The 131,172-nt window shown below is 44.0% G+C and overlaps 2 protein-coding genes and 1 long non-coding RNA gene across 3 annotated transcripts; all 3 read right to left on the reverse strand.

Moving 5' to 3' along the window:
* Window positions 1-2,958: 2,958 nt before the first annotated feature.
* LOC132819910 (aftiphilin-like) lies at window positions 2,959-65,782 on the reverse strand. The gene is made up of 9 exons (XM_060831876.1): window positions 65,642-65,782; window positions 48,662-50,642; window positions 29,691-29,839; window positions 29,245-29,371; window positions 26,690-26,746; window positions 24,709-24,840; window positions 24,105-24,165; window positions 6,801-6,924; window positions 2,959-4,067 (listed from the first exon to the last, which is right to left on the reverse strand). Exons 2-9 carry the CDS (start codon window positions 50,615-50,617, stop codon window positions 3,929-3,931), a joined length of 2,745 nt encoding a protein of 914 aa, XP_060687859.1. The 5' UTR covers window positions 50,618-50,642; window positions 65,642-65,782; the 3' UTR covers window positions 2,959-3,928.
* A 13,978-nt stretch (window positions 65,783-79,760) lies between these two features.
* On the reverse strand, window positions 79,761-92,514 carry LOC132819913 (uncharacterized). Its single transcript, XR_009645137.1, has 2 exons — window positions 92,070-92,514; window positions 79,761-81,728 (listed from the first exon to the last, which is right to left on the reverse strand). It is a non-coding gene; the product is annotated as an uncharacterized LOC132819913 (long non-coding RNA).
* A 283-nt stretch (window positions 92,515-92,797) lies between these two features.
* On the reverse strand, window positions 92,798-106,780 carry LOC132819911 (galectin-related protein-like). The gene is made up of 5 exons (XM_060831877.1): window positions 106,590-106,780; window positions 104,168-104,233; window positions 103,954-104,042; window positions 100,619-100,796; window positions 92,798-94,548 (listed from the first exon to the last, which is right to left on the reverse strand). Exons 1-5 carry the CDS (start codon window positions 106,611-106,613, stop codon window positions 94,405-94,407), a joined length of 501 nt encoding a protein of 166 aa, XP_060687860.1. The 5' UTR covers window positions 106,614-106,780; the 3' UTR covers window positions 92,798-94,404.
* Window positions 106,781-131,172: the final 24,392 nt, after the last annotated feature.

Below are 131,172 nucleotides of genomic sequence, written 5' to 3' on the forward strand. Positions count from 1 at the left end.
AATATGAAATATATCATGCAGCTGCTGTCACTGGAAATCTCAGTCTCTTATTTGGCACCTCATCCCAAATGGACTTGAGAACTTTTCTCAATCTTTCTGACAATACAGACCGTGTCTTGGTTGATCTGAAAGAGCACATTGCTGACACTGGCTCGGTCTCAGTGAGTCACTGAAATGTCAGGCTGCATTTTGGAAGGGATTTATTTTTATATGGAGTCCAGAACATTAGCTACTGAGATACACTGACAGTATAACTCGTCCCAGTAGGTATCACTGCTATCTGATCAGCTCCAAGAGATATGGAGGAAAAAGTTATTCAGTAGAATAGAAACACAGGCTGCTCTTAAAATGATAGTGGTCTTTAAGTCATGAAGGGATTGGATAGAATTCAGAAACTATCTGCTAGCAAAGTGGTCAGTTACTAGAAAATAGAGTTACGATAATTGATTAAAAACAGAGGTGTTAAAGACAATTACTTAGTGAGCTCCTGGGATCAGAAAGCAGAGACTGAAAGGATGGGCAGGGTGTGGCCTGGGATGAAGCATCCTTTAGTGATGAGGAGGGGCTGGATAAGAGAGAGCCAAAGGGGGACCTGATCGATGTAAGATTACAAGGGCATGGAAACAAAGCAGCTGATTGCCCAAGTTGAAGGGTCACTAACAAGGGTGTATCATTTTAAGGTGAAAGGCAGGAGGGTTAGAGGGGATTGAAGGAAAATGTTTTTCACCCAGAAGATGGTGGGAGTCTGGAATGTGCTGCATGGGAGGGGAGTTGAGGGAAACTTCAACTTTTGACTGTATTCAGATGAATGTCATAACACTCAATGGGAATGTGGATTTAGAGTAATCTTTGTCAGTACAGAGTCGATGGGCTGAAGGGCCTTTACTGTATGATTCTATGAGTAGAGCAATTAGAGAGCACTTCCAAAAATCCAACACAGACTCAATGGGCCAAATGGTCTGGTGTTGCATCTTGGATTTTGAAGAGCAGACTGCCTGTTGCAGCAGTTGGTAACTGTCAATCATGTGCATAACAAACCCTGGCTCCTGAGCAAGTTCCCAGGATTACTAACATTTTGGATTTTAGTTTGCGGAATTGTCTATGACAGAACTGGAGTCACTGGTCACATCGAAGGAAATAAAAAAAGGTTACTTTCTCTTCAACTCTTCTCCAAGTAGGCCAGGCTTTCTAGCTCTTTCACTTTGGACCCTATAGAGATTTTCTGGGAGTTCACCGAAATTCCTTATCGGCTGTTGTAAGGACAATGCAGTAGAGAGTCAATGTGAATTTTTTTTAAAAAGTTGTATTGAAGTAGACACCAGGAGTGATGGTGTGATTGCTGTCTTATGTGGAGGAATTCACTCTCTGGCAAATGGCGCATGTGGCACTGACTGACACTTGTTACAATGACTCATGAAGATGGCAATGGCAGGTCCTGTTTCAATGTAATCAAAGTCTGAGTGGCAATGTAAACATTCTGGGCGGGAAATGGGAGTATTAAGTGAGAACAACAAGATGAAACAGCAAGTGGAAGAAGCATTGAGGATGCACCGCGCGGGGAGTGACCGGCAACTGCCGCGCGGGGAGTGACCGGCAACTGCCGCGCGGGGAGTGACCGGCAACTGCCGCGCGGGGAGTGACCGGCAACTGCCGCGCGGGGAGTGACCGGCAACTGCCGCGCGGGGAGTGACCGGCAACTGCCGCGCGGGGAGTGACCGGCAACTGCCGCGCGGGGAGTGACCGGCAACTGCCGCGCGGGGAGTGACCGGCAACTGCCGCGCGGGGAGTGACCGGTAACTGCCGCGTGGGGAGTGACTGGTAACTGGCCACCAACCACTTCAGTCTGCTCAGTTTGGCTGAAAACTCAAAAACAGCATTCAACCATTTCTCAAGGCAACAAATATTTTCTTTACTCAAAAATATTCGGCTCTAAATGTGCTTGTCAGATGTAAAATATAATGTAATCTGAATTTGGCAGATTTTAATCAGTGATGGGCCATTGCAGCTCACAATTCGACTCTCAACTGGTTTTGTTGAAAGGTTTTATGGATGATGCTGCATGACAGAATCTGCACACCAGAGGGCAGTGTTACTCCACAGGATGAACAATGCTGTCCAGCCTCAGAATGGCCATCATCAGGTTAAAGGAAAATGGTCCCCATTAGCAGCTATCGATTCTCAGTCCTTTGTTTGTCCAGCTGCTGTTCTTGCTCTCTCTGGTCTCTATTCCCAACTATTATTTACTCTCTCCACACCACCTTCAGTGTTTATCCCAACTTTATCCCTACCTCTGAGCCAGGTTCAAGTCCCATCTGCTTCCGAGAGGGGTCAGGACATCCCTGAACAGACAGATTAGAAAACATCTCCAATGCAATTATTCACTTTGCTGTTTAAAAGCCAGTGTCCAGTCATTCTCTAATTGCATCAGAACTATAAACTGTTTTCAAAAAGTGGCCATGGACTGATTTCACCGTCCTTATGTGGAAGGGGACAGGTTTTCAAACTAAGGCTTCCATTTCTGAGCAGCACCATTAAAGATACTGTCTCCACACCCAGGTTAGAGTTAACAGTGACCCTGCAACATCCACAGAAGATGCGAATGGCAGTGGGGTAATGGATTTGTTGCTGGATTAATAGTGCAAAGGCACATGATCTAGGGTTCAAATCCTTCCATAGCAGCTGGGGAATCTCGTATGATTAATGATGAGCAGGAAATGGTCATTGATTGTTGTAAAACCCCACCCACAGTTTATGAGTGTCCTTTAGGGAGAGAGATCTGCCATCCTTATCCTGATCTGGCCTATGTGACTCCAGTCATACGGCAACATGGTAGACTCTTACACGGCCCTCCAAAATGGCCTTGCAAACCACTCAGTTCAAGGGCAATTAGGGATTAGCTTTGTCAATGACAAAAATCACAGCACTTACTGTCACTGTGAAAAACCACAGAACAACTCATTTTCAAATCCTCTCTCTTTATTTCTGTATATTCTAAAAGGAAATGTACATTCTACAGTTATAAAAGAACCTGGGCATGCACATCAACCTATACAGCTTCCTCTCGGTACCAGAATTTTTCCATAGGAATTTCACCAACATTTACAATTCATAGTTATTACTGTACATACAGCTCAAATCATTGCAAACTATTATGTCCACCTTGTCTTTACACTGTGCAAAATCCTCAATAGATGCATTGGCAAAATAAAGCAGAAATAATAATAAAGATCAGGTTTCACCTCGAGAATCTGAGTAAGACATTGAGATATTGGTCCCTCACCCCCCAAATTAGCTCAGGTTTGTGGGAGACAGCATCACTTTGGGGACCAGCTGAACTGGTGCTTGTATTGTTCGGAGATAGTGGTTTCCTAAATGACCAAGGCCATTTCAGCTCCATCGTGTCCCAAAAGATGGTTGGATCCCTGCTATTTGGCTCTGGATGAGGCAGGCCGCTGGCTGGATGGGATGTGGAAAATGGCAGTGCCCGAAATGCCGAGAACCAATGATGCTTTACTGAACGGGCTTGGAAACCATCCAAACCTCCACAAAAACAAACTAAACAGGAAACAAAACCCAACATTCACCAGGATTCCACCACTGGTCAGAATCGGAATAGTTACATCAGTTTGCAACTGTTTTCTGCGAGTCCCTGACAGATTAGCTGACATGAGAGAAATTTATAAACCCAGCACAGCAAAAGATAATTAACCTGCAAAGAAAAACTTGATATTTACAGATTCTTCTCTAATATAAACACTTAAATCACCTCGGTATAAATAAATAAACATCAATGTATTCTCTGTGGAACTCTCCAGAATCTGGTGAGCAACAAATCATCTGAATGACTGATTAGTTTCATTTTATTTTGAGAAAGCCAAAATTAGACTGATTTTAAAATGTTCAGAAAAATAAAAGTGGGATCCTTGGCTCAGTCTGTGTGGGAGCTTACCAAAGGTGTTAATGTGGTTGGGAACATCAGCACTTTGGCCTGCATGAATGACAGGTCAGGAAGGCTGGCTATCACTTTGGCTGCTTCTGTACTGAGAACTTCCTCCTTTCTCTGTTTCCTAAAGAACATCAATAATAGTTATTATAAAATGTTCATACTTCAGCCAAGGAATACTAAAAAAACATTCAACATTATTTTTAAAAGTCAGGAGTAATACATAAAGTTCAGAAGTCAAATATCCAAAGATCAGTGTAAAACAACATCAGAAACTTTACTCCCTCGAAAAGGCTGGAGATGATAAACCGTGTTTACACAGCACCTTCACCGTGCCAAAGCAATTCACACGCCTGGACAGAAGGCAGTCTCTCAGATCCAATCACTCAGTCACTGGGAGTTATTGTGGGGTTTTTTTGGAGGGGGGGGGGGGGGGGGTGGGGGTAGAAAAAGAGGGTGTTGGAGAAAAGATTAAGAATCCAAACAGGAGTCAATGGTGGAGTGATCCAAATGGGAACTGCAGCATCAAGGCAAAACAAAGAAGAATGTAGAGGTCAGAGGCGGAGGGCAAGGGAGAATTGGAGAGTTTTAAAATCAAGCCACTGATGATCTGGAATCCACAGGTCAGCAGGGTGGGGGGGCGGGGGGGGGGGGGCGCGGGCATGGAGAATCAGGAAGGGAAGGCAGTGGCCTAGTGGCACTATCATGAGACTATTCATCCAGAGACTCAGATCCCCTCCCGGCCCCAATCCCCACCAGGTGCTGGAACTTGAATTCAATAAAAAAAATTCTGGAACCCAGAATCTACTGAAGACCATGAAATCACTGCCGATTGTCTAAAAACCCAGGTGGCTCAATGATGTCCTTCAGGGAAGGAAATCCGCCTTCCTTACCTGATCTGACCTCCATATGACTTCAGACCCACAGCAATGTGGGTTGACTCTTAACTGCCCTCTAGGCAAATGGGGATGGACAGTAAATACTGACCTAGCAGTGACACCTCATCCTGCAGATGAATGAAGAAAGGAGCTAAGCAACAAAACATTGGACCAACTCAAGTTCACACTGGGTGGGAAACAGGAAGCTGACAGAGAAAGTTTTTAATAGCCAAACCTAAAGGAACAAAGGAAGGGTGGACAGATGGGGCAGGGGCAGGGGCAGGGGATGCTGCTCCTATTGGAACACTTCCTTGCTGATGGGGAGGATACCGAGATCAAGAACCTAGCTCAGGGCCTAAACAGCTTGGCATGGCCTGGGACAATGACAGAATTATTGACCAGGGAATGGAGGTCAAGGAGAGTCAGAGACTGGGCACACTGCACTCAATAACTCCCCAAAGCCTGTCCACCATCTGCAAGGCACAAGTCAGGAGTGTGATGGAATACACCCTATTTACATCAACACTCAAGCAGCTTTATACCAACCAGGACAAAGCAGCCCACTTGATTGGCACCCCATCCACAAATATCCACTCCCTCCACCACTGACACTTAGGAGGAGTGTGCACCACTTTCAGGATGCCATGCAGAGAGTCACCAAGCTGTCCTAATAGCAGGTTCCAAAACCCACCAACTCTATACAGAAGGACAAGGCAGCAGATACATAGGGACCCCACCACCTGCACATTCCCTCCTAGCCATTTACTTGGCACTGTGTCACACTTGGTCAGCGTCAGTGGGTCAAAACCCTGGAGCTCCCTAACAGCATGCCGGGGTTACGACAGCATATGGACTCTGGCAGTTCAAGGCAACAGCTCAGCACCACTTTCTCAAGGAATTCAGGATGGGTTGCAGATGTTGGCCCAGCCAGCAATGCTCATATGTCAGGAATTAATCAGAAAAGGCAATAGTCTTGGCCTTTTAATGTGACATAAGAGGAATACTATATTCACTCAGGGCTGCAGGCATCAGCATGTGATATGTGAGAGATAGCAGAGGAACCGAAAGCTGCAATGAGGGATGTGACAATGGTAACTGTTGGCAGCTCTCTCTGAAACCTGCTGAGTGTGCAGTGCCATGGAAAAGAGGGGGGAAGGTATAAGGGAAGAATATCATAGTCAAGTCTGTTTAAACCTAAGTGACAGGGGATGTGTGTCAGGAACAAAGAGCAAGGATAGTGCACTGCGATCACAAACACATCACAGATTACTGCTGAGTTGTAATTGCAGTGATGAGTGAGGTGAAATAAGCAGAAAAGGGATTGGAAGGAATCAAACTGAAACAACAGCAGAAGCATTCGACCTCGAGGTAAAGGTCGGAAGTCATGTGACACCAGGTTATTGCCCTCCAGGGGGTTTATTCGCTGCTGCTGCTTCACATTTTCACCTGAAGGGACAGTGCTTCAAAAGCATGAGAATTCAAATATAACCTGTGTCATGTGACTTCCAAAACCATCCACCCCAGTCCACCACTGGCATCTCCACAAGGCAAGGCAATAGATAGGAACGAATGTGAAATAAACAGGTCCCATCTTCAGAGCAGCTACAAATATTGGAAATGCAACTGGGTCTGAATTGGATGAAAGCTGATCCCACTGAAATATTTGCCAAGACAGCTGCGCACTGTCAACATGGAATTCACTTCAAAACAGAATTACATTGGAGAGACTTTGTTCAGCTATTCACAAAGAATATCTCCAGTTCAAAGAAAATACACTGGACTACACTTCAGTGACACTTTCAAGAAGCAGTTCACTGTCAAGGTTCTGTTTCTGGGGAACATCACGTGGATTAGGCACCTTAAATATTAATACAAAAGTATATTTTAATTTTTAATCAGCTACCCAACTGTTGTGTACAATGCACCATCCCTGGTAAACCTACCTGCTGGATGGGATTTCAAACAATGCGATTCCTTACCTGGTGGATGTGCTAGTCTTCTCTGCTGTCAACATGAGCCGAGCAAATGCATCAGTCATTCGGTTTACTGTCCCAGAGTCTTCCAGTTTACATGTAGTCAGCTCATACAGTTCTGGGTCAACACCTGCAAGATAATGTGGAACACAATCAGGGGAACCTTCCTACAGCCACATGGAACTCAGCTACACAGCTACCAGTATAGCTCCAAGCCCAGGGTGCTGATTTCTGTAAACATCTGAAATATTTATATCAAAATTACCAAACTGTTAACAAGTTTCAATCCTTATTGTGCCAGCTGCAATCTCACTGAAGTTTCCAACTGCGCACAGAATAAGCCAAGTCACCGCTGAGGAGTTTAAATGGCGACAATGTTTTGCATGACATAGAACAGATTCTCTGTAAACGTGGCCCATGTTTGCACACACAGTGCAGATCGCTTGAAATTTAAAGGAAACTCTCAATATTGAACAGTTTCCACATCGCTCTCTTCCCGATAGATAAATACTATTTTAGTTAGTGACAGTCATTGTAACTTAGCTGCAGCTGAAACCTGGCCTTTTAAATACCTTATACAATATTGACTAAATAATTTGAAATACACAGTCAGTTGTACAGCACAGAAATACCCTTTGTAACTGATAGCAAATGAGTTCTTCCTATTTTGCAAACTCTTGACCACTAAAAATGCAGACACTGAATAAATTTTACCTGGCCAAGTATTACATGATTAATCCAAACTACAGAAATGAAAATTACTGCTGTCAGCAGAAGCAAATTTATACTCTTTGAAAATGGGTCATCTAAGATTAGAATAGTACATCAGAAAGAATGTGAAGTGACAAACTGTAAGAACCTTCAGTCAGAGAGAAGCCAGAGTTACAGGCTGACTTAAAGAAAAGTCAGGCTACTCATGCGTAAAGTCCAGTATTTGTAGAAACACAAGAGCCAGGAGGGGGGAGTAGTTTAGCCTTAAGCCTGCTCTGCCAGTTCAGGAGGTCACAGCTGGCTTCATCTCAGCCTCAACTTCTTAACCCTTTAACCCTTCTCCAATTTCCCAACATCCCAGCACGTGCCACACACCATGGGGGACTGAATCTCACACATTCACATTCCTTCGAGAATCAATTGCTCTTCATCTTTGTCTTAAATCCGCTATCCCTTATCCTGAAACTATGACCATTTGTTCTAGATTGTCCTGAAAACAAAGCGTGCTGGGTGATCACAGCGGGTCAGGCAGCATCCATGGTATTGCTACTATTGATGATATTTTATCAGAGCCCTGAACCATAGACTCAAACATAAGCTTGTTCTCTCTCCGTGGATGCTGTCTGACCCACTGTGATTTCCAGCACTTGCTGTTTTCAGTACAGGTTCCAGCATCTGCAGTAATTTGCTGCGACGTTCCAGATTATCCCATGTGAGGGAACATCCTTTCTGGGTCTTCTTTAGAAATCTCCTTTCCGATTTTAAATATGTCGAATATACTTCCTCTCATTTTCCTAATCTCTAGACAGTACAGGCTTAAACTGCCCAATCACTCTTCGTAAGAGAAAGTCCTCTTCTCTGGAAACAATTTAGAGAATCCTCTCTGAGCTGCCTCTAATACGAATACATCCCTCCTAAAGGGGGCCAAAATTATATACAGTCCTCTGGGTGTGGTCTGCCTAATGCCTTACACTCTATTCCTTTAATAATAAATGCCAAAATTTTGTTTGCCTTCCTTATTAGCTGCTGTAGCAACGTCCTTGTTTTCGGTGAAGAATACATGAGTACACCCATTGCACAGAAACACTCAAGTTTCTCCCCATTTAGACAATAAATGGCAACAGATCATAACTGCCAAAATGAAACCGGTCAAATCTCAGCTCACTGTGACTTGCAGAAGACACAATGTGAAAACAATTATTAAAACTAAAGGCTACAACGCGTACCCAGGAAAGAGAAACACAAAAATATCCAGGTCCAAAGAATTTAATAGAGTCATAAGCAGGTTCGGGTAAGCCCATTCACTGAAACAGTGTGTTTTTCAAAGAAAGCAAAGAAACAGCTCTGACCTTTCCAACCTACAAGTTCAACGTGTTGTAAATCATTTGTCAAACCTAGGAATTTATGTGCACACACTGGCAAATGTACAAAACCAGTAATTTTCATTCATCACAGTCTTGAATATCGAAGTCTGCAACTTCCAACGGAGCAAATAATTTCAGAATTCATCTCAAGGTTACCAGTCTGCTTTCAACTTCATTAAACTAAACTTGCTGACGAAACAGAAACGTGAACCTGCCCCAAGGTGAAGATCACTTTGACTAAACTAAGCTAGAAACATAAGCAAGATGATGGTCCCTGGAAAAGTGGCAGAAATGCTCTTTGAAAAATAGTCAAAATGTTATTTGAGTACATAGACATATCCACCATTTAAAATGGGACAGCTTTGTACAATATCTCCCCCGGTTAAAAACAACAAGTTGATCAATCTGTAGTTCAGCAGAAGTATCACTTGATATTGCACACAGTCAGACTGAGACCCGAACGGTCCCAGCTTGTACTCCCAATATCCCACAGTAAACAAGCTGATCCAAGACATGGTTCTGGGAGAAATACCTCTGTGCCTCAAAGTGAAGGGTAAGTTTCTACTTCCTAAATTGGAGACAAAATGTTTCGAATTGTTTGTTTTGCCGTCATGGCCCATGCTCATGAGTGTGTCATAATATTTTTGTTCCCAATGGTTTCTCTGTACCGCCCCCCCCCCCCCCCCCCGCCCCCAACCTACCACAGATATATCCTTCAGTATAGAATAAGAGGAATTGATATAAAGGATAATTACATTCCATTTTTAAATGTGTTTGTTCCTCTGAGCTACTTAACACGAGACTTAATATTAAACATTCACGCCACACAAATACCAGCAATGACCACCTCCAATAAGAGATCATTAACCATCAGCTCTTGGTAACCAACTGTGCTCCCATCACCGATTTCCCAACATCAACATCCTGGAGATTACCACTGAACAAAAACTGAACTGGATTAGCCATTAAATACTGTGGCTGCATAAGCAGGTCAGAGGATAGGAATCCTGCAGCAAACAACTCACCTCTCGACTCCCCAAAGCCTGTCCATCATCTCCAAGGTACAAATCATATTTGCCCGAATGGGTGTAGCTCCAACAACACTTGAGAAGCTTGACAATCCAGGACAAAGCAGTCCACTTGATTGGCGCCACATCCACACATTCACTCTCTCCTCACAGATGCTCAGTAGCAATAGTGTGGACTATTTACAAGGTGCTCTGAAGATTTTTAAGACAGCATCCTTCCAAATCCATGACCACTTCCACATGGAAGGACAAAGACAAAGGTCACTCAGTGTTTAGCACTGCTGCCTCAACGCCAAGGACCCAGGTTCAATTCCAGCTTCGGGTGACTGTGTGAGTTGTTTGCACATTCTCCCCAGTTTCCTCCAGGTGCTCTGGTTTCCCCTCTCAGTCCAAAGGTGTGCAGGTTAGATGGATTGGCCATGCTAAAATTGCCCGTAGTGTTCAGGGATGTGTAGGTTAGGTGCATTAGTCAAGAGTAAATGTAAAGTAATAGGGTGGGTTACTCTTCAGAGGGTCGGAGTGACTCGTTGGGCTGAAGGGCCTGTTTCCACACTGTAGGGATTCTATCAAATACTTGGGAACACGACCACCTGCAAATTCCCTCTAAGGCACTCTCCATCCTGATTTGGAAATATACAGTCATTCCTTCAAAATCCTTGGACTTTCTGCCTCATAGCATTGTGGGTGTCCCTAAATCAAATGGAACTGGAGCAGTTCATGGAGGCAGTTCACCCCCACCTTGTCAAGGACAACTAGGAGTGGGAAATAAATGTTTGTCCAGCCAGCAATGCCCACACCCATGAACAAAAACAAAATTGTGTCCAAGACAGGTGAAAACGAGTGGACAGTGGCATATCATCATTGATCCCTTCCTTCCTCAATTGTAAGATCACCTGGTCAAAGTTCCCCCTGACAAAATGCCAAACATGAGCTTCTTGACATGGCAGTGTGATGCTCCTCTGCAAACACTTGCAGCATACTGTGGCACCTTGAAAAGAACAGACTGCTGTTTGACTGTACAACAAAGCCAAATGGCCAAGTCAGAAACTGCAACTGTATATTGTTACTCATCTCTCCATCAGGAGATGGAGCATTCAGAATAAAGAAGTGTTCACTGTAAAGCTGCATGGCTGCTCACACAGGTAAATACAGAGCATTCATTCTCAATATAGGTCTAAAAATAGCTATGCTCCAAAAATATTCAAAGAATTAGGCCACATACAAGGGCAAGTTAACCCAAAACCAGTACAGCAGAGGCAGAACATAAAGATCAACTGCTAACTGTAGAATTTCTAGATTACTGAGAAAACTGGAAGATAATTTTGCCTCAGTATCCAAAACCAAAAGGTCAGGTAGTGCAAGTTACACTGAATTGGAATGAGCTAATAAAGTAAGTTCAGTTCAGAGAGAATGAGCTTAAATCAGCTCCTCCAATAGCATGCACGTGGTTCTGGTTAGCTGCATGGGTACATCATATGTATCTGCCCAACAACATGTAATACTTAAAGGTAGTTCGGTTTTAATTTCAACCCTTATGAACGTCTAGAATAGTTCTCAAATAGTTCAGCAGCTATTCGTATTCAGACTTTTCTCTAAGTGCAAGGCAATTATCATTTCTACATAAGCAGTGAATAATTGTAGTCTTGCATCAAATCAATGACACTTTTCAATTACATGACAACAACTAGCTCAGGGGAATTCAACATCCTTTTGAGATTGCATTCACAGAATTCACCTGATGAAGGAGCAGCGCTCCAAAAGCTAGTGCTTCCAATTAAACCTGTTGGACTACAACCTGGTGTTGTGAGATTTTTAACTTTGTACACCCCAGTCCAACACCAGCATCACCAAATCTTCACAGAATGTGGTGGTGTTGGATTTAATTGCTCACCCTAATTACCTTTAAGTTGTAATGCAGCTCAGTTACTTGGAAATAATTTCAGCGCAGCGAATAACATATCGGTGTGGGACTGGAACCTCTATCCTAAATAATTGATGGGACACACACAAAATCAGAACATCTACCCTTTCAGAACTTGAATGTTTCAATGTTCATTCAGCCTATCACAGAACAGCCCTCATATGTAGGGCCAACCCAGCGAACCTTCACTGTACTATCTTTAACGCAAGCATATCCTTCCTTAAATGTAGTGACAAACACTGAACACTATTCTCATTGTCACCCTGCAACTTTGCAGGGTGGCTTCTTTATTCTTTCATTCCAAGCTCCCTGCAAACAAACAGCAATATGCCTCTAGCCTTCCTAACAGTACCTGTTTATTAGCTTTGTTTTCCTTGTACATTGTTCAGAGACACTTATGATATCTCAATAGGAAAGTAACTTTTATTTTGCTGGATACAATAACATTTCAGAAAGTTAATAAATTAAATAAACTACAGAGACTATTCCAAAACTAATCCTGGATGACGATCAGGAGTTATATGGCTTCTTCCTATTCCCAATCCAAAAGGTTTTCATTGGTGCCATGGTAAAGCCATTGCATTATTTTCAAAATAGTCCAAGCATCTCATTTGTAAACCCAATACAAAGCATGGTTTCCAAAATCATCTGTTGCATTTGAAGCAGCAGTTCCTAATTCTGGTAGTGGAGAGAAAGATAGGCTGCCCCTTTGCAATAGCAGTAGAGTTTGTGTGGCTAGCCCTCAGACACTAACCACTTGAATCAGCAGCCAGGATACAGAATGAATCAGTTTTTAAAATGGAAACATGTAGGTCCATGACGTGTTTTAAACTTGAATAAAGGCCGTCATGACACTATGTGAATACAGTGACCAGGAAAGCTAGGTCAAAAGATAGGAAAATAGATTTGCCATGGAAGACTTTGAAGGAGATATTTAATTACGTTCAGTAAAGATTTATCCTAATTAGAATGAAAGAGGAGGATCCATGGCTGAGAATGAGGTCAAAAGAAACACTGTACACATTTCCAAAGATGAATAGTGGGTGAGAGAATTGGACAGAGTTTAAACAAAGAGGTAAAAACAATGACTGCAGATGCTGGAAACCAGATTCTGGATTAGTGGTGCTGGAAGAGCACAGCAGTTCAGGCAGCATCCGTGGAGCAGCGAAATCGATGTTTCGGGCAAAAGCCCTTCATCAGGAAGCCTGACTAAAAAGAGAATAGAGAGACTTAATGCAGACTGGGAGAGAAAGCAAACAAGTAATTAACATATGAAGAGCTCCCACAGGACCAAATGGCTAGCATCCTAGTGCCTTAAAAGAAGTGACCGCACAGAGAGGAAATGAATTGCTTTTAATCTTCAAAAATTCCTTTGATCGTGGAGTGGCTCCAGCAGATTGGAAAATAGCAAATGCAACCCCTTTATTTAAGGAAGGAGGGAGGCAACAGTCATAAGTATTAGAATCCAATGCTGAGGTTCCAGCAGAATACTCAAATTCACAACATTATCAGAGTCAACATGACTGCATGTAATAGAAAACCGATTGAACTACTCATTAGTTTTTTTGACAAAGTAACATCTGATGAAGAGAGGGAAACTAGTGGATGTGGTGCATGTGGATTTTCAATAAGTGTTTTAAAATATATCAGATCAAAGGATTTTGCACAAGATAAACGCACATAATACAGAGTAACATGTTTGTTACTATGAGTTCATCGGATGTGGATATCACTGGTTAGACTAGGTACTGGCCTTTACATTTATTCAGGGGTAAGTTAACTTCAGAGTTATGAAGAACTGACAGGAAAGGTGGAGATTATGTCACAACTAGATCAGCTCGGATCTTATCGAATGGCCAACTCCTGCTCCCAAGTCTCTACATGTTGGTAAGGAATGAAATTCAAACCTGCTAACTTACTCTCAGTATTGCATTGCACGCTGTAGGGCAGATATAGGCGAGGTACCCATGCAACTAACTAGAAACAAATGCAAGCTTTTGGAAAAGCTGATTTAAGCTCATGCCTATTTTCTTGAGCTAAGGTTAAGGCTAAACTAATGCAGCTGTTAAGCAATGGTATAATGCTATTTTACAATGGGAAAATGTAAATAATTGCAATTTTGAAATATGTCACTTATTTTTATTGCACAGTAAGTGAACAGGATGGTAATGCTAGTTTCAATCACAATGCATTTAACTTCTTTGTATGGGCTACAATAATTCACAATTTATTTTCTTATCATGAATAATGTTTAAAGAAAAACAGACAGCATCAGCCAATTGTTTGACATTAAAAGTGAGTTGCATCTTCAATTACCACCCTTCTTTTGAAACAGGAAAACCTTTGAGCAACATTTTAACAATAGATTTACTTCAGTGCCACCTCTTAATTTTTCAGGGAAAAATTGGCAAAATAAAATCAGAAAGTTTTCAAGAAACCATGAGCAAGAATGATATAATAAAGATTTTCTCCTTCCCTACAATTTTGTTACCTAACTAAACAAACTAGACAATTCGCTGGAGTTGTGTTGTAAGATTTAACTGCTGTTATGGCTCAAGAAAAGGGGAATCATTAGCAGAAAGTCTGGGAATTAGCACGAGAACGTTACCAACTCTCTGGCCTGCAATGTTGTACAGCAGACATGGGACAGGTGACGGATATAGATTTACAATTGGTATCTACAGTATCACTAGAAAAGATTAACTACAGAATGACTCTTTTCAAACTAGACATGTTTTTGGATGGTCAATAGTGAATGTTTGTTTCATGTTTCAGGAGCTGAGTGAAACAGAATACAAAATGCCTTTCAGAATCGGTTTGAGGCCCACTCCCAGCACAACACATAGCGAGATGGTAACAATGATAGTTTGGGGAATGTTGGCTTTGCCATCCATTAATGTCCAGAGGGGGGAAAATAAAACTACGCCACAAACAACTATTAAAATACAAACTCGTCCCAACCACTTTCTATGTTGTAACTGTAACAGAGAAAGTAAGGCTGAATGTTCAATGAAGGTTTATATTCACTTGTTGCATCCGTTACATCTTTTGGAAAAATAAAATAAAAAATAACTTCATTATATTGAAATGGACCATATACTGAAAATTCAAAAAAGTAAAAAACAGTGGGAGCTAGAAATAAACTTCTATGGATCTTCACTTTATATTTGTTATTCAATAGGATGCAACAGAACAGGAAATGTTTTCAATTCTCAAATCAGTTTCTTCTATTCAGGTTAAGAGCAACTACTGTTATAAATATACAGAGAGTCGGGATTCCCTCCTCAACATTTAGTGATAACATAACTATTGCCTTAAAAGGAGATAGTAACTCAAGATACTGAAGATTCATTTTACAAATGCATCAGGATATATGGCAATGACAGGGCAGAGAGGCCACCGATGAATTGGTTGATTTCAACAAATCATGATAGTGAGTCATTCCAGCTAATCTTCAGATAGCGCAGAGGAAAAGCAGGCCTAACTACATTTACAGCTGCTACAGCTGAATGCTACTTGTTCGAGATATACATAAGACTAAAATGCTGCCTGTGTGTATAGTCTACAGTACTCACCACACTGCTTACTCAGTGGTAACTTGATAGATGGTTGGTTCACTGGAATTACACTACTTCATTCCAATTAATGTTCCCGTAAACAAAGCACAGAAACCAGAAATAAAGACAAAAATGTCTTAAAACAAAATTTCATATGGAAAATAATTAATGATTCTGCCATTTTGAGCTAATTAACTATGTTGACGTTTGTTTCTCAAACACTGAAATAAACTTCAGAAACTATGATGGGTCTATCTGAGATCATACAATGATAACAGCATAAGAAGTGGTCAGTTTGTCATGACTATGCTAGCTCTCAGTAAGAGCAATTCAGCTCAACTTCTAAAGAAATGTAGGTTGAATGTTAGGAACATATGAACACTGCTGAGCTAGTGGCAATGCCCATCACTGGAGCTTCTGAATGCAATTTCAACACTTGTTGAAATCTCCCTCTTGCGGATGCTTACAGAATATTATGATCACCAACTAGAGATGTAACAAAGCTTTCAAAGGGTTCCCCCCCCCACCCCCCGTTCTACACTACTTCAAAGCTGAAGTCTTCAGTTTCCAAGCTCCAATCCCTGAATAGGACTGATCCAGTATCTACCGTGCCCCAAGATAATTTCTTCAACACTAAAAAGCATGGTCTCCACGTTCAATTCTTGAAAGTTAATCATCTCAGGTTAAGAATGATTCCTGAAGTTTAGAAACTTACTGTTTTAAAACAATGAAACTAAGATCCTGCTTTGTTACAGCCCTAAAGAGACGACAAACCATCACAGGCAGTGAATTAGATGCTGCAAGCTAAGCACTACAGCACAGCACAAACAGCAGCCCTTCCCTTAGAAATACAGCCCACATCACTTGAAAGGTTTTAAGGGATGGTTATTTCTATCAGCTGAAAAGTGAGAAACATTTACCCTTTGTATTAATAACAAGGTTGCACTGTTTACTCATTAGTTCATACCTCAGACGCACTGTACATATTAAAACAGCTTTCTAGTTCTGAAATTTTCCAAATGTGAGCTCATTATTAAACAAATGTGAAGTCATGATATTCCACTAAAATAACAAGAAAAGAAAGATTATCCAGGGAGGGATTAGACAGCCATGGCTGACAAAGGAAGTCAGGAAATGTATTAAAGAAAAAGAGAGCCTATAAAGTGGTCCAGAGCACTGGGAAATCAGAAGATTGGGAAGACTACAAAAACAAAGATAACAGAGAAATAAGGAAGGAGAGGATCAAATATGAAGTTAGGCTAGCCAGTATTATTAGAAATGATAGCAAAAGTTTCTTTCAATACATAAGAAACAAACGACAGGCAAAAGTAGACATTGGGCCACTTCAAACTGATGCTGGAAGCCTAGTGATGGGAGATAAGGAAATAGCAGGAGAACTTAACAAGTACTTTGCGTCAGTTTTCACAGTGGAAGACATGAGTAATATCCCAACAATTAAAGGGAGTCACGGGGCTGAGTTGAGTATGGTTGCCATTACAAAAGAGAAAGTGCTAGAAAAGCTAAAAAGTCTTAAAATTGATAAATCTCCTGGCCCCGATGGGATACATCCTAGAGTTCTGAGAGGGGTGGCTGAGGAAATAATGGAGGCATTGGTTGAGATCTTTCAAGAGTCACTGGAGTCAGGGAAAGTCCCGGATGATTGAAAGATCGCTGTTGTAACCCCCTTGTTCAAGAAAGGATCAAGACAAAAGATGGAAAATTATAGGCCGATTAGCCTAACCTCGGTTGTTGCTAAAATTCTAAAATCCATCATTAAGGATGAGGTTTCTAAATTCTTGGAAGAGCAGAGTCTGATTAGAACAAGTCAACGTGGATTTAGTAAGGGGAGGTCGTGCCTGACAAACCTGTTGGAATTCTTTGAAGAGGTGACAAGTAGGTTAGACCAGGGAAACCCAGTGGATGTGGTCTATCTAGACTTCCAAAAGGCCTTTGATAAGGTGCCACACGGGAGGCTGCTGAGCAAGGTGAGGGCCATGGTGTTCGAGGTGAGCTACTGGCATGGATTGAGGATTGGCTGTCTGATAGAAGGCAGAGAGTTGGGATAAAAGTTTCTTTTTCAGAATGGCAGCTGGTGACAAGCGGTGTCCCATGGTGTTCAGTGTTGGGGCCGCAGCTGTTCACGTTATATATTAACGATCTGGATGAAAGGACTGGAGGCATTCTGGAGAAGTTTGCTGATGATACGAAGTTAGGTGGACAGGCAGGTAGTACTGAGGAAGTGGGGAGGCTGCAGAAGGATCTAGACAGTTTGGGAGAGTGGTCCAGGAAATGGCTGATGGAATTCAACGTGAGCAAATGCGAGGTCTTGCACTTTGGAAAAAAGAATAAAAGCATAGACTACTATCTAAATGGTGAGAAAATTCATAAAGCCAAAGTTCAAAGGGATCTGGGAGTGCTAGTCAAGGATTCTCTAAAGGTAAACATGCAGGTTGAGTCCATGATTAAGAAAGCGAATGCAATGTTGTCACTTATCTCAAGAGGGTTGGAATATAAAAGCACCGTTGTGCTACTGAGACTTTATAAAGCTCTGGTTAGGCCCCATTTGGAGTACTGTGTCCAGTTTTGGTCCCCACACCTCAGGAAGGACATACTGGCACTGGAGCGTGTCCAGTGGAGATTCACACGGATAATCCCTGGAATGGTTGGTCTAACATACGAGGAATGGCTGAAGATCCTGGGATTGTATAATTGGAGTTTAGAAGATTAAGGGGAGATCTAATACCAACTTACAAAATAATACACGGCTTGGAAAGGGTGGACGTTAGGAAATTGTTTCCGTTAGGCGAGGAGACTAGGACCCGTGGACACAGCCTTAGAATTACAGGGGGTAAATTCAGAACAGAAGTGCGGAGACATTTCTTCAGCCAGAGCGTGGTGGGCCTGTGGAATTCATTGCCGCAGAGTGCAGTGGAGGTCGGGACGCTAAATGTCTTCAAGGCGGAGATAGATAAATTCTTGATGTCACAAGGAATTAAGGGCTATGGGGAGAATGCGGGTAAGTGGAGTTGAAATGCCCATCAGCCATGATTGAATGGTGGAGTGGACTCTATGTAAATGCTTATGGTCTTGCTTTTGACACACTTAAGTGAGACAGTGCTGAAGCTCAATAAAATACAAATTGATTTGCTTATAATTCCAAAAACATCTAATGCGAGTAAGAATGGATGTTAATTAATGCCTGACAAAACAGAACGAGAATATTACTCTCATTAATACTCTTAATTCCAAGAAAAAAAACTGAACTGGATAAAAGATTTTTAATGTTAATATCGGCCTCTGTGGATCCTCCAGGTGCTCCGGTTTCCTCCCACAATCCAAAGATGTGCAGGTCAGGTGAATTGGCCATGCTAAATTGCCCATAGTCAGGGGTAAATACAGAGTACGGGAATGGGTTTGGGTGGGTTTCTCTTTGGAGGGTCGGTGTGGACTTGTTGGGCTGAAGGGCCTGTTTCCACACTGTAGAGAATCTAGTCTAATCTAAAAAAATCTCTGCTGTGTTGAAAAGGCCATTACTTATAGTAAAAAAATTGAATTTGTATGAATGTACCTGTTATAAGCAATGGGGACTGCGTGTCTAAAGATAAGCCACAAGCACAAAGGTTTTAATAATAAACATGCAGAACAATAAAAATTTCTAAGTTTTCAGGAAAGAAGTGACATGACTTCCCACAAAACTACTGCGGACTGAAATTCCCAAGATGCCACAGGACAAAAAAAAATCTCACATTCTGTTTTCTTTTAAAGAATATGTATATAACATTGCTGCATACAGCATCTGAAATGGGGACAGGGGAAAACAAGATGTTTATCAGACAAAAGTCACAAAACACATCAAGAATGAAAGGAACTGAATGCATCCTAAAGAAAAAGGGCACACTTGAAAAGGAAGTTTGTGTAGCTTTCTCAAAAGTGGAGTGGGAAGAAATCCAAGACCTTTTGCAGCATCCAAGGGACACGCTGAACACTCCCAACAACAGACTCTAACCATCGCTCCTTAATGTTCAGCATGACAATCGTAGAATACCCCAATATCAACATCCTGAGGAGTTACATTGACCAGAAACTGAACTGAAACAGCCACATATATACTATGGGTACAACAGCTAGGTCAGAAATCACATGATACCAGGTTATAATCCAATAGGTTTGTGTGAAATTACAAGCTTTCCTAGCACTGCTCCTTTGCCAGGCTGAAAGTTTGTGATTTCAAATAAACCATTGGACTGTAAGCTGGTGTCGTGTGACTTCTAATCTGGTCCAGCCCAGTCCAACACCTGCATCTCCACATCACAGACAACAGCTAGTTAGAGGGTAGGCATCCTGCAACAAACTGACCTCTTGACTCCCCACAGCCTGTCCACCATCTACAAAGGCACAAGGCAGGAGTGTGGTGGAATACTCCCCATCTGCCTGAATGGGTGCAGCTTGACACCATCCAGGACAGAGCAGCCTGTTTGATAGGCACCACATCCACATTTAATCCATTTACCAGCTATGGTCAGAGAAAGATACACTGCAGAAATTCAAGAAAGGATCCTTAGACAGTACCTACCAAACTCAGGACCATTACCATTCGAAGGATAAGGGTAGCAGAGATATAGGACCAGCACCACCACACTGACTTGGAACGACATTGCTGCTCCTTCATTGGTGCTGGGTCAAACTCGCACTCCATCCCTAATAGAATTTGGGTCTACCTACAACAAATTGACTGCAGTGTTTTAAGGCAGCTGCTCACTGCTACCATCTCAAGGACAACTAGGGATTGGCCCAGTCAGCAATGCCCACACCTCTGAAGAAATTAAAAAGGGAATTAGTTACAGGCAGCATGTCCTACGGCTTAAAATAATGGAAGGAGAAAACATGTATCCAATGCAAACTGCAGAAATTTCAGCCAGAAATAATACTTTGAAATAGCTATAAATGTAGTCAAACTATTACAAAGGACTACCTGCACACCAAGTAGAAAAAGAACAGGCTATAGAAAGAATGTTATGGCCCTATAAGTAATAGGTGTGCACTGCAGCCCCACAATATCCAGTCATGAATAACGTGGTTAACCAAAAACAGCAGAACACTTCATCAGCATATCCAGCTTCAACTTACCATGTGGGGTACAAAGACTAAAATGTTTCCAGGTATTTAAGATAGATCAGATTGCCTATTCTAATGGTTTCCTACTGTGATCAGGATATTTTTTTCCCCTTTCACTCCATGCAACAGGAAGGTGATCAGTATAGTGGAAACCACAAGTAATCAGCCCAGCTAGTGTATTGTAGACCTAGGCACAGCAGCTAGTTAGCTAACTTACTTCAGTACACAGTTCGGAAACTGGTATCTACCTGGCAATGTAAAAGATTGCCTATGTCCTACGCAAATAGTAACTGTTTCATTTGACCATTGTATCTTTCGCCCATTCCCAAACATCAGTGAACGATTAAAAGGAGTCATTAACATGGTCTTAAAGTGACACCTACTCAATGCTCAGTACAAATGACACCAGAGACATTTGGTTGCAGATCCTGTCACTGATTTAATCTGAAAAAGACATTGTCTCTATATTAAGATAGTACTTAATGTGATTTATCATAAAGGGGATCCTAGCAAAGCTACTGAATGAGGAGTGTCAAAGGTAAACCCTCCAGTTACGGAGTCATATTAGACACAAAGGAAGATGGTTGCGGTTATTAAAGACCAGTCATCACAATCCCAGGACAGCTCTGCAGAATTTCCCCTGGTAAACATCCCAAATTCATCCATCTTCAGACATCCCCAGCATCACAACATTAGTAAAGCTATTTATTAAAAATTGCAATGTTCTGCTCCAATCATAACTCCCCTGATATTGAAGCAACTCATCGACCAAGAACAGGACTTGGAACAGTATCAAGGTTTAGGTTAATATAGGATTGCTAGCACTAGATTTTGAATATTTTGATAACAAAGTCCAGAGACCTCACTTTTAACTTGCAATTGTATTACCGCCATGACAGGTCACAAGCAACCACAGCCTGAAATAAATCAGCAAGCTTACAAGAACAGATAATATTTATGGGAAAATGTACCATGAAGGCTCACTTCCTGATCCCTTAAAACTACTCTTCCATCCACAAAGGTCAAGTGAGGAGTGTGACAAAATACTCAGTACTCATTTGAAACAACAAGCACATCATTCGGGACAGAATGTCTGCTTTAACTGTTGACCTTGCCACCAAATGATATAATTCACTCTCTCTACCATTGCTGCACTGTGTCTGAAGTAGGCATGGGACTCAGCAGGAACTCGCCAGAGATACTTTAATAGCAACTTCCTCTTCAGGATTCTCTGAACCTAAAACACAAAGAAAGGCAAGAGCAATAAACCACAGAAACAACACTGCCTCCTGAGCTTCCCTCCAGGTACTGCACGAACCTAACCTGGACAGGTATCCTCAATCCTTCACAGTCATTTGATGGTGCCCTGGAAATTCCTATCTAACATTACTGTGAAAGCATCACTCTTATAGGTATGCCACTTGTTCACAAAAAAAGCCCACCATTAAGTCCTCAGCCAACTCAGGATGTACAGGAGGAATAATCGTCCCATTCCAACAAAAAAAGCAAGCCAGGAATCAGAAGAAATACATTGTCTCCGAAGAAATACATTGCTAAAGTAAATGGAGAAAGTGAGGTCTGCAGATGCTGGAGATCAGAGCTGAAAATGTGTTGCTGGAAAAGCGCAGCAGGTCAGGCAGCATCCAAGGAACAGGAAATTTGACGTTTCGGGCATAAGCCATTCATTCCTGATGAAGGGCTTATGCCCGAAACGTCGAATTTAAAGTAAATGGACTTCAGCATAAGAATACTGAAACACATACAAATAAAGACAAAAGGAGTTAAAAGACTAAAGAAAGTATTATGTTGGTTGATTTCTGATTTACAGCACTTCAAAAAATTAAACTGTGGTAATTGGATGAAGGATACCATTGCTTTCAATAAAATAGATCTGATTCCAATCAGACAAGCCTGGTTCGAGGCCTAACCATGTAGTTAAGACAGTCTGCTGACCTGGGATTATATAATTGTTGCTAGAGCTACTGCCATCCATGAAATCGAGATTTAGAACAGTGGAACCTCCATTAGTAACCATGCTGGTAAGTAGTCATACAGAGGGTTAACCAGGGAAAGGAACTGATGAATGACAAAGGGACAAGACACAAACTTTAACATGCAGGTTCTCATTACTACATAGTATAAACCTAAGCATTCAAACATAAGGATTAATTACCCAAGCTAGCTAGTCAGTCAATCAATCAGTTCTATAATGAATATTAGTTACAATACGTAGGCAATAAAATTCACAAAATGTTGCAGCTCAAAAAACAATGAGGGAAAGCACTTTCCTCAACAACGTGACTGACACAAAGACATTTAATTTGAAATTGAGCCTGACAAACAAGTCACAAGCACAAGGAATCAATCATCAAGTAAGCAGGAAGATTTGACTGGGGTTGTTAATGGACATCAAAACAGAGAGGATGACCCAAGCTACTTTCCACTTTTAGACAAGGTGTTTGTGGGATGGGACTTTGATTTGACCCACATGATTAAGCCTTGGAGCACTGCAGGAAGACCAATAAAATAATTCTCATTTTAACTTTAGCAATTTACTAAGTTATGATTTTATAGATCTACACGTTCAGACACTAGATATTTCAAAATTTATAAAACGTTAATTGTCATATTTGGAACCTAAATATTCAACCACCTATGAAATTCAGTATTCAACAGGTTAAAAAAGATTACACATGTAGTACTGCCAAATCCACACCAACTTCTTTCTTAAAATCAAGCCAAATGTTAGCAAGTCTTATATAACTACACAAAGTAAATGCTTAAGTTGGTTTTGATGTGTTAGATAGTATAACTGACATTTGGTACCATGCAACACTCAAAAACTAACTTGAGCAAGCTGGTAGTCTTATTCCATTTGTTACAGCAAACTTAATTTTTCTTGCTTAAGCAATTGTGCATTAAAAAGAAATGTAGATAAAATGAGATAGAGAAAGTAGCCTGCAAGAGAAGATCTCTTGCATGTGAACGTAAGTTTTCAGAGATTAGCAGGTCTGACAATCAGAATAATTTATTATAACTTGCAATAAATTACCATGATAAAAAATGATTAATTGAACTTGCTTTTGTTCAGTTAAGTAACATGAATTTTTTTCCCTACATACATACATACAATTCTTTAAAAATGCCCTCTCTGGTTTAGGGCAGAACTTATTTTAAAAAATTACAAGTAAACACATTGCAGCTCCCCACAAAAACTGCAAACATTTTCATGAGGCTGTTAATGGAAAGTAAGCTTCAAATGTTGATTCAGCAAACTACTATTGTTAATGCAGTTATAAAATCAGCTCTCTTAGGTAGTACAATTCAAAACATTAATACTGCATAGTTTTATATGATTATTGTAGGAGAGAAAGAATTGAAACGGTGAAAGCCAGGATGTAATGTTAGCATTCTAATGCTCACCTACAGTATTTATTTTCGTGTCGAGGCACTTTCATAACACGCTAAACTAGGTTACCAAAAAGTCAGGATTTCCATAGTCAGAAATAAATGGAAAGCAAAACAAAAGAAAAATCAGGAGAGAGAAGTCTGTCTGAACTTGGTAGGTTTCTTAACTCTAGCTCTGGTGCTAGAGGCTCTATGCAGGGACGTACCATCAAGAGGATTAGTAAGGCCACTGCTACTCCAGTCAAACTGAACAGGTGGGACGTGCTCCTATGGAGAAAAGAAAACATGACATTACACAGGAACGCTGACGCGTACGGAGAGGAAAAGGGTATCCGGCTGCAAATTCATGTCAAAGCAGTTTTGGTATTTCTTAGCTCCATTGCAATTGTGCATAATATTCAACTCTCTAAGTTTACATTGAGACACTGCTATTGAAATTAGTGATGAATATGACAAAGTAAACATCTCCAGATGAAGCCACCAATCTGTTTCCCAACCTCTGTCTCATAAGTGTAGAGAGTTCTCAAACAAGCAAGGTATTTCCCATGGACAGTGAGATGACCAGATACCAATGTCAATCGAGCAGACAGATGCAAAATAAAATAAATCATTGTTTTCAGATTTCAATCCACCATTCAGCAAGGATGGGATAAAACATTAAGCACAGGAGTGGGAAGTTTATTCAAAGGCCTCGTCAATCTTCCTTCTGCTCCCTACAACTTACTACCCAGCAAATAAAGGTATTTACAAGCAAAAAAATATAAATCATTAGATATCCTTTAGTAATGAAACAAAATAATTTATAATTACTTGGATTTCATCAGATGCAGAGCCACACATTTCTGAGGGTATTACACTGGCAGTTGAAATTTGACCTATTGACGCTATCTTCTCTGCAGCCGATATTGGTTTTACTGGTTCTTTAGTGGGTTCTAACATGCCCTGAAACAAAAGAAATCAAGATACATAAAGCAGGTATACTCTAACTGGCAAATTTTGAGATCACATGCTCTTGGAATTAAGCCTCACCAGGTGCAAGTGCATAATCGGAAATAGTGGGTGCAGAGCCCAGGTTTTTCTGCTTAGCAACAAAAATTCAAAGTTGTTGAACACACAATTTCCTGATCGTACTTTCAAAGTGTGAGCACTCATGTTAGTAGATGCACTTGCAAAATTAACCTTTTAGATTCTCAGCCAATGACTGAAGTAAAACTTTAAGAGCAAATGAAAAATATTCTGGGTTATATTACTGAAGATACATAACCCAACTACTGACCATTAAAGATTTCCAGACATCACTTAAAATACCACATAGCATGGATTGCAATACCGTACCTACATAAGAGGCTTGAAATGGGGAAAACAAACAAAAACTGGATGCTGTGAACTCCAAGGCAACAATGGTTACTGTGATTACGTTAATAGCTACAAGGTCCGGTTTAAATCCTTGCCTTTATTTGCAAAGGGCACATGGTCTAACTGGAGACCTGACAAGGTAGATACTATAACATGTTACCTCTGTGGGAGCCTGGAACAAAGGCGACACCATTTAAGAATAAGAAGTCACCTTATTATTTGGGGGGGGGGGGGGGAAAAATCGCTTTTGCTCAGAGGGTTCTTAATTGTGAACTTTTCTTCTCCAGACAGTTGAGAAGCCCAGGACATTGAATTCCCTCAAGGCAGAATTAGACAGGTTATTGATAAACACGGGAGTCCAGATTGATGGAGGCCAACAGGAACGTGGGGTTGCGACACTAAGCAGATTAGTCATTCTGTCACTGAATGTGGAGCAGGCTCGTGTAGCCAGATGGCCGAACCCTGCTCCCAAGTCCTGTGTTCCCATGGTTGGAATGGGTGGTCTGATTCATGTCCTGAAAAACTCAGTGAAAAACTAAATATCTTTTTCTTAAATACTGAGCAGTCTAAAGAGACTACCCCACTGTACTCACATAGCCCTGGGGTGACCTGCTGTCATAGGGCCACATGGTAAAGTTTGGGAAGCCCAGTACTGTGATAATGGTTCAGGCAATGGTTCGAGGAATGGAGCGCCATCACTGTAAAGTGCAATACTGTATTGCAATTAGATCAGCAACGATTGAAACCAGATAGACCAACTTGATCCTTATTTCTCATGTCAAATGAAAGCTTTCAGAATGATTAGTGATCATTTGTAGTTCAATAATAAAAAAAAGAGTACTGCAAATAATGATTTGGTCAAAATCTGAAGGCTTCATGATCATAAAGAGGATCTGAACTGAGAATTAGAGAAAACAAGATTTGTTTGTAATTTGCTTTTCAAATACAAAGAATGTAGGGATCAAGCTAATCCAATGCAAGAATTAAAAAAAAATCACTTTCCATCTTCTATATGTACAGCTAAACAAGCATAATAATTGCCTGGATAATTCTGGAAATCAGCCTGTTAAAATGAAATTTATCATAAAGAACAGAAAATGTACTTTACATTGTGGGCAATTTACACAAGATGATTCTGTCCACTACTGTAGTTTGATAGACATTTTCAGTTTACAACCAATCTACCATATCAAATTGCTAGAGGACTTCTTCATGTAGTTTGCTTGAAAATTTGAAATACCAAAAGGATAAAATTTGTTGGATCCATCAGACTTGCCAAATACTTTTCATTATATGAATGTTTAGGATATTTGAACAATAAAGTGATAGAATTACAAAGTCCATGTGCAGGCCATTCTTGCTTTTGTGCTTCCATGCATAGAGATGAAATGAAGGTTATTAAAGCATCATAATATACAATTACTGTTGAACTTACCAGACCAGATGCGTATGCAGGAACAATGACAGGCTGCTTCCTCTGCCCTGTAAACAACTTTCAAAACAGAGACAATTACAATCATTTGGTTATTTTATTAAACCTGAAGTGAAGTGAAAATATCAGAGTTTTAGTGATAACAGTGTGCAGTTCTGTTTCTAAAGTACAATTTAAAATCTGACGTTTATTTTTAAGAATTAGAAATTGGCTTTGCACTTAAAGTTCTGACAGTTTAGTTCAGTCGGTGATAATTCTTCCACTTGGTTATGAGTTTCAGTTACATACAAATGTTTGAACTCAATCTAAACTGAAATCTCCCTGCACTCAAAACTCACCACCCTATCAAACTTTAGATGACAAAAGGCAGCTCTCCTTTCCCCCCACAACTAATACCAAATGTATTAAATGTCTATCTCACAAACAGCAACCAGAACATTGCTCCCAGAGTGACGCATTTGCCCTTACAAGAGTCAGCACGTTTCAGAAAAAATGAATGAATGAAGTATAGTTGTTTATTGGAAGTAGGCCAGCTGCATCAAAAGACAGTGACTTTTCTTTCATTTAAAAAAAATCTCTTCATGGAAGGTGAGCATCACTGGCTGAGGCCAGTATTTCCTGCCCATCCTAATTGCCCTGGAGAATGTGGTGCTCTGCTGCCTTCCTAAACCTCAACAATCCAGGTAATTATAGGTAGAGCCACAATGCTGTGAAAGAGAGTGAATGTACAGCAATATATATCAAGTCATTTCCAGGTGTGAGACTTGGAGGGGAATTTGCACGTGGTGGTGTATCTACTGTTACAGATTTATACAGCAGGGAAACAGACCCCTCAGTTCAATTCGTCCATGCCAACCAGATATCCTATATTAATCTAGTCTCATTTGCCAGTATTTGGTCCACATCCCTCTAAACCCTTCTGATTCACATACCCATGCAGATGCCTTTTGAATATTCTAATTGTACCAGTCTCCACCACATTCTCTGGTCGCTCATTCCGTACACGCCCCACACTCCGCTAGAAAATGTTGCCCCTAAAGGTCTCTTTTAAGTATTTCCCCCCTCACGCTAAACCTATGCCCTCTAGTTTTGGACTCCCCTACCCCAGGGAAAATACCATGGTACTTACCCTATCCATGCCCCTCATAAACCTCTAAAAGGTCATCCCTCAGCCTCAGACACTCCAGTGAAAGCAGCCCTAGCTTTTTCAGCCTCTCTGTATAGATCCTCCAACCCTGGCAACGTCCTTGCAAATCTTTTCTGAACCCTTTCAAGTTTCACAACATTCTTCCTATAGCAGGGAGACCAGAATTGCATGCAGTATTCCAAAAGTGGCCTAACCAATGTCCTATACAGCCCAACACCTGTACTCAATACTCTGACTAATAAAGGAAAGCATACCAAATGCCTTCTTCACTATCCTATCTACCTGCAACTCCACTTTCAAAGAACTACGAACCTGCACTCCAAGGTCTCTGCTCAGCAACACTCCCCGTAACATCATCATTAAGTGTATTAGTCCTGCTCTGAATTGCCTTTCCAAACGCAGCATCTCACATTTATCTAACTAACTCAATCTGTCATGCTTCGGTCCACTGGCCAACCTGATCAAGGTCCCATTGTACTCTGAGGTAACCTCCTTCGCTGTCCACGACACCACCAATTTTGGTGTCCTCTGCAAACTTACTAAACATACCTTCTATATTCACATCCAAATCATTTATAATAAATGATGAAAAGCAGTGAATCTAGAACAGATTCTTGTTGCACACCACTGGTCACAGGCTTCTAATCTGAAAAGCTAACCCTCCACCAACCTTGCCCTTCTAGGTGGCAGTAGAGTCATAGAGTCAGAGATGTACAGCACGGAAACAGACCCTTCGGTCCAACCCGTCCATGCTGACCAGATATCCCAACCCAATCTAGTCCCACCTGCCAGCACCCGGCCCATATCCCTCCAAGCCCTTCCTATTCATATACCCATCCAAATGCCTCTTAAATGTGGCAATTGTACCAGCCTCCACCACTTCCTCTGGCAGCTCATTCCATACACTTACCACTCTCTGTGTGAAAAAGTTGCCCCTTAGGTCTCTTTCATATCTTTCCCCTCTCACCCTAAACCTATGCCCTCTACTCTGGACTCCTCGATCCCAGGGAAAAGACTTTGTCTATTTATCCTATACTTCTCAATTTTGTCAACCTCTATAAGGTCACCCCTAAGCCTCCAACGCTCCAGAGAAAACAGCCGCAGCCTGTTCAGCCTCTCCCTATAGCTCAAATCCTCCAACCCTGACAACATCCTTGTAAATCTTTTCTGAACTCTTTCAAGTTTCACAACATTTTTCCAATAGGACGGAGACCAGAATTGCATGCAATATTCCAACAGTGGCCTAACCAATGTCCTGCACAGCCACAACATGACCTCCCAACTCCTGTACTCAATACTCTGACCAAAAAAAGAAAGTATACCAAACGCCTTATTCACTGTAGCAATGGGTTTGGAAGGTGCAGTCAAGCTCTAACACAATTCTCCTTTATCATCCAATCCATTAACTTACGATGTTTCTGGTATCAATTCCCAGAGAAATTAGAAGCTTTTTGTTGCTGTGAGAACCACCCCACTGGTATCTCAGGCCGTGAGCATCTTCCATATCTTGTAGCTCGGTCCACAAAGATAACAACTCCCTGCATGATCCACACGAAATAAAAAAGCAATTCAGCACAATAAAACACATGACTCAGCAGATTAAGCACTTTGATTAAAATATTCTGTTTAGAGTAGATTTTGTAACAGATTTTCATTTATATTGGCTTCAGGAAGTACACATTTGGATTTAACAAATTTTTGTTGCTGCAGTATGCAAAGAACATTTCAGTTGAATCTTCATCAGCTCAACGTTTAGAGCTTTTATTCTTAATAAGATTAATCAATCATTTTCAGTGCATTTAACCATGTTTTTACAAGTGAACCCTCAGCAATTTATGTACTTGTTCACAATCTTACCCATTGTTTCCCTTGACCTGGTCTCCCTTCTCCAGTCCAGACTGCAGCAGTTGCCCTAGGGAGCAGATTTCTTCTTTGGTGACTTTAACAGCTGGCACTGGAGAAAAACAAGTTTGGAAAACTCGCTCCAGACGCTTTAGCAAAGACACCTGCATTAAGCAAGCAACAGTTGGCATTAGTCTGAATTATCTTCTTCTCTGGTGTAACCAGATGCACAAAGTACATTTTAATCCAATTAAGGGACTAGCTATTCACCACAGGATACTTCAAGCCCACTGTGGAAGATAATACTGAAAATACTCAGCTTGGTGTTCAGGTGGCACATTTTTCTTGCATTTTTGGTGTTTAATCATTCTGCCTGTCACACCTCCCCAGGACACACCCCTCACTTCCTTGCTGGCTCCATTTCCAGTCCTTTTGCATAAATATGTCATTTTACAACTAATCACAGATACTTTGTTTGGTTCTTTTTATTGTTGAAAAGCTAATACATTTCTAACTTTTACTAATTCTGATAATATTTCAGGTCAATGAAATTTCAACTGTTTCTCTCCAGCAGCTACCAGCCTCAGGAGTATTTTCAGCATCTTTTTAAAATCTTCTTGTTTCATATTGGCAGCATCTCCAGTCTCTTGCTTTGGTATTGCCAATCCATGGCGGATTGAGTGTGTTTAGTTCACACTTTCCCAGCCATTCCAAGTACAGCTTCCATTCAGCAAAGCAAGAATACATTATCAACCCTTTAGCAGTGGAGTCAATACAATCAAGCTCAGAGTTACAGGCAATTTGTTTACAAAAGGACAAAAAAAACTCAGCTACAAAACAGATTCCTGATTTCTATGCAAATTAGTTTCTTATCTGCTTCCAGAAAAGCAATGTGTCACAAGTGAGTGAGACAATTTTCAACAGAGTAAGGGTCATTGTGGCAGAGGTGGTGGTCATCAAGGCAATGCTGGCTTTTCAAGCCCTGTGCTCACAATGAGCATTGCTTACTTTGGCAAGAGATCAAGGAACTATTGGTCATTTGCATCACTTTACCTCCAGATCTATCACCAACTCCAGGGCAAGAGTCAGGAACCACACCCTGGCATAAATGTCCCACTCTAAAACAGCTAAAAATAACATACCAGCCTCTATTTCCATATCTCTGATGGGCTGGAACCAAAGGAGTAAAAGAATAAGGAAGTATTTCTACAATTCTATGGACCATGGGTGACATCACTTCTTGAACGTAAGTGACTTTGATATCCTTACTTAAGGATGTACTGTTATAATCCTAGCTGGGCAAGTCAGCTCCCAATTAGATCATTGGTCATCCTTACTCTTTGATAAAAGCATGGGTTGCTCACTGAAACAAACACATAAGATTGTTGAATTGGTTTTAATAATAAAACATATGCACATTACACACAACTAAAAATAAAATTAAAACATGTCAATCTACATTTGGAAAAAAAAATTTTGCTTTTCAAAGAAAGCCACATCTAAAACAGAACTGATCCATACTAGGAGGGAAATTGGATGGCAGATTCAAAACATATTTTCCTCTATTCATTAGATTAATAGAAGTGAATTCCTGTAACCAACTGAGAATAGAGTTCAAAAGAAAAAGAACTTCTATCTAACTTTTTCCAGCTACCACACTGGTTATGTTCGGATGACTCCCTGTACTTTCAGATTAACTAGCATGGTGCATGTGCATTTTTGCCTTTAAAATCAACTTACTAAAGCTCAATCTTAACTTTGCTCTTTGCATATTAAATATTTCCATTCACTTTTGTTGCTCCAACAAAAATAATTTGCTTTCCTTTGGGATGTGAAGGACTGGAGTTAAAGGACATGAAGAAATTAGAGTAGGTCATTTGGCCCATCAAGTCTGCTTCACCATTCAAGACAATCCTGGCTGATTGGGTAGAAAAATGGAATTAAGAGTGACAATCTCCATCTCCTCAATGTCCTGAAGGGCAAAACATCTGCCTATTTCAGCTTTAAATATATTCAGTGATGCAATGTACACAATGCCGTGGGGTACAAAACTCTAAAGTTAAGTGAATTTCATTGAGTGAAAGACATCCGCGGTTTAGACTCCCCATCCAGGGGAAACACGTCTCAGTACTTCTAACCGCCGTATAAGGACCTTGCGGGTTGCAATAAGATCACCTCACTCTTTTAAACTCTACTAGAGGACCAGTGCCCTGACATGGTCATTAATTGACTTGTCCTCTCTTTTTAAAATTTGGAAGATAAAGACATGCTGTTGGAATCTTTGTTCTGTTGCCATCCTGGGTTGTGCAGCTGAGACTGATGGAATGAACCACCACCACAAACTCAACACTCGGGCTTATAAAATGTTAGAAAACTAACCTACACCAAGGAATGTTCATCTTGGAGGAAAAACTATGATGGCAAGCAGAAGGATTTTCAAAAGTTAATTATGGCAATTTGCCTCAACTTTACTTGCTTGTAATTATGGATATGGAAACTTCATTTTTCTACAAAACATTTTCTTATGGCTTTAGTATCTGATTAATACATTCCCTACTTTTTCCTCTGTTACTACTTTGTGAACATGAAATTTAAACACCAAAACTGTAACAGACTTGTGCATATACAGATCCCAAAATGTGACACAGGAAGTATGACAGGACTCTCAGATGCATGAATGCCTCATACAACATTGCACGTATTAGCAGAACTCTTCGGCATTACAATCAACTAAAGGATGCGTCACAGACACGCAACTGTTAGCTGGCATTGAAGGAGGAACCTTACCATCTGTCATCTTTGTTTAGCCCCTTTAACTGAGAGCTGGTGGGTGTTTGGGGGGGAAAGGGTGCTGCAAAGAAAATCAAGCCTCGTGGCCCAATGGAAGATGGAGGGCATTTTGAGCAACAAAATTGGGTCAGCAGTACAAGATGAGTTAAGGTTCTCTCAGGCTGCTGGTATAGGGTGAAAAGTGAATTATGAAAGTCAGGTCTTTGGTGTCTCAAGCTGTTTAGTACCACAGGGCCCTTTTAAAGCAGACATGTCTGCAATGTTCATTCACGAGGTGCAAATGTGTTGCTGGTCAAAGTACAGCAGGCCAGGCAGCATCTCAGGAATAGAGAATTCGACGTTTCGAGCATAAGCCCTTCATCAGGAATAAGAGAGAGAGCCAAGCAGGCTAAGATAAAAGGTAGGGAGGAGGGACTAGGGGGAAGGGCGATGGAGGTGGGATAGGTGGAAGGAGGTCAAGGTGAGGGTGATAGGCCGGAGTGGGGTGGGGGTGGAGAGGTCAGGAAGAGGATTGCAGGTTAGGAGGGCGGTGCTGAGTTGAGGGAACCGACTGAGACAAGGTGGGGGGAGGGGAAATGAGGAAACTGGAGAAATCTGAATTCATACCTTGTGGTTGGAGGGTTCCCAGGCGGAAGATGAGGCGCTCCTCCTCCAGCCGTCGTGTTGTTGTGTTCTGCCGGTGGAGGAGTCCAAGGACCTGCATGTCCTCGGTGGAGTGGGAGGGAGAGTTAAAGTGTTGAGCCACGGGGTGATTGGGTTGGTTGGTTCGGGCGGCCCGGAGGTGTTCTCTGAAGCGTTCCGCAAGTAAGCGGCCTGTCTCACCAATATAGAGGAGGCCACATCGGGTGCAGCGGATGCAATAGATGATGTGTGTGGAGGTACAGGTGAACTTGTGGCGGCTATGGAAGGATCCCTTGGGGCCTTGGAGGGAAGTGAGTGTGGAGGTGTGGGCGCAAGTTTTACATTTCCTGCGGTTGCAGGGGAAGGTGCCCTCGTCAGATCCACACCCCCCACCAACCTCCCTCGTCAGATCCACACCCCCCCACCAACCCAACCTCCACCCCCGGCACCTTCCCCTGCAACCGCAGGAAATGTAAACATCTCCTTCATTCACGAGGGCCAAGATTCAACTCGCATTGCCAGCCCACCCCTCCCACATTATGTAAGACCTCAAACTCCGATCTACTGCAACACTCTGCATTACTGATTGCTAAGCTCTTCAGGCCTGTATTTTGAACATAGAACAGCACAGAAACAGGGCCTTTGGCCCACCATGTCTGTGCTAAGCATAATGCCATCCTAAATTAATTCAATCTGTCTGCACATGGTCTGGATACCTCTATCTCCTGACCTGTCTAAGTGCCTCAAACTTTGCTAATGTATCTGCTTTAACCTTGTCTCCTGGCAGTGATTACCAGGTTTCAGATTTCTCCAGCTTCCTCATTTCCCCTCCCCCCACCTTGTCTCAGTCGGTTCCCTCAACTCAGCACCGCCCTCCTAACCTGCAATCTTCTTCCTGACCTCTCCGCCCCCACCCCCACTTTGGCCTATCACCCTCACCTTGACCTCCTTCCACCTATCACATCTCCATCGCCCTTCCCCCAAGTCCCTCCTCCCTACCTTTTATCTTAGCCTGCTTGGCACACTCTCCTCATTCCTGATGAAGGGCTTATGCTCGAAACGTCGAATTTCCTATTCCTTGGATGCTGCCTAACCTGCTGTGCTTTAACCAGCAACACATTTTCAGCTGTGATCTCCAACATCTGCAGACCTCATTTTTTACCCAGTGATTACCAGGTACCTATAACCCCCCCATGTGTAAAAGGTTTCCTTGCACGTCACCTTTAAACGTTACTCCTCTCACCTTAAATCTATGCCTCTAGTATTTGACATGTCCACGCTGGGAAAAAGACTCCTACTCTCCAGCCTATCCATGCTGGTCATAATTTTATATACTTCAATCAGGTAGCCCCTCTGTCTCAATACCGTAGCGAAAACTATCCACGTTTGTCCGACCTCTACTTAAAGCTAATACATTCCAATCCAGACAAATCCTGGTAAAGCTTTTTGCACCTGCTCACTTGTCATGATCCAACATGACACTGTCCTCAAAGGGTGCCATAAATGACTTACTCAGTACTTCAGCACATCCAGCAATGTAAAATTTGATAAATCTTCATTTTTCCCTCCAAGATTTTCTCAATTCTGTTTTCTCTTTACAGTTCCCTATCTCATCAGATCCAACTCAATATCTTATCCGCTTTCCAGCATACAGCTAGATCAAGGCACATAAGATAAAGATTAACTAGGGCAGGTTTCACCAGTAGGCAGTGGCAAGATATGGCAGATTTAGGGTAATAGAATGTTAAGAAAAGAAAAGGAGGTTACTAACTTTAGGATACAGTAGACAGAAAACATGTTTGCAGTTTATTATTGATGGGGGTGGTAGAGAAGTCCGAGGGGAAGAGGCTTGTAATGGGGCAGAAAACAGAAAAGAGGTCACAGTGAGGGAAAGGAATGGATATATACCGCAGGGCAAAAGTTATAGCTGGGAGAAAGGCAATTAAGATGCAATTAGGCGATACTTAGGATGCATAGGATGGGGAAGGAAACTGCAGGGGATGGGCACAGTCGAAATGTGGAGCATATTCAAGGACCAGCTACTGCTGATTGCCAAGCCTTTGGTTTTGATCTTTATGTCATCATTGTCTACAGGAACAGTGCCAGAAGACTTAAGGATAGCAAATTTTGTTCCCTTGTTCAAGAAGGGGGATAAAGACAACCTTGTATAATTATAGACCTGTGAGCCTTACTTCGGTTGTGGGTAAAGTGTTGGAAAGGGTAATAAGAGATAGGATTTAAAGATTATCTAGAAAGGAATAAATTGATTAGGGATAGTCAACACAGTTTTGTGAAGGATAGGTCATGCTTTACTCACAATCCTTACTCAGTTCCTTGAAAAGGTGATCAAACAGATGGATGAGGGTAAAGTGGTTGATGTGGTGTATATGGATTTCAGTGGTGTTTGATAAGGTTACCCACAGTAGGCTATTGCACAAAACACAGAGGCATGGGATCGAGGGTGCATCTCCACTATACAAACACTTTTCAAGTACAAAACAGCATCACCTAGCTTTTGAAACCAAATACTGCCAGACACAGTAAATGGATTGAGCCATATTGGGGCATAACAGTATAGGAAGGGTCCTGGGTCCAGCAACACAGATGATAACAGACGAATACTGAGATTTGGCATAATAGGACTCCTGACATCTGATAATACAAGCAATGGATCTTACAGTTAGCAGTTGGACCTGTAGCAGTGAAACAAGCATCTGACCCCCAATGGGTTAGGCTGACTCAAGGTGATGTCATACCTAACTAATGAATTGCAAAGCATTTCTCCAGAATCAGTGAATTAAGTGTTCTCATTAAAATTAAATTAAACAAATATTAGAATTGCAAACAAACTATTAATATTTAAATAATTAGCAGAATAGTTAGCAATTTTTGCAATGTTTGGGCAAGTATGTAATGATAAAAGATTACATTGGACTATCCCTCTGGATATTCATGTAATATTAAACGGTTAAACTGCACTGACTGAATATTCTGGAATTGGGTGGGGACAGGAATGTAGACGACTTCCACTCCATTTAGACACAGTCATTTACAACTACTCCCCTACTATTATCAAATTAAACGATCATTCAATCTCTTCCATTCAGAAATGCTTTCATTACCATCCCCCGAAGCTAGGACATTTCACACCGGCATTGTTTTGGGGAATCAGAGTCAGGAAATCATCTGCAAAACGATTCCCCAGGATTAGGACATTTACATCTCAGAGGACGATCTCATCCTACCATTGTCCCTGGGGTAACGTGGTGGTAGTGGATGAAGCAGAGTTCCTGTGAGTATTTCCAACTGACCTGTATAAATCCTCCAACATCCTTGTAAATCTTTTCTGAACCCTTTCAAGTTTCACAACATCCTTCCCATAGGAAGGAGACCAGAATTGCATGCAATATTCCAAAAGTAGCCTAACGAATGTCCTGTACAGCCACAACATGACTTCCTGATTCCTGTACTCAATACTCTGACCAATAAAGGAAAGCATACCAAACGCCTTCTTCACTATCCTACCTACCTGCGACTCCACTTTCAAGGAGCTATGAACCTGCATTCCAAGATCTCTTTGTTTAGCAACACTCCCTGGGACCTTACCATCAAGTGTAAAAGTCTTGCTGAGATTTGCTTTCGCAAAATGCAGCATCTCACATTTTTCTAAATTAATCTTGATTTGCCACTCCTCAGCCTATTGGCTCATCTGACCAAGATCCTGTTGTAATCCTGAGGTAACCTTCTTCGCTGTCCACTACACTTCCAATTTTGGTGTCATCAGCAAGTTTACTAAAAATACTTCTTATGCTCACATCCAAATCATTTATATAAAATGATCAAAAGTAGTGGGCCCACCACCGACATCAGGCTCACTGGCCAATAGTTCCCTGGCTTGTCCTTACCACCCTTCTTAAACAGTGGCACCACGTTAGCCAACTGCCAGTCTTCCGACACCTCACCTGTGACTATCAATAATACAAATATCTCAGCAAGAGACCCAGCAATCACTTCACAAGCTTCCCAGAGTTCTAGGATACACCCAATCAGATCCTGGGGATTTATTCACTTTTATGCGTTACAAGACATCCTCGCACTTTCTCCACTGTAATAAGGACATTTTTCAAGCTGTCACCATATATTTCCTGACATTCTACATCTTCCATATCCTTTGTCACAGTAAGCACTGATGCAAAAAATACTTGTTTAGTATCTCCCCCATCTCCTATTGCTCCACACAAAGGCTGCCTTGCTGATCTTGGAGGGACCCTACTCTCTCACTAGTTACCCTTTTGTCCTTAAATGTATTAGTAAAAACTCTTTGGATTCTCCTTAATTATACTTGCCAAAGCAATCTCATGTCCCCTTTTTGCCCTCCTGATTTCCCTCTTAAGTATACTCCTACTTCCTTTATGCTCCAAGGATTCACTCGATCTATCCTGTCTATATCTTACATATGCTTCCTTCTTTTTCTAATCAAACCCTCAATTTCTTTAGTCATCCAGTATTCCCTATACCCACCAGCCTTTCCTTTCACCCTGACAGGAATATAGTTTCTCTGGATTCTTGTTATCTCATTTCTGAAGGCTTCCCATTTCCCAGCCGTCCCTTTACCTGCGAACATCTGCCCCCGATCAGCTTTCAAAAGTTCTTGCCTAATACCGTCAAAATTAGCCTTTCTCCGATTTAGAACTTCAACTTTTAGATCTGGTCTATCCTTTTCCATCATTATTTTAAATCTAATAGAATTATGGTCACTGGCCCCAAAGTGCTCCCCCATTGACATCTCAGTCACCTGCCCTGCCTTATTTCCCAAGAGTAGGTCAAGTTTTGCACCTTCTCTCATCGGTACATCCACATACTGAATTTTCAGAAAAATTCAAAAACTTTTCTTCTACACACTTAACCCTTAACACTAAGGCAGTCTTGGTCTATGTTTGGAAAGTTAAAATCCCCTACCATAACCACCCTATTATTCTTACAGATAACTGAGATCTCCTTACAAATTTGTTTCTCAATTTCCCTCTGACTATTAGGGGGTTTATAGTATAATCCCAATAAGGTGATCATCCCTTTCTTATTTCTCAGTTCCACTCAAATAACTTCTCTGGATGTATTTCCGGGAATATCCTCCCTCAGCACAGCTGTAATTCTATCCCTCAAAAAGGCCACTCCCCCCTCCTCTCTGGCCTCCCTTTCTGTCCTTCCTGTAGCATTTGTACCCTGGAACATTAAGCTGTCAGTCCTGTCCATCCCTGAGCTACGTTTCTGTAATTACTATGATATCCCAGTCCCATGTTCCTAACCATGCCCGGAGTTCATCTGCCTTCTGTTAGGCCCCTTGCATTGAAATAAATGCAGTTTAACTTATTAGTCCTACCTTGTCCTTGCCTGCCCTGACTGTTTGGTTCGCCTTTGTTCTCAACTGTACCAGTCCTCCTCCCATACACCAGCTCCTCAGCCATACATTGATCTGCTCTATTCTCCTATTCCTGCCCTCACTAGCTCATAGCACCAGGTGTGATCCAGATATTACTACTCTCAAGGACCGCCTTTTTAAATTCCTGCCTAACTCTGTGTAATCTCCCTTCAGAATCTCAACCTTTTCCCTTCCTATGTCATTGGTTCCACTGTGTACAATGGCCTCCTGCTGGTCCCACTTCCCCGCGAGAACATTCTGCACTCTCAGAGACATCCTTTATCCTGACACCAGGGAAGCAACACACCATTCTGATTCTTCACTGCTGGCCACAGAAACATCTGTCTGTACCTCGGATCACTTAGAACCCAACTTACCTCTCATTACATTAGAGCTAGTTACAATACCAGAAACTTGACTGTTTGTGCTATGATCCCCTGAGAATCCATCACCCCCTACAGTTTCCAAAACAGCACTCTTGTTCGAAATCGGGATAGTCACAGAAGACTCCTGTACTACCTGCCTACCTCTCTTACCTTTCCTGGAGTTAACCCATCTATGTGTATGTGAGGCTTCTCCCTCTTCCTATAATTGCCATCCATCATACCCCTTGCTCTTGTAAATTCCTCATTGCCTTTAACGGCCTCTCCAACAGATCCATTCAATCTGATAGGATTCACAACCAAAGGCATTTATTGCAGATATAATCCTCAGTAACCTGTAAACTCTCCTGTGACTCCCATATCCGACATGATGAGCATATCATTCTACTAAGGGCCATTTTTGCTTCTTTCAATCTACAGACCCAGGAAATAGCAGTCTCATTCCTCTACAAAACACTGCTCCAGGCTAACTTAATACTTATAGCTTATATTTTAAGTTTAATCAAGAGACATATTTCAACAAAATAATCAAGGAAGAACCCAGTCTACTCACTACTGCAGACTTATTTTAAGACAACGCTTAAAATCCACTTATCTACTTCTGAGCTGTGACTTCTCCCAGACAGGTTCCTCCAAGATCAGTTGAAAATATCACTTTTTTGATTTTCCTAGATGCACTCCGATATCTCTCTTTCTCCTGCACTGACCTCACCATGTGCTTCCTTAGTCTGTTCTTCTGCCTTTTAAAAGTGCTGTGGTTTTGACTTTTTTTTCTCCAAAGTTCCAAAACAGTGCAACAGCACATAAAACAGTAATTGCTGCTCCTGGAATTCGAGGAAATCACCTCCAACACATAAAATACCTCAAAAAAAGGAGCAGCTGTTACAGCCAGATATTTTTTCTGTCCTCCATCTTGGGTTACCCAGACTCCTCTCAGATGTACAGCACAGAAATAGAGCCTTCAGTCCAACTCGTCCATGCTGACCAGATATCCCAACCCAATCTAGTCCCATTTGCCAGCACCTGGGATATATTCATATACCCATCCAGATGCCTTTTAAATGCTACAAATGTACCAGCCTCCACCACTTCCTCTAGCAGCACATTCCATACACATACTAACCTCAGCGTGAAAACGTTGCCACTTAGGTCTCTTTTATATCTTTCACCTCTCACCCTAAACCTATGCCCTCTAGTTTTCAACTCCCACACTCCAGGAAAGTGACTGTCTATTTATCTTATTCATGCCCCTCATGATCTTATGAACCTCTATAAGATCACCCCTCAGCCTCCGACGCTCCAAGGAAAACAGCCCCAGCCTATTCAACTCTCCCTAAAGCTCAAATCCTCCAATGCTGGCACCATGCTTATGGATCTTTTCTGAACCCTTTCAAGTTTCACAACATCCTTCCTATAGGAAGGAGACCAGAATTGCATGCAATATTCCAACAGTGGTCTAACCAATGTCCTGTACAGCCACAACATGACTTCCCGACTCCTGTACTCAATACTCTGACCAATAAAGGAAAGCATACCAAACGCCACCTTCACTATCCGATCTACCTGCGACTCCACTTTCAAGGAGCTATGAACCTGCACTCTAAGGTCTCTTTGCTCAGCAACACTCCCTAGGACCTTACCATTAAGTCCTGCTAAGATTTGCTTTCCCAAAATGCAGCCCCTCTCATTTATCTGAATTAAACTCCATCTGCCACTTCTCAGCCCATTGGCCCATCTGGTCCAGATCCTGTTGAAATCTGAGGTAACCTTCTTCGCTATCCACTACACCTCCAATTTTGGTGTCATCTGCAAACTTACTAACTATACTTCTTATGCTCACATCCAAACTCATCTATCTAAATGATGAAAAGTAGAGGACCCAGCACCGATCCTTGTGGCACTCCACTAGTCACAGGCCTCCAGTCTGAAAAACAACCCTACACCACCACCCTCTGTCTTCTACCTTTGAGCCAATTCTGTATCCAAATGGCTAGTTCTCCTGTATTCCAATGAGATCTAACCTTGCTAACCAGTGTCCCATGGGGCACCTTGTTAAACGCCTTACTGTAATCCACATATATCACATCCACCACTCTGCCCTCAAACATCTTAGTTATTTCTTCAAAAATGAAATCAAATTTGAGAGACATGATTTCCCACATGCAAAGCCACGTTGACTATCCCTAATCAGTCCTTATCTTTTCAAATACATGTATACCCTGTTGCTCAGGATTCCCTCCAACAACTTGCCCACCACTGATGCCTGGCTCACTGGTCTACAGTTCCCTGGCTTGCCCTTACCACCTTTCTTAAACAGTGGCACCACGTTAGCCAACCTCCAGTCTTCGGGCACCTCACGTGTTACTATCAATGATACAATTATCTCAGCATGAGGCCCAGCAATTACTTCCCTAGCTTCCCACAGAGGTCTAGGTAACACCTGATACTTTGCCACTTTTTAAAATGCATTAATATAATCATCTCACAGTCACAAAGGAAATCTGAAATACTGCGCAGGAATTTCCTCCAATTTCTATGCCCAAAATTAGTTAAACATTTATGGATCAGTCTGGAGTCAGGCTATTTACTGGCATTCCTCAGCGATTTTTTTTCCCCCACTATTTTCTACTGTTTTTATTGATGATCAAGCCAGTAAATAAACTGTGAGATTTGTGAAAGGTGAAGACTGTAGAGTGTTTTAGGTGCAATACAAGAACAGCCCATACATGGGCAAATGGCTTTTACCCTGCACAATGCAGTCAGGCATTCATACAAAAACAGGCTTTACTCAGCATCTACAGGAAGCTATTCTGTAGATCATAAGAAATAGGAGGCTGCTTTTCAATCGAGTGAGCCCATTCCACCATTCAATAAGATCACAGCTGATTTGATTTGGCCTTAAGTATAGATTCCAAGCTATCCTGATAACCTTAGACTCTTGTTAGTCAGGGATCTATCATGTCACTGATAAGCAGTCTCAGTATACTGCAAAATTGAAAATATGAAACATTTGGCTGTGAAACAAATACCTGACTTTTGATTGCGATGTTTTCACAACAGCTCAAATTTAACCAGTTTAAATTATGTCCCAAGATATTGAAACCCAATCGAATTTGAATTTTACTGTTTTGCCAACATTGAACCAATAAACGATCTGCTGTTTGGGGGATAAAGAAGCCAACATTTTGAAAGTTAGCCAAAGAGAGTAACCAACTACCATCATTTGAGTAACCAACAGCAAAACACTATCAAAAGATACCTTTTTCATATGAAACATCTCTGCAGCAAAAGACCAAAGACAATCCAGGGAGATCTACAGCCAGGGGAAGGAGGACACTGGAGACGATAGCCGCTGTCTAGCTTTGGAAATTAAATTGATGTAATTTTAATTCTATTGGTTATTGGAACAGTAGGTGGTTACAGAGTTGGAGGCAGATAACAAGCAGTCAAGAGACAGGAGGCTTAGAGCTATAAATAGCTGTTGTTTAATGTTCACTTTTAAAGTTAAAGAATAAATTGATATTCCATCACTCATATGAACAAACAGATTATGAGGCGAGCTGAACTTTTCTGGATGTTTGGTTTAATTAGCAGAGGGGTTAATCGCCATGTTGTAACAAAATAAATGAAACCCCAGCATTAATCAGTTTGGCACTCAATTTGTGACACCTTGCCAACTCAAGAGTGACTCATTCATGCCTATTCTTTATAATCTTCAGGCTAAGTGACCATCTAATTATTCATCCTAATGTACGCACCTGCATGATGAGTTTTTATTTTTGTAGTAAACTTTGCCGTGGCACTTTATCAAATGCCTTCGGAAATCTCAGTATAGCTCATACAGTTTCTCCTTTATCTACATTGTTTGTTACTTCCTTAAAAGAATTCTAATAAGTTAGTTAAATATGAATTCTTTCAGAAAACCATGTTGACTGCTTTTTAAATAATAGATTCCAGGACTCCCCCTATGATTAGATGTGGAGTTAACTGTCTGTAGTTTCCTTCTCTCTGGCTTCCTCCTTTTGTGAATTGGGTAATTTGAAGCTTTTCAATCCCTATATAGGGAATTTTGGAAGATTAAAACCAGTACAACTATTACATCTGCATCGACTACTTCTCCAGGATGCAGGCCATCACTTTCAAGGGATTTATCTGCCTTTCAACCAAATACACTGTATAGTTTGCCCAGTACTTTAGATCGAGTGATTGCGATTGCTCCAAGTTCCTCCCTCACTCTCTCCCCACTCCTGCTTTACTACCTTTCTTAGAATACACTGTGTCATCTACTATGAAGACAGATAGAAAATATTTGTTTAAAGTTTGTCATTTCCTCATTTTCTCTTATTAATTCCCTAGTTTTACCCTTTAAATGTATCTACTCAAGTCTTTTATACTTGCATTTTCAAAATTATCTGCTAATTCTTTTCTACTTGGTGAAACTGCAGTTATTGTCCATCCTTAAATGCCCCTAAGAAGAACAGAAGTGAATTTCTTTCTTGAACCACTACAGTCCTTAGCATTCAGATTGTTGGTAGGAAAAGACTTCCAATAAACTGAGCTAGCTACAGTGAAGAAACAATATATTTCTCTCTCAAATGGATGTATGGCTTAGAAGAGAACTTACAAATGGGGGTGTTCCTCTGTATCTGCTAACCTATTCCTGCTAGGTGGGCGTGGAAGGGGGTTTGGAAGGCGCCAAAGGACCTTTTATCCTGTTTCCAATTCCATTTTCATGCATTCATATCCTTGTAACTGTCTTCTAGAGTAAGGCATTATTTTCCATATCTAAATTTCTCAACTACAACCTAAATGGCTTTTACCTGTTCTACATTCGAGCAAGTTCTGATCACACTTACCACAAGGATTTTTCACCAAGGTAATTAACTAACCCAGTTATCAGTTAGCAGGTCTAAAACAGCTTGTTCAAGTAACTCCATAGCATGCTGTTCGGAGAAGCTGCCCCAAATACACTCTAGGAACTCTTTGTTTTGTCAGTTTGATTTGACCAATCTGCATGAAGATTTGAATCTGTAAACACAGCGTCTTTCCTACAAGTACTCATTGCGAGATTTCTACTCTGTCCTACAATGTAGTCACTTGAAGAATTGTATTCACTGAGATAGGCTAAAGAGTTCCACGCTTATCTGGAAGAGTCCAGTTCCAGCCAATTCAAGCTGCTTGACATCATTCAGGACAAAGTAGCATACTTGATCAGCACCTGAAATATTTTCACTCCCTTCGCCACCAGCACACACGCGCTAAGGTTCCACCAATATCATCTGGCAGACTCGACCATCTATAAGAACAATGGCTGCAGACTACCCATAAGCTCCCCATGTCACTTGTCATCCTTGGCTGTCACTTGAAAGTAAATCACTTTTTAGTAACTGTTACTGGGTTAAAAATCCCTAATAAGAGTCTGGGCATAAAACTAGTACCTCAAGGTGTCTTATCACCATCTTCTCAAGGACAATGAGGAATAGGTGATGAATGATGGCCCAGCCAGCCACAATCAGAACCCATAAAGGGATTAAACCTTGGCCTGTTTACTTCAAAACAGCACAGATTTAGAGACAATATTAGTTAGCATAATTTGAAGATAGAAAGTGTAATATTATTTGAAATAGTTACCCAATGATGGCCAACTACATTACAGCACAGATTTTCAAATTTCTGACAGTGAAGAGCATAACCTGCAAGAGGAGCAGCATGGGAATTGGAGATTAATGGAAATCAGGACATTAAAGACAGTGGTCATTTAATTGGATCAGAAAACATTAAACCTTTAACTTAAAACAAAAATTTAGAAAACTATTTATGGAAAGTCTGCTCATAAATATCTAAGGTATTTGATTCCGGGTGGAAAATACTTGAAGCTGAACTCAAGGAAGAGACTCAATGGAAATAGACAGAAGTCAAAATGCAGTACATTTCTAAAAACCCAAAGCTGAGCATTAAAAGAAAACAGCAGCAATAGAAAGTGTCAACAACCATAAACAGCGCTAAACACAAGCAGACAATACTAACTTGAGTGGCAGAGATTTCTCATCCAATGGCAAGTTTTAGAACCAGTCTTTTAGCAACTATTCAAGTGCCATTCCACCATCCTCCCTCAATTAGCTGCAAATAATCAAGCTTCAACCTCTTTTCTTTGAGAAAGTATTGTGCCCCATTCTCTGTTGAATAAGACTTAGGCCCTTTACCTTCAGCCCCTGACAAGCACGATCCCACATGCTTCTCTTTCCCCCCCCATCACCTGGGTTGAAACATATCCAGGTACAAAATGAGGGAATAGAAATGGAGTAAACAGTTGTAGACGAAAAGTCAAAAAAACAAAAAAGCTCACAAATATCAGCAAGGGTCCCAAGAGAAAAATTGATGCACGAGAAGAACAGGAGACATAAAACAAAAGCATCCATGTGCCCCAATGAGAAGGAAGCAGCTTCACTCCCTACCTTCAGCCCTCTGAAGGAGATGGTTCTGCCCTCCTGGTCCAGATGCAGGGACATTACCATGCACCAGAAGAGCCCCTGTCTCAGTGAGCATTCGCTGCTGCCCTTAAGCCACATAATTGACCGAGTGTGGAATCACCACTGGATCCCATCTACCCAGTGGTTGCATTTGCCATTCCAATGCCTCCAAAAAAAGATTAAGCACTTCGCTGCCAGCTAGACATCGAACCCAATTAAACAACCACCAAAGGTTTTTGTAGAAATCAAGTTCCATCTTCATAATGGAGAAACTGAATGTACCCATTTTCACAATGACAACATCTGCCAACCTTGTGATTTGGAACTCAAACTTGGGGCAGTGAGTAATCAGCAATATTAACAACCACAACCTACAACCATTCCAGGAATTACTCAGTGGTCATTCTTTTTAGCTCCTCCAAAGCTCTCCACAATCTCAGACGCCAACCTTCAATGAATTTAATTCCCACTGTGCCATCAAGAAATGGCAGAGTGCCTTCAACACAACAAAGAGAATGGGTCCCAATCACATCCTAGCTGTAGAACTGATGATTCTTGCAGTGCAATGACAACACCAGTTGTCACAGATAGTGTGGAAAATTGCCCTTTTGTTACACTCAGGTAACCACCAAAATGCTGATAGTGAGAATGTCAAGGGGCAATGGTCAGAAGGTCTCTTTTGGAGATAAGCACTGGAGCTATTTGCCCATTCCTTCAAACATTTGCCATTCCCTTTTTATTGACTTTTCACTTTTTTCATGTGATTAGAATAGCAAATCTAACAGCAAACATTAGAATATGTTTCTGACACATATAAACCAACAAAGTCATTTTATGTGCTGCAGATTGCCACAAAATGCAGGACTTGGGAGGTCATGTTGCAGCTGCATAGGACATTGGTGAGACCACTTTGGAATAGTGTACACAATTCTGGTCTCCCTCCTATATGAAGGGCATGGTGAAACTTGAAAGGGTTCTGAAAAGATTTATAAGGATGTTGCCAGGGTTGGAGGGTTTGAGCTAGAAGGATAGGTTGGGGCTATTTTATCTGGAGCATCAGAAGCTGACGGGTGACCTTATCGAGGTTTATAAAATCATGAGGGGCAGAGATTTGGTAAATGGACTCCCTGGGGTGGGGGAGTCCAAAACTAGAGTGCATAGGTTTATGGTGAGAGGGGAAAGATTTAAAGGGGACTTAAGGGGCAACTTTTCCACATAGAGGATGGTGCGTGTATGGAATGAGCTGTCAGAGGAAGTGGAGGCGGCTGGTACAATTACAACATTTAAAAGGCATCTGGATGGGTATATGAATAGGACTATGAATAGAAAGGGTTTAGAGGGATATGGGCCACGTGCTGGTAAATGGGACTAGATTTATATAGGACATCTGGTTGGCATGGACGAGTTGCACCAAAGGGTCTATTTCCAAGCTGTATCTCCCCATGACTCTACAGTTAAATTTTAGTACCACTTGTGCTGAAGAATTCTATAACTTTCCTATTTATGTTTCCAGCATTAATGCAAAATTTATGGTCCCGTTACCAATTTGACAATCTACACACCATTTTGTTAGATGTGAACTCTTCAAGATCCTGTGAACCTTTTCTGCCCCTTTGCTTTGCAATAACTAACCTTCCATAAGAAAATGATCCAGCTGCAATTTAATTGCAATGAGAGATTCATTGTAATACCCTACCTTTCTATTCATTACCTCTCAGCTGCAAAATCCTATCTCCACTCGTGTTTCATACCTCTGATCTCACTTCTTATACTGCAAATGCAAGGTCGATGCAAAGTTGTTTTGCTTCACATTGTCTCAGCAGTCAGCATTAACTGAATGTAAACTTCAGGGTTTGTAGCTGTCCTGACATTTCAGCAAAGGCACATAACATTCCCTGAAGCAAGCACTCCAACTCATTCTTGACTCAGTGGAGGCCGTAACTTCAAATCCACAATATACAATTAGAAAAGTGCAAAGCAGAAATCAATCAGCAATGTTATAAACTGTAGTCTAAATGAAACCTCAGAGACACATTTTTGCCCCGCCTCTGCACATCGAAAACATTGAAGCCCATGAGGCAGGTACATTCTCTGTTAGACTGATTATTCAACAAGCAGCTTTATCCTAACTGACATCTGTACACATCTCATATTTCAGAAGATCTGACCCATAAAACATTACAAAATACCATGGGTGATGTGCTCAAACATCTGGAGACTTTTGCTGTCTCAATTCTCAATTTCTATCACAATACTACAAATTACTAATTAATAAATCTTCATAACGCATTTGGAGATACAACATGTCAGTGCAGTTATGTAGTAATCCACACTGGCAAGATGAACTTTGCATCCACAATTCTCAGATCTTAATTTCCCTATTATACAAATAGAAGTCAACAACCTCAAGATAAAAATCACACAACACCAGGTTATAGTCCAACAGGTTTAATTGGAAGCACTAGCTTTCAGAGCGACACTCCTTCATCAAGTGATAGCGTCGCTCCGAAAGCTAGTGTGCTTCCAATTAAACCTGTTGGACTATAACCTGGTGTTGTGTGATTTTTAACTTTGTACACCCCAGTCCAACACCGGCATCTCCAAATCATAACCTCTGAAGAGTCATCTAGACAAGAAACATTAGCTTGCTCTCTCTCCATGGATGCTGTCTGACCCGGTGTGATCTCCAGCATTTGTTTTCAGTACTCTCGCTCAGGAAGTGGTTAAAACTATTAGGTGAACTGTTCTCAACTACTGTTGGATAGTCCCTCATATTCAAATATAAAGCTTTGCTTTGGGGCCTTAGTAAAGGTTGCTTGTCAAACTGCATTTAAAAGCAAAAGAAACTGATGCAGAGTTTTAAAACATTAAATATTTGTATGTTGTGGTTCTGTTCGCCGAGCTGGGAACTTGTGTTGCAGATGTTTCGTCCCGTCTAGGGGACATCCTCAGTGCTTGGGAGCCTCCTGTAAAGCAATTCTGTGTTGTTTCTTCCGGCGTTTATAATGCTTTGTGGCTGCCCTGACACTTTAGCAAAGGCAGATAACCAGTATAAATGCCGGAGGAAACAACACAGAAGCGCTTCACAGGAGGCTCCCAAGCACTGAGGATGTCACCTAGACAGGGGACGAAACGTCTGCAACACAAAAGCTCGGCGAACAAAACCATGACAACGAGCACCCAAGCTACAAATCTTCTCAAACTTGAATATTTGTACGTATCAATACTTTAAAACAAACAAAATCAACAAAGTTGACTGATTTGCTGTTCAAGTGCCAACATTTCAAAATCAGCAACACTTACTTGTGACAGAGGTTCTTCAAATGAACTTGTATTTTTAATTGTGATTTCTTCTCCAATGTGTTGAACAGGAGTAGAGTCTACCCAGCCAGTTAAATGTTTGACAGTTGAAAGGGCAACTTCTGTCCTGCTGCATTGGCTAATTTCTTCTTTAAAGGCACCAACAGACTGTTCTTCACCAAAGGATGCCCACGATGTACTTTCAGCCACCGAATCCCCAAAAGCATTCCACTCAGTGTCTTGCTCAGTTGTAAAGTCTTCAACACTTTTGAATCCTGCAAACTCAGACTCATTGTTACCTTCCTGAATAGACCCAAATTCTCCAAAATCCTCATCATCTGTCTTTGTAATTGTGGTGGTAGTTTCATGCTCACTAAACTCCAGGCCACCTTCATGATAAACAGCAAGTTCTGTTTGAACATCCTTTTCTGGAGATTCAGAAAAATTAGCAAATGTTTGTAGGGAGTCAGCACCCATACTGCCAAAGTCACCAAATTCATCTTTAACACCAGCTTCCTGAAATGTAGCAAACTCTTCTGTTGCCAACTTTGAGGATGTTTTGTTGTCAGAGTTTCTACAATGCATATTAACTGTTCCAACATCATCCACAGCAGCGGAATTCAACACTGGACTAAAAGCAGCAAAATCAACATTTTGTAAGCACTTGCTTCTTGAAATTTCAAAGTGATCTGACTCAATTCCCTCTGTCCTTTGCCCATCAGTCACCAGTGGCTCACCATTGACTGCATGGTCTTGCTCAATCATGGAGGTTCTATGTGCAACACTGTCTGAACAAACACCAACATCTTCCTCATTCGGAGTACAGATTTCCAAATCTATTTCTGCCCCAGCTTGCTTTTCACTATCTGATTGATCTGCCCTTAATTGAACCTCTGAACTTTCTATGTTAATGGCTTCTTTCACTATTCCCAAAAATTCATGAACTGGTTGTTCAGCATTTTGGTTCTGAATTTCAATATGCTCCATTGGTTCTGATGAATTCCAGTCATGATTAGGAAGGCTTGTGTCAGCTGAAGTACTAGGGTCAGAGGAGTGGCACTGGGTGTGTTCTATGGCTGCATTTGTCCCATTCCCACCCATGCCATTTGAAGCAACTTTTAGCTTATCACCAGCCACTGTAAAGTTCAAACTGACTTGAACATCTGGTGGTTCCTCCAAAGCAGAATGATTGCCAGCATTATGTTCTCCTTTGAGCAGCACTTTGCTGACAGTAGATAGAGATATACTTGCTGTTTCTCCTGTTAAATCCGATTCTTTAACATTTGAAAATGCAGAGAACTCTGTAAAGTCCTCAATTGATCCAGGCATGGACTCTGACCAGAGATTGGAAATGTGAGCATTTGTAGCTGTTTGTGCATTTTGATCATTTGTATTGACTATACTTTCTATTCCCTGAGAGAGTGTTATATCATTTGTTGGGTACCCATTTGTCAGAATTTCGGGATTGGCCTTTTTATCATTGCTGAACTCTTCCGATTCTAAATCTATTGCATGAGCATCCTTGGCCAGACTATCAAATCTAGCAGCTACTTCTGTCAGTTTCATGGATTCCATTGTTTGTTCTGTTGCTGTACAATCAAAAACATTTATCGTAGGTTTCGATCGAATTACATCCTTATCAGTACTTATAGTCATGTCATTTAACATTTCTTCTGCAGGTCTGGCGAAATCAGAAAGAAAGACTTTGCCTTCACTGGTATTTGCTGAATGAAAGTCAGCAAACCCATCTGGATGACTGGAATATGCATGGCCAGGCACAAAATGGTTCGGGGGCATAAAATTCCCATGGTGATCTTCTAAGTCAAAGTCAGAATAATCAAGCGTTGAACTACCAACTCCTGAAAAACCACCAAATTCACCAAACTCATCATCAATTTCAGTTCCATCGTCTAGTGGCGGAGGTGAAGAAGAATACATTCTAATCACATCTGGCTCCATGATGTTTCCCCTCAGTTTGTAACACCTAAAGAGAAGGAGAGAAGTTAAGAATATCAGAAACCTAAAACTTCACATCTGGGATAAAAATATTACATAACCACTGTTACCAAAAACAAAAATTGCTGGAGATCACATTGGGTTAGGCAGTACATGCATGGGGAGAGACAGCAAGCTAACATTTCTAGCCAAGATCAGAGTTCTGATGAAGAATTATCCTGACTCAAAACGTTAGCTTGCACTCTCTCTCTATGGATACTGCCTGACCCACCATGATCTCCAGCAATTTTTGTTTTTAGTACAGATTCCAGCATCTAGAGTACTTTTCTCTTCTATAATCATTGCTAATCAGATCAGTATAAAACATATAAGCATGCTGGGAGTTGACAGTACACAATATTATATCCCACAATACACTTTCCATGTGAGACTAGGGACAAATACGACAACTAAAAACACTTAATTTTCCATTTAAATAAGCAAATGCACAACTCTGTTTGAAAGAAATAACTATGAATTCTACAAGTAAATCCTTCCAGATAAATGCTGATCTTCTGCAGAATTATACACAAAAATCAAGACTAATACTAGTTTTCAGGTAGAGTTAAAGGATGGATATAACTGGACAAGAACAAAACAATTTTGTCTAAGATATTCACTTTGAATATTCATCATTTAGTTATAAACATAACATTGATAACAAAAAAGCAATGTTAGTTTAGGCTTTATAAATAAAACAGATGAACAGAAATCAGACTAATTCTGTTTTAACATATTCAAAACAGCGCTTGGAATTAAAGAAAATCTTCAGAGAAATTGCAACAAATTGAAATATAAAGGATGTTCTGACAGAACTTCTTATAACACTGCATTTCTGTTCCAGAGCTACCTGCACAGTTAGTTTGCCAATTCCCATTCCAACAGTCAAGTGAAAAGCCCTGGAAGGTGCATCTTGCCTGCACAAACATGTCCAAACTGCAAAACGCAGAGCAACAGTGGCGACAAAGCTCAAAAATCAGAAATACTGTCACTCATTTGATAGGAGACTAACCAATTATAAACATTACAATCAAGAAAACTTGACAATGCTGAAGTGATAATAAATAATATATAAACAAACAGTCTGATGTAAGTAAACTCTATAAAAGCAGTAAGGTTGGACTGGACTCTTAGTTGCAAGGAGATACTGTTAAAAGGTAAATGAGATGATAATGCTTGCAAATTAATTCAAAGTGACGTGAAGCATTTAGAGCCTAACTAATCAAAGAAAAGCAAATTAGGATGAGCAACATGTTTTAAATTGAACAAGAAAATTGTCTAATTTTAGCTTACAAGGAGCAATTAAAATACAACCAGTTAGTGTAATGGTTAATTGCTCAATTCATATAAAATGCTGAATATCTTAGTTGCTCTGCCTACACTTTTATATGAAATTTGTGGGTTTCTGCTGTGCTGCAATGCAAGTGGGAGACAATTTGACAAAAATGTGCCAAAAGTGCAAACTACTCTGCAAATCAGTAAAAAAAAATCCAAACATCAAAACAGCTCAAACGCTTCCTGTGGTGAAAACAGCATTTCAGCTTATTCAGTATGGTTATTTCGGCAACAATGTTAGAAAGAGATGCATAAACAAAGTACACAGATTCTATGAAGGCATACCCCTTTTAATTGAATATCCTGAAATTTTACAATGTACTTTATTGATGTGATTTTATCAGTTTAGCAATGCTAAACTACATATTCCTATATTTTTTATGTCTTTTCTGCAATTAGAGTCAGAGTCATAGACGTACAGCATGAAAGCATACAACCCACTGTGTGAAAAAGTTGCTTCTTAGGTCTCTTTTATATCTTTCCCCTCTCACACTAAACCTATGCCCTCTAGTTCTGGACTCTCCGACCCTCCAGGGAAAAGGCTTTGCCTATTTAGCCTATCCGTGGCCCTCAATTTTATAAACCTCTATAAGGTCATTTCTCAGCCTCCAATGCTCCAGGGAAAACAGCCCCAGCCTGTTCAGCCTCTCCCTGTAGCTCAAATCCTCCAATCCTGGCAACATCCTTGTAAATCTTTTCTGAACCCTTTCGAGTCTCACAACATCTTTCCGATAGGAAGGAGACCAGAATTGCACGCAAAATTCCAACAGTGGCCTAACCAATGTCCTGTACATCCACAACACGACCTCCCAACTATTAGGAACCCAACGCACTCCTGATTACATTAGAGCCAGTCTCAACACCAGAAACTTGGCTGTTCATGCTACGTTCCCCTGAGAATCCATCACCCCCTCCATATTCCAAAACAGCATTCTTACTTGAAACGGGGATAGCCACAGAAGACCCCTGCACGAACTGCCTACCTCTCTTACCTTTCCCAAAGCTAACCCATCTATGTGACTGTGTCTGGGACTTTTTCCCCTTCCTATAACTGCCATTCATCACATCCTCTTGTAAATTCCTCATTGCCTCTAACTGTCTCTCCAACCGATCCATTCTATCTCATAAGCTTTGCAACCAACGGCATTACTTGCAGATATAATCCTAGTAACCCGTAAACTCTCCCTGAACTCCGAAGAGCATATCACTCTACTAAAGGCTATTTTACCTTCTTTCAATCTACAGACCCAGAAAATAGCACTGTCTTATTCCTCTACAAAACACTACTCCATGATAAAAATATAAGCCATAAGTATCAATTTAAGTTTAATCGAGACATCTTAATATAACATTGAATCAAGAACCCACTCTACTCACTACTGCAGACATACTGTAAAGCCATGCTTAAAATATCCACTTCTGTTTCTCTGCTGTGACCTCTCCCAAGCACGTTCCTCCAAGATTAGTTGCAAATTTCACTGTTTATTAATTTTCACAGATAGACTCAGATATCCAACAATACATGAATTCAAATAGCAAAGGCAATGAATGTGCATGGTTCACTGCTGTGTCATTTAGCAATGTGACTTCTCTCCCTCTCTCTCTCACCTGCACTGACCTCATCAAATCCTTCCTTTGTCTGTTCCTCTTCCTTTTAAACATGCTGTTTTGATTTTTTTTTGTCTCCAAAGTTCCAAAACAGTGCAACAGCACATAAAACAGTAATTGCTGCTCCTGGAATTCAAGGAAATCACCTCCAACGCCTAAAATAGCTTTTAAAAAAAGCTGCTCTTACAGCCAGAAACTTTCCCCATCCTCCATCTTGGATTACCTAGAATCCTCTGGTGAATTAGAGTCTGATTTAACATGCACAGATTTGGATTGCTCCGTTAACCTAGATGGCTCAGAGGCTGAGTTACAGTCACTCAAACAAGAAAAATCTCTAATTCAGCGTTATGCCTGTACACAATCTGGATGACTGCAGAAGTGGTGCAACTTGCCTCAATGCCCCTGCAGCAGGTTACAGAAGGGGTTAATGTTTACCAAAATGGCTATTCTGATTGCTACTCAACAATCCATTGGGCATATGCACAGCATTGAGAACAAGGTCAGCCTGGCTGTAATAGCCCATTCCTTAGGAAAGCACATGTCGATGCATTTGAAGTAAACGATAAAACCAGGATACCAGGCTGCTAAATTTCTAAATATTAAAGATAGAGAGAGATGCAGTAGGGAAATGGTATTCAGGTTGATCAGCCAAGATCTATTTGAATGGTAGAATAGGCTCAAGAGGTTGCTTTGCTCTTGTTTCCTATGTTCCTCCTATAAAATCAATTATTTATATACTTGCTTGTATGTTTTACATTGTTATGCAGTAGAACCTGAAAAAAAGATTCGAATTTACAGTGAACTTTATAATACATAAAATGTAAATTACATATTAATCCTGATGAAAGTCAATGCAGACAAAAGCACTCTTTCTTTCAGAAGAAAATTAGATGACACATAACTTCATCCTTATTTTTTAAAAAGAGGCAATTGCATTTATATTAAAGTGAAAGAACAAATTTGGCTTTCTATATTTTGGTTCACATTTGTAGGATCCTCTGAAGTGCTTCAAGGCCCATACTCACTTCTGAACTGCAGTCAACAATGTCATCCAAAGGAAAACAGCAGCCAACATATACACTAGATCCTCCCAACAATATAAACAACCAGATCACTTGTTGTTTCTCATGATATTGGTAAGGAATAAACACTGGCCAAATAACAGGAATACTCCCTATCTCTTCTTTGAAGAGTCATGTGATATTCAGTTTACAAACTGTTAGCTTCCTTATATCAACTTTGGGCACTGAGTTTCTTGTTGACAGCTTTATGCTGATGGATTTGAGTCCTGGTTACAGGTTCAAGTTTGGCTTTATTGTGACTGAGAAGGCTGTGTGTTCATGCCTCATGACAGAACTCAGTCCATATACTAACAATCCAGCAGTGGTAAGGGAGTGTGGCATTGTTGGAGGTACCAAACATTTCTGTGCCTTCACAGACATAAAAAGTTTTGGACTGTGCTTGAAGAGGAGCAGGAATTTTTTTTCTACAAATTTATATGGCAGGTTCGTATAGGTGTTGCCTTCAACTTTGGCACAAGAGGCCAGAATCAGTTGAGTGCACAAGTGAGCCTGACATCAATGGTGGGCAAGTTGTTGGAGGGAATGCTGAGGGATACGATGTACATGTATTCGGAAAGAAAAGGATTAGGGATAGTCAACATGAGCAGCACGGTGGCAGCACGGTGGCATGATGGGCAGCACGGTGGCACAGTGGTTAGCACTGCTGCCTCACAGCGCCTGTAGACCCGGGTTCAATTCCCGACTCAGGCGACTGACTGTGTGGAGTTTGCACGTTCTCCCCGTGTCTGCGTGGGTTTCCTCCCACAGTCACAAAGATGTGCGGGTCAGGTGAATTGGCCAAGCTAAATTGCCCGTAGTGTTAGGTAAGGGGTAAATGTAGGGGTATGGGTGGGTTGCGCTTCGGCGGGTCGGTGTGGACTTGTTGGGCCGAAGGGCCTGTTTCCACACTAAGTCTAATCTAATGAGTTTGTGCATGGGAAGTCATGTCTCACGTTCTTGACAGAATTTTTTGAAGTAACAGAGGATTAATGAGGGTAGAGCATTAGATGTGATCTATATGGACTTCAGTAAGGCATTCGACAAGGTTCCCACGGGAGACTGGTGAGCAAGGTTAGATCTCACGGGTTACAGAGAGAACTGGCCATTTAGATACAGAACTGGCTCGAAGATAGAAGACAGAGGGTGGTGGAGGATTGTTTTTCAGTTTGGAGGCCTGTGACCAGTGGAGCGCCACGAGGATCAGTGTTGGACCCACTACTTTTGGTCATTTACATAAATGGATGTGACCATAGCAGATGACACCAGAATTAGAGGTGTAGTAGACAGCGAAGAAGGTTACCTCAGATTACAACCAGATCTTTATCTGAGGGGCCAATGGGCAGAGGAATGGCAGATGGATTTTAATTCAGAAAAAATGTGAAATGTTGCATTTGGGAACACAAATTGTCAAAGGACCTATATACTTTATGGTAAGATCTAGGGAGCGTTGCTGAACAAAGATACCTTGGAGGCATGTTCATAGCTCCTTGAAAGTAGAGTTGCAGGTAGATAGCATAGCGAAGGCGGCATTGGGTATGCTTACCTTTATTGGTCAGAGCATTGAGGAGTAGGAAAATTGACTTTTCGGGCAAAAGCCCTTCTTCAGGAGAGAAGGAGAACTTCTTCAAGGTAGGCATCCTTGCAAGAGGATTTGCAGTAAAGTTAAAATCAACTAGGCCAAAAAGTGAGGACTGCAGATGCTGGAAATCAGAGTCTAGGTTACAGCATTGAGTACAGGAGTTAGGAGGTTATGTTGCAGCCGCACAGAATGATGGTCAAGCCACTTTTGGAATGTTGCATGCAATTCTGGTCTCCTTCCTATCGGAAAGATGTTGCGAAACTTGAAAAGGTTCAAAAAGGATTTACAAGGATGTAGCCAGGGTTGGCGGATTTGATCTATAGGGAAAGGCTGAACAGGCTGGGGATATGTTCCCTGGAGCGGAGGCTGAAGAGTGACCTTATAGAGGTTTATAAAATCATGAGGGGCATGAATAGGATAAACAGACAAAGTTGTTGCAGTCCAGAACTAGAGGGCATAGGTTTAGGGTGAGAGGGAAAAGATGTAAAAGAAACCTAAGGGGCAACGTTTTCACGCAGAGGGTGGTACGTGTATGGAATGAGCTGCCAGAGAAAGTGGTGGAGGCTGGTACAATTGCAACATTTAAAAGGCATCTGGATGCATATATGAATAGGAAGGGTTTGGAGGGATAAGGTCTGGGTGCTGGCAAGTGGAACTAAATTAGATTTGGATATCTGGTCGGCATGGACAAGTTGGTCCGAAGGATCTGTCTCCTTGCTGTACATCTCCAATGACTCGGAGGCTGAAGGGGCATCAATTTAATATCTCAATCTAAAAGTCAACCACCACCAACTTGGAACTGTTCAGACTGTACGCTCAAACCTTGTGCATGGGCTCAAATCCCCAATTTCTGACCCTGAAGAGGGCACAAGCTTGAGCCAAGGCGAACAAAGCTGACAGCATTTCAAACACACAAAAGATGCCCGAGGAAATTAAGCATGAGCTAAATTAAATCTGAGCCAATGGAGATAGCCATGAACGAAAGGATTGGGGTAGGAACTGGGTTTCAAGGAAGGATTCAAATGGAGGTGAAGATGATGGTCAAGGAGAGATTTCTTAGACTACATTAACCAGATGACTGAATGCATGGCAGCCAACAGTGGAGCAAAAGTCAGGAGACCAGGGATCAGGATTCCACAAAAGTTAATGAAGCAGAATGTTCAGTACTCTTACACAAAGACACAGTTAAAGATCACAACACCAGGTTATAGTCCAACAGGTTTAATTGGAAGCACTAGCTTTTGGAGCGCTGCCCCTTCATCAGGTGGTTGTGGAGGATACAATTGTAAGGCACAGAATTTATAGCAAAGAATTAGTGTGAAGTAACTGAAATTATACATGAAAAATACCTTGATTATCTGTTGAGTCTTTCATCTGTTCGAATACCATGATAGTTTCACTTCTTTCATGTGTAAATCACTTTTTAATAAGTTGCATTCTCAGATTAACTAACAATTGGTGATAGCTAGACAATATGTTGAAGGTGTTAGCCCCCTGTGTTCTCTGTTTAAGCCATGATGTTTAGATTGATTCTAATCTAAAAAGTGAGATAAGAGTTTTACATGAATTCATGCAGTTTTTGAGCAAAGTACAATGTAACTCTGCAAGGACAAATTTACCCCACAAACATATATGTATATGTGTGCGCACGTGTGCGCCTGTCTGGGCTGGGGGAGTTGAGAGTGTGAGAGAGAGTATATGTGTAGTGAGTGTAGAGTGTCTTAGGTCTTTGAGGGGGTGCATGAGTGAGTGTGTGTCCAACACCAGCATCTCCAAATCATAACAAAGACACAGAGGGAGGTGCAAGTTTTCATGCAAACCATGATTTCATTTTACTCTTCCGTAGTTTACCAATAGAAAATGCTGGATCACACATTTGTATTTCCACACACAATATATGATGTTCTTTTATATCACACTAGAATAATTCTATAGATATATAGAAGCATAATCCCCACACTCAGGTAATTCTGCAAAGTTTACAAATAAATGAATAGAACCATGTTGTGTTGTCCAAAAATCTGCATTTACATCATGAAAATCTGACTTAAAGGTCTTACAAAAATATTTAAAAGGTACTACATTGCACGAAAGGCTGAATGATGCAATGAACAGAGACAGAAGGACCATGTGCGGGACTCCATAAAAACTTTTATCAGCAAAAGACTTGACAGAAGGTGCAGCATGGTAAAATCTATAAGAATCACAGCATTTACCTGATCATACCTCAACAGAAAAACTACAAATTCACTTTGCACTGTAACCTTGCTTCCTTATGCATTAAATCTGGAGTTCAAAGTGCCCATGCCAAGCAGTCACTTTTAAACTCAGGGAAATATTTCAGATCTTATTATTTCTTCCAAGTTCTTACACTGAAAGTGGTTGATGATGTAGGTTTCAGCTAATGTTACTCAAACCCCAACAAGAAAATACTAATGTACATTCCAACATATCTATCCAATCTTCCTTCCACCCTGTTCAAAGACTTCAAAAGACAAAGTATGTTTTTTAAAAAAGTTACTTTTTGTCCCTCAAATGCATCAGGAAATTATTAACAGATTCCCATGAAGAAATGTGTCATAGCCAAAAGGGGTGAAAAAAAAGTCAAAGAATACTATATTTTTCTCATTTCCCGGTTTACATTCAACTGCGTTTACAAGTGAGCCACCTTACTGGACTCAAATGGCTGAGCCTGATCAGATGAGTATTACTGATTACATGATTATTTCCAGAAACTTCTGAACCTCCGGCATTGCATGGCCTTTCCAATTAAAGCTGACAAACGGACTGGAGATGAGAAATTTGTCTCTAGCCAGCTCTGGATAAAAGAAAAACAGCAAGACACATTGGCTAAAATAGGGGTCAAGGCTGTACCATCACATTGCAGTGGAATCTCTGGAGGAGGTAAAGCTATACTGTTAACTTAGCAAACTTCCAAATCAGCCCAACAAGATGGACTCTCGGCACATGAAATACCAGTCTTTAACACAAGACAAACTTCAACATGTTGTAATGCTTGATCACATAATTTTGGGATTTTTGTCACTTGTTGGGAAATGAGGATTCCAGGCTGCACGTGCAGCCTGCCTCAGACCTCCATCATTGTTTTCAAGCTGTTATCTGAAAGAAATCTACAGTTTGCTCGCCAGAAAGGAAACTACTAGATTCAGTTCACTGAGAAAATTGTTAATGGACACTGAACTCAGGCCGTTGTAGTTCACATGAACTGATTTTTTTTTTAAACACACCTCTGCATTTAACAAAATTTGTAATTTTATAAAACTTATCTCCCCTCTTCTGCCCCACCTTCCTCAGCTTCTTGAATATTTGTATGTGAATGGAACAACAAAGCAGTTTCCTTGAGTGCCGAATGCCTTGTTAATTAATTCCATCTTTGATTTGATCTTAAAAGATTTTGTTGCGGATTTATTTAAAAAATGGGAGTCCAAAAGCCAGTGTTCGTGGGAACCTACCTTAGGGAGGGATGGAGTTTGAAAAAAATAAAGAAATATATCAAACAATAACTAGCTGTGCCCGGATGGAATTTCACATGGGCCCAAAAGTCCCGTACTTCCCGCAGGAGCCTGTGCTCCACAACCTCAGCTCCCGTCGGAGTTTTAGTTTTGCCCCTTTTAGGGACATAAAACGGTGGGCCCTGTATAAACTGCTGCTGCACACTGTCCATCTCTTTTCCCTCATCTATAGTGCAGACACGCCTTGGTGTGCCCATTTGCCAATGGGCGGTGGAGACCCCCCAGTGGAGGGCTCTCTATGCAGTGGTCCTCCCTCTTTCTCTTGGGGATCTGGGGTGGAGGATGCTGCACGCAGCAATCCCCTGCAACCACAGAATGCGATGGTTCATGGACTCCCAGTCCAACCTGCTGGTTCTGTGGTGCTGTGGAGTCCGTGGACCATGTATATATTGGGTCTGGGCATTTGCAACCCCTTTTTGACTTTCTTAAAAATCTTCTCTGCTTTTGGTTGCACTTCAGTCCCCCCACTCCTGATCTTTGGACACCCGGTACAGGCGGGGGGGGGGGGGCGGGGTCATGGCAGGTTTGAGGACCTCCTCGTGGGTCTGCTCCTGCACCTGGCCAAACTAGCCATAAACGGGTCCAGGCCCTGTCCTCCCCTTCACTGCTTGATCACGCAGCACCGCTCTTTATGAGAAGGGCACTGCTTGTCACTGGCCACTCGGGTGTTTCCTTTCTTCCTGATGGTAGAATATCAATAAAGATTTACACACTTCTTGTTCTCCACTGTGTCCTACACCTGCACATACACTACAGGGGTGCTGGTGAAAAATAAGCATTACCCCAGTTAGGTGGTAGTGTGGGGTAAGAAAAAACAGACTTCCTAACATGTTTGTTTCCTAAGTACGTTAAAAAAGTATTTGCTGTCTCGGGCTTAAAAGGGGAGAAAAGCAATCAATATAAATTCAGTCCCCCCTTTATCAGTGGCAAATACACAGATTAAAAACATTTCTACTGTGTCTGCAATGGAAAATAAGTTCTACACTTTTTTACCTGTACAAAACAAATTCTAATTTGAATTAGATACAAACTAAAAAGTACTTGGATGAATAGCAGATAACATGTCATGCTTGGATTATAGAAAATATAGAATGAATTTTAGAACAAGGTAACAAAGCTGACAAGAAACAGAAATATTCATACAGCTGAATTCAACCCACAACATCAAGTAGTTTGCAGCTACTTTTAATGCTTTCAAAGTATAGTATAGCTTCACTTTGCAATGGTGACAGAGGAATTGAGAAATTCAGATATTACATATGACCATAATAAAACCACCACCCTTCTGAACCCCCAAAATAAAACGAGGGCATGCTCATTTCCAAACATCTATGTTTTGATTGATGTTTGTTGGTATTGTTTCTTTCCACCAACAGCAGAGATGATGAGTACAAACCGATGTGCCATTGTATAAACAATGCAGTCATCGCAGTTTTACAAAACAGCAACCAACCATTAAAACACTTGCTTAAAAATTATGCAGACTTCCTGTACACAGACATTATAAAGGATAAGGTTTTGCTTTAGAATTAATTTCAACCTGTTAGATCTGACAAAGGGCAAGGTGGGAAAGCCCAATTGCACTCAATCGATCAGTGTACATAATTACTGCAGCATGAACTAAAAGGAAGCGGGGGGGGGGGGAACAGCTGTATGAATATTTCTGTTTCTTGTCAGCTTTGTTACCTTGTTCTAAAATTCATTCTATATTTTCTGTAATCCAAGCATGACATGTTATCTGCTATTCATCCAAGTACTTTTTAGTTTGTATCTAATTCAAATTAGAATTTGTTATTGTAGACAGGTAAAAAGTGTAGAACTTATTTCCATTACAGACACAGTAGAAATGTTTTTAATCTGTGTATTTGTCACTGATAAAGGGGGAATTGAATTTATATTGATTGCTTTTCTCCTCTTTTAAGCTCGAGACAGCAAATACTTTTTAATTTCTTAATTTCAGTTAAAACAGTCTCCAACTCAAGCACATTCCAACAAACAATCTAGCACCCATTTCACCTCTTAGCTACACTCTTCTTTCAAACCCAGCATATATCACATGAAAACTTACAGGCATTTAATGCTGAAGATTGCAGTTATTTGTGACATATTTAATTGGTAAACTATGTCATAAAGTTGCAAGTATTAGAGTTATTATCTGGGCTTAAAATCTGGCAAATGCTCTGGCCTAAAATATAATGGCCAAATTAAATTTCTATAGCGAGTTAAGAGCAGTTGTACCAATAAAAATGGTTTACCATTAAATGTAGTACAGGAGACAGGCAGGCTCCTGAATTTCCAGTTGTGGAAACTGGGAGACAATTGTATGTCGCATGACCAATAATATCAAACTTAGAAACTTTGATAAGAATACCAATGACTTTTTGCACCACTTGCAACACCAAGGAGGGCAAACCATGTATTGGCAGCTTGACTGTTTCTCAATTCATTTTTGTAAGGAATTGATATGACTGACACTATAGAGGAAGTGTGCTACTCAACAAACACATGATGTATCAACTTATTCTTTCATGGAATGAAAGCATCGCTTGCAAGCCCAACACTTGTTAGCTGCCCTAACTGTCCTTGAAGTGAGTAGCTTGCAGGATCATTTCAATGAACAATTATATTCCTGAAGGTAAGGACTCACATGCACGCCTGAGCATACAAACTCACTCGATAAAGGACATTAGAGAAATAGATGTATTCTTATGGCAATCAACAACAGTTCCATGCTCACCATAACAGAGACCAGTTTCAATTACACACCAAGTTTGAATTCCAACAGCTACTCTGGGTAGGATTCGAACCCATGCCCATAAAGTATTACCCTGCACTTGAGGATTGCTAGGCCAGCAACATCACCACACCACCACTTCCCCGACTTACTGAGATGACAACCATTGCTGGTGCAGCATATTGTTTAGATTCCGGTCCCATAAGACAATGTACTTTATGACTGACAGAAACACTCAAATCTAAGGAGTAATAAACAAGAAACTTCCAATAGAAATTAATTTTATTCAAAATTCCAAAGATAGCATTTCCAATGTCTGAAAATATTATGCTAATTATTTTGATGATGCACAGCAAAGAACTTTGTTTGCTGGACACTTTGTGGCTAACAACCAAACTGTACAATCAATTTTCACTGTGGCCCAAACAAGAAATGGGTCAGCTGAGAAACCTTACCACATGATCGTTTACATTTTTCTTGTTCCTATTTTTCACCTTTTGCTGAAACTTCTGTAGGTTTTTTTATTAACTGTAGCCTCCTTCTGAGCTCTCTTTCCTGTATTCCCATTTTTTAAAAAAAAAGGTTCTCCTTAATTTGATCTCCCCACTACTTTTTCTTGCTAGTAAATATTGGGGATCAACAAACAATATTTGCTTCTCAGCTATGGTTAGATATGTCACAAAGTGACTCAACTGAAAAGACATTCTGCTCAGTTGCTTTATATAACATATTTAGCTCATGCTGAGAAGTGACTGGCCTATCTATTTGATTCAGAATATTGAGCATAGAAAATAGGTGGAGTAGGCCATTTGCCTTTCAAGCTTCCATTACTATTAAATTATAATCAGGGGCTGATCATGCAATTTCAGTATCCCATTCCTACTTTCTCTCCACACTCTTTGATCTCTTTAGCCGCAAGGACCACAGCCAGCTCCCTTTTGAATATATCTAATAAATTGGCCCCAATAGCACGGATGAAACATGGATCAATGTACTCAAGACAATCATCTGGAGAGAGCATCTCAAAATACAACTCAGAATCATATTAAAAGGTATGTGCTTTAGTTCACACTAAGAAGTCTTAATAATCCTACATGCAATACAAGACATTTATTTTAAATCAATTTCCACAACAGAAATCAAACAGCTATAACCAAAAAAAACTGTATTAAACTCCTCTGTCAGACAATTATTATTTTTCAAATGATTCAACTAGTTATCAAGTTACTGAAAATTTTGGCATGTGTAAATATACACACTGCTCCTTCAACTGGAATAGGAATCTTTTACTACTGCAATACTCTGATCTGCATAAGGCCAAGTGATGCATTCAGCAACATTCTTTTTACTGCCATCAGGTCTGTATGCTGCAAAATGTCAATCACTTGTTCTATTGATAAATGTGTCACCCAGAAAATTGAAGTTTCAGTGCAATGCTCACTAATTTTGAGAATTCTGACACTTGTTGTTCGTAATCAACTGCAAGGACCTGCTTACAAACATTTCAGTTCTGTGCTTTTCAAGGACAAAAGATCTTCCAAAGAATTACCAGCGACACTGCTACATTTTATCCCCTTCATCCCCACAAAAGCTCATAATTGGTTGGAACTCTCCCACTGATCACCACACATCCTTTATTCAAATATCAAGTTGCTGCAGAATGGGATGTTAACAAAGAGTAACGCTATCCTCTACAGCCCCAAGCACTGTGCTGGTTGACAAATCCACACAGTATTTAATTTGCATTAAACTCTGCTATTTGGAGCTTGAACATGCATTTTGACAGGGGAGGTACACCCATAGAAATGTTTTTCTAAGTTGTTACCCATTCCTAATTCCCTTGACCTGAGTGGCGAACAGGGCCATTTCTCAGGGCAGAAAAGAGTCAATCTCATTGCTGTAGCTCAAGGCATATGTAGGCCAGACCAGAGAAGGATGGCAGGCTTCCTTCTCAAATGGTCCAGTGACATTACCACTATGCCAACATCTCCCCGCTTTCAAATTACTTTTAATTAAGTTTATACAGATAAAAGTATGGATTATTCTGATCAAGTATGTTCCTCATATAGACTGAAAACGTGTCTATTATAAAAACTGAAGGGCTTATGCTCGAAACGTCAAATTCCCTATTCCTTGGATGCTGCCTAACCTGCTGTGCTTTGACCAGCAACACATTTTCAGCTGTGATCTCCAGCATCTGCAGACCTCATTTTTTACTCTTGTACATCACTGTCAAAAATTAACTACCTGCATATCATCAGCCAGTTTCACAATAAATTAACTAAATAAGGTATTCATGTTTTAGGACGCTGTTTGCAAAGAGATGTTGCTATTCATCAAAAGGTGGCATTTTAAAATTTTATAAACATTCTCTAAACGGCTTGAAAAGTTGGGATCAACATAAACAAAATGAACATAAAAATACCACCGTCCCTCGAAGAAACTGTATGACGAAGTGAAAACGTTTTTAAATTGGTTTTAACTTCTTCGTTCCGCATTTGTATAGAGACGACGACTTTAAAACTATAAAAAGGTATTTCAGGTGCACTGATCAGTACGCACCGAAAAGTACTTGTCCTGCTCGTTATTTTGGCTCTTTACAAAGTTTATAAGTAACAGCTTCAGGGAAGTGCCACATTTTTACAAGGAGGGATTTGATCGGAGACATCATGTAACACAAAATGTGCAATTCGTTTAAACAAAAATCAATAATTAACCTGCAAACGCCTGACACACACACACACACACACACCAGTGGACACGTTAGGTCAAGGAAAAGCTTTAAACAATAACTTGTGTAAGGTTACTTTCGGCGTCACTCGCGAGCCGGGGCTCCAGGCTGAGGTGTGAGACATTTGGGACAACTCAGCCCCGCTCCGAGTGAGACAGCCCCCGGGGATACACACTGGGATCCGGCACAGGGACAGCACAACACTCCCCTCCACAAGGCCCAGGGGATCCGGGGGCGGCTGACAGCGCCAAGGCCCGGCGTCACTGCAGCCCCTGACAGCGCCGGGCACACACGGGCCCAGGGAGTTAGGCCGCACTGACAGCCGGCCCCGGGAACGGGGTAGCGGCTAGGCCGCGCTCCATCACCGCCAGGCCGGCTCCAGGCCTCCCGGACACTTGCTGCCTTACCTCAGGATGCGGGAGTCAGCCGCCTCACACGGCGGTGTCCGCACTGGGCCCCGGGGTTAGGGCAGTCCCCTCAGCTCCCATCGTCGTCTCCCTCTCGGTCTCCGACTGAGCTCCGGCCGCCCCTCCCGCACCGGCCTGGCAACCCCGTGTAGAACCGCCCCCCTCCCCCAACACGCATGCGTCGCAACTCCCCCTGACGTCATGACCACGCCTCAGGTGACGCGACGTCACCGCCCATTGGTGATGACACGGTGTTGCCCTCCATCCGCAATCCGGTTTGTGATGTCATTGACCACGCCCCTTCAACGATAAGCCCCACCCCTGCACGGACGCGCCCCTTGTACTATACGCCCCGCCCCGTCCCGCAGCTGGCCACGCCCCCTAGATGGACAAAGTTAAAAATCACACTGCACCAGGTTATAGTCCAACAGGTTTATTTGGAAGCACCAGCTTTCAGAGCACTGCTCCTCCATCAGGTGGTTGTGGAGGTTAAGACAGTAAGACAGAATTTATAGCAAAAGTTTACAGTGTGATGTAATTGTAATCATGTATTGAAAAAGACCTGGTTTGTTTGTTAAGTCTTTTAGAATGACCATCTTCAGTTCCTTCATATGTAAATCCCAGAACTTTTTAAAAATGTTATATAATCAAATGAACTTTAGCCATAGGTCCCATGGGTGTGAGGTGCCCTGTGTGAGGCTGTCTGTGCCCCAATGTTCAGACTGATTCCAATCTAAAAAAGGGATTTACAGAATCTGACATGGATTCATGCAGTTTTTGAGGAAAATAAAATGTAACTCTGCAAGTACAAAATTATCCCCGCAAACTTATGTGTGTGCATGTGGGTATGTATGTGGGTGAGGTTATGAGTGTCTATGAGAGAGTATGTGAGTTTAAAGGGGTAAAAGTCTGTGAGAGGGTATGTGTGTGAGCAATGAGTGTATGTGTGAGCGTATGAGAGAGAGCTTGTGTATGAGAGGGGGTCTGTGTGAGTGTATGGGTCTGTAGGAGTGTCTGTGTGTGAGTGTGTAGTGCAGTGGGGTCACCTGTAGTGTGACATGAACCCAAGGTCCCGGTTGAGGCCATCCCCCATGGGTGCTGAAATTGGACATCAGCCTCTGCTCAGCTATTTCGCATTGTTGCCTCTCCCGAAGTCTGCCTTGGAAGATGGTCATCCGAAGGTCCGAGGTCGAATGTCCCAGACTGGGAGGGGACACTGCTGCCTGTTGATTGTTGTGCGGTGCCCATTCATCCATTGCTGTAGGCTGTGCTCGGTCTCGCCAATATACCTGCAGCATATGAGATAGACAACATTGGCCAAGTTGCCGCGCACATGGTGGGAGGTGTCCCCACACATAATGGTGGTATCAGTGTCAACACCTAGACACGTCTAGCAGCGTCTGCTGTGAGAAGGACCTATGGCGTTCTCCTGAGAGCTGGGCAGTTTGCTGCGAACAATGATCTGTTTGATGTTTGGTTCAAAGGCGAGAAGTGGCGGTGTGGGGAAGGTCTTGACGAGGTGCTCATCTGCATTGATAATGTGTTGCAGGCTACGAAGAATATGGTGTAGTTTTTCATCTCCTGAGAGGTGCTGGACAACAAAGTGTACCCTGTTGGTTGCAGCTCATGTCTGTCTCCAGAGGAGGTCATTACGGTTTCTTGCTGTCACACATCGGAACTGGTGGTTGATAAGTTGAGCATCGTTCCCCGTTCTTATGAGGGTATCCTTGAGTACTTCAAAGTGCCCATCATGTTCCTCCTCATCTGAACAGATCCTGTATATGTGTAGGGCTGGTCCATAGGGCTTATGCCCAAAACGTCGATTCTCCTGCTCCTTTGATGCTGCCTGACCTACTGTACTTTTCCACAATACATTTTTCAGCTCTGATCTCCAGCACCTGCAGTCATCACTTTCTCCTCGTCCACAGGGGATGGCTGTTTTAATATGTTTCGGGTGGAAGCTGGAGAAGTGCAGCATGGGGAGGTTATCCATGGGTTTGTGGTAGAGTGAGGTGGTGAGGTGGCCATCCTTTTTAGAGATGCACGTGTTCAAGAATAAGACAGATACTAAAGAGTAGTCCATGGTGAGTTTGATGGTAGGGTGAAACACATTGAGACCACTGTGTAGCTATTTCAGTGACTCCTCGCCATGGGTCCAGAGGAAGAAAATGTTGTCAATGTGCCTGGTGTATAGTGTTGGTTGGAGGTCCTGTAAGAGAAGAAGTCTTGTTTGAACTTGTGCATGAAACTGTTAGCATATTTGGGTGCAAATTTGGTCCTCATGGCTGTTCCTTGTGTCTTGTTAAGAACTGGTTGTCAAAGGTGAAAATGTTGTGGTTGAGGATAAAACGGATGAGTTGTAGGACAGTACTCGGAGATTGGCAGTTATTGGTATTGAATACTGAGAACACATTGTGGGGGATGCTGGTGTAGAGTGCTGAAACATCCATTGTGACGAGGAATGTTCCTGGTTCGACTGGTCCGTGGGTGCTGAGTTTCTGTAAGAAATGTGTAGTGTCATGACAGAAGCTGGGGGTCCCCTGTACAATGGGTTTCAAGATGCATTCAATATAGCCAGAGAGGTTCTCACACAGGGTCCCATTGCTTGATACGGTGGGATGTCCTGGTGTGTTTGTTTTGTGTATCTCTGGAAGTCACACACTCCAATGTCTACCAACATTGTCTATCTCATACGCTACAGGCAAGGATGCCAGAGGCATGATACATTGGCGAAACCAAGCAGACGCTACGACAACGGATGAATGGGCACTGCACAACAGTCAACAGACAGGAGTGTTCCCTCCCAGTCGAGGAACACTTCAGCGGTCAGGGACATTCAGCCTCAGGCCTTCATGTGACCATCCTCCAAGGCGGACTTTGGGACAGGCAACAACGCAAAGTGGCCGAGCAGAGGCTGATAGCCAAGCTCGGTATCCATGGGGATGGCCTCAACCAGGACCATGGGTTCATGTCACACTACAGGTGACCTCATTGCACGACACACACACACACAGACACACACACACTCCTACAGACCCATACACTCATAGAGTCATAGAGATGTACAGCATGGCAGCATGGAAACAGACCCTTCGGTCCAACCTGTCCATGCCGACCAGATATCCCAACCCAATCTAGTCCTACCTGCCAGCACCCAGCTCATATCCCTCCAAACCCTTCCTATTCATATATCCATCCAAATGCCTTTTAAATGTTGTAAATGAGCTATACGGAGAGCTTGAATAGGCTAGGGCTGTTTTCCCTGGAGCGTAGGATGCTGAGGGAGTGACCTTATAGGGGTTTATAAAATCATGAGGGGCATGGATAGGATAAATAGACAAAGTCTTTTCCCTGAAGTAGGGAAGTCAAGAACAAGAGGGCATAGGTTTAGGGTGAGAGGGGAAAGATATAAAAGAGATCTAAGTGGCAAATTTTTCACACAGAGGGTGGTATCTGCATGGAATGAGCTGCCAGAGGAAGTGGTGGAGGCTGGTACAATTGCAACATTTAAAAGGCATCTGGATGGGTATATGAGTAGGAAGGGTTTGGAGGGATATGGGCCGGGTGCTGGCAGGTGGGACTAGATTGGGTTGGGATATCTGATCGGCATGGACAGGTTGGTCCAAAGGGTCTGTTTCCGTGTTGTACATCTCTGCGACTTTGTAACCTGGTGTTGTGTGATTTTTAACTTTGTACACCCCAGTCCAAGACGGGCACCTCCAAATCATGACTAGTCATTCAAATGACTTCAAGAGAGTCAAGGGGCAGAGGTGAGTGTAATGGCCATCACTTAGGCACAGCTGGAAGGTCTGATGATGGATATATTGCCTAGATCAGATACCCCAGAGTTCTGCAGGAGATAGCTGAGGGGATTGTAGTGGAATCACTGGAATCAGGGAGGACCCTGGAGGTTGGAAAATGGCTAATGTAACATCCCTGTTTAAGAAGCATGGAAAGCAGGAAACTAGGCCAGTTAGCCTGACCTCAGTCCTTGGTAAGATTTTACAGTCTATTAATAAAGTTGGGATTGCAAAGTACTTGGAAGTATGTGATAGGGCTGAGTCAACATGGCTTCATCAAGGGAAGGTCATGACTGACAAATCTGTTAGATTTTTTGAGGAGGTAAAGAGTAAGTTAGACAAGGAAGAACGTGTGGATGTGACCTGTTTTGATTTCCAGAAGGCCTTTGACAAGGTGTCACTCAGGAGGCAGCTAAATAAGATAAGAGCTCATGTTATAGGGGGGAGGTACTGGGACAAAGGATTGGCTGACTGGTAGAAGGCAGAGAGTGGGATAAAGGGATCTTTTTCAGAATGGCAGCCAGTGCCCAGTGGATTCTGCAGAGGTCAGTGTTGGGATCACAAATATTCATGTTATACATTAATGATCTGGACAAAGGAACTGACGGCATTGTTTGTAAGTTTGAAAGTGACATAAATGGCAGGGGTAGATAGTGTTGAGGAAGTGGGAATCTGTGAAAGGACTTAGACAGGTTGGGAGTAGGCAGAGGAGTTGCTGATGGAATACAGTTCAAGAAAGTGAGAGGTTATGCCTTTGGTAGGAAGAGTGGAGGTATAACGTATTTTCTAACTGGGAAAAGACTTTGAAAATCTGAAGCACTTAGGATTCTTAGTACAGGATTCTCCTAAGGTTAACATGTAGGTTTGGTTGGCAGTTAGGAACGCAAATGCAATGTTAGCATTCATTTCAAGAATGTTAGAATAGAGCAGCAGAGATGTACTGCTGAGGCTGTGTAAGGCTCTGGTCATACTGCATTTGGAATATTGTGAGCAGTTTCAGGCCCTGTATCTAAGGAAGGATGTGCTGGCGTTGGAGAGATTCAGAGGAGATTTACAAAAATGATGCTGGGAGTGAATAGCTTGTCACATGAGAAGTGGTTGAGATCCCTGGATCTCTAATCAATGGAGTTTAATGGGATAAGGGCAGATCTGAATAAAAGGTATAGAATACTGAGAGGCCTGGATAGAGTAGACATGGAGAAGATGTTTCCACTGGTAGAAGAGACTAGGACCTGAGGGCATAGACACAGAGTGAAGGGATAACACTTTAGAACTGAGATGAGGAGGAAATTCTTCAGCCAGAGCAGGGTGAACCTGTGTGACTCATTGCCACAGAGGGCTATGGAGGCCAAGTCATTGAGTGTATTTAAGCCAGAGATAGATAGTTTCTTGATTAGTAAGAGGATCAAGGCTTACAGGGAGAAGATGGGAGAATGGGGTTGAGAAACACATCAGCCATGATCGAATGGTGAAGCACACTTGATGGGCTGAATGGCTTGGTTCTGCTCCTGTACCATATGACCCATGGTCTCTGGCCACAGGTTTGTCTGAGATAATCATTTTGGATCACCAGGACTTACTGCTCCTCCATTTCTCATCTCCAGTTACTTTCACTTTCTCACAGGAGGGATCCAGCCTGGTTCACAGACTGGATAGATTGGAGAGCTGGGTGGAAAAGTGACAGGTGGACTTCAATCTAGACAAAATGTGAAGTGATGCATTTAGGCAAGATTAGTTCCAGAGCGAATTATACAATGAAAAGAAGAGCCTTGGGAAAAGTTGATGGACAGAGAGATCTGGGAGTGCAGGTCCATTGTACCCTGAAGGTTGCTGCACAGGTGGATAGAGTGGTGAAGAAGGCACATAGTACGCTTACCTTCATTGGACAGGATATTGAGTGTAGGAGCTGGCAGGTCAATTTAAAATTATACAAGACACTGGTTCGGCCACATTTAGAATACTGTGTACAGTTCTGGTCGCCACATTACCGAGAGCATGTGGATGCTTTGGAGAGGGTGCAGAGAAGGTTTACGAGGATGTTGCCTGGTATGCAAAGTGCTAGCTATGAAGAAAGGTTGAGTAGGTTAGGTTTATTTTCATTAGGGAAATGGAGATTGAGAGGAGACCTGATTGAGGTTTACAAAACCATGAAGGGTACAGACAGGGTGGATAGAGACAAGCTTTATCCCAGGGTGAAGGATTCCATAACGAGAGGTCACGCTTTCGAGACGAGAGGTGAAACGTTTAAGGGGGATATACGCAGCAAGTACTTCATACAGAGGGTGGTGGGTGTCTGGAACGCGTTGCCAGCAGAGGTAGTAGAGACAGGCACAGTAGATTCATTTAAGATGTGTCTGGACAGATGCATGTGTAGGTGGGGAGTTGAGGGATAGGAATTGGGCGACAGGTTTAGACAGTAGATTTGGATCGGCTCAGGCTTGGAGGGCCGAAGGACCTGTTCCTGAGCTGTACATTTTCTTTGTTCTTTGTTTTTTGTTCACAAATTCTAAAGCCTCTGATTTATTGGTAAGAAGCGACAGCTCACTGCAACTGAAGGGAAAATGAATGACTTTCTTCAGGAATCTGTTACAGGAAGACAGACACCACCTCTCTTTGTGGCAGTCCAAAGGCTTCTGACTGGATCATTCCCAGCCCAAACTGCTCAGCGATCTGGAACCCAATCACCTTGTTTTGCAAGCAGAAGGTCTTTGTCATTGACAACAGGTCACCACTCGACAGACCAATCAGCTACCTGCTGCCATCTGGATCTCCCTTTGTACACACCGTCAGCTCCAGCTCATCAGCAGTTACACTGAGTATCAATAACCTTCTTTTACAACATGCAGTAATCCTTCAACAATCTCTGGTTTCTAATGAAAAGTCCTTTTCCAATTTCAGTCTACAAACAAAAGTACAGATAAATATAGAGGTATGGCCTTCAGACTTTGTATATTCATGTATATGATAAGGTCTTGGATATATTTTATCCATTTATTAATAATAGTGGCATTGAGGACAAGGGAGACTGCGCTGAGCCTGTACAAGGTACACATTCGACCTCAGCTAACCTTGTGTAATGTGTCGAGTTCCAGGCATCACACATTTGGCACAAAGTGCAGAAAAGATTTACAAGAATCATTCTGAAGATTAGTAACAGAATCATAGAAATTTACAGTGCTGAAGGAGGCCATCCTGTCTGTTCTAGCTCCTGAAAGAGCTACCTAGCTGGTCCCACTCTCCAGCTCCAGCTCCGTAGCCCTCTAACTTCATCCCTTCCAAATACATACCCAACTCTCTTTTGAAACTTGTAAGCAATCCACCTCTACCACTCTCACAGGCAGAATATTCCAAATCTCTGAATAAAGGTGTTTCTTCTCTTCTCACTCCTGGATCTCCTGCTCACTGCCTTGAAGGTGTGATCCCTAGTTACTGACATAATAATCAGTGGAAATAGAATATCCTTCTTTACCTTGTCAAAATAGTTCATGATTTTGAACACCTCAGTAAGGTCACCTCTTAATCTTCTCTAGTAAAAAGTGAGGTCTGCAGATGCTGGAGATCAGAGCTGAAAATGTGTTGCTGGTTAAAGCATAGAGGTCAGGCAGCATCCAAGGAGCAGGAAATTCGACGTTTCGGGCCAGAGCCCTTCATCAGGCCTGAATTTCCTGTTCCTGGGATGCTGCCTGACCTGCTGTGCTTCAACCAGCAACACATTTTCACCTCTTAATCTTCTCTGTTCCAAGAAGAATGAGCCCAATCTCTCTAAACTTTCCCTGTGTCTAAAATCCCTCATTCCTGGCATCATTCTAGTAAATCTCCTTTGAGTTCTCTCCAGGACTTTCATATTCTTCCCTAATTAAGATGCCCATAACTGAACATAATACTCCAAATGTGGTCTGACCGATGATTTGTAGAGGTATAGCACCACGTCCTTGCTTTTAAGCTCTATGCTTCTATTTATTAACCCAATGATTGTATAAGCCTTGTTAAAACTGTTTCAACTTACCTGGTTACCTTCAGAGACTCATGCAGTGAACCTTGCGGTCCCTGTGCTCCCCTTAAAATTGTCTCTATTGTCCCTCCATGTTTCTGAGACTAGAACGTAGTCCCTTACATTTCTCTGCTTTGAAATGCCAGGTGTCTGCCCATTTGGATAACTTGTCAATGTTCGCCTGAAGTCGCCCAGCATCATCCTCACAATTCAGTATTCACCCTAGCATAGTATCATCTGCAAATTTGGAGATTTTGTCCTCAATACACGTCTGCAAATGGTTTATATAAATCAGAAAAAGGATCCCAGCCCCAATCCCTGAGGAACACCATTTTCATGTCATCTCCAGTCTGAGAAATGCCCATCTCTCTCTCTCAACCTGAAATGTTAACATTGCTTTTCTCAACACAGGTACTGCCAGACCTGTTGAGTTTCTCCAGCATTTTCTGTTTGTATTTTAAATTTCCAACATGCATAGAATTCAGCTTTTATTTATGACAGTGATTCAAAGACCGAAATGTCTCCGTTATGAAGATAGAGTGAAAGAGTTGGGATTGATTGGAAAGGAAGAAACTAAGAGGATGATTGATTGAAATGTTTGAAATCATGAGGGGTTTGGGACAGAAGGTGGGGAGAAAATGTTCCCAGTGCTGAATGCAGTGCTCCCAATAAGACCAGTTTCTGGATTTATTCTAACCTTCCAGGGCCTTCAGGCAAACTTTCTCAAAACAAGAGTCTGACAATCAAGAGACTTTATCAAAATCCTCTAACAAGCACCAGGAGATTTAAAGGCTATGGGACTCTGGTTGTAAATCCTTCTAATGGTGTTCCCCACCCATCATCAATCAATCAATCAATCAAACTCCACCTTCTGAAGTACACTATAGATGGCTATTTCATGGGCAACATTCCTCATTATTCTGGTTTGTAATTCAAGGATAATTCAAGAGCAAATAATTTCACCTTAGCGAATGTGGCTAAAGGAGAGAATGACAGTCATTCAGACAATACAGCAGCTGTGAAAGCATTCCTGAGTGAGAAAATGTGCACAATTAATAATATTGCAATTGATTACTAATTAACAGTTCACATCTATATTGTAACTTATTTGTTTAAAAAGCTAACACAAGTTCTCATAAAATTAAAAGCAGACACAAAAAATTGTGATTGTCTTTTTTTAATACAATGTAACAGCAATAAACTGCAAAAAGGGCTGACAGTGAGGGTCAAGGAAGCCCATAAGCAGTGATTGTTTTATGGACCACAGCAGAATAGAGCTCAGAGAAACACAGGCATTTCCAGCTTGGTGAAGCTAGCTGTCTGTGCTGAAGCTAAAATTGGGCTTGTGAGCAGATGTAGGAGAAGCACAGCAGGTCAGGTGGCATCCGAGGAGCAGGAATATCGACATTTCAGGCAGGAGCCCTTATCCTTTCCTAATGAAGGGCTCCTGCCTGAAACGCTGATTTTCCTTCTCCCCAGATGCTGCCTGACCTGCTGTGCTTTTCCAGCACCACTCTGATCTTGACTCTGATCTCCAGCCTCTGTAGTCCTCACTTTCGCCTAGCAGGTGTAGGAGTACAGTTTCCAGAATACAAGGCAGCACTATCTTGCCTGGGAGTATGTACTAGTAGAACATGAGCCAGGATTGAAGCCGACCATGATGGAAAAGATTTTGAGGAAGTTGCAAAGATTAACAGATTCAATGACCCGAAGTGTCCACCCTAGGGTTTGCTGAGACACCAGGAGATCTGTCTTGAACACATTTACAATTTGATGTGTTGTGAGCAGTGTTCTGTTTTATCTGTTACCCAGCTCAATCACAAGCTAATTCTGGATCTTAGAAATAGATTGTAAACATATTGTAGATTGTATTACTGTTCTAACTTTTTATAATAAAGTTTATTGTTTGTTCAAAACCTTGTAATCTTGTGGCTTCACTCTTTTTAGTAAGTACCTGACCTCTCATACTTTGTCGACTTTTGAAGAAAAGTTGCTGGTCTCCGGTGAGATTATAACAGAAATTTGACAATCTGTCTCAGGATTGTAACAAAATGCAATCTCCAGACAAAAGGTATAAACAAAGAGAGAATGAGGACATGGGATTGCAACAGGAAAATTGATCTCAATCCCATCGATCATGCAGGGTGAAAACAAACAGAAACAATCAATTCTTCATTTAAAACTTCCAAAATAATAACTCCAAACAATGAAAACATTCAGCTTGACCCAGGCGCAATGATTTGAGAAGAATGTGACCTGTTCTTTTTGTCAAGATAAGTGACCCTGAAAGCTGCTAAAATTATCACATAAAATATTGCTTAGTGTTTCAGTTGTTGGAATTTCAATCATGATTCAACAGAATGTTAATTAAGGCCAAATCTTACTTCTCATTGTAATCAAAACAGGAGTTTCAACATTTACAAAATATTTTTATTTCCAGACTACAGCATCCACAGTACATTGCTTTCACATTTATATGTTTGTTAACATGGAAATTCCAGAAATATCCAAGATGTCATCATGGTGCTTGGAGTAATTACTGCTCTCAACGAAAGGCTTTCATTTTCTGCCTTGTCATCAGAACTCCCATAGAACATCGAACATTACAGCTCAGTACAGGCCCTTCGGCCCTCAGTGTTGTGCCGACCTGTGGAACCAATCTGAAGCCCATCTAACCTACACTATTCCATTTACACCCATATGTCTATCCAATAACCATTTCAATGCCCTTAAAGTTGGCGAATTCAGTTTTCCTGAAGAAGGGCTTATGCCCGAAACGTTGAATTTCCTGTTCCTTGGATGCTGCCTGACCTGCTGCGCTTTTCCAGCAACACATTTTTGGCTCTGATCTCCAGCATCTGCAGACCTCACTTTCTCCTTAAAGTTGGCGAGTCTACTACTGTTGCAGGCAGTGTGTTCCATGCCCCTACTACTCTCTGAGTAAAGCAACTACCTTTGACATCTGTCCTATATCTATCACCCTTCAATTTAAAGCTATGTCCCCTAATGCGAGACATCACCACCCAAGGAAAAAGACTCTCACTGTCTACTCTATCAAATCATCTGATGATTTTATATGTCTTAAGTCAGCTCTCAACCTTCTTCTCTCTAATGAAAACAGCCTCAAGTCCCTCAGCCTTTCCTCATAAGACCCTCTCTCCATACCAGGCAACATCCTAGTAAATCTCCTCCGAACCCTTTCCAAAGCTTCCACACCCTTCCTATAATGTGGTGACCAGAACTGTATACAATATGCCAAATGTGGCCGCACCAGAGTTTTGTACAGCTGCAGCATGATCTCACGGTTCCGAAAGTCAATCCCTCTATGAATAAAAGCTAACGCACTGTCTGCCTTCTTAACAACCCTATCAAACTGAGTGGCAACTTTCAAGGATCTATGTACCTGGACACCAAGATCCCTCTGGTGGTCTACACTACCAAGAATCTTACCATTAGCCCAGTTATCTGTATTCCTGTTATTCCTTCCAAAGTGAATCACCTCACACTTTTCTGCATTAAGCTCCATTTGCCACCTCTCAGCCCAGCTCTCCAGCTTATCTATGTCTCTCTGTAACCTACCACATCCTTTGTCACTATCCACAACTCCATTGACCTTAGTGTCTTCTGCAAATTTACTAAGCCATCCTTCTATGCCCTCGTCTAGGTCATTTATAATGATGATAAACAAGAGCTGACACTCTGACAGTGTGACACTCGCTCAGCACTGATCCTCTGACAATGTGGCACTCGCTCAGCACTGACCCTCCAACAGTGCACTTCCTCGGCACTGACCCTCCAACAGTGCCCGCTCCCTCAGCACTGACCTTCTGATAGTGTGGCACTCCCTGAGTGCTGACCCTCCAACAGTGCAGCGCTCCCTCAGTACTGACCCAATGACAGTGCGGCACTCCCTGAACACTACCCTCTGACTGTGCGGCAGTCTCTCAGTACTGACCCAATGACAGTGCGTCACTCCCTCAGTACTGACCCAATGACAGTGTGGCACTCCCTCAGTACTGACCCAATGACAGTGCGTCACTCCCTCAGTACTGACCCAATGACAGTGTGGCACTCCCTCAGTACTGACCCAATGACAGTGTGGCAGTCTCTGAGCGCTAGCCCTCCAAGATAAGGCTGAAGTAGTTGCAGCAATCCTCACCCAGAAATGCCGATTGGATGATGGATTTCAGCCTCCTCCAGTGGTCCCCAGCATCACAGACACCAGTCTACAGCCAATTCCATTCACTCGACGTGAAACCAAAAAATGCTTGGAGATACTGGATACGGCAGAGCCTCGGATGAGACTCAATGTTGATCAGTAAGCGGGGGGGGGGGGGGGGGGGGGGGTGAATGACCTGGGGATACGTTTGGATAATGAGAACTGCATTTTATAGAGAATGGGAGGGGAACCACGGCTGGCTGGGAGAAGGAATGTGTGTTTCAGCAGCAGACAGGCTGAGGTTGGGTTTGATTTGAACAATGATTATGTGACTCAGTCTCCACTTTTATAACATTGTATGTTGCAATGAGATGATGACATATAGAGTGTGTATTTAATCATCATGTACTCTGGCACATCATTAATTTTACAAAATTAAATGTATCAGATTATCAACTCTCTCTCATATTGAAACACTGGCTACAAACTTATCAGTATCTGCATAATTTCCAAAAATGCATTAACAAAGGGCATGTTTTCACATGGGTCAGTTCATATTTTAATCATTGCGAAGTCGCTGTATTATTTGAGTAAAAAGCAGCAGATGTTCAGAAATGTGAAATAAAAGGAGAGCTGGGGCCTGCCAGCAGGTCAGTCAGTATGTTCCCAACTGGGGCACATTTCAGTCTCCTGTCTATCGCTGCTCAAAATTCACACTATGTCAAGCAGCAGGAGAATGATTAACCAGAGGGCGATGGGGATGGGGGAGGCACTGGCCTACTGGTATTATCACCAGACAGTTAAACCAGAGAAAGTGAGGATGCAGATGCCGGAGTTTGGAGTCAAAAAGTGTGGTGCTGGGGAATCACAGCAGGTCAGGCAGCATCCGAGGAGCAGGAGAATCAACATTTTGGGCGTAAGTCCTTCATCAGGAGTCTGTTCCTTGAATGCTGCCTGACCTGTTGTGCTTTCCCAGTGCCATACTTTTTGACTGTTAATCCAGAGACCCAGGTAAAATACTGTGGATGAGGATTCAAAACCTACCATGGTAGATGGTAAAATTTGAATTCAATGAAAATCTGGAATTAAGAATCTAATGAAGACTATGAATGCATTCCTGATGGGGGCGGGGGGAAAACCCATCTGGTTCACTAACATCCTTTAGGGAAGGAAACTGCCATCCTCACCTGGTCTGACCTACAAGTGACTCCAGACCCACAGCAAAGTGGTTGACTCTTAACTGTCCTCAGGGCAATTAGGGATGGGCAATAAATGCTGCCCAGCCAGTGACGCCCTCATCCCACGAATGAATGAAAACAAAGGGCACTGTTTTATGATCATCCCAAGGTGGCCAGTGCTGGGGGCAATGGGGAAAAGTCATTGCATGGAGCAGGTTGTTATAATCTGGTCTGTGGGTGTGAAAGAGATGGAACCAAATTCCTCAGTAACTTACAAAAGGAAATTGGATAGATCGTTGAAAGGGCTTATTCCTGAAATGTCGATTCTCCTGCTCCTCGGATGCTGCCTGAATTGTGTGCTTTTCCAGCAACACACTCTTCGAAAGTAAAAATCAGTCAGGCAGTGGGCAAGGAGTGGACAGAGGGCCAAATAGCCTCCTTCTCTCTCATGCTCACTCAATAGTGGCTCTGTTTTAAAATTTTCATCCTTGTTTTCAAATCCCTCCATGACTTTGATTTGGAGATGCCAGTGTTGGACTGGGGTGGACAAAGTTAAAAATCCCACAACACCAGGTTATAGTCCAACAGGTTTATTTAGAAGCACTAGCTTTCGGAGCGCTGCTTCTTCATCACAACCACCTGCTTCCAAATAAACCTGTGGGACTATAACCTGGTGTTGTGGGAGTTTTACCTGCGTACTCGCTGTGCCTTCAGCTGCCGGCCTGCTGAGCTCTTCAGGACTTTCTCTATACCTGTATCTCCTCCTCTTCACCTTTAAAACACTCCTTAACTCAACCTCCTAGACTGAGCTTTGGGTCACCTGTCCTAATATCACCTCTTATGGTTCAGGGCCCAGTTTTGCGTGTTGATCCTTCCTCCGATGGTCCTCGAGGTGGTTTACTATGAATACAAGTCATTGGGGTTAAGGGTGTGATGTAAATGCAGATTGTTGTTGTTATCAGTCATACAGAAGTCTCCACACCTTCTCATGTTACAGGAATTACAGGGAGTGTCTGCCACTTTATTCTGAACATTCAGGTACAAACCCTATGGATCCTACACAATTACACAAATATTCACTTTTGGAAAGGTTGCATTTAACACGAGAGGGGTAAGTGGGGGATATATCGAGGACCAGATTGGTATGGGGCCTATTACATTGCTCCATGAGGAGGGTACTGGGGCTGGAGGAGGGTGGACTTGCAGGATGGTTTGGATCTATATCTCCTGGTTTTTGTCATAGCTTCCAGTTCCAACCCTGAGTGATGTTCTCCCGGGGAACAATGTTTAAGACATTTGTTGGATGGGTGTTTCTTGTGATTGGTATCGGATCGCTCCAGGCTTTCTGGGAGGTGGGAATAACGTGCCAAGGTTGCAGTGTGACCTGGTGTCCTACACTCAGCCCCAACAAACTGCGACGCCCTGTCCTAGAGCGATCATTGGTCTGTGCTGGTTCTTAGCTGGGACAGAGCAGGGTCTGTGCTGGTCCTCAGCTGGGACAGAGCGGGGTCTGTGCTGGTCCTTAGCTGGGACAGAGCGGGGTCTGTGCTGGTGCTGCCAGCTGGGACAGAGCAGGGTCTGTGCTGGTCCTCAGCTGGTACAGAGCGGGGTCTGTGCTGGTCCTCAGCTGGGACAGAGCAGGGTCTGTGCTGGTGCTGCCAGCTGGACAGGGCAGGGTCTGTGCTGGTCCTCAGCTGGGACAGAGCGGGGTCTGTGCTGGTCCTCAGCTGGGACAGAGCGGGGTCTGTGCTGGTCCTCAGCTGGGACAGAGCGGGGTCCGTGCTGGTGCTCAGCTGGGACAGAACGAGGTCTGTGCTGGTCCTCAGCTGGGACAGAATGGGGTCTGTGCTGGTGCTGCCAGCTGGACAGGGCAGGGTCTGTGCTGGTCCTCAGCTGAGACAGAGCGGGGTCTGTGCTGGTCCTCAGCTGGGACAGAGCGGGGTCTGTGCTGGTCCTCAGCTGGGACAGAGCGGGGTCCGTGCTGGTGCTCAGCTGGGACAGAGCGGGGTCCATGCTGGTGCTCAGCTGGGACAGAACGGGGTCCGTGCTGGTGCTCAGCTGGGACAGAACGGGGTCTGTGCTGGTCCTCAGCTGGGACAGAGCGGGGTCCGTGCTGATGCTGCCAGCTGCTGGCTCTGTGTGAACAAGACCATGTGCTGCTGTTGATAACCTCACGGTACACTCCTGGAGGTGTTTCTTATAGATAATAACAAGTTCTTGATGATTCAACAACAGTTTGTTCAGCCATGCCCATCAGACAGGGTCTGAATTGCATTAGTCATTCCAGAAATAAACTGTTTCAGAAAACTGTATCAGGAAGCAAACAGGAAGCAATTTCTTGGCTGACTGGTTCACCTGTCACCATAGTAACCACAATCCTATTTCCCGAGTGATGGAAAACAAAGACATTGCATTGATTCAAGAATCCACGACAACGTGAAAAGAGTCAAATTGGTGCAAACCTGAGTTCCCGGTTATGGTCGAGGTACCAGCCATTCCCACTGGATAAGTAGCTAATCCCTGATAAACTGAACATCCAGACTCCCAATTCTGGAATAACCAAAGTTGCAAGTCACCACTCCAACCAAGCAGAGTGGATTTAGACCATTTTCCAGTATAATCAGAGGGAAACTGTTATCCACAAACTGTCAGTGAGTATAAGACCATCAGGTACAGAATAGCTAAAGCTGTGGGAAAGGTGACAGCAATGTTAATCAGAGACAACGTGAAGCAAGTGATCAGTCATCTCAGCTCCAGGACATCTCCGCAGGAGTTCCTCAGGGCAGTGTCCTCGGCCCAACCATCTTCAGCTGCTTCATCAATGACCTTCCCTCCATCAAGTCAGAGGTGGGGGTGTTTGCTGATGATTGCTCAGTGTTCAGCACCATTCCCAATTCCTCAGACATTGAAGCAATCCATGTTCAAATGCACCAAGATTTGGACAATATTCAAGTTTGGCCTGAAAAATGGTAAATAACAATTATGCCACACAAATGCCAGGCAATGACCACCTCGAATGAGAGACAATCTAACGACCGCCCCTTGATGTTGAATGGTGTTACCATCATTGAACCACCCACTATCAACATCCTCGGGGTGGCATTGACCATAGCCCTATTTGTATCGCTTGCCTTTATTGGTCAATGCACTGAGTACAGGAGCTGAGAGGTCATGCTGCAGCTGTACAGGATATTGGTTAGGCCACTTTTGAAAAAAACTGCATTCAATTCTGGTCTCCCTGCTACAGAAAAGGTGTTGCTAAACTTGAAAAGGTGCAGAAAAGGTTTATGAGGATGTTGTTGGGGCTGGAGGGTTTGAGCTAGAGGGACAGGCTGAATAGACTGCAGCATCGAAAGCTGAGGGGTGACCTTTTAGAGGTTTATAAAATCATAAGGGACATGGATGGGTGAATAGCCAAGATCTTTTCCCAGGGATGGGGGAATCCAAAACTAGATTAGATTAGATTACTTACAGTGTGGAAACAGGCCCTTCGGCCCAACAAGTCCACACCCACCCGCCGAAGCGCAACCCACCCATACATTTACCCTTACCTAACACTACGGGCAATTTAGCATGGCCAATTCACCTGATCCGCACATCTTTGTGACTGTGGGAGGAAACCGGAGCACCCGGAGGAAACCCACGCAGACAGGGGGAGAACGTGCAAACTCCACACAGTCAGTCGCCTGAGTCGGGAATTGAACCGGGTCTCAGGCGCTGTGAGGCAGCAGTGCTAACTACTGTGCCACCGTGCCGCCCACAAACTAGAGGGTATAGGTTTAGGTTGAGAGGGAAAAGATTTAAAAGGGACCTAATGGGCAACTTTTTCACACAGAGGGTGGTGCGTGTATGGAATGAGCTGCCTGAGGAAGTGGTAGAGGTTGGTACAATTACAACATTTAAAAGTTACATGAATAGGAAGAGTTTAGAGGGATTTGGGCTAAATGCTGGAAAATAGAAAAAGATTAATTTAGGATATGTGGTCAGCATGGATGAGTTGGACTGAAGGGTCTCTTTCCATGCTGTACATCTCTATGACTCTATAAACTGAACTGGACTAACCAGATACATGTTGTGGTTACAAGTGCAGGTCCATGAGTTCTGCAGTAAATAACTCAACTCCCGTCTTCCCAAAGCATGTCCACTATCTACAAGGAACAGTTCAGGAACAATACTCCCCACTAGCCCTGGATGGGGGCAGCTCCAACAACACTCAAGAAGCTCAACACCATCCAGGACAAAGCAGCCCGTTTGATTCATAAATATTCACTCCCTCCATCACCAATGCTCAGTAGCAGCAGTGTGTGCCATCTACAAGATGCACTGCAGAAATTCACCAAGGCTGCTTCCTCAGGACATGACTTTCCAAACCCACAATCTCTTCCAAGAAGAACAAGGGTATATGATACTTGGGAACACCACCACTTGCAAGTTCCATTCCAAGCCACTCACCATCCTGACTTGGAAACATATCGCCGTTCCCTCACTGTCACTGGGTCAAAATCCTGGAATTCCCTCCCTAAGGACATTGAAGGTCTACCTACAGCACATGGACTGCAGCGGTTCAAGATGGCAGCTCACCTCCACCTTCTCAAAGGGCAACCAGAGACAGGGAGTAAGTGATGACTAGCCAGTGATGCCCAAATCCCCTGAATGAAAGTTTAACCTCACAGTCCATTCTCCTGCCCCTCAATTTCTGGCCCTCCTCTATGAATATCTTTGGATGTTTACAATGCTGTAGTGGTGCCAAGACTTTAATGACCAGAAAATCCTAATTTTCCAATAATTAGCAAAGTCTCACTCAAATTCTGGCAGAACAAACAAGAAATGTATTGATCAAGAAATCACCATAAATCACTCTCTTGTCTCATGTAAATCCTGAACCCAAAAAGGGGCAAGTAATTTAATTAAAATATCTGTTCACTGATTATGGGCTGCTGCAGTAGAAGGTTAGATGGAGAGAGATGTGACTGTAAAACCATGTTTGAATATTCTCAGGAAATGTCTCCCAGTCAAACAGGGGGAAAAAAATCATTTAAGCCTGCATCATCATGTTTCAACAATTGTGGCGTTAGCAGAAGTGCTCTTGTTGGGTAATACTGTCGTGTGTCATCATTGCCAGTTATATTGCAGCCTGTATTGCAGGTTGTTCCTGTGATGGGGTCCAGTCAGTCCATTCTAATGAAGTCTGAGCTTTACTGACAGGGAACAGTGAGGACTGTAGATGCTAGAGATGAAGGGCTTATGCCTGAAACATCAATTCTCCTGCTCCTTGGATGCTGCCTGACCTGCTGTGCTTTTCCAGCACCACACTCTCGCCTCTTGAGTTTCACTGACATCTGCCTCCCTTTGCAGGCAATACAGGTTGTGTTTGGGGTCTTGTTGAGTACAAAGAACTGTTATAGTGGATCTATTTACATATTGACCATGCTGGAGGGGACAAGTTTAAGCCTAGTGAAGTACGTTTTTGTATGACAGAGCTGCTATTAATGGTGAATGTTTTGTTTGAGATACAACTCTCATCAGGTGCTGAGAGGACAGCATTGTGTGCTGAACCGGAATGGTGGTGGGTTTGACCCTGGCTGTAACAGGCAGCATTCCGCAGCAGGTTTGGGTGAAAAGTGAAAACCTGAGAAATATCTAAAAGGCGCTCACTGTGAGGGTGTACGCAGGGAGCAGGCAAGCCCTGCATACTGCAACAAGCCAATGTTTAAAAGGCAGATCACAATTGTTCTTAAAATACCAAAACCATGCTGTCACTTCTTACACTTGATGAAAGAAAATAAAGTCACCGTAGTCCCACTCTTTCATTAGAGAGAGAGAGAGACAACGGGGGTGGGGGGCGCAGGGGTGGTTAAACCTGAGGGTCACCCCATCTCAAGTGAGGTTGGGACAGAGTCCTTCTTGGTTACATCAGCCAGTGCAGGAATTGAACCCACACTGCATCATAAACTAGCTCACCAGGCAACTGAGCTAACCCTGACTTTAAACCAAGCCCCAGTCTGTTCTGTCAGAAGGTTATGGAAAATCCCATGGCTTTGTCTCAAAGAAGAGTGTAGAGAGTGTCACGGTCAATAATTGTCTCTCATTAAACATCACAAGAACACATCTGGCCTTGATCACATTGCTGTTTGTGGGAGTTTGCTGTGCAGAACTGACTGGCTGCATTAGAACAGCAACCGTCCTTTAAAATGTCCTTCCTTCGGCCACCCGGAGGTCATGAAAGGTGCTACTGAATTGCAAGCATCAATTTCTTCAAGTATTGGGAAACACAACATCATGTATGAAATGGGCACAGCAAAATCCTGCAAACAGCAGACCTGATCGTCTGTTCTCATTGACATTGGTCAAGGACAAATTTTAACCATGACACCAGGAGATCTTCCCTACTGTGCAGGGTTATGGACAAAGGTCAGACAGTGAGATTAGCGGAGGTGCTGTTGCAGAGTACTGGATGGAAATAGAGGGGCTCACTGGCCGCCTCAGTGCTGTATTTCTATAGCACTGGGCTCTGTGATGGCAGGAGGGGCTGATCCAAAGGACAGAGCCAGTCAGCAGGATGTGACTAGTGCTGTTGTATGAGGAACTGTGAAGACTCGCATGGTGCTGTGGTAGCGTCCCCACCTCTGAACCAGGAGGCCAGGGTTCACGTTATACTTGCTCTAGAGGTGTGTGATAGCATGTCTGAATAGATTGATTCAAACCAGTTACAAGGACTGAACTAGTGTGCCGTGCTAAGTGTTCACCTATTTGTTAATGACTGAGACATCAGGAGAGATAGCCACTTATCAAAATTAGCCGACGACACAGAGATGGACAGGATTGGATACACTGTCAGTGGAATCATAAATTACAATGAAGTATTGATCAATTAAAGAGTTGCACAAACAAAGTGGCAAATTAATTTCAGTATGGACAAATGTGAGGGCATCCACTTTGGACGTTAAAATCAGAACACTTTCTAATGGAGCATTTCCCAATCTTTTCCTCAATGTGACCCCAATTCCGGGGCTGGAAGATTAGTATGAGTGCACTGAAAATTGAGAGAGGGGAAGTGGTATGGGGTTGGGCGTGGGATGATTTATCAGAGATGTGGGGAGAGGACAGAGACCTGTGACAGTGATTGGGAGGATGCCATTGCTGAGCTCATAACCCCCAAAATTGCAGCTTGCGTACAACCCCCCCAGTCCCCTCGGGGTGTTGATGCCCAGTTTGGGAAACCCTATTCTAAATGGTGAAAAGGAGGATGTGCCCAGTGGTGCTATAGCAGGAGCTGTGAGGGCTGGAATGGTCCAGTGGGAGCAAGAGTACCACTGGACAGTGGAGGTCCAGAGAGATTCGGTGGGGCTGGGGTCAGGGTCAGGTTATTCCAGCAGGAAGAACAAGAGGAAGTGATCAAAAGACAAATGAAATGTTGGTCTCCATATCTGGAGAGGGAGTGACATGGACAATAGTACACCACACCTGGAGTTACTGAGAGGAGTTCTGGATGTCATTCCAGAGGAAGGAGGCCTTAGCCTTGGATGATACCTGTACTCCCAACGAGGACGTTACACTGGCATTGCATTCCCTGGTTTGTAGCAGGTTCGGAGGTGATTTTCTTTCTTTACTCATTCACGGATGGATGAGGGCAGCGCTGGCTGGGCAGCATTTATTGCTCATCCCTAATTGCCCAGAGGACAGTTAAGAGTCAACCACATTGCTGTGGGCCTGGAGTCACATGTAGGCCAGACCAGGTAAGGATGGCAGTGTCCTTCCCTAAAGGACATTAGTGAACCAGATGGGGTTTTCTGCATAATGGTCATCATTGGAGTTTTTTTAAAAATTGGATTCAAGTTCCACGATCAGCCATGGTGGGTTTCGAACCCGGGTCCCCAGAACATCACCACTAGGTCATCATCTTCCCACATTGGTCTTACCAAAATAAGGAGAGGAACAAAGAGCTAGAGAGAGTGAATCAATTTCAGCTGATCAGTCAGTCTAGGATTAGGGGAGAAAACCAGACCTTTCCCGAGTAAAATTAGGAAACATTTCCAAACGCAAAGACTGATGGAAGTTTGGAACTCTCTCCCATGGTAATTGATGCCAGATTGACAACAGCTTTTATCTCTGAGATTGGTATTCATTTCTAAGCTAGAAGTGTCATGGGGTAAATGGGGAGGGGTGCTTACATGGACTGAGGTAACAGATTAGCCACGATCTCAGTGCATGATGGAGTGAGGCTAAATAGTCCCTTGTCCTTACATTTGTGGGATGCCCCAATCACTTGTCAAAGCCTGACTCAGCAACATCCCCTGGTTATTTTGAACAGGCTGTGCTGCTGCTTCCTCTACCACAGTGAATCTGGTTACAGATCCCCCGCCCCACCCCAGAATGACAGTCAGATTCAGATCTAGACCCCAGGACCGTGACTCAGAGAGTTCAAATACAGAGTTGTGAAACTGGTTCACTAATCCAGCCACATGGGAGGGCAAGCACCAGCAATTGGTTTAATCAACCCATCATGAATGAAATGTAATAAATGTAAAGTGAAGCAAAAGAAGCTCTGAGTATGGAAGAGGATTTAGTTTTAAATATGTCATTGTTTGTTGAATAACAACAGGCAATGATACAACATTTAATCTGTATGGTTGTACCAAGATATCAGGGTAAAACTCGAACCATCTGCCCAGGATTACAATCAGGTTTAGTCACCAAGACCGACTCAAGCTGTGGCGCTAATACAGGGATTTGTTAGAAGGGCAAATCATAGAACCCCTACAGTGTGGAAGCAGGCCATTCAGCCCATCAAGTCCACACCAACCTTCCAAAGAGGCTCTACCTTGTAACCTCACATTTCCTACAGCCAATCCACCCCTAACCTGCACATTTTTGGACTGTGGGAGGAAACCCCCACAGACACAGGGAGAACATGCAAACTCCACACAGTTGCCCAAAGGTGGAATTGAACCCAGGTCCCTGGAGCTGTGAGGCAGCAACGTTTGACAAACTGCCACACAGTGGCCTTATCAGGCAGCAACGAGCTTCGAGGGGTGGGCAGACGCAGGAACAGTGTGGGAGTGGAATTGAGTGAGGGACGGTCCCTGGTAGGTTTATAGGATTCCGCCCCCTCACCCCAGACCCAGGGGTTGGGGTTAGGACCCTCGTTTTCCTTCAGGGACATGAATGAGCTCCACTTGAATGTTGAGGGCACGGTTTCAGCATTGACAGTACAAATCCTGGAAGGACTGTGTACTTTGAAGAGGGCAGTGATAGACCTCAGGGCGACAAAGGCAGGCTGTGGAGATTGGATGGACACGAGACAGCTCAAATTGAAAATCCCCTTGATTCTTTACAAAGCTACTTTTGGTCACGTAATGAGTCTCACAGTTACCCAAATGATACTCTTTTCCCTTGGGGGAATTGGAAAGGCAGAATATACAACTTAGTAACCAGGAGATGTCATTCTTTAACCATAAATTAGAACAAATGAGCCCAATCAACTGATAGGTTTCTCTTGAGTGTATTTTTAACGACACACCTTAAAGTGGAAAAATTGCACCATCATTCAGATTTAGTTGACATAATCAACACTGACGGGTGTGCGCTGTTTGTTCTCCACCCTGAGGCATTTAGATTCAACACCCTGAGAGATAGAACATACAACTCCCAGTAAGTTAAATGTCAGACAGATACCGAGTTCAAATGAAGAGTTGAGTGGTGTATGTGGAGCTGAAAATGTGCTGCTGGAAAAGCGCAGCATCCAAGGAGCAGGAGAGTCGACGTTTTGGGCATGAGTCCTTCTTCAGGAATGAGGAAGGTGTGCCAAGCAGGCTAAGATAAAAGGTAGGGAGGAGGGACTTGGGGGAGGGGCGTTGGAAATGCGATAGATGGAAGGAGGTTAAGGTGAGGGTGATAGGCCAGAGTGGGGTGGGGGGGAAGAGGTCATGAAGAAGATTGCAGGTTAGGAAGGTGGAGCTGAGTTCAAGGGTTGTAAATGAGACAAGGTGGGGGGAGGGGAAATGAGGAAACTGGAGAAATCGGAGTTCATCCCTTGTGGTTGGAGGGTTCCTAGGCGGAAGATGACGTGCTCTTCCTCCAGGGGTCGTGTTGCTATGGTCTGGTGATGGAGGAGTCCAAGGATCTGCAGGTCCTTGGTGGAGTGGGAGGGGGAGTTGAAATGTTGAGCCACGGGGTGGTTGGGTTGGTTGGTCAGGGTGTCCCAGAGGTGTTCCCTGAAACGTTCCACAAGTAGGCGGCCTGTCTCCCCAATATAGAGGAGGCCACATCGGGTGCAGTAAATGATGTGCGTGGAGGTGCAGGTGAATTTGTGGCGGATATGGAAGGATCCCTTGGGGCCTTGGAGGGAAGTAAGGGGGGAGGTGTGGCGCAAGTTTTGCATTTCTTGCGGTTGCAGGGGAAGGTGCCGGGAGTGGAGGTTGGGTTGGTGGGGGGTGTGGACCTGACGAGGGAGAGACGGAGGGAGTGGTCTTTTCGGAATGCTGATAGGGGACGGGAGGGAAATATATCCCTGGTGTTGGGGTCCGTTTGGAGGTGGCGGAAATGGTGATGGAGCCCCGCCCCTCCAATCACCACCAGGACAGAACCCCACTGGTTCTCACCTACCACTCCACCAACCTCCGTATACAGCGTATCATCCATTGCCATTTCTGCCACCTCCAAAAGGACCCCACCACCAGGGATATACTTCCCTCCCCTCCACTATCAGCGTTCCGCAAAGACCACTCCCACCGTGTCTGCCTCGTCAGGTCCACACCCCCCACCAACCCAACCTCCACTCCCGGCATCTTCCCCTGCAACCGCAAGAAATGCAAAACTTGCGCCACACCTCCTCCCTTACTTCCCTCCAAGGCCCCAAGGGATCCTTCCATATCCACCATAAATTCACCTCCACCTCTACACACCATTTACTACATCTGCTGCACTCGATGTGGCCTCCTCTATATTGGGGAGACAGGCCGCCTACATATGGAACGTTTCAGAGAACACCTCTGGGACACCCTGACCAACCACCCCATGGCTCAACACTTTAATCCCCCCTCCCACTCCACCAAGGACATGCAGATCCTTGGACTCCTCCATCGCCAGACGATAGCAACACGATGGCTGGAGGAAGAGCATCTCATCTTCCACCTAGGAACCCTCCAACCACAAGGGATGAACTCAGACTTCTCCAGTTTCCTCATTTCCCCTCCCCCCACCTTGTCTCATTCCCATCCCTCGGACTCAGCACCGCCCTCCTAACCTGCAATCTTCTTCCTGACCTCTCCGCCCCCACCCCACTCCAGCCTATCACCCCCACCTTAACCTCCTTCCACGTATCGCATTCCCAACGCCCCCTCCCCCAAGCCCTTCCTCCTTACCTTTTATCTTAGCCTGCTGGGGACACTTTCCTCATTCCTGAAGAAGGACTCATGCCCGAAACGTCGAATCTCCTGTTCCTTGGATGCTGCCTGACCTGCTGGGATTTTCCAGCAACACATTTTTCAGCTCTGATCTCCAGCATCTGCAGGCGTCACTTTCTCCTGATGTATGTGGAGGCCTGATTGTCATCTCTGTGGAAGTCACTTAATCTCTGCTCATGTTCTTTCACTGAAACGTGACCAAGATTCAAAAACTAATTACCACTTCAGCTTGTTCATCAAAACAAATCTCAGAAAACTGGCTGACAATCCTCAAATCTTGGAATAAACTGACTTACAGTCTTGTGAAAGAAACAATATGAAACATCCCCCAGTCACTAAACTCATTTTACCTGGTGATCTCCTCCACCCTGACTACCTCCAAGTTCACAGTCCCATCAATCCCATAACAGCGCGTTTCTACCTCCTTCCCAAAATCCATAAACAGGACTTCCCGGACAGACCCATTGTTTCTGCCTGCTCCTGTCCCACAGGACTCGCTGCTTCCTACCTCAACTCAGTTTTCTCTCACGTTGTCCAGTCCCTTTCCATTTACATCAGTAATTCCTCTGACGCGTTACGTTAGTTTCAGAATTTCCAATAGGCAGCTCCAGCCGCCTCTTCACCATGAACGTTCAATCCCTTGACACGGCCATGCCTCCATCAGGATGGTCTCAGGGCTCTCCACTTCCTCCTGGATAAAAGGCCTGGACCATACCCAGCCCCCAGCGGCCTCCTCCGCCTGACCAAGCTCATCCTCACCCTCAACAACTTCTCTTTTATACTCCTCTCACTTCCTTCAGATTGAAGCTGTGGCCATGGGATAGCCCCAGTCTCTTTGCAAGGCCCATGCAACATTCCTTATTCCAATTCTACTCTGGTCCAACCCAACTCTTTCTCTGGTTTATCAATAACATCATCAATGCTGCTTCCCACTCTCATTTGGAATTGGAAAAATATCCATTTCACTCCCAGTTTCACGCTCTCATCTTCACTGGGTCCATCTCTGACTCCTCCCTTCCCTTACATCTCTGTTTCCATTTCTGAGGATGAGCTGTCCATCAGCGTCCATCGCAAACACAGTACCCACAGTCACTCAATCCAATCTACTGTATCTGCTGTGATCTCCTTTACATTGGGGAAGTCAAGTGTAGACTGGGTAACTGTTTTGCAGATCACCCATGTTCTGTTGCAAAAATGACCTGAGCTTCCAACTGCCACCACTTCAACCCACCACCCTGTTCCCTGGCACGGTGGCTCAGTGGTTAGCACTGCTGCCTCACAGCGCCAGGGACCCGGGTTTGATTCCAACCTTGGGCGACTGTCCGTGTGGAGTTTGCACATTCTCCCCGTGTCTGCGTGGGTTTCCTCTGGGTGCTCCGGTTTCCTCCCACAGTCCAAAGATGTGCAGGTCAGGTGAATTGGCTATGCTAAATTGCCCGTAGTGTTAGATGCATTAGTCAGGGGTAAATATAGAGTAATGGGTCTGGGTGGGTTACCATTTGGAGGGCCAGCGTGGAGTTATTGGGCCGAAGGGCCTGTTTCCATACTGTAGGGAATCTAATCCCTGTCTCAGGCTGGCTGCAGTGCTCCAGTGAAGCTCAGTGCCAGCTGGAAGAACAGCACCTCATTTTTCAATTGGGGAGCGCAGAGTCTTCAGGAATCAATATTGAGTTCAATAATTTTAGGGCCTGAACACCTCCTCCCATGCCCTTACCCCAAGCCCCCCCACCAGGCCATCATATGATTACCACCACAAATGACCCATTAACAGCTCTAATTGCCCCATTAGCATCTATTGATTCTCCTGGGCTGACTTTTACCACTTCCTCTGCTGCTTGACTGCTTCTCGTGCTCTCTGGATTCCATCTCCCCACTCCCCCCAATCCCATACTTACCAACCTTTTCCTTGCTATAATTAGTTCTATAGAAGGATCACTGGACAAAATGTTAACTCTAAATGTTGATTCCTGATGAACGGCTTTTGCCCGAAACGTCGATTTCGCTGCATTTTGGATGCTGCCTGAACTGCTGTGCTCTTCCAGCACCACTGATCCAGAAAATGTTAACTCTGCTTTCTCTCTCCCTAGATGCTGCCAGACCGGAGTTTCTCCAGCAATTTTGTTTTGTTAGATTTGAAGCATCTTCCTCAGTTGCAAATTTATCTCTTTGTGACTCCATCCACTTGGTTTTCTCATTCATCTCTCCCTTTCTTTCGCAGTAAATGACTTTGACTTTCCCTTAGTCTAAGGACATATTTTTACTGGAGCTAAATTTTTTTGTCACATCACTCCAATCAATCTGTTCAAAATACAGAGTTCTTGGATGGAGGAGTTTACCAGAGTTTTATTCTGCAGAGACACATGAGTATCTCTCGTCTAAAGTTTCTGAAACCAAAAACACTTAGGAGACACCACACCCTTTAAAAGGAACCAGTTAGGTTGGTACTGGGAGTGTCTGGGGAGCATATTAACTGGTTTTGGCCAGCTCATAATTAGCACAAGTTTGTACCTGTTTGTGTCTACAGTGACGAAAAATGGGATTGATGCTCTCAGCAGCAGTTTGTAGTGGCCTACTCCTGCCCCTAATAATGATAGGGGAGGAGGAGAAAAAAGGAAAAAAAAAATAGGGAAATTATAAATGTTTATTTTTAATTTTTCTAAAGATTGATCTAAACAAAATGAAGTGCCTGGCACTTTTACCAACATTACATTTCGAAAGACATCTTCATTTGTTTACAGGTTTCTATACATTGACAAATGTGTCAAAGTATCCACCAAGTAATCCAACATCAAGAAAAGTATAAAATATGAAGTGTAACAATTAAGCAGCGAGTTCTGTTGTTAATTCAGTCTTCACACCACAATGAGATCACATCACCAATATCTGCTGGTTATTGCTCACTCCCAGAATGGGAGACGGTGATCAGCCTGAAATGAACATTGTCAGAATGTTTCTGTCTCTGCCTGGCAGTGAAATGTGCAGATTCCGAGATGGATACACACTGCACCGAGGGGCTTGTGAAAAATACACTCGCTTGACAAATGCAGCAACATACATAAATAGGAAGGTTAAATGGAAAACAGCCAAGTGTTTCCGCTCCATCTGACAGACATACTCGGATCCTGAATGCAATACTCTCAAAATTAATGTGCCGTATTCTAGCACAACCTCTGACAAAGTATTTTATCATGAAACACAATCAGTAATCTCTCTGCTCATTGGATCTATCATTCTCAAAGTCTGTTATTTTCCCTGGTAAATAACGGTGACTGAGAGCAAACACGGAAAATATGTAAAGTATTAGATATTCAATTGTTCCTTGAAATTAATCTTTTTACATTTAGAAATTTTTTGTGAAATATTATGTAAATTACAATAACTTATAGAAAATGCAGTTCCTGCTGATACCAATTGATCTAATTAAAAGCTCGGTTTAGCAGATTAATTTGAAACATGTTGAAGCAGAAACTGCGAGATATTTCCCAGAAATAAGAACTTTATGATGAACATTACAGATTATGTCTCTTTATTTTAGAAGTGATTATTGATTGGAAGCAATAAAACATGTGATCTTATCAATAAAACTATTAATAAGTTACGAGTATCAAGAAATATATCTTTAGTTACAGAATCATCTAAATATCTAATACAATCATTTGCTAACATTCCAATGGTTAATGATTCATTAAGACTAAAATGCATGATGTATATAAATAAGTATCTAGTGTCATATAGAACACAAACCACACCATCCATGTTACATTCTACAAAAATTATTTACAATCTAGACAATACCCTGACTAGTTCTGCTCTTTGTTTTAAAATATATATTTGTTAATGAGTTGTGCTGTCATTTCAGTGCAGAGACTGTAGTGCATGGTATAAACAACACACAAAAAGAAATCACTCCAATCAATGCCCTTATCCTCCCTCCCTACCCCTTGGTGCAGATGTCCCACACACAAACCGATCAGAATAAATTATGCTAGCAGGCTCAGAGCCATCTCCAGTTGGATTTTACTTCTGTTATGAGTGCTTCCCCCAATTCCCCAAATCAGTGACATTGCCAATGTCTGAACAATGGTTCCATGTTTCCGTTGAGACAGTAGACAATGGAGCCTGACACCAAGATAGCTCAGACCCAGATGGCTCTGCCACACAATGTGACGGCGAGTCTTTGACAGACCGATGGAAAACGTCACAGTTCCTCCTGACAGTCCCAAAAATATCTTAACCCAGTTTGGTCAGCTGCAAATCTCCGAAGATTTTTATCTTGTCAATTCCTGATAAGTCAGAGACACGATGGTGAAAATCAAAGAGCTGGTGCCCATCGACAAATATTCGGAATCGTTGGTATTCGCAATGCATCTCCAGCTGTAAGGATGTGCCAAATAAAGAAAGGGCATTTCAGAAAAGGTCCAATTATTAAAAACAAGTGGAATCATTAAAATATGCAGCATTTACCCAGAATATCAAACAGATAAAATATTAGCCATAATTTCATGGGAACAAGAGGCCATTCAGTGAGGTCATAACTGAGCTGGGACCTAACTCTGACACACTCACTTTTGCCCCAACTTCCAAAACCTGTAAGCTCAGATTTCACCTTCACGACTGGTATAGCATCAACTCCTTCCCTCAAACTTCCATCACCCTCGGCATACAGAAATATTCCATCATCTCACTCTGAAAAAGGTCCGTCCCTGGAATTGAGGCTTCATCCTTGCTATTTTAATTCACTTGACCATCTACAGTACAATAATACTACAAGTAAATTCCTTTAACCAGAACAGTGGATGAAAGTAATAATAAGTGTGGTACAAAGCCAAACAAGCAAGGTACACCCCGTGTTTAATGTCCAATCTCCCTCTGGTCAGCTCCCAGGTCCTACGCTGGGCAGAGCTGGCATGTGGAGTCAGTGAGACAGTAACAATGCTTTCCACAGCTGGAATGATTGATTAACAGTAATTGTCTGGCTTGACATGAATGACAGTAATGTGGGTTGGGAGGGACTAGGGAACTGCCAACAGAAGATAATATCTGTGCCTTTCAGGAATGGAGGGACAGAAGGTGGAAAAAGGCAACTTTTCCTTTAAAGAAATCAACACAAATTTTAAAATTTAGCATTTTTCTCCCTCCACAAATACGATGTGTCCTGTATTCATATCTTTCTTTCTGAAACTGTCAACCATTACCATGTTTAACAGTAGTTTATAATCACATTAAAACATTCTGTCAATGTATAATTCCAAACGAGCACTACTTTCTTATTGCACTATTTGAACGGCCGTTGCTATCAATAATAAACCATCTCTATTTCTGTGCAGGAACAGCCACTGAACGCAGGAGAATACAAAGTCACAGGAAGCGATGGCTTTTGGTCTGTTACCAGCAGTGCTCAGAGACCGGGTTTTGACAGGGTCTAGACCTTGTAGATACTTGAAGGGGAACTGTTATTGTGTAAAGTTATTCTGATCCTAGTTAGGTAGCCCATATATGACATGGTGTACAGTAACTCAGGGGTAACTCAAGCTGGGTAATAAATACTGGCCCAGCCAGCAGCACCCACATCCCATGAGTGAATTAAAATAAAACACTGTCCTTAGTACAAACAAAATCCAGTATTTATGGAAAGTCATGAGACACAAGTTCCAAGTCTCAGCTGGACAATAACGAATAAAGTAATTAAAAAGTATGTATTAAAATACTGATAATGAAATGGTCTAAATATTTTAACATGAGCTTATAACAATTAATAGTCTTTCTGCAAGTTGGGAAATGTTTACAGTTTCTATAATCTTACTTTACAAAGCGGGTCAAACATGGTAATTCACTTCTGTGTGATCACGGGAAGTAACCCAGACACCCCTGGCTAATGTTCTCAGACATGGACCCCAGTCTCTTCAAGGCCAGTGGGGAGATTTGAATTCAATACAAGTGTAGAGTTGATAGCTGATCTCACAGCAACCATGTACCTACTGTCGATCACTGTAAAAACCCCTCTGGTTCACTAACGTCCTTTAGGGATGGAAATCTGCCATCCTTACCTGGTCATAGAGTCGTAGCAGTTTACAGCATGGAAACAGGCCCTTCAGCCTAACTTAGTCAGTTTTCACAATTAAACTTATCCCATTTGCCTGTGTTTGGTCATATCTATCCATGCTGAAAATTGTGTTGCTGGAAAAGCGCAACAGGTGAGGCAGCATCCAAGGAGCAGGAGAATCGACATTTCAGGCATGAACCCTTCTTCAGGAATGAGGAAAGTGTGTCCAGCAGGCTAAGATAAAAGGTAGGGAGGAGGGACTTGGGGGAGGGGCGTTGGGAATGCGATAGGTGGAAGGAGGTTAAGGTGAGGGTGATAGGCTGGAGTGGGGTGGGGGTGGAGAGGTCAGGAAGGAGATTGCAGGTTAGGAAGGCGGTGCTGAGTCCAAGGGTTGGGACTGAGGTAATGTGGGGGGAGGGGAAATGAGGAAGCTGGAGAAATCTGCATTCATCCCGTGTGGTTGGAGGGTTCCTAGACAGAAGCTGAGGTGATCTTCCTCCAGGCGTTGTGTTGTTATGTACTGGCAATGGAGGAGGCCAAGGACCTGCATGTCCTTGGTGGAGTGGGAGGGGGAGGTAAAGTGATCAGCCACGGGGCGGTTGGGTTGGTTGGTGCAGGTGTCCCAGAGGTGTTCTCTGAAACATTCCGCAAGTAGGTGGCCTGTCTCCCCAATGTATAGGAGGCCACATCGGGTGCAGCGGATGCAGTAAATGGTGTGTGTGGAGGTGCTCCTCCCACCCTGCCCCCTGTAAAAATGCCATTCCATATTCCTAATTCCTTCGCCTCCGCTGCATCTGCTCCCAGGAGGAACAATTCCAACACCGTACAGCCCAGATGGCCTCCTTCTTCAAAGACCGCAATTTCCCCTCAGATGTGGTTGATGATGCCCTCCACCGCATCTCCTCCACTTCCCGCTCCTCCGCCCTTGAGCCCTGCCCCTCCAACCGCCACCAGGACAGAACCCCACTGGTTCTCACCTACCACTCCACCAACCTCCGTATACAGCGTATCATCCATCATCATTTCTGCCACCTCCAAACGGACCCCACCACCAGGGATATATTTCCCTCCCCTCCCCTATCAGCATTCTGGAAAGGCCACTCCCTCCATGACTCCCTCGTCAGGTCCACACCCCCCACCAACCCAACCTCCACTCCCGGCACCTTCCCCTGCAACTGCAAGAAATGCAAAACTTGCGCCCACACCTCCCCCCTCACCTCTCTCTAAGGTCCCAACGGATCCTTCCATATCCGCCACAAATTCACCTGCACCTCCACACACATCATTTACTGCATCCGCTGCACCCGATGTGGCTTCCTCTATATTGGGGAGACAGGCCGCCTACTTGCAGAACGTTTCAGAGAACACCTCTGGGGCACCCGCACCAACCAACCCAACCACCCCGTGGCTGAACACTTTACCTCCCCCTCCCACTCCACCAAGGACATGTAGGTCCTTGGTCGCCTCCATCGCTAGACCATGGCAACACGATGCCTGGAGGAAGAGCGTCTCATCTTCTGTCTAGGAACCCTCCAACCACAAGGAATGAATGCAGATTTCTCCAGCTTCCTCATTTCCCCTCCCCCCACATTACCTCAGTCCCAACCCTCGGACTCAGCACCACCTTCTTGACCTGCAATCTCCTTCCTGACCTCTCCGCCCCCACCCCCACTCCGGCCTATCACCCTCACCTTGACCTCCTTCCACCTATCGCATTCCCAACGCCCCTCCCCCAAGTCCCTCCTCCCTACCTTTTATCTTAGCCTGCTGGGCACACTTTCCTCATTCCTGAAGAAGGGCTTATGCCTGAAATGTCGATTCTCCTGCTCCTTGGATGCTGCCTGACCTGCTGCGCTTTTCCAGCAAGACATTTTCAGCTCTGATCTCCAGCATCTGCAATCCTCACTTTCTCCTCGTATCCATCCATACTTGTTCCATCCATGCACCAGTCCAGATGTTTCTTAAATGACAAAATTGTACCCGCCCCCCACCGCTATCTCTGGCACCTCACTCCAGACACTCCCCACCCTCTCGATGAAACAACTGCCTCTGTGGACACTTTCGTATCTCCTCCCCTCTCACCTTAAACCTATGCCCAGTCTGGCCACTCCAGACCCACAGCAGTGCGGTTGAGTCTGAACTGCCCTCTGAAATGATTGAAGAAGGATATTCAGATCTAGGGCAATTAGGGATGGGTAATAAATACAATCCCAGTCAGTCAGCCCCATATCTCATCAAAAAATTTAAAATAATTAAAAATTTATTACTATGTCCTCACATAATGAACCCATTGTTAATTTGCTAATGCATGGGTTTTTAATGAGTTAAAATGGGGACACATGTACGTATTGCTTTGCATCCACACCCAGCTCCCGCCCATCCCAGTTTTTTGCCACCTGAGTCCCAAGAGAATTATTACTCAAAATAATGTGTTACGTTGCTGTAATGGCCAAGTTATTTCACATCATTGCATTTGCACGTTCCACCATGAACAGAGTCAGAGCAAAACAAAGGACAGCACTGATCCTTGAGTGAGGAATCCTGTTGTTAATTATTGTGTGGAATCAGAATTAGCCATTGTGCCTCTCCCACACCCTGTGGTTTCCTCCAAACTATCAGGCAGCACCTTCCTTGACCATGACATGTCACTGTACAATCTTGTGTCTCCGGTCAGCACTGGTTCATTGCCATCACCTTCTAAAGTGTTTCTGTATCATTCAGTTTAAATAGGGAGTCTGGATCTTCACTGATCTACTTCCAGACACTTTCACTGCAGAGACACACAGTAAAGGTGACAGTGGGAATTCATTTGAGAATGTCAGTTCCCAGACTGCTCCCTAAACCTGCAGAACACCATGTTCTCATTGTTTGATCAAGGCAGAAGTCCCAGTGTAGGCCAGTTAAGTGTAAACTGGCCATAAACCAGCTGGAAATGGCAATGGAGGAACTTTTAGCTAAATTAACTAAAGTGACCAAAAACACATTCATCCCCTTAACAATCATATCATAAGGATTAATTACATCTGGTGTTGTTTAAGTGTCGCAACTTGACATTCAGTGGTTGATGTAATTCACATTAAAAAGGCAAAACTGGTTACAATAAACTTGATTGCACCAAATAAAACAAATTTCATAGTAGTTAGATTCTGGAATGTTCTTTCGTCCTTCCAGAACCCTTAAATTCTATTCAAAGAAGCTTCTTGTGATTTAGCTATTTGATTGGTGATTTTGTTTTGTATTTACAGCACCCAGTTTTGGTTTCCTTCGCCAAATGGGAACATTTAGTTGAGGATCTCCCTCAATTTTGAAGACAGGACATTTGGAGACCTCAGTTTGCACAAGTCTAAAGAAAAGCTTCACCTCCTCAGTCAGGGCTGATCAGACCAATTTGTCCATGCCGACCAGATATCCTAAATAAATCTAGTCCCATCTGCCAGCATCCGGCCCATATCCCTCCAAACCCATTTTAAATGTTGTACTTGTACCAGCCTCCACCACACCCTCTGACAGCTCATTCTATACACGTACCACCCTCTGCATGAAAAAGTTGTCCCTGCGGTCCTTTTTAAATCTTTCCTGTCTCACCTTAAACCTTCATCATCTAGTTTTGGATTCCTTCACCCTGGGAAAAAGACTTTGCCTATTATCCTATCCACGTCCCTCATGATTTTATAAATCTCTATGAGGTGACCCCTCAGCCTCTGACGCTCCAGGGAATAAACCACCAGCCTGTTCAGCCTCTCCTTATAGCTCAAATCCTCCAACCCCGGCAACATCCTTGTAAATCTTTTCTGGACTTTTTCAAGTTTAACAACATCTTTCCTACAGTGGGGAAACTGGAATTGAATGCAATATTCCAAAAGTGGCCTAAGCCAGTACAGCTGCAACATGACCTCCCAACTCCTGTACTCAATACTCTGACTAATAAAAGAAAGCATACCAAACGCCTTCTTCACTATCCTATCTACCTGCAACTCCATCTTCAAAGAACTATGAACCTGCACTCCATGGTCTCTTTGTTTAGCAACATTCCCCAGGACCTTACCATTAAGTGTATAAGTCCTGCCCTGAATTGACATTCCAAAACGGAGCACCTCATATTTATCTAAATTAAAGTTCACCTGCCACTCCTCGGCCCTTTGGCCCATCTGATAAAGATCCCATTGTAACCTGAGGTAACCTTCTTCACTGTCCACTACACCTCCAATTTTGGTGTCATCAGCAAACTTACTAACCATTCCTCCTATATTCACATCCAAATGTTTAATTTTTCATGACAGTTGTAACTTCTCAATTTTGGTATAGTTCTGTTTCAATTTTGTGTGTGTCTCCTGCAGGGAAATTATCCCCAGATTTACCCAGAGAGGCCGCAGCTCCGAACTGTTTCAAACAGATACTCACCCTAAACGGCTGATCTGGGATGAAGGGGAAATATGGAATTGAAGTCTCCTCCTCTCCCCATTCTCCAGAGACAAAAGCATTTCGGACAAACTGTTGATCAGGAAATCTTGCCTGGAGTTCAACGGCGACGTCAGCTGGTGATACATCAGAGTCTCCACAGCACAGGCTGATCTCAAAGCTTCAGAAAAGGTGGGAAAAATCTCACTGTCAGTAACTGAAACTGAGGAGGCTGTCTGGATCAACAACAAACTTTTACACAGCAGCTACTAAGGTGGCATGTTATCCCAAAGCATTCCAAAAGAGTCATTACCAAAATGTTAACACCAAGTCATGAGAGAGCGAGAGCGAGAGCGAGCAAATTCCAAAGCTCAGGACCAAAGGAGCTGAAGACGTGATCCTGGAAGTGCAGTGGAAGAGGGAGCAAAATGGGAAAAGGATTGTTTGAAAAATCAAGGATTGCAGAAGGCATTGCTGCACTTTTAAAAAGCAAGTGACTGAAATTTATTGTAAGTGGCGTTTACAGTGCTGCTTTGTTGAAGCTGTGGGAGAGGCGGTTTGTACACAGGCCAGCACCAGCAGGTGGAGAGAAAGTGAGACTCAGCCAGGAACAGGTTGCTGATTGGTTTGTAGATGGCAGAAGCTATCAGCCTGACAACAATGATCTGATTGGCTCCTGGGTAGGTGAACAGCTTGTGGGTGCCAACAATACTGGCAGAAGCCTCTGGATAGCTGCAAGGGAAAGGTAATGTGTCTCTTTCTCCAGCAAAAGACCTGAAGCAAGCCAGTTTATTTTCCCTCACCAGTTGTTGAAAACTGTGGCCTTTAATCAATAACTAAGAGACTTTGCAGTTAATGTGCCCATCAACTGTGCCTGAGAAGTGAAAATAATGTGGAGAGAGATTAAAGAACAGAAAATTCTGGCAGGCAGAAGGATTATCTCGGTGAACCGAGTGCACTGGGGCCGTTAAACTGGTTTACTAGTTTTGTTTTCACTTTGGCCCATAACACCAACGTTTTTGCAAGTCTGTCCGTGTGTGCACGTGCGCGTACACGTACATCTCTCTCTTTATGTGTGCGCTTGCGTGGGGAGGGAAGTCGTGTTTTGAAGAGGGTTAAGTTTAATAAGTAGAGATACATATCGACAGTTCTTAGCTGTTTACCTGTGGTCAGAATTTATTTACAATAAATTGTAGTTCTTGTTAAGTAGAGAAACGTGGCCCATGTTTCCCATTAACCTGCTAAACTGGGGATTTTACTAAGTAAATGTTTTACCTTTTGTAGCAACTCTGGGAATAGTGGGGCTTAGTTTCCAGAATGCTATCCCAGAGAGATATAAAAACATTAACAAATACTTGTCTTTGTACCATGCCTTTCACATTAAAAACAAATATTCTAAGGAGCTTCACGAGACCATTATTAAAATTTTAAAAAGACACTGAGCCGCACTGGCTTTATAAACCATATAGTTAAAACTGGGGATGGACAAGAGGCCAGATTGGAGTAAAGGAGAGAAGTTTGATGAGATTGCAGAGTTGGACACAAAATCATGGACAGATTTAAACGCAACAGTGAGAATTTTAACAATATACAGGAATCTTTCAAGACACAATATACAAAAAAAAGTTTAAATAAAGATTCTACAGTATCAAGTTAATATGGCCACAATCCAACCAAAATATCTCTGACATAACTCTGTGTATGGACTGATTGTAACCAGTTTCTGAACCACACTAACCAGACTGTTAAAGGTCAAACAACAAAACTTGAATATCTCCCACCTATAACGCAACTCCATATTTTTGTCTATTGGAATGACACTGCATGAGGAGAATAATTTCTGGAGGCAATTCCTTTTCTAACTGCATATTTGAAATACTTGCCAAAAAAAAAGATCGGTCCTGAAATGTCTGAGAAACATACAAGTTAAATCAAATGGTTGATATTGAGTTCTTGTGGAAAACTAAAGACTGGGATTTATCATCGACTAGAAACGGAACTGGACATATTATATAAAAGTGGCTATAACAGCAGGCCAGAGGCTGGGAATACTGCAGCAAGAAACTCCCCCCTTAACTCTCCTAACTAAAGCCTGTCCACTATCTGCAAGGCACAAGTCAGGAGTGTGATGGAATACTCCCCACTTGCCTGGATGGGGGCAGCTCCAACAACACTCAAGAAGCCCGACACCATCCCAGACAAAGCAGCCCCCGCTTGATTGACACCACACCCACAAGCATCCCCTCCCTCCACCACTGACACTCAGTGACAACAGTGTGCCTGAACGACAAGAGGCCCTGCAGAAATTCACCAAAAATCCTCAGACAGCACCTTCCAAACCCACGATCACTTCCATCTAGAAGGACAAGGGCAGCAGATACCTGGGAACACCACCCCCCACGTAAATTCCCCTCCAAGCCAGTCACCATCCTGACTTAGAGCGAAATCACCATTCCTTCACTGTCGCTGGGTCAGAATTCTGGAATTCCCTCCCTAAGGGCATTGTGGGTCAATCCACAGCACATGGACTCCAGCAGTTGGTGAGAAGGGCTCTGCCGGTAAGATCTTTTATGGACACACAGTCGGTCTGTGCCCCAGCACGCTGCCTTTGTAGTGGCTGCTTGGGGTGGGGCTGTCAGAGACTGTCACACATCTCCTTCTGGAATATGCCTTTGTAAAGGAAGTCTGGAGGAAGATGCAGTGGTTTGTGCCACTGTCCATTCCGAGCAGCTCTGTGGGGTGGGACTCTGTGCTCCACCATCTGTTGCCCGGGACACACACCGAGACAAACATCGCACGCGCCTGGAGGACCATCAGGCGGTGAAAGACGCTCTTTGGCCTACCCGAAACCTGTTGGTTTTCCAGAACTAGAACCTGGCCCTGACTGTGTGTTACAGACTGGCACATCCCAAGGTCCGGGACCACGTGCTGAGGGACATACTAAAGCCTTGGGGCAGCTATTGCCAAGGCCCAGTGGGGAAAGACCACCATCTGAGGTCCTTCAGTAATCAGACCCTCCCCAAGGCCTCAGTTAAAAGCCAAGAGTTTAATTGTAATTATAGAGAAAGTCAAATCCCAGTGTTTGTTTTCCTCTAAGGTTGGAGGGGGACTTACAGGGAATGGTGTTTAGATACAGGAACTGGGGCAGCACAGACTTGGAATTTTCTTTGTCTCTTTGTAAGTAAAGACAGTATATATCTGAGTAGCTTCATGAACTGTGGATGTACATAAAGATTTCCTTCTATGAATAAAGTATATTTTTGAAATAAAACACATGCCCTGCAGTGGGTCAAGAAGGCAGTTCACCACATCCCAGAAACTAACCATAAAGTCAGTACCTTGTAGGGTTGGGATCCACTATTCCCATTATGATGATCTTCTTCCCTGGTCTCATCCCTCCCATTATGGTCCCACCAAAAGGAACAGTCTTAAAAAAGGAAGGAATTCACCTTTGTAAGTGTAACGCAATGTTAATGACAGAGCAGGAAATCACAAAGTAAAAACATTGGTGAAATAAGTTCATTGTATGAAAAAGGATGCATTTTCTTTTACCAAACGTGGAAAATCTTCTGACTCCGGAGAGCTGAGGGAATTATTCAGGTGCAGGCCATCCTCGGTCTAAAACAAGAGCACAGTGGGAAGTCTCAGGGATGATCAGACCAGCCCCGGATCAGTAAATATCATCCACTCAACACCCACAGAGGGGGCCGGATGGGGGGGCAGGGGGGAGTCGGGGGCGGGAAAACGGGGGTGGGGGGGGAGAGACGGGGCCAGGGGAGAGACAGGGAACGGGGGGGGGGGGAAGACTGGGCCGGGGGGAGAGACGGGGCCGGGGATCGGGGGGGAGACGGGCAGCGGTTGTAACATGGACAGGGAGAAGGGGCGGGGGATCAGAGCCGAGCCCCGGAACCTGCCCGGTGCCGGTATTTCTCTCCCTCACCGCAGGGTTTCACTCCGACCTGAAACCGACTGGGGATTCCTGCAGCTCCGCCGTCAGAGCGGGAGCAGCAACTCCCGGAATTATCCCGGAATGGGGGGAGATCCCGGAGAGAGTGATCCCGAGGTGGGGGGAGGGATCCCAGAGTTGGGGGAAGATCCCGGTGTGGGGGGAGTGATCCCGGAGAGAGTGTGATCCAGGCGTGGGGGGGGGAGTGATCCCGGCGTGGGGGGAGTGATCCCGGCGTGATGGGTGTGATCCCGAAGTGGGGGATGTGATCCCGGAGTGGGGGGAGTGATCCCGGAGAGAGTGTGATCCAGGCGTGGGGGTGTGATCCCGGAGTGGGGGGTGTGATCCCGGAGTGGGGGGTGTGATCCCGGAGTGGGGGGAGAGATCCCTAGTGGGGGGAGTGATCCCGCCGTGATGGGAGTGATCCCGGAGTGGGGGGAGTGAGATCCCGGTGTGGGAGTGATCCCGGCGTGGGGGAGTGATCCCGGCGTGGGGGAGTGATCCCGGAGTGGGGGGAGTGAGATCCCGGTGTGGGAGTGATCCCGGCGTGGGGGAGTGATCCCGGCGTGGGGGAGTGATCCCGGAGTGGGGGGAGTGATCCCGGAGTGGGGGGAGTGATCCCGGCGTGGGGGGAGTGATCCCGGCGTGGGGGGAGTGATCCCGGCGTGGGGGGAGTGATCCCCAGCTCTCTCTCCCCCGTTCGTTCTCTCTCACTCCCACGCCCCCTCTCTCTCCCCCCCACTCTCCCCCCTCCCTCCCCACTCTCCCCCACTACCTCCCTCTTCCCCATCTCTCTCCCCCTCCCCACCTTCCCCCTCCCCCTCTCCCCCTCCCCCCTCTCTCCCCTACCCCCCTCTCCCCCCCCCACCCCCCTCTCCCCCCCATCTCTCTCTCCCCCTCCCCCCCTCTCCCTCTCTCTCCCCTACCCCCTCTCCCTCCCCCCCCACTCTCCCCCCCATCTCTCTCTCCCCCTCCCCCCTCTCCCTCTCTCTCCCCTACCCCCTCTCCCTCTCTCCCCCCACTCTCCCCCCATCTCTCTCTCCCCCTCCCCCTCTCTCTCCCCCCCCTCCCCCCATCTCTCTCTCCCCCCTCCCCCTCTCTCTCCCCCCCTCCCCCTCTCCCCCCTCTCTCTCTCCCCCCTCTCTCTCTCCCTCCCCCACCCCCTCCCCCCTCTCTCTCCCCCCCTCCCCCTCTCCCCTCTCTCCCTCTCCCCCCCTCTCTCTCTCCCCCCCTCCCCCACCCCCTCTCTCTCCCCCCCCCACTCTCTCCCTCTCTCTCCCCCCCCTCTCTCTCTCCCCCCCTCCCCCACCCCCTCTCTCTCCCCCCTCCCCCACCCCCTCTCTCTCTCCCCCACTCTCTCCCTCTCTCTCTCCCCCACTCTCTCCCTCTCCCTCCCCTCCCCCACCCCCTCTCTCTCTCCCCCCCCCCACCCCCCCTCTCTCTCCCCCCCTCCCCCACCCCCTCTCTCTCCCCCCCCTCCCCCACCCCCTCTCTCTCCCCCCCTCCCCCACCCCCTCTCTCCCCCCCCCCCCCCCACCCCCTCTCTCTCCCCCACTCTCTCTCCCCCACTCTCTCCCTCTCCCTCCCCTCCCCCACCCCCTCTCTCTCTCCCCCACCCCCTCTCTCTCTCCACCCCCTCCCCCACCCCCCCTCTCTCTCCCCCCCCCCACCCCCTCTCTCTCCCCCCCCACTCCCCCACCCCCTCTCTCTCTCCCTCCCCTCTCTCCCCCTCTCCCCCACCCCCTCTCTCTCCCCCCCTCCCCCACCCCCTCTCTCTCCCCCACTCTCTCCCTCTCCCTCCCCTCCCCCACTCTCTCCCTCTCCCTCCCCTCCCCCACCCCCTCTCTCTCTCCCCCCCCCCACCCCCTCTCTCTCTCCCTCCCCTCTCCCCCTCTCTCCCTCCCCTCTCCCCCTCTCTCCCTCTCTCCCTCCTCTCCCTCTCTCCCTCCTCTCCCTCTCCCCCCTCCCCCTCTCTCCCTCCTCTCCCCCCTCCCCCTCTCTCCCCTCCCCCCCCCGGGCCGCACTCACGCTCCTCTCTCTGTTCGCCGCCATCTCCCGCCCCTGGGGCCGGTTCCCGGGACAGAGCCGGGGGCTCGGGGCGGACTCTCGGATCAAACCCCGCTCCCGCTCCCCGGCTCCGGGCCCGCGCTCCCCGCAACAACACCAACCCGATCCCGGATCGCGGATCCCGGAGTGGATCACTCAAACCCGGAGTGGATCACCCAGAACCTGGAGTGGATCACTCAAACCTGGAGCGGATCACTCAAACCCGGAGCGGATCACTCAAACCCGGAGTGGATCACCGCGGACCCGGAGTGGATCACCCAGAACCCGGAGTGGATCACTCAAACCTGGAGCGGATCACCCAGAACCTGGAGCGGATCACTCAAACCCGGAGTGGATCACCGCAGACCCGGAGTTGGTCACCATGATGCTGGAGTGGATCACTCAGACCCAGAGTGGATCGCTGCAAACCCAGAGTGGTTCACCCCGACCCGGAGCTGATCACCGCTGACCCGGAGTGGATCACCACGATCCCGGAGAGGATCACCCGAACCCGGAGTGGATCACCGCGACCCCAGAGCCGATCATCGAGGACCCAGAGTGGATGACCATGGACCCGGAGTGAATCACCGCGGACCCGGAGTGGATCGTCACGAACCCAGAGTGGATCACCCGTAACCCAGAGTGGATCGCCGTGAACCCGGAGTGGATCACCGTGAACCCGGAGTGGATCACCGCAGACCCGGAGGAGATCATCCGGAACCCGGAGCGGATCACCACAGACCCGGCGCGGATCACCGCGATCCCGGAGCGGATCACCACGATCCTGGAGCGGACCACCCAGAACCTGGAGCTGATCACCGTGATCCCGGAGCAGATCACCCAGAACCCGGAGTGGATCACCACAGACCCGGAGTGAATCACCGCAGACCCGGAACGGATCACCGTGGACGCGGAGCGGATCACCACGACCCCGGAGCGGATCACCGAGGACCCAGAGTGGATCACCGTGGGCCCGGAGTGAATCACCGCAGACCCCGGAGTGGATCACCGCGGACCCGGAGTGAAAAACCGCAGACCCGGAATGGATCACCGTGGACACGGAGCGGATCACCGCGACCCCGGAGTGGATCAATGCAAACCCGGAGTGGACCTCCGCGGACCCGGATGGATCCTCGCAAACCCGGAGTGAATCACCATGGACCCGGAGTGGATCACCGCGGACCTGGAGCGGATCGATGCAAACCCGGAATGGATCTCCGCTACCCTGGAATGGATCTCCGCAGACCCGGAGTGAATCACCGCGGACCCGGAGCGGATCACCACAAACCTGGAGCGGCTCACCGAGATCCCGAAGCGGATCACTGCGAACCCAGAGAGGATCACCACGATCCCGAAGTGGATCACCGGGAACAGATTCCCTCCCCCTCCCGACAGATCCAGCTCTCCCACCCATCCTCCGACCAGTTAAATGGCTTCGCCGGTAGGAATCTATGAGGGCTAGCACAGACACTGCGGGCCGAATGGCCCACCCCCTTATCTCAGTGGGAAGGATGAACAGTGCTGAGGGAGTGGGCACTGTTGTAGGGTGAGTACTGAGGGAGCGCCGCACTGTTGGAGGGTCAGTGCTGAGGGAGCGCCGCACTGTGAGAGGGTCAGTGCTGAGGGAGTGCGCACTGTCGGACGGTCAGTGCTGAGGGAATGCCGCACTGTCTGAGGGTCAGTGCTGAGGGAGTGCAGCACTGTCGGAGGATCAGTGCTGAGGGACTGCTGAACTGTGAGAGGGTCAGTGCTGAGGGAGAGCAGCACTGTCGGAGGGTCAGTGCTGAGACAGCGCCGCACTGTCGGAGGGTCAGTGCTGAGGGAGTGCCGCACTGTCGGAGGGTCAGTGCCGAAGGAGATTCGCACTGTCAGAGGGTCAGTGCTGAGAGAGTGGGCACTGTCGGAGGGTCAGTGCTGAGACAGCACCGCACTGTCGGAGGGTCAGTGCTGAGGGAGTGCCGCACTGTCAGAGGGTCAGTGCTGCGGGAATGGGCACTATCGGAGGGTCAGTGCTGCGGGAGTGGGCACTGTTTGAGAGTCAGTGCTGAGGGAGTGGGCACTGTCGGAGGGTCAGTGCTGAGGGAGTGCCGCACTGTCAGAGGGTCAGGTATGAGGGAGTGGGCACTGTCAGAGGGTCAGTGCTGAGGGAGTGGGCACTGTCGGAGGGTCGGTGCTGCAGGAGTGGGCACTGTCGGAGGGTCAGTGCTGAGGGAGCGCTGCACTGACGGAGGGTCAGTGCTGAGGGATTGCCACATTGTCGGAGGGTCAGTGCTGAGAGAGTGGGCACTATCGGAGGGTCAGTGCTGAGGGAGTGCCGCACTGTCAGAGGGTCATTGCTGAGGGAGTGCCACACTGTCAGACGGTCAATGCTGAGGGACTGGGCACTGTCGAAGGGTCAGTGTTGAGGGAATGCCGCACTGTTGGATGGTCAGTGCTGAGGGACTGGGCACCGTCGGAGGGTCAGTGCTGAGGGAGTGCTGCACTGTGAGAGGGTCAGTGCTGAGGGAGTGCTGCACTGTTGGAGGATTAGTGCTGAGGGAGTGCAGCACTGTCGGAGGGTCAGTGCTAAGGGAGTGCCGCACTGTCGGAGGGTCATTGCTGAGGGAGTGCCGCACTGTTGGAGGGTCAGTGCTGAGGGAGTGCAGCACTGTCGGAGGGTCAGTGCTGAGGGAGTGCAGCACTGTCGGAGGGTCAGTGCTGAGGGAGTGCAGCACTGTCAGAAGTTCAGTGCTGAGGGAGTGCCGCACTGTCGGAGGGTCAGTGCTGAGGGAGTGCAGCACTGTCGGAGGGTCAGTGCTGAGGGAGTGCCGCACTGTCCAAGGGTCATTGGAGTCAGTGCCGCACCTTTTAAGTCGTGTCCCCTTGTGGGTTTATAAAAACCTCTTGCCTCTTTCAGAGAACAACCCCCCACCCCGCCACTCCCCACCCACCCCACCCCACTCAACCAGGTTCTGGGCAAAGTTTCCCCCTTAACAACATCACCAAAGATGGATGATCTGGTTCTGACTTCATTGTCACTTGTTGGGAGTTACTGTGTGAAAATTGACTACTGTGTTTCTGACACTTCCGCAGTGACTACCTCGAGTCATTGAGACTGCATGAGGGTGTGTGACATCCTACAGAAATACACGGTGTTTTCTATCTTATTTTGTCAAACATCAGCATAAATTTCTCAACTGGAATGATACATTCTTTCTTGATTCTTCCGTGGAATGTGGGTGTCACAAGCAAGCGAGTGTTCCTTTTGCAGAGTGCTGTTAAAGTTGCTGGCTCAGCTGTTCCAGAGGACATTTCGGTTTCCTGGTCACTGTGATTGAGTCTGCCTTTGTATTCCTGCTTTAAAAACAGAAATTGTTGCTCAAACTCAGCAGGTCTAGCAGCATGCTTGGCGAGAAATCAGATTTAACATTTCGGTTGGAGTGAATCTTCTTCAGGAGTTCTTCAGAAACACGAACCTTTCTTTCTCTCCACAAACACGGCCAGAGTTAGAACATAGAACATAGAACATAGAAGGATACAGCGCAGTACAGGCCCTTCGGCCCTCGATGTTGCGCCGACCGAGTCCTACCTAACCTATACTAGCCCAATAACTTCCAAATGCCTATCCAATGCCCGCTTAAATGAACATAAAGAAGGAGAGTTCACCACTGATACGGGCAGGGCATTCCATGAACTCACAACCCGCTGTGTGAAGAATCTACCCCTAACATCTGTCCTATACCTACCACCCCTTAATTTAAAGCTATGTCCCCTAGTAACACCTGACTCCATTAGCGGTAAAAGGTTCTTAGTATCTACCCTATCTAAACCCCTAATCATCTTATACACTTCTATCAGATCTCCCCTAAACCTTCTCTTCTCCAATGAGAACAGCCCCAAGTGCCTCAGCCTTTCCTCATACGATCTTCCTACCATTCCAGGCAACATCCTGGTAAACCTCCTCTGCACTCGTTCTAAAGCTTCCACATCCTTCCTATAGTATGGCGACCAAAACTGCACACAATACTCCAGATGAGGCCTCACCAGAGTCTTATACAACTGCAACATGACCTCAGGACTCCGGAACTCAATTCCTCTGCCAATAAAGCCCAGTACACCATATGCCTTCCTCACAGCACTATTTACCTGGGTGGCAACTTTCAGAGATCTGTGTACATAGACACCAAGATCCCTCTGCTCATCCACACTACCAAGTAGCCTACCATTAGCCCAGTAATCCATCATCTTGTTATTCCTACCAAAGTGAACGACTTCGCACTTAGCTACATTGAATTCCATTTGCCACATTTCCGCCCAGCTCTGCAACTTATCTATATCCCGCTGTAACCTACCACTTCCTTCCTCACTATCCACAACTCCACCGACTTTCGTGTCATCCGCAAACTTGCTTACCCAGCTTTCAAGTCCTTCCTCTAGATCATTTATAAAGATAACAAAAAGCAATGGTCCCAAAACAGATCCTTGTGGTACACCGCTAGTAACTGCGCTCCAAGATGAACATAATCCATCAACTACTACCCTCTGTCTCCTTCCAGCCAGCCAATTCCTAATCCAAACCTCTAATGTATCCTCAATGCCATACCTCCGAAGTTTTAGCATTAGCCTACCATGGGGAACCTTATCGAACGCCTTACTAAAATCCATATACACAACATCTACTGCTTTACCCTCATCCACTTCCTTAGTCACCTTCTCAAAGAACTCAATAAGGTTTGTGAGGCACGACCTGCCCTTCACAAAACCATGCTGGCTATCCCTGATCACGTTATTCCTACCCAGATGTTCATAAATCTTATCCCTTACCATTCTCTCTAAGACTTTGCCCACCACTGAAGTCAGACTCACTGGCCTATAGTTACTAGGGCTATCCCTACTCCCTTTCTTGAACAATGGGACCACATTCGCTATCCTCCAGTCCTCTGGTACTATTCCCGTTGACAATGACGACATAAAAATCCAGGCCAATGGCTCTGCTATCTCCTCCCTAGCTTCCCATAGGATCCTGGGGTAAATGCCATCAGGCCCAGGAGACTTATCTATATTCATCCTTTCCAATATTCCCAAAACCTCTTCCCTGCATATTTCCAGGGCATCCATTCTAATTATTTGTGACTCCATATTCACATCAGCAACAGTGTCCTGTTCCTGAGTGAATACTGATGAAAAGTACTGATTTAATGTCTCTCCAATCTCCTCCGCCTCCACACACAACTTCCCACTACTATCCTTGACTGGACCGATACCTACCCTAGTCATCCTTTTATTCTTGACATACCTATAGAAAGCCTTTGGGTTTTCCCTAATCCTACCAGCTAAAGACTTTTCATGTCCCCTTCTCGCTTTTCTTAGCTCCCTCTTTAGCTCCTTCCTGGCTACCTTATAACTCTCTATCGCCCCAACTGAACCTTCATGCCTCATCTTTACATATGCCGCCTTCTTCCCTTTCACAAGGGACTCCAATTCCTTACTAAACCACGGCTGCCTCACAAGGCCCTTTACACCATGCCTGACTGGTACATACCTATCGAGGACACGCAGTAGCTGCTCCTTGAACAATCCCCACATCTCATTAGTGTTCTTCTCTTGAAGCCTGTTTTTCCAATCCACACAACCTAAGTCATGCCTCACTGCATCATAATTTCCCTGCCCCCAGCTATAGCTCTTGCCCTGCGGCGCACGATTATCCCTCTCCATCACTAAAGTAAAAGTCACCGAGTTGTGGTCACTGTCCCCGAAGTGCTCACCTACCTCCAAGTCTAACACCTGGCCTGGTTCATTACCTAGAACCAAATCCAATATAGCCTCCCCTCTTGTTGGCCTGTCGACATATTGTGTCAGGAAACCCTCCTGCACACATTGTACAAACACCGACCCATCTAATGAACTCGAGCTATAGCTCTCCCAGTCAATATCTGGGAAGTTAAAGTCCCCCATAACAACCACCCTGCTACCTTCACTCTTTTCCTGAATCATCCTCGCAATATTATCTTCTACTTCTCTAGGACTATTAGGAGGCCTGTAGAAAACACCTAACAGGGTGACCTCACCTTTCCTATTTCTAACCTCAGCCCAAACTACCTCAGATGGCAAGTCCTCTTCCATCGTCCATTCCACTGCTGTGATACTGTCTTTGACAAGTAATGCCACGCCTCCCCCTTTTTTACCCCCATGTCTGATCCTACTAAAACATTTGAACCCTGGAACGTGCAACAGCCATTCTTGTCCCTGTTCTACCCACGTCTCTGTAATGGCCACAACATCGAAGTCCCAGGTACCAACCCACGCTGCAAGTTCACCTACCTTATTCCTTATACTTCTGGCATTGAAGTATGCACACTTCAATCCTCCTTTCTGGTTACAGGCACCCTCCTTAGAGATCGCTGCATTATTCCTAACCTCCCAACACTCAAGGTCCTGTACCCTAAAGCTACAGTCCTGGTTCCCATGCCCCCGCGGAGTTAGTTTAAACCCTCCCAAAGAGCACTAGCAAGTTGCTGAGTTTTTCCAGCAATTTATGTTTTATTTTTGATTTCCAGCACGCACAGTTCTTTCGGAGTTTTTTTCATGTTCCTGATCTATTATCTGGAATTTAAATTCCAGCAGATGCTGAGGTTGTGATTTGAACCTATGTCCTATTACCCTGACTGCCTCGAATACTCTCACTGACATTGCACCGAGCCACCACACCTTCCCCTATCCATCCCCTATCCCTCTGTATATTGATAACCACACCTTCCCCTATCTATACCCTATCCCTCTGTATATTGATAACCTCACCCTCCCCTATCTATACCCTATCCCTCTGTATATTGATAACCTCACCCTCCCCTATCTATACCCTATCCCTCTGTATATTGATAACCTCACCCTCCCCTATCTATACCCTATCCCTCTGTATATTGATAACCTCACCCTCCCCTATCTATACCCTATCCCTCTGTATATTGATAACCTCACCCTCCCCTATCTATACCCTATCCCTCTGTATATTGATAACCTCACCCTCCCCTATCTATACCCTATCCCTCTGTATATTGATAACCACACCCTCCCCTATCTATACCCTATCCCTCTGTATATTGATAACCACACCCTCCCCTATCTATACCCTATCCCTCTGTATATTGATAACCTCACCCTCCCCTATCTATACCCTATCCCTCTGTATATTGATAACCACACCCTCCCCTATCTATACCCTATCCCTCTGTATATTGATAACCACACCCTCCCCTATCTATACCCTATCCCTCTGTATATTGATAACCACACCCTCCCCTATCTATACCCTATCCCTCTGTATATTGATAACCTCACCCTCCCCTATCTATACCCTATCCCTCTGTATATTGATAACCACACCCTCCCCTATCTATACCCTATCCCTCTGTATATTGATAACCTCACCCTCCCCTATCTATACCCTATCCCTCTGTATATTGATAACCACACCCTCCCCTATCCATCCCCTATCCCTCTGTATATTGATAACCACACCCTCCCCTATCTATACCCTATCCCTCTGTATATTGATAACCTCACCCTCCCCTATCTATACCCTATCCCTCTGTATATTGATAACCACACCCTCCCCTATCTATACCCTATCCCTCTGTATATTGATAACCTCACCCTCCCCTATCTATACCCTATCCCTCTGTATATTGATAACCACACCCTCCCCTATCTATACCCTATCCCTCTGTATATTGATAACCTCACCTTCCCCTATCCATCCCCTATCCCTCTGTATATTGATAACCACACCTTCCCCTATCTATACCCTATCCCTCTGTATATTGATAACCACACCTTCCCCTATCTATACCCTATCCCTCTGTATATTGATAACCACACCCTCCCCTATCTATACCCTATCCCTCTGTATATTGATAACCTCACCCTCCCCTATCTATACCCTATCCCTCTGTATATTGATAACCACACCCTCCCCTATCTATACCCTATCCCTCTGTATATTGATAACCACACCCTCCCCTATCTATACCCTATCCCTCTGTATATTGATAACCTCACCCTCCCCTATCTATACCCTATCCCTCTGTATATTGATAACCTCACCCTCCCCTATCTATACCCTATCCCTCTGTATATTGATAACCTCACCCTCCCCTATCTATACCCTATCCCTCTGTATATTGATAACCACACCTTCCCCTATCCATCCCCTATCCCTCTGTATATTGATAACCACACCCTCCCCTATCTATACCCTATCCCTCTGTATATTGATAACCTCACCCTCCCCTATCTATACCCTATCCCTCTGTATATTGATAACCACACCTTCCCCTATCTATACCCTATCCCTCTGTATATTGATAACCTCACCCTCCCCTATCTATACCCTATCCCTCTGTATATTGATAACCACACCCTCCCCTATCTATACCCTATCCCTCTGTATATTGATTATCAATTGTGGTTATCAATATCTATCACCATACCCTAGTGGGTGGCAAGATGGCACAGTGGTTAGCACTGCTGCCTCACAGCGCCAGAGACCCAGGTTCAATTCCCGCCTCAGGTGACTGACTGTGTGGAGTTTGCACATTCTCCCCGTGTCTGTGTGGGTTTCCTCCGGTTTCCTCCCACATTCCAAAACTGTGCAGGTCAGGTGAAATGGCCATGCTAAATTGCCCATAGTGTTAGGTGAAGGGGTAAATGTAAGGGGGTGGGTCTGGGTGGGTCGCGCTTCAGCGGGTCGGTGTGGACTTGTTGGGCCGAAGGGCCTGTTTCCACACTGTAAGTAATCTAATCTAATTCTGTATATTGATAACCACCAAACTATTATTCAGAAATTGTGTTATAAATTTTAATGAACATTAATTTGACATTGTCAGTTATTCAAATGGATTTTTAAAAGAGGAATATCCCCTGGGAATTACCAGGCCATGATGAAGCTGCTTTTTAAACCTTTTGTTGCAATTTTTGGAACAGTTTTGAATTATATCTCAATCGATGATCAAAAGACAGTGGATTGGTAGGAGGTCATTCTGCCCATCGAGTCGGCTCTGTTATTTAGTGAGGTTTTTGCTGATCTGATAATCCTCAACTCCATTTTCCTTCCCCTTCCCCATTTCAGTTGATTCCCTTCCTAATTAAAAATCAGGCTACGTCAGCCTTGAATATACACATAACCACCCAGCCCCTACAGCCCTCTGCGGTGAAGCATGCCTAAGATTCACTCCTGTCTGAGAAGAGGTTCCTCATCCTCTCTGTCTGAAATCAGTGACCCCTTATTCTGAGATGGGTCTGAGAAGATCGCAGTGTAACTGGGATCAGCCTCCGTCAGACTGTATCCAATGCCAGTAAACCCTTCCTTAGGTAAGGGCACCAAAACTTTTCATATTATCCCACCAGTGGTCTGACTATAATTTTAACAAGACTGCTCTGTTTTTATACTCCAATTTGCCTTGAAAAAACAGTCAATTTGCATTCCCTATTACCCACTGAACTTGGATGCTAGCCTTGTGTGATTTACTGGTGTAAGTGGGTGTGCACCATCATTGAGATCAGTGTTAAACTGTCAATGTTAATTCACTGTCAAAACAAACCACTGGGAAGTAACTTAATCCATATAACTAGGTGATTATTCTAATAGGCTACACCAACATAAACTGTCCATCTGTCTCAAGATATATTCCTCTGTTTGAACACGATATGGGAACTAATGAAATAATTTTACTACCAGCAATAATAATAGTTCTGCACCAAAGACTGAGTAGTAACACCCATAATTAAAAGTCCTTATCATTGTCATTAAGATATTGTATTGCTGATAATTGATCCATCAAAACCTTTCCTTTGACTGTATAGGAGTGGTAGTCTATACTGTAGGTTGGCAATATGTACCATTGCAATGCTCTCAGTGTGATGGATATTCGCGTACAGTGTATAAGTTTTCCTTCTTGGTGCGGTTGGCGGCGGTGGGGAGGGGTGATATGTTGGGGGACAAAGCAGGCACGCCAGGTGACAAGGAGAGATTGGGAATCAGATTTCTGTCAGGCTTGTTGAGACATTCCCATAGGATGGAGGTGGTCCCGAGGGGAATGTTTACTCTCAATTCTGTATCTACAGTCAATGCCTCCTCATGTGTAACATCACGTGTCAGTCAATCCTTTGGTATCGATTTATACCTTAACCTGACTGACAAATAGGGCATGCTGGAGCAACTCCACATCTGTGCAGAGAGGAACAGAGTGAACATTTCGAGTCCAAAGTGAAACTTCTGCATGCAGGACTCTGTGATCTCCTGACTGTACCTCCTCAACATTAGCCAGGCAGTGTGTGAACAACAACAGCTGCATTTTGATAGCACACTGAGATGAAACAAACTTGAATGGTTTACTTCACTGATAAGTAAGCCTGCCCTCATTTTAAGGTGACACCGCCTTGTCACAGATTTGCTCAGCAGTGGAAATGATTATGCCTTGTTAAAATATTTTCTGTATTGAATTAAAGAAACACTATGGCACAGGAATTAGTCAGCCTGACGAGTCTGTACCAGTGTTTACTCTGCACAGGTGGTCAATACAGCAGGTTAACTGTTTGTTGGAGACGGATGAAGCATCTGCTTTTACAGTCAGAGGTTTATTCCAACTCACTCACCAAGAAAATCAACAATATTGACTTATTGTTCATAAATACTTATATATACATTATATATATATACACACACCCACCATATATATTGCCTGCAGAGTATGCAAAACAATATTTTTCACCGTATCTCAGTACATGTGACAGCAATAAATCAAATCAAATGACCACCCTCAGTTCCGATATGGTTATCACGCGTACTGCTGGTCCATTTGACCTTCGGTGCTTCAGACCAGAAAATGTCAGCTAATACCAGATACATTCTTAAAAACAAACCCATGTCTGTGCAATAATAATGAAAAACAAATAAAACAGAAGAATGCAAAATAACAACACATTGTACAGAATGATAACAGCTTCCTCATTTTTAATGCGCATTAGAGTTCCACAGATTTTGTTTTCTCCAACATAGTTTCTTGGAATTAGCTCCTTTCTCTGTAAAACTATTGAAGTTGTCTGTTGATATCCAGCCATTTCCACTCCGAGATTTCCCTGTTCTCCAACATCTGTTTTAAAACTTCAAAATCAATCTTTTGTTTCTTTTATTCACATATTTCATTGAATGCATGTTATCCTATTTACTGATTATTTTATCCTTTGACCTACTGTCAATATAAGACTGAGTATTGCTTCTGAACATTTTTAGAATTCCTTACAATATTTTCACCAAGAAAAATGTCATACTAAAGACAAGAGCCTCCACAGCTCAGGTAACTTTTACTGTTCTTCCTGTTAGTTTCCTGAGCTAAAAGGCAACATTTACCTCCCTTCCCCACAAGAGAAAATAATAAACGTTCCTACATTTTGAAAACCCCCTTACAGATATTTACATAAGAAGCATCACCAAAAGAAAAATAAGTTTCATGCTGCTGGCATGGTCTGTTGATGGAAATTTTAAAACACAGTGCTCCATTCTTAATTTTTTCCATGTTCAGTTTGCCAAAATAATATCTTCCACATTGGGATTTTTCATAATTGCACTCAGCTCTCAAACTTCGAAACAAAACAAAACTTGAGGAGGCTGGAGATCTGAAACAAAAACAGAAATTGCTGGAGAAACTCAGGAAGTCTGGCAACCTATGTGAAGAGAGAAAAACACAATTAACATTGGGTCATTGGATTCAAAATGTTGACTCTGTTTCTCTCTCTACAGATGCAGCCAGGCCTGCTGAGCTTTTCCAGCAATTTGTTTTTGTTTCTGATATTTCATACCTGCCATCTGACCTTGTTTGGGTGAGCAGCTAACTAGGAGAAAGTGGGGAGTGCAGGTGCTGGAGATCAGAGTCGAGAGAGTGGTGCTGGAAAAGCACAGCAGGTCAGGCAGCATCGAGGAGCAGGAGAATCAACGTTTCGGGCAAAAGCCCTTCATCAGGAATGAGGCTTGTGGGTTGGGGATAAGAGATAAATGGGAAGGGGGGTGGGGCTGGGGGTGTTGGGTGAAGGTAGATGAGAAAGTGATAGGTGGATGAAGGTGAGGTAGAAGGTGATAGGTCAGAAGGAACAGTGATGGACTAGTCTGGAGGGTGGTACCGATTTGGAGGTTTGGGACTGGAATAATTTGGGGAGAGGGGAAGAGAGGAAGCTGTTGAAACCCACATTTATCCCACGTGGTTGAAGGTCCCAAGGCAGAATATGAGGCGTTTCTCCTCCAGGTGTCGGGTGGTAACGGTTTGGCGGTGGATGCGGCCCAGGACCTGCATGACCTTGATGGAGTGGGACAGGGAGTTGAAGTGTTCAGCCATGGTGCGATGGGTTGGCGGGTCTGGGCGTCCCAGAGATGTTCTCTGAAACAATTCGCAAGGTGTTCTTGTTCCCCAACGTAGAGGAGACCACACCAGGTACAATGGATGCAGTAGATGACATTTGTAGAGGTACAGGTAAATTTCTGATGGTTGTGGAAGGATCCCTCGGGGCCTTGGACAGAGGTGAGGGGAGTGGTGTGGGCACAGGTTTTGAACTTCCTGCAATAGCAGGAAAAGATGCCAGGAGTGGGGTGTGTGCTGGTGGGGGGTGTGGACCTGATGAGGGAGTCACTGAGGGAATGGTCTTTCTGGAATGCTGGTAGGTGTGGGGAGGGAAATATATCTTTGGTGGTGGGGCCCGTTTGAAGGTGGCAGAAGTGGCGGAGGATGATGTGATGCATGCGGAGGTTGGTGGGCTGGAAGGTGAGGACCAGGGGTTCTGTCCTTGTTGCACTGGGAGGGGTGGGGTTCAAGGATGGTGGTGCGTAAAGTGGACGAAATGTGCTGGAGGGCATCATCAACCATGTGGGAAGGGAAGCTGCGATCGTGGATAAAGGAGGTCATCTGGGACTTTCTGAGGTGGAATTGGTCATCCTGGGAACAGATGCAGCAGAGATGGAGGAATTGGGGATAAGGGATGGCATTTTTACAGGAGGCAGGGTGAGAAGAGGTGTAGCCTAGGTAGCAGTGGGAGTTGGTGGGTTTGTAATAGATGTCTTTGGTTAGTTGGTCGCCAGACGGTGATGGAGAGGTCCAGGGAGGGGAGGAAGGTGCCTGAGATGGTCCAGGTGAATTTGAGGTTGGGGTGAAAGGTGTTAGTAAAGTTAATTGTCCAATTAAACCTCACAATTCCTCCAATTCAGTTTTGGAAGCCATGACATCCTTTTGTGAGGCCCTACCTTTATGAATAACAAAGGAGCTAACATTTTTAAAATAAGATTGCTGGTGCAGACTGAGACTTAATCTATTCTGCCTGATCTATATGCAACATAAAGATACCTGAGAGCTTCTTCCAATGGTGTTAGGGAAACGTGGTAGGATCTACTTTCAACTAGAGACAGTCTGAAGTTAGTAAAGTGACCCACACTGAGATGTGTCAGACTCTGGAGGCACCATTTGGACTATAATCAGATTTATGTACCTTCCACGGTGTCCTCACTGCTCTCTGAAGACAAAGAGTCACTGTGCTCTTTAGCCGATCTCCATGCAGGAATGTAGCGTTTAATATCAATTGACCTACACTCTCAAGCATTTATTGTTAGCAAAGCCCAGAAAATACTCAATGGCAGGAAAAGCAATTTTGGTGAATCCACCTTGATTCATGATACTCTGGTGCTATTTTCACATATCCGACTGTAACCTTCGGTCCCAGCAGGGGGCAGCTTTTCAGTGTATACCCCGCTCTGTGATAGGACTGGTTATCCCCTATCTCACACCTCTGTGTACACACCAAAGTGTTTCCAGATCTGTAATTCTTCTTTTTGGCAGCTTTTATTAACTTGTTTTCCAATAATTCATAGCCACAAAGACATCCTGAACAGATAGGAGTCTGCTTTGGCTGGTATTTCCGGTTTGAACTATCCTTTCAGTCATTGTTAAACGATACCCTCCATCTTGCCTCCCATCGCTTTCAAGCCACTCCCCACCCTGACTTGGAAATATATTGGCATTCCTTCACTGTCGTTGGGTCAAAATCCTGAAATTTCCTCCCTAAGGGTGTTGTGCATCTACCTACAGCACATGCAGCTGTTTAAGAAGGCAGCTCACCCCCACCTTAAGGGGCAACTAGGGACGGGCAATAAATGCTGAAGTGACTTCACCTGATGAAGGACAGCGCTCCGCAAGCTTATGATTTCAAATAAACCTGTTGAAGTATAACTTGATGTCATGTGATTTCTGACACTGTATTTTAGTGTATTCGGACTGCCTATTTAGAAATGTTTAGTTAATGTTGATTTTAGTTTGTTTGTTACAGTAAAAGTCCTAAAAAGTTAAGAGGATGCTCCTCCTCATGGCCGGGGTGGGGTAGTTACAAATGGGGTTTCCCATTTGATGGAGATGAGGAGGATCATTAGTATTCAGAATGCTCCTTGCTCTGAGAATAGCAAAGTGTGGGTCTCAATGTTATTCAAGACTGAGGGAGGTTTTTGATTTACAGGAGAGTCAAGGTTATAAGGGTCACACAGGAAAGCAGAGCCAAGGTCAAGGTCAGGCCAGCCATTATTGAATGCAGATTTAGCTTGATGGGCAGAATGGTCTCTTTGTCAGCTCTTGTAATGCCCCTGATTTGTCACCCCTAAGCCATGGGAGAGCTAGTTCAGGATTCTCTAAAGGTTGATTTGCAGGTTGAGTCCGTGATTAAGAAAGCGAATGTAATGTTGTCATTTATTTCAAGAGGGTTGGAATATAAAAGCAGTGATATGCTACTGAGACTTTATAAAGCTCTAGTTAGGCCCCATTTGGAGTACTGTGTCGTTTTGGTTCCCACACCTCAGGAAGGACATACTGGCACTGGAGCGTGTCCTGCGGAGATTCACATGGATGATCCCTGGAATAGTAGGTCTAACATAGGATCCTGGGATTGTATTCATTAGAGTTTAGAAGGTTATAGGGATATCTAATAGAAACTTACAAGATAATGCATGGCTTAGAAAGGGTGGATGCTGGGAAGTTGTTTCTGTTAGACGGGGAGATTAGGCTCCATGGGCACAGCCTTAGAATTAGAGGGGGTCAATTTAGAATGGAAATGTGGAGACGTTTCTTCAGCCAGAGTGTGGTGGGCCTGTGGAATTCATTGCTGCAGGGTGCAGTGGAGGCCAGGATGTTGGGGGTCTTCAAGGCAGAGATTGATAAATTCTTGATCTCTTAAGGAATTAAGGGAATAGGGAGAGTGTGAGTAAGTGAAGTTGAAATGCCCATCAGCCATGATTAAATGGTGAAGTGGACTCGATGGGCTGAATGGCCTTACTTCCACTCCTATGTCTTATGGTTTTACCTTTTCTCTACTTGTCCTTTTCTGAAATGGATATCCTCCCACTTTGGGTATCAATTTCATTCTGCACCTTTCTCAGTGCCTTTATATCCTCATAATGCTGACCAGAATTGGACACTCGACATCCAAGAGCACCCGAACCAAAATATACCGAGGACATGAAAACAGGGGGAGGCTGTTCAGCCCCTTGAGCCTCTTCTGCCTTTCAATGGCTGATCTGTGACCGATAACTCCACTCACCTTCTCCCACGGCCACTAATATCTGTGATGAGTAATATCTTTCCAGCCTTCAACTTAACATGAACACTTGATCAATCTTTGACTGTTACTGCAAAGCCCACTATATCATTGAAGATATGAAGCTTTACTTAAATTGTTCATTTGCCTCGGTTAAAACAAAGGAGAAAAACTAATTGTCATATAACTATGTTACATGTTTATCTGCTGTAATATAAAACAGAACGCAGGCAATATCTAAATAAAAACCAAAATAACTGAGGGTGCTGGACACAAAAACTGAGATTGCTGGAAAAACTCAGCAGATTCTGAGGAAAGGTCACTGGACCTGAAACATTAACTCTGATTTCTCTCCACCAGACCTGCTCAGTTTTTCCAACAATTTCTGTTTTGCTTGTAAGTGATTTCTAGTTGATGTAAATCTCTTTGATCATCTCGCTAAAGGGCTGTTACACAAAGGCACTATTAAATATGCAACTAATCCAAATCTTCCAATTCAAACTGCTGACCAATCCCACACACAGCAATGTGTTGGAGGAGTCATTAGGAATTTCTGTAACTCAGCATTTTACAGATCTGTCATTTCACTTTTCAGTAACAATGTGAGGTCGGTGTGTTTGATATCCATTAGTGAATTTTTGCTGTTTTAATTCTGAAATTATTTCTTCTTCCATTGGGAAAGTGAATGCTGGGGGAATGATCTGCATGTTTGTCTTGTCACAGTACCCTGGAGCAGTGCACGTTCCTCATCCACTTCCCCGTCACCAACACAGCCAAAATATTTCATGACGAACGTAATGAACAAGCAAGCGTGTATTTTTTTCGAACACCTTTCTCATCAGCAGACACCCAAAGAGTTTCCTGGTCAGTAACAGATGAAGTGCAGTTAAAAGTGCTTTGTCGGAGAATGTGATCTCCATAAGCAGCAGGATCTCACAGTGATGTTGTGATCAATGATGAGTTCATCTGTTTGGTGCTATCTGCTGTTTTTAATGCAAAGTTTGACGTTGGGTCTGTGTTGAGTCGGCTGTAGTGAGCCAGTACAGTTTGGGGAGGAGTGAATAAGTCAGACCATAAGACATAGAAGCAGGAGGAGCCCTTCAAGTCTGCTATCCCTTTCAATGCGATCATGGCTGATCAGATAACCTTCAACTCTATTTTCCTCAAAAGTCCTTTACTGACTGAAAACTGGTTTATCTCAGCCTTGAATATACCTGCACTTAATCCCCCAGCCTCTGAGGCAGAGAATTCCATGGATTCACTCCCCTTGGAAAAAGGAAATTCCTCCTAAATATAGGACGCTCATGATTCTAACAACTCTGCATCAATGCCTTCTGCAAGCACCCACAGAGATCGAGTTAAACTTAATGATAATTATTCCACATTAGCCATGGTGAAACAGCCTGCCAATATTAACCACCAAATGTTAGTTCTTAACCAAATTACCAAGAGGTAATCCAAGATGGAGGGTGGGAAAAATTTCTGGCTGTAACAGGCTGCTCCTTTTTTGAGGTATTTTAGGTGCTGGAGGTGGTTTCCTTGAATTCCAGGAGCAGCAATTCCTGTTTTATACGCTGTTGCATTGTTTTGGAACTTTGGGAAAAAAAAGAGTCAAAACAACAGCCGTTTTAAAAGGGAGAGGAACAGACAAAGGAAGTACATGGTGAGGACAGAGCAGGAGAGAGAGAGAGAGAGAGAGAGAAAGCTACAGTATACTATTCTTGGAAAAGAAAGAAAAATGTTGGGGGAGAAACAATTGCATTTTAATTCGAATGTTTTCATTTCTGTGTATTAAATAAGCCAATCTTTGTTCGATTGCTGCACTTCATCCGTGAATTAACCTTTCACTTTATCTTGCCAACATTTTTCATGTAATCAGTGCTGGCAGAAACACATTTACTGCCTCTTAATTTTACATTCTATTTGTGCATTTGGATTACATAATGAAAATCATTGATCCTGAAATCAATAACTGAATGGATTTAAAGTGCTTTGAAGTAACCTGAGGATGTGACAGGCACTATGTAAATGCATATTCTTTCTTCTCAGGTTGTAATCGTTGGGAGCAGATTCAAGATAACTTTTAAAAGGAAATTGGAGAGATGTCTGAAGGCTGTAACATTTCCAGAAGCACATGGAAAGGGGAAGGGAGTGGGTTGGTTCTGTATGGCCTCCATCAGTGCTGTATTGATCAACAAACCCATAGCCATAAAGATTTGGAAATAATATTGCTTTTCCACTCTCCTCACATTTCCGAAATCCAGATCTCACCTTCACAGGTAGATCCCATCAATAATTCATTGGATCAATTCTTCACTTGCTCACTTTGAAGTTAACAAAATACCAGATCCACTGGCCCGCACTGTAACAAACTGCAGGATATGTGCCTCCTGTTCCAATGGACCCCTTCTGGTTCAGATATTACCCCTCTGGTAACTCCAGCTTTAGTCCCAGTCACAGAGATGAGAGAGAGTGCAATGTGGACTCTCTCTCAGTCAGTAACAAGCCTCAACATCACTATGTTCTCAGCAGCTCCTCCTTGTGGGGACACATGGAAGCACAGCCCTTTGTGGCCCTGGGTGAAAACCAGAGCAACTTGCAGGAGGTTTGTCTTATAGATTTACTGCGTCTGTTTCCACCTGCATGTGGAGGCAGGCTGAACTGTGAACCAAGCTGCCAGCTGGGGGTAGCTACCTCCTCTCCAGCCTGCTGGATCGAGACATCTTTCAGGGCTAAAGACCCTGACAATGGAGCCCAAACACAGCCTGATGGCTAAACAGATCATCTCTCCAATGATTCCTGCAGCTAAACAGGTGCCAATGTTGTGTGTAATGTTCCTTCGGACACAGTGGGGAAGGTCAAAGTTGGGACCTGCTGGTGTTTGAGCTGATGGTCTTCGTGGATGTGGAGAGAATACTCCAGGGTCTCTCAAAGCTGAGGACTAGTGCATTAATCGTTGCTTTATATTGTTAAAGGCAACTCATCTGAATGGATCAGTGAAGCCAATCACAGAATTGATACTATACAGAAGGAGGCCATTCAGGCCATTGTGCCTGCTCTGGTTCTATCCCCTCATGCCAATCTCCCACCTTTCCCCCATATCCTTACACACTGTTTATATCCAAATAACAACTGAACCCGCCTCTACCACAAACCCAGGCAGAGCATTCCATACACTGACTATTCACTGAGTGTAAACACACTTTTCTCACATTGCTCTTGCTTCATTTGGAAATCATCTTAAATTGAAGCCCCTTTGTTCTTTTCTCTTGTACAAACAGGAGCAGCTTCTCCCCATCTACTCTGTCCAGCTGCTCATGATGTTGAAAGCTCTGTCTAATCTTCTCCAGTTTCTTCTGTTCAGGGAGACCCTCTTTAATCTATCCTCAGCATGGAAGTTCCTCATTCCCAGAACCATTCTTGTAAATAGTTTCTGAACTCTCTCCAATGCATTCACATCTTTCCCATAACATAATGCCCACAACTGGACCCAATACTCCAGCTGGGGTTCTACTGAATGTCGGATACAAATTCAAAATCACCTCCTTGCTCTCCTTCTCTAAGTCCCTATTAATAAAGCTGAGGATAATGCCTGCTTTATGGATTGCAGACTAGACCTAAATGATGCAGCTTAGATACTTTTATCTGACTAAGAGTCCTCAGTCAATTCCTGAGAATGTTTCAGAGACTCTGGGCCAAACAAATGTCCGGTTTTCACCACAAGGGGACACTATTGTTACATTTCCACAGCCTTGTCTAGTGCATGATGTGGAGGAGCCGATGTTGGACTGGGGTGGACAAAGTTAACAATCACACAACATCAGGTTAAAGTCCAACAGATTTAATTGGAAGCACTAGCTTTCGGAGCACTGCTCCTTCAGGTGGTTGTGGAGTATTAGATCATAAGACACAGATTCTGCTATAAATTCTGTGTCTTACTGTCTTATACTCCACAACCACCTGATGAAGGAGCAGCGCTCTGAAAGCTAGTGCTTCCAAATAAACCTGTTGGGACTATAACCTGGTGTTGTGTAATCTTTAACTTTGTCTAGCACAGTTCAGTAGTATTATTAGATAATGGGTGGTATGGGATACCACAACATCTCAGTCAGGCCACTTTGGAAGGATGATAAGCTTTCTGTGTCTTCTGTATTGAATGGGGCCCATTCCCAGACTAGCCTTAATCTTGTTGACTACATCATGAAGTCAGCAACAGAAAGAGTAGACGTGGGAACAGCTCAGACACTAACTGTATCAATCCAGGTCTGCAGTGTGTACCAGTGAGCTTAACTCGAATCCTGGATGTTAACGGGAGGTTCAGTAATGGTACTTCCATTGGACTTTCAGGGCAGTCACCTCAATTCTATCTTGGTGAAAGATGGTCATTGCTTGGATTTATCTGACAGCCGAAGCCTGGATATTATTCAGATCTTGCTGTATTTGGACACAGACATCTTCTGTGTCTGAGGAGCGCTGAATGGTGCTGAACGTGACATAATCATTGGCTGTTTTCTTGTTAGGTACAGAGACCTGGTGAATCTGGGTTTGTCAGAGAAATTGGATAGAAATAGTGTGTCAGAGAAATTGGGAATGTTGAGATTTGATGACAACTTGGGGAATAGTGGGATTGAGTTGCTGTGCCCTCTCCTGGTGAATCACAGTATTAGTGTAAATTACATGTTTTATTGGAAACTGCTCAAAATGACCTTCTGACCTTTAAAGGAAAGGTTGCCTTCGCAGAACTAAGTGCAAAATCCTATATATTTCTACTCTAGAACTCAAGTTCCTAAATAATGAGGATCCACCAGGGAGGATCAACTGGAGAAGTCCACCAGGCAGATTCTCTGCTTTAAATGGATGATCTTCTCATTTTGAGACATACCTACATGGGCCAGAGCTCAGCTGCATTGTGTTATCCTCCTGCTCATTCACATCCTGGCCAGACACTGCCACCACCACCCCGCCCCCTCCCCAGTCTCATCAGGTCTGTTATTAGGCAGGTGGGTGGGGGTGGGGCAGGGCAGGAGGACTGGACATTGCCCCCTCTGGCTCCTGCCCCTCGCCGTGTGTAGAGTGTTTAGTCCCCTCACAGGGAGTCTGGACCAGCTCCTGGAAGTTATTTTGAGGATGCCAGGGGTCTCTCGATTGGACACTCAGTCACTACCGAGCTGTGTGGATGTGCTTTCTGTGGTCAGGACATAACTGGGCAGTTTTACACATCGTTGAGTAGATGCCAGTGTTGTAATCATTATGGAGCAGTTTGGCTACGGGCGTGGCAAGTTTCACATTTGTCACAAGACTTGTAGTTTCAGCCTGTCCTTGGAGGGTTTACATTTCGAAAGCCGTTCCTGTGTGATAAGCTGCTCAGGAGCCTGCTTTAAAACAATGTGTTTTGTTTTGATTTGAGTTATTTCACTGGGCAGCATTTCTACATCGTGATCACAACGTCAGGCTGAAGTTCAGCAACATTGGAAAACAAAGTTTACCCTAATCTCTGGGTTAGTTGACTTCCATAATCCTGGGTCACAATCACTCAGACCCTTCAGCTCAGGAGTTTGTTTGATAATCCTTTGTTTGTAATGAGCTCCTCAAAGTCTGTGATCTTTCCACTGATTGGGTGCAGAATGTTTCCTCCTGCTTAGATACAAAGGGCTGTATTTTGTTCCTTCTCATCACAGTTTCATACAGTCACTGACTGCACTGACCAATAACCTCAACAAGACCAGAGGTTCCATGTCACTGCACAGTCAGTGGATCAGTTGGCGGCTGTCTAGGAATCATAGGATTCTGGGCTCAAGTCCCCCTCAAGCATACAGCCCTGGCCCTCTGACTCTCTACAGAGGGGTGCAGCTTCTCTCCATCAAATGAGGTCATAGTCATAGAGTCAAACATCACAGAAGAGGCCTTTTGCTCCATCGAGTCTGTGCTAACCTATCTACACTCGACCCACTTTCCACTAGCTCCATCACCTTGAGTGTTGTGACATTTCAAGTGCTGATTGAAGTAGTTTTTTTTTAGAGGTTGTGGGGATTCCCAGACCCCCACTAGTCTCTGGGTGAAAAAATGTTTCTTCAAGTCAAAGATAGAAATTGCTGGAGAAACTCAGCAAGTCTGCTAGCATGTGTGGAGAGAAGCAGAGTTAATGTTTCAGGTCTAGAGACCCGTCTTCGGAGACACAATTCTTTGCCTTTTTAGTCAAGTTCCCTTTAAACCTCTCACCTTTCACTTTAAAATTCTACCCTTAAACTATGGAGAGCAGCTGCTTCCTATCCCCCTGTCCATGCTGCTCATTACCTTACACACCTCGATCAGGTCCCCCTTCAGCTTTTTTTGCTCCAAACAACCCCAGCTTACCCAGCCTCTCTTCATCATTAAAATGCTCCATTCCAGGGAATTCCTGGTGAATCTCCCTCTGCACCCTATCTGGGACAATCTCCCCCCTCCCATAGTGCGGGGACCAGAACTGCACACAACCCTGTGGAGCTCCAACTGACCCTCCCTGCTCCTAGAATCTATCCTGGGAAATTGCAAGGCAGGTATCCTGTCTGCCTTTTATCTCCCCTACTAGGCCATCCTGCTGCCTTCACTGTTATTACTGAGGCGCTTTCTGCCCGCTCAGGTCAATGTAAAACCTCCCAAGCCCATATTGTAAGTTGGTGGGTCCTCCCCAGTGCCCACATTAAAACTTATCCCCTAACCAACATCACAAACAGGAGATTATCTCATCATTACTGTGTTACAGCTTGTGGGAGCTGCCTGTATGTAAATTGGCTGCTGCGTTTCCCACTCACAGCGCCAGGGACCCGGGTTCAATTCCCACCTCGGGCAACTGTCTCTGTGAGTTTGCACATTCTCCCAGTGTCTGCGTGGGTTTCCTCCAGGTGCTCCGGTTTCCTCCCACAGTCCAAAGATGTGCAGGTCAGGTGGATTGGCCATGCTAAATTGCCCCATAGTGTCCAAGGATGTTTAGGGTATATTAGACAGGGATAAATGTAGAATAATGGGATAAAGGAGTGGGTCTGGGTGGGTTACTCTTCAGAGGTTTGTATTGACTTGTTGGGCCAAAGCCCCACACTGTAGGGATTCTATGATTCTGTGATTCTATGTGTGACTGTACCTGAGAAACATATCATTAACTGAGAAACAGTCTGAGGAGTCTCCTGGTCGGGAAAGGTGCTATGGAAATGCAAGTCTTTCTTTCATTAATTTTAGTGAAAGACTGGAAACAGCTATTCTTCCTTTTCATTGATTGCCCAGGGATTGCTTACCTGAGTTTTGGACAAAAACTGCAATCATTTCCATTGATCTTCCTGATGGAGGATGCCTGTGAACGGTGAGGTAAACCATCCTTTGGTGATGTAAGGTGTGGGATTTCTATGTACATTTATATAAATTATGTTAGAGTTTGGATTTTGAACTAGTGGTATGTAGGTTTGGCCTGTGTGTATGAGGGTTATAATCATTAATTTGTCATCTTTCTGGTGCCATGTGTGAGAAAGCAACTCTTGAAGTGATCATGAGAATTTGTTTGTATTGAGCATTTTGCGATTGAAGAGATTAACCATTGAAACCTAGGTTTTGGTTTAAAAAAAATGAAGAACTGATTTTTTTTTGTCTTCACAGAAAGCCTGTCGGTAGGAAGTTATTTAGTTTCAGTTCACAGAAAGCCTGGTTGAGGTTAGAAAAACAATTCCTCCTGCAGAAGGGAGTTTGTTCAGAACAGTTGGGAAATATGTTACCTCAGTGTAAGGGTTTTAATTTGGAAATTCCAAACCAGGTGTATTTGGTTAGAACCTTGAAGGGATTCTTTGAAGCCAAGGAAGTTTAAGCTCAGTCTTGTGAATAATCAAGGAACAAGCTATCAAATTCTCAAGACCAGGAATTGAAAGAGACAGTTCGACCAAAACTACAGACGGAATAGAGAAGGGAGATTTTTTTCTGGTGTCTAAGTATTGTGAAGTGATGCTGTTGATATACATAGGACTTTTTTTACACCACGTATTTGAAATCTTTCAATTGTGTTATATGTAAATAGCTTGGTTTATTCTATTTTATCTTTATTTCTTTTGCATAATAAATTTCTGTTTAAAAAAAACCCCGCAGCATTGTGTGCTTGTGTTTCAGTGAGGGACGCCCTTGTTAAATTTTTTAAAAATTTATTAAGCGAGATTTCAAACGATAATCTGTCTTGTCCTGGAGTCACATCAGCTGGGGATCAGATCGTTCTCTACAGGGACAAAACTTCCCCAATGGGGGTTTGGCTGCTCCTGTTACAACCACAAACTAAAACCAACCTTATAATGAACTCACAAAATCATTGAAATCCATCTCTGACCCCAGCTTGTAGTTTGTACTTTGACAATTATGTTTTCGGAGGTCATTGCTGGGCCAATCTCTCAGTGACACAATGAAGAGCAGGATTGATTTTCTGAATGTAAGTAATTCTACTTCTGTAACACTGCCACTCCGTGACCATCCCACAGCTCAGCAGCTGCTGAAACCTTCATTCTCGCCCCTTGACTATTCCTATGGAGTTGAGAGTGTGTTGCTGGAAAAGAACAGCAGATCAGACAGCGTCCGAGGAGCAGGAGAATCGATGTTTCAGCCAATGGAGGGTGATCCTCCCACATTCTACCCTCCACCAACTCAGATCCATATGGCAGCACAATTAGACAGACCATATTGTGCTCACCATTGGCCAGCGTCTCCATTTTAAAATTCTCATTCTTATTTTCCACTTCTCCAGTGGTCTCAGCAGTCTGCATCTTTGTAGCTTCCAACGAGCCTCCGAGATCATTGTACTCCTCCCAATCTGGCCTCTTGCGAGTTCTCGATTTTAGTAAAAAAAACTGAAAGAGCTGTGGTTGATGTATATCAGAAACAAAAGCAGAAATTGCTGGAAAAGCTCAGCAGGTCTGGCAGCATCTGTGGAGAGAAATTGGAGTTAACGTTTCACGTTGAGTGACCCTTC

The sequence above is a fragment of the Hemiscyllium ocellatum genome, chromosome 10 (genome assembly GCF_020745735.1).
Source record: "Hemiscyllium ocellatum isolate sHemOce1 chromosome 10, sHemOce1.pat.X.cur, whole genome shotgun sequence".
In the NCBI taxonomy this organism is placed as follows: domain Eukaryota; kingdom Metazoa; phylum Chordata; class Chondrichthyes; order Orectolobiformes; family Hemiscylliidae; genus Hemiscyllium; species Hemiscyllium ocellatum.

Excerpts from the sequence above, each read along its gene's own strand:
- LOC132819910 (XM_060831876.1), bottom strand. The coding sequence starts at position 50,617 with ATGGAGCCAGATGTGATTAGAATGTATTCTTCTTCACCTCCGCCACTA. Across the intron at positions 26,747-29,244 it reads GAATTGATACCAGAAACATC|TTGTTTACAGGGCAGAGGAA; the intron begins GTAAGTTAATGG and ends CTGTTTTGAAAG. Across the intron at positions 24,166-24,708 it reads CTGCATCTGATGAAATCCAA|GAGCACGTCCCACCTGTTCA; the intron begins GTAATTATAAAT and ends TTTTCTCCATAG.
- LOC132819911 (XM_060831877.1), bottom strand. The coding sequence starts at position 106,613 with ATGGCGGCGAACAGAGAGAGGAGC. Across the intron at positions 100,797-103,953 it reads GTGGATCCCAACCCTACAAG|CTTTGAGATCAGCCTGTGCT; the intron begins GTACTGACTTTA and ends CCTTTTCTGAAG. Across the intron at positions 94,549-100,618 it reads TCCCAGATCAGCCGTTTAGG|CTGGAGATGCATTGCGAATA; the intron begins GTGAGTATCTGT and ends ACATCCTTACAG.